Source organism: Gastrolobium bilobum, unplaced genomic scaffold (assembly GCF_033153095.1).
Source record: "Gastrolobium bilobum isolate Gb01-03AN ecotype WA unplaced genomic scaffold, APGP_CSIRO_Gbil_v1 utg38323, whole genome shotgun sequence".
Taxonomy (NCBI): Eukaryota; Viridiplantae; Streptophyta; class Magnoliopsida; order Fabales; family Fabaceae; genus Gastrolobium; species Gastrolobium bilobum.
The window spans coordinates 1-144,179 of record NW_026896508.1 but is presented as its reverse complement, the minus strand read 5'-3'; the positions used below and the strand labels follow the sequence as shown (position 1 = coordinate 144,179).

Genomic DNA, 144,179 nt, shown 5'->3' with positions numbered 1-144,179 from the left:
TTTTTTAAATATGTACTTTTTTTTAAATGAATAGCTTTTAAGCTAAAAAATTTATATAATCATCAAACAACTTGTAGTTTTATTTTTAAAGTTCTTACTTTAGCTTTAACTTAAAAATACAGCTAAAAAAAAAATCCAAACAAACTCTAATATATCTTCAATTAGAATTTAGACCTCCGTATAATAGCAATATTTGATCGATTTAAGAGATTACATAATGAGTTGTCCAAAAAAAAAAAAAAAAACAGATTGCATAATGATATAATAGAAATTAATTACATTCATGAATATTAAAAAGATGTAATAAATGGACGTGTAATATAGAAACATGATCTTTCACTTTAACTTTTTTTTTATAACTGAGACATTAATAGAATATTGTGAAAGTTTAAGAATATAGTGAAGGTATCAATATAAGAGTAACTTAATTTCTATGTCATAGATAGCTTAATGGGTCTTACACCGTAATCCAACCCACTTGTTGATTAGGACAAAGCTTAACTATATACATATATTACAATTTTTTAAACTCATAATGAATTACATAATAGTATGAATTTTCATTGAAAATTATTAAGTCACTCATTTTATAAAATTAATCCGATAATCATAAGCAGTTTAAATCTAGAATTCCTAAGGGTTTATTTAGTTTAATATTTTTTTTATTTGTTTGTCTTTATTAATAATTTTAAAAATATTGCTTACCTTCATTTTCATTTCATTTTCTATTTTAAAATATTTGTACGGAAAATTGTGAAAATAACAAATTATTTCGTGTTTAAAATATACTATTTTCATATTATTCTCTGCATAAATCTTTAGAAGCAAAAAAGAAAAGTGATATATATTTTTTTATAATTATTAATATAAAACAAAAAATAAAACAGAAAATATTTCCGCTAACTTTTTTTTTATTGGGAAAATTCTCTTAGAGAAGAATTACCGCGAGGTTTTCTTCTTTTAGTCGTTTCATCATAGGATTAGATGTTACAAATTACAATAGCTAAATTCTAGTGTCAGCAACCTAATTTTCCAACATTCTATATCTCATTCTAACCGTTCCTAATTTAACTGTAGGTTAGATCTTCTTTCAATAGTTTTATCAGCTTCGTTACTTTATGTACCAATTAAAAGCTTCATTTCCTTTTCACTCTTTCAAGTCATGGAAAGCATTATCTCGAGCTAGTTTGCTTCCATGATCGCGACACAGTCTAAAATATGAAAAAGTGAGGGAATCCCATAGATTGGAAAAAGATTCAGAAGGAATGCAATCTCTGACATTAAAACTGAGCCTAGTTCATGCACCTATAGACATTTTCTCCAAACAAAAATCTGACATCGCTTATATAAAGCTAACAGTACTTTAGTTTCACTCGCCACAAAAAGAAAACAAACTAAAGTTTCATAGACATTAAATAGTTATATTATCACTAAAAACCACAACTTCAAGGTCAAAAAAACTGAAAAGAAAACCGAACTTCGTTCAACGCAGGTCATATTCATAAAGACCGAAGGACTGTACAAAAAGTAGTCATACATAGTTGTAGTTTCGTAGAAGAAAAGCTTACTCTCTTCCATCTTCACCATCTTTGCTAGCTGTTCTTTTTTGCCTCTGAAAAATTCTTTGACCTGTTTATTATTCTTTTGTTGATTAGTGTTCAGGAAATTGACAACCAGTCATGCGTGAGCATTAAGGCGCATTATTGTTAAAATCAAAGAGGGAGGATTAGAGATGACATATATGATTGAAATTAATGAGAAGTACGTAGATGTGATTATATGCTTAACAAAGTGTAATAATCGGCTTAGTAGTTACTGTTTGCATGTCAGTTCATAAAATATATCCTCCTCTAGTCCTCTTACTCAGACCAATCAAAAAGATAAATATAATCTCAAAGCTTTCTTCTTTTCATTATCACTGCAACTAAAATGTACAAGTAATCTTTGGGGCCAAGAGGAATCGCCTCTCTCCTTGAAGGGAGATTAGTCTCATCCTTCTTCCGGTGATAAAGCTCAATGCAGTTTCTGTACCGATGAGGAAGTAGCTCTGAGACTGTATTCCGAGCACAAGGTAACTGAAGGAAGTTAAATAAGGATACTTCCATGTTCATACCCAAAAAAAAAAAAAAAAAAAAATGTACAAGTAAAATAAAATAATTGTCAAAGAAATCATAGTGTTAATTATGGCTTTTTAAAAGCTTTAAAAATAGTCATAAATATGCTCATTGCGAGTTAATACAGTTTACCATGTTAGAAAATTGAATTTCATCGCATAGAAGAATAACAACATATTTTATTTTATTTTTGGAATAAACCATAGGTATCTTCTACGGGATGTAATCCTGTTCAGGACGAGTTTAAGATTAAGACTTTAAATCCCTCAAAAAGATGAAACTGGAGATGATCAAACATAAATTCTCATCCCACCTGCTCAGCTCTCATGGAGTAACTACGCTTCTATCATTTGGTAGAATAATGACATATTGAAAACAATAAATAGAACAGGAAAATTTAGCGTGAAAAACCCTCAAACAAATTAAGAAAAAAAATTATGGAACAAAAAAAAAAATATTTTGAAAACCCCAAAATTAAAACCTCTCTTTAATCACAAGAAGAGAACAATTTTATTTCTCGCTTAAATTAAAAAAACTCCTCACAAAACTCACTTGGAAAGATATATAAGAAGAAGAATAAATTTTGGTATACGTACAAAGAAAGATGGGCCGAAGGCTTTTATTTAGAGTAAATACATTTTTGGATCCCTAACAAAAAATATGGTTCCCACGTTAATTCCTTACAAAAAAAATTAGTCGTTTGGTCCTTAAGAAATTCAAAGTGGACCTATTTAGTTAAAATCGTGATCCCTCACAAATTTAAAAAAGATCCATATTAGTCCCTCAAAAGAACTAAAATAGATTCATTTTGAATTTCTTAGGAATCATACGACTATTTTTTTTTAAGGGACTAAAGTGAGAAACTATGTTTTTTTGTTAGGGACCTAAAAGAGTATTTACTCTTTTATTTATTACCCCCACCCTTTCCTATTCCAAAAGATTTGGAGTTCTAACAATCCATCCTACCCAAAATTATAGTTAAGATTATGTTTCTACTCTTAGAAAAGGACAAAGGTTTGAGTGGCTCTTCCTTGAAGAAGCCACTTAGCAAGAAAGTATAACTATTGTTCTATAGCCAAAGGGATTAGTTTTATCCCAGAGTTTCCGGATAATCTACGAAAAAATAAATAAAAGCGAAATTTTACACAATTGATAAATTTCTCTAATTTGGATAACAATATATAAGTAAAATAAAAACCAAAACTCCTAAAAAATTATAAAATCAAATTAACTAAAGTTTGTATCTTGGAATAGATAATTATTGAGAGGGCCTCTAATTAATAACCAATGGCAACAATATGCAAGAAAATAGTCTCACAAATTTTAACATTTCAATTACAAATATTAATCAATTTTAAGTTATATCTAGCGCCAAAATAGGAAAATTATGCAAGATCAACCATTTAAGTCTTAAAAGAGCACACAACACCTACTTTTTTTTTACTTAACAATAATTTAAAATTCATCAAGTATATAGATAAAGGACAATTGATTGAATTTAAAAATTAGATTGTGGCAGCAAAAATAACTTGTATAAAAAAATTATAAGGTGTCACAGCTCAGCTAATTCTTTAATACAAAACTTATTTTTGAAATTATTAAAATTGACAATAGACAAATTAAAAGGAAAGTTCAGTCGGTCATCAAGTTATCACTATAAGATGTCACAAATAAAAAAAATTAAAATGACAAATCGTCACAACTCAGTGACACTATTATATTAAAAAAAATTAATTTTTAATTTTTTAAATGACTACAAATAATAAATTTAATTAAGATTATATCATCATAATGACCTTAAGTTTGGATCATCAAATCATCAAGCTCCACTAACTTCATTTATTATAAGATAAAAGTCATCTTTTTTGAAATTTATAAATAAGATAAAACACATGCAACCGTATTGGAAAAATTACTAAATATTAAGCGTATAAAGCAAAATAAATAAGAAAAGATGAAAATTCGAAATGCATAAAAGATATTAGCCAAATGGATCGTAGTTAAATAGTGTATCCTTTTGTTCTAAACGTAATGATTATGTACCATCTCTCCATTGTTAGCTGAGGAATGTTATTTACGTAATTTTAATTCTACACGTATATTACAAAAGATATAAGATGTAGGTTTTACAGAAATTGATATTATTCTGAAATGTCAAAATAAAAACTATTAAACTAACATATGATATTAAGTCACTTTTACAAAATATAATTACCACAACCAAAACATTATATACAATTATCGCACGTACGCACAGAAAGAGATATTGGAATCGCTAACTCTCACACAATATTTAAATAATAATAATAATATTTATGAAGTTTATGATTTAAATAAATCCCAAAATCTTGTTTGACAAAAAAAATCCCAGAATATATAGTTACAATTTGTTTCATATAAAATATATAATTTTGTGTTTCTTTGAAAATCATATATATTACTGATAAATCATTAACAAATAAATCTAATCTTGAATGTTATTTCATATAAAATATATAATTTTGAATGTTATTCATAAAAAATGAATAATAAGTACCATTTCTTCTAATCTCACTTCCTTTCCATAAACATCGATCCGTCATTGATGTAAGAATGCACTACATGAAAAAAGTTTATTTGTGACAAAAAATTTTGTCACAAATGACAATTTTCGACACAAATAATCATATTTCGTCACAAATAAATTTTCGACTCAGGAATTTGTGACAAAATTTCATATGTAGTGACGAAATTTGCGACACTAATAAGATTTTTTCTTGTAGTGATGTTATTTCATAGTGAAAGTGAGGATTTTCTTATTTGGTTATGTGAATCGAATCTATATCTTAACATAACCAAGCATAAAATTTGAGAAATAATTAGTTGTTCCAATGATTTTTAAACGTGAGTCTTTTTTGAATTTGTGAGGGACCACGATTTCAACTAAACAGGTCCACTTTCAATTTCTTAGGGAGCAGACGACTAATTTTTTTTTGTATGGAAATAAAGTGGGAACCATATTTTTTGTTAGGAACCCAAAAGGGTATTTACTCTTTTATTTATTACCCCTCATCCTTTCCTATTCCAAAGTTCCACCAATGTGAGATTTGGAGTTCTAACAATTTATCCTACCCAAAATTATAATTAAGATTAGGTTTCTACTCTTAGAAAAGGACAAAGGTTTGAGTGGCTCTTCCTTGAAGAAGTCACTTAGCAAGAAGGTATAATTATTGTTCTATAGCCGAAGGGAGTAGTTTTATCTAAGAGTTTCGGGATAATCTACGAAAAAATAAATAAAAGCTATTAAACTAACATATGATATTAAGTTACTTTTACAAAATATAATTACCACAACCAAAACATTATATACAATTATCGCACGTACGCGCAGAAAGAGATATTGGAATCGCTAACACCCACACATTATTTAAATAATAATAATAATATTTATGAAATTTATGATTTAAGTAAATCCAAAATTCTTGTTTGCCAAAAAAAAATCCCAACATATATAGTTACAATTTCTTTCATATAAAATATATAATTTTGTGTTTCTTTGATAATCATATCTATTATTAACAAATCATTAATAAATAAATCTAATCTTGAATGTTATTTCACATAAAATATATAATTTTGAATGTTATTCATAAAAAATGAATAATAAGTACCACTTCTTCTAATCTCACTTCTTTTCCATAAACATCGATCGGTCATTGTTGTAAGAATATTATTTCATAGTGAAAGTGAGGATTTTCTTATTTGGTTATGGGAATCGAATCTATATCTTAACATAGCCTAGCATAAAATTTGAGAAATAATTAGTTGCTCCAATGATTTTCAAATGTGGGTCTTTTTTGAATTTGTGAGGGACCACGATTTCAACTAAATAGGTCCACATTCAATTTCTTAGGGAGCAGACGACTAATTTTTTTTTGTATAAGACTAAAGTGGGAATCATATTTTTTGTTAGGAACCCAAAAGAGTATTTTTTTCTTTTATTTATTACCCCTCATCCTTTCCTATTCCAAAGTTCCACCAATGTGAGATTTGGAGTTCTAACACTTCATCCAACCCAAAATTATAATTAAGATTAAGTTTCTACTCTTAGAAAAGGACAAAGGCTTGAGTGGCTCTTCCTTGAAGAAGTCACTTAGCAATAAAGTATAATTATTGTTCTATAGCCGAAGGGATTAGTTTTATCTCAGAGTTTCAGAATAATCTACGAAAAAATAAATAAAAGCGAAGTTTTACACAATTGATAAATTTCTCTAATTTGGATAACAATATATAAGTAAAATAAAAACCAAAACTCCTAAAAAATTATGAAATCAAATTAATTAAAGTTTGTATCTTGCAATAGATAATTATTAAGAGGGCCTCTAATTAATAACCAATGGCAACAATATGCAAGAAAATAGTCTCGCAAATTTTAACATTTCAATTACAAATATTAATCAATTTTAAGTTATATCTAGCGCTAAATAGAAAAACTATGCAAGATCAACCAGTTAAGTCTTAAAAAAGCATAGAACGCCTACTTTTTTTTTACTTAACAATAATTTAAAATTCATCAAGTATATAGATAAATGACAATTGATTGAATTTAAGAATTAGATTGTGGCAGCTAAAATAACTTATTATAAAAAAAATTAATAAGGTGTCACAGCTCAGCTAATTCTTTAATACAAAACTTATTTTTGAAATTATTAAAATTTACAATAGACAATTTAAAAGGAAAGTTCGGCCGGTCATCAAGTTATCACAATAAGATGGAAAAATAATAAAAAAATTGAGATGACAAACCGTCATAACTCAGTGACACTATTATATTAAAGGAAATTAATTTTTAATTTTTTAAATGACTACAAATAATAAATTTAGTTAAGATTATATCATCATAATGACCCTAAGTTTGGATCATCAAATCATCAAGCTCCACTAACTTCATTTATTATAAGATAAAAGTAATCTTTTTTTAAATTTATAAATAAGATAAAACACATGCAACAGTATTGGAAAAATTATTAAATATTAAAAATATAAAACAAAATAAATAAAGAAAAGATGAAAATTCGAAATACATAAAAGATATTAGCCAAATGGATTGTAGTTAAATAGTGTATCCTTTTGTTCTAAACATAATGATTATGCACCATCTCTCCATTGTTAGCTGAGAAATGTTATTTACGTAATTTTAATTTAAATTCTACATGTATATTACAAAAGATATAAGATGTAGGTTTTACATAAATTGATATTATTCCGAAATGTCAAAATAAAAACTATTAAACTAACATATATGATATTAAGTCACTTTTACAAAATATAATTACCACAACCAAAACATTATATACAATTATCGCACGTACGCACAGAAAGAGATATTGGAATCGCTAACACCCACACATTATTTAAATATTAATAATAATAATAATAATATTTATGAAATTTATGATTTAAGTAAATCTCGAAATCTTGCTTGCAAAAAAAAAAATCCCAAAATATATAGTTACAATTTCTTTCATATAAAATATATAATTTTGTGTTTCTTTGATAATCATATCTATTACTCACGAATCATTAACAAATAAATCAAATCTTGAATGTTATTTCAAATAAATATATAATTTTGAATGTTATTCATAAAAAATGAATAATAAGTACCACTTGTTCTAATCTCACTTCCTTTCCATCACCATCGATCTGTCATTGATGTAAGAATGTTATTTCATAGTGAAAGTGAGGATTTTCTTATTTGGTTATGGGAATCGAATCTATATCTTAACTTAGCCTAGCATAAAATTTGAGAAATAATTAGTTGCTCCAATGATTTTTAAATGTGAGTCATTTTTAAATTTGTGAGGGACCACCATTTCAACTAAATAGGTCCACTTTAAATTTCTTAAGGACCATACGACTAATTTTTTTTGTAAGGGACTAAAGTGGGAACCATATTTTTTGTTAGGGACCCAAAAGGATATTTACTCTTTTATTTATTACCTCTCACTCGTTCGTATTCCAAAGTTCCACCAATGTGAGATTTGGAGTTCAACAATTCATCCTACCCAAAATTTTAGTTAAGATTAGGTTTCTAATCTTAGAAAAGGACAAAGGTTTGAGTGGCTTTTCCTTGAAGAAGTCACTTAGCAAGAAAGCATAATTATTGTTTTATAGCCGAAGGGATTAGTTTTATCCCATAGTTTTGGGATAATCTACGAAAAAATAAATAAAAGCGAAGTTTTACACATTTGATAAATTTCTCTAATTTGGATAACAATATATAAGTAAAATAAAAACCAAAACTCCTAAAAAATTATAAAATCAAATTAACTAAAGTTTTGTATCTTGGAATAGATAATTATTGAGAGGGTCTCTAATTAATAATCAATGGCAACAATATCCAAGAAATTAGTCTCACAAATTTTAACATTTCAATTACAAATATTAATCAATTTTAAGTTATATCTAGTGCCCAAATAGGAAAATTATGCAAGATCAACCAGTTAAGTCTTAAAAAAGCATAAAACGCCTACTTTTTTTTTACTTAACAATAATTTAAAATTCATCAAGTATATAGATAAATGACAATTGATTGAATTTAAGAATTAGATTGTGGCAGCTAAAATAACTTATTATAAAAAAATTAATAAGGTGTCACAGCTCAGCTAATTCTTTAGTACAAAACTTATTTTTGAAATTATTAAAATTGACAATAGACAATTTAAAAGGAAAGTTCGGCGGGTCATCAAGTTATCACAATAAGATGGCAAAATAAAAAAAAAATTGAGATGACGAACCGTCACAACTCAGTGAAACTATTATATTAAAAGAAATTAATTTTTAATTTTTTAAATGACTACAAATAATAAATTTAATTAATTTTATATCATCATAATGACCCTTAGTTTGGATCATCAAATCATCAAGCTCCACTAACTTCATTTATTATAAGATAAAAGTCATCTTTTTTGACATTTATAAATAAGATAAAACATATGCAACCGTATTGGAAAAATTACTAAATATTAAACGTATAAAACAAAATAAATAAAGAAAAGATGAAAATTCGAAATCCATAAAAGATATTAGCCAAATGGATCGTAGTTAAATAGTGTATCCTTTTGTTCTAAACATTGATTATGTACCATCTTTCCATTGTTAGCTGAGGAATGTTATTTACGTAATTTTAATTTAAATTCTACACGTATATTACAAAAGATATAAGATGTAGGTTTTACATAAATTGATATTATTCTGAAATGTCAAAATCAAAACTATTAAACTAACATATGATATTAAGTCACTTTTACAAAATATAATTACTACAACCAAAATATTATATACAATTATGGCACGTACGCACAGAAAGAGATATTGGAATCGCTAACTCCCCATAATATTTATGATTTAAGTAAATCCCGAAATCTTGCTTGCAAAAAAAAAAATTCCCAAAATATATAGTTACAATTTCTTTCATATAAAATATATAATTTTGTGTTTCTTTGATAATCATATCTATTACTGACAAATCATTAACAAATAAATCTAATCTTGAATGTTATTTCATATAAAATATCTAATTTTGAATGTTATTCATAAAAAATGAATAATTAGTACCACTTCTTCTAATCTCAGTTCCATTCCATAAACATCGATCGGTCATTGTTGTAAGAATGTTATTTCATAGTGAAAGTGAGGATTTTCTTATTTAGTTATGGGAATCGAATCTATATCTTAACTTAGCCTAGCATATAATTTGAGAAATAATTAGTTGCTCCAATGATTTTTAAATGTGGGTCTTTTTTGAATTTGTGAGGGACCATGATTTCAACTAAATAGGTCCACTTTCAATTTCTTAGGGAGCAGACGACTAATTTTTTTTTGTATGGGACTAAAGTGGGAACCATATTTTTTGTTAGGAACCCAAAATGGTATTTACTCTTTTATTTATTACCCCTCATCCTTTCCTATTCCAAAGTTCCACCAATGTGAGATTTGGAGTTCTAACAATTCATCCAACCAAAAATTATAATTAAGATTAGGTTTCTACTCTTAGAAAAGGACAAAGGCTTGAGTGGCTCTTCCTTGAAGAAGTCTCTTAGCAAGAAAGTATAATTATCGTTCTGTAGCTGAAGGGATTAGTTTTATCTTAGAGTTTCGGGATAATCTACTAAAAAATAAATAAAAGCGAAGTTTTACGCAATTGATAAATTTCTCTAATTTGGATAACAATATATGAGTAAAATAAAAACCAAAACTCGTAAAAAATTATAAAATCAAATTAACTAAAGTTTGTATCTTGGAATAGATAATTATTGAGAGGGCCTCTAATTAATAACCAATGACAACAATATGCAAGAAAATAGTCTCACAAATTTTAACATTTCAATTACAAATATTAATCAATTTTAAGTTATATCTAGCACCAAAATAGGAAAATTATACACGAGCAACCAGTTAAGTCTTAAAAAAGCATACAACGCCTACTTTTTTTTTTACTTAACAATAATTTAAAATTCATCAAGTATATAGATAAATGATAATTGGTTGAATTTAAAAATTAGATTGTGGCAGCTAAAATAACTTGTATAAAAAAATTATAACATGTCACACCTCAGCTAATTCTTTAATACAAAACTTATTTTTGAAATTATTAAAATTGACAATAAACAATTTAAAAGGAAAGTTCGGTCGGTCATCAAGTTATCACAATAAGATGGCACAAATAAAAAAAATGAAGATGACAAACCATCTCAACTCAGTGACACTATTATATTAAAAGAAATTAATTTTTAATTTTTTTAATGACTACAAATAATAAATTTAATTAAGATTCAATCATCATAATGACCCTAAGTTTGGATCATCAAATCAGCAAGCTCCATTAACTTCATTTATTATAAGATAAAAGTCATCTTTTTTGAAATTTATAAATAATATAAAACACATGCAACCGTATTGGAAAAATTACTAAATATTAAACGTATAAAACAAAATAAATAAAGAAAAGATGAAAATTCGAAATGCATAAAAGATATTAGCCAAATGGATCGTAGTTAAATAGTGTATCCTTTTGTTGTAAACGTAATGATTATGTACCATCTCTCCATTGATAGCTGAGGAATGTTATTTACGTAATTTTAATTTTAATTCTATACTTATAGTACAAAAGATATAAGATGTAGGTTTTATAGAAATTGATATTATTCTGAAATGTCAAAATAAAAACTATTAAACTAACATATGATATTAAGTCACTTTTAAAAAATATAATTACCACAACCAAAACATTATATACAATTATCGCACGTACGCACATAAAGAGATATTGGAATCGCTAACTCCCACACATTATTTTAATAATAATAATATTTATGAAATTTATGATTTAAGTAAATCCAAAAATCTTGTTTGCCAAAAACAAGTCCCAAAATATATAGTTATAATTTCTTTCATATAAAATATATAATTTTATGTTTCTTTGATAATCATATCTATTACTGACAAATCATTAACAAATAAATCTAATCTTGAATGTTATTTCATATAATATATATAATTTTGAATGTTATTCATAAAAAATGAATAATAAGTACCACTTCTTCTAATCTCACTTCCTTTCCACAAACATCTATCGGTCTTTGATGTAAGAATGTTATTTCATAGTGAAAGTGAGGATTTTCTTATTTGGTTATGGGAATCGAATCTATATCTTAACTTAGCCTAGCATAAAATTTGAGAAATAATTAGTTGCTCGAATGATTTTTAAATGTGGCTCTTTTTTGAATTTGTGGGGACCACGATTTCAACTAAATAGGTCCACTTTAAATTTCTTAAGGACCATACGACTAATTTTTTTGTAAGGGACTAAAGTGGGAACCATATTTTTTGTTAGGGACCCAAAAGATATTTACTCTTTTATTTATTACCTCTCACCTTTTCCTATTCCAGAGTTCCACCAATGTGAGATTTGAAGTTCTAACAATTCATCCTACCCAAAATTTTAGTTAAGATTAGGTTTCTACTCTTAGAAAAGGACAAATGTTTGAGTGGCTCTTCCTTGAAGAAGTCACTTAGCAAGAAAGCATAATTATTGTTTTATAGCCGAAGGGATTAGTTTTATCCCATAGTTTCGGGATAATCTACGAAAAAATAAATAAAAGCAAAGTTTTACACCTTTGATAAATTTCTCTAATTTGGATAACAATATATAAGTAAAATAAAAATCAAAACTGCTAAAAAATTATAAAATCAAATTAACGAAAGTTTTGTATCTTGGAATAGATAATTATTGAGAGGGCCTCTAATTAATAACCAATGGCAACAATATGCAAGAAATTAGTCTCACAAATTTTAACATTTCAATTACAAATATTAATCAATTTTAAGTTATATCTAGCGCCAAAATAGAAAAATTATGCAAGATCAACCAGTTAAGTCTTAAAAAAGCATACAATGCCTACTTTTTTTTTACTTAACAATAATTTAAAATTCATCAAGTATATAGATAAATGACAATTGATTGAATTTGATAATTAGATTGTGGCAGCTAAAATAACCTATTATAAAAAAATTAATAAAGTGTCACAGCTCAGCTAATTTTTTAATACAAAACTTATTTTTGAAATTATTAAAATTGACAATAGACAATTTAAAAGAAAAGTTCGGCCGGACATCAAGTTATCATAATAAGATGGCAAAATAAAAAATTGAGATGACAAACCGTCACAACTCAGTGACACTATTATATTAAAAGAAATTAATTTTTAATTTTTTAAATGACTACAAATAATAAATTTAATTAAGTTTCATTCATCATAATGACCCTAAGTTTGGATCATCAAATCATCAAGCTCCACTAACTTCATTTATTATAAGATAAAAGTTATCTTTTTTGAAATTTATAAATAAGATAAAACACATGGAAAAATTACTAAATATTAAACGTATAAAACAAAATAAATAAAGAAAAGATGAAAGTTCGAAATGCATAAAAGATATTAGCCAAATGGATCGTAGTTAAATAGTGTATCCTTTTGTTCTAAACGTAATGATTATGTACCATCTCTCCATTGTTAGCTGAGTAATGTTATTTACGTAATTTTAATTTTAATTCTACACGTATATTACAAAAGATATAAGATGTAGGTTTTACAGAAATTGATATTATTCTAAAATGTCAAAATAAAATCTACTAAACTAACATATGATATTAAGTCACTTTTACAAAATATAATTACCACAACCAAAACATTATATACAATTATCGCACGTACGCATTGAAAGAGATATTGGAATCGCTAACTCCCACAAATTATTTAAATAATAATAATAATAATAATAATATTTATGAAATTTATGATTTAAGTAAATCTCAAAATCTTGTTTACCAAAAAAAAATCCCAAAATATATAATTACAATTTATTTCATAGAAAATATATATTTTTGTGTTTCTTTGATAATCATATCTATTACTGACAAATCATTAACACATAAATCTAATCTTGAATGTTATTTCATATAAAATATATAATATTGAATGTTATTCATAAAAAATGAATAATAAGTATCATTTCTTCTAATCTCACTTCCTTTCCATAAACATCAATCCATCATTGATGTAAGAATGCTGTATACGATTTAAAAATCATTGGAGCATCTAATTATTTCTCAAATTTTATGCTAGACTAAGTTAAGATATAGATTCGATTCCGATAACCAAATAAGAACATCCTCACTTTCACTATGCTAATCTTATTTTATTATCCAGGTTTTAATATGAATCATTCAATTTATGTTTCAGCCTATAGATTTAGTTGTGCATTTTCTTTTTCTTTTTCTTTTTTTTATCCGAATATTTGGTTGTGTTTCTACAATAAAGTTACCTATGAAAGATTTACAAAAAAATAAAGTTACATATTTAAGTTTAAAATTTTTACAATTATTTGTTTAACTGAAACGTACGTTAGCTGCACATGCAAGCAAAGCTTTTCTAGGTCACTGCGCACGTCCACATCTATGTTAGCAACTTACATGAAGACTCTCGCATTATTCACCCTTATCTAGTTATCTAGCTTCTGAGTTGTGTACATTTGTTTTTCTTGTTTTTGAGGAAAAGAAATAAAATAAAAAATTATTATTTTCAATAAAAAAGTAACTTGTAAAAGTCTAATTATTTAAGAAATGATTATATATATATATATATATATATATATATATATATATAAATATTATTTTTGCAGCCGCTTTACGTACAACAACGATAGATGTATAGTTATGATTTCACGTATTTAATGCTTTCATCCTTTGTATGATATGATTGTCCGCATTTAATACTTTTAAGTATATATATGGCAAATATTTCATTGCTGCACGTACAGCAGCTGCAGAAATATAAACCTCATATATATATATATATGTGTGTATATATATATATATATATATATATATATATATGATAAAAGTATTTCTCAAATCACCGGAGATAAAGTTATCTCCAGTGAGCTCAAAACGACGTCGTTTTGGTTTATAAGATTAAAAAATTATAATTATAAAGACTAATATAACATTGCAATATATTAAAATTACAAAAAATCTTGATTTCCGCCTCAAAACGACGTCATTTTAGACCCACTGGAAATAACTTATCTCCATTGACTGGAGAAATCCTTTACCCTATATATATATATATATATATATATATATATATATATAATTCATTAAGTATATAACATCTTTCAATCAAAACGATCATATTGAATATTAGATATACTTGTGACTAGGGATACTAATAATTGTAAGAAAAATTCTTAAATAACCTTGAAGCCAGAACAAATATATTTGTTGTGTATCATTTAAGATGTACCCCTTTAATCGTGTTTGATACTTATAACTTTATTAAAAATAGTTTTTGTTTTAAAAAAAAAAAACTAAGACCCGTAACTTTTTATAATTTGTGCTATCTTAAAATATATATATATATATATATATATATATATATATATATATATGCGAAATTAAAAATAACCAAACTTAGAGCCCGTTTGTTTACACTTCTGAGAAAAGTAACTTTTATCTCTTCTTTATTTTAGAAGTCTTTTTTACAAAAGTTAGAGCTATTTATATTTTTATAAAAATATTAGTTTTTGAAAAAAATATTTGGCTTTTGACTTCTGCTTTTTTTAGAAGTTAAAATTCTTAGCTTCTGGAAAAAGTAGGTTTTTGACTTTTTTTGTGACTTCTACTTTTTTTAAAAGCAGACATCTAAATGAACTAAAACTGAGAAGTGCTTTTTTTCAAGAAAAAAAAAGCAGTTTTTGAAGAAAAAAAAACTCATCCAAACGAGCCTTAATTGTGTACTTTTGAAAAAGCTATCGACGCTCTCTAAGTGGGATGAGAGCCCTGTTCTTTTTCTTTTCTTTTTTGTTGGGTGAGAGCCCCGCTCTTAAATTAAGACCAGTTTGAATGAGTTTTTATTCTTTTTTTCAAAAAGTTGTTTCTTTTTATGATAAACACAACTTTGTTGGCTTTTAAAGAAAATAGTATTCGGCTATCAAAAAAAAATAGTATTCAATGGTGTGCCAGTGTCACTTCATTTTAGATAATCAAATTAACCGGTACCACAACAAACTCGGAACAGTAAATATGGATCGAATCCGTTTGAACCGTAAATAAAATGACAAGTTTGAAGTATATAAGAGTATTATATCCAAAGAAAGGCTTATATGTGTGGGAAAACAAATGCTTTGAAAAGAAGAACAAGGAAAAAACAAAGGGATGAGTCTTGTTTTAGATTTAGATTTGGAGGAAACTCATTAATCAAGGCACTGTGCGTAGTTGTTGAGATGAAGAGTGATTATCAGTAAGTTGCATAGAGACCCATAAATTGAGTCACCAAACTAGTTAGGCCAAATAGAGGGTCAAAGAAAGGGTTGAGAGACATGTGAGGGTAAAGAGGAAAGGGTTAAATTAATTTCTTCACATGCACAAAATATATGGTCCCCCTACCCCCCGAATAAAGGTTGAGTGGTTCAAAGTGGCTCTCTTTTTTCCCTTTCTTTTTTGAAGCAAGTGCTGCACAGTTAGGGCATGTGTAAATCACTATATGTGAGCTTGTTGCCCGTGGCCTAATAGACCCTCCCCAAACGCCCTCACCACCGTATACCCATACTCAGATAAAGGGTTTTCTACAATCAACTGAAAAAGTAAATCAATTTTTAAAATGGATTTGGTTTTTGAACCAATTTGGAAAAAATGGTTTAGTTCTTTAAATAGTTTGAAAAAATGTGACTTGGTTATGTTTGGTTTACGATTCGGTTTGGTTTATTTGATTTTTCACACTACTAAGAGTGTATATGGTATGGTTCAATTTGGTTTTAAATTTAAACCGAATCAAATCAGTAAAGTGGTTCGGTTCTTGAATCCATTTGAAGAAAACAATTCAGTTCTTAAATCAATTAAAAAAATGTGATTTTTTTTATACCCTTCGGATTGATTCACAATTCGGTTTGATTCTTTTGATTTTTTTCACACTCCTATTTACCGCGAAGTTGTTTCCATCTATTGCCCCATCTTCCTCTCTTTACAATTCCAACCCCAACAAATATAATCTCATTATGCCTTTCATTATCAATCTAACAAGCCGAATCAATGTATAGTTTTTGTAGAAATATTTAACAGTTTGTACCACTACAAGAGCAGTATAGAAACTATAAATAGCCTCAATTTTTGCAATGGCATGTTATTACGATCTTAAGCATGAATGAATAAGGAGCCCCACTCACTACTTTCCCAATAATTTCTAAGATCCTTTTTACTTCCTTCTTTTTTCTTGGTTCCCCTTTTTGAGAAGGATAAGGTGCACAATTAATTTCAAAGACCAGCTTTATGATTTAGTCGTCAGAGGACTGTGCAAAACCTAATTATTTAATATTCTAGGACCATAGTGCATGGAAAGTGGTAGTGGTATGAAGGTGGACAATAATGTTGGGAAGTCAGTCTCATCCAACAATGTGGTAGCTAGAATTTGTGAGTTTTGATCATGGTGCATCTAAGAACGATTTGCAATCCTATGTAAAGAGAATCAAAGTCATAACATACTTGGGAGTGAGAACTATTTGAAGAGTGTGATCTATTGCCAAAAAGATCGAAACACCCTAAGTAGCAGGAACATATTGTCGGGTTTGGACAAGTGCTTTTGGATAATTGTTGAGCTTTGGTCACATATTGTTTTTGAGTTTCTTTTAAATTTTGCAATCCCACACAATTACTTGCATCAGAGGCTTTGTATTCTTTCCAAAAACCTTTACACATTTCAACTCAAAAAATTTGTGTAACATGATTGTAATTTTCCCAATAAATTAATTACAACTGATAATTTACTTGATTCTTTAAGTGTCGATTCCATGTAGTAGTGTTCTAGAATAATTGTATACAAGAATTCGCTCTCTCGACTCTCATTCTTTGGGACTTGTAATTAACCAAACTCCGTGTTCCCCTATGCGTGTGCTGTTGTTCAACGTGCCCATCAAGGAATGCTTCTCCCCTTTATTGGTCCTATAGGAAATTTTGGATCAGGATTCAAGATCAACATTGATTATTGGTCTAGTTTTACTCGAGGTTTCTGTCAAGCTACCAAAAAAAAATCATGAATAGAGAGTAATAACAGATGTAAACAATAAACATAAGGTGAAGGAAAGTTGGACAAAAACTTTTATTGAGATATGCCTCGAAATTCAATTGTTTGAAAGTCATATTAATAATTTAATCCTAGGTTCAAAAAGGCCATAATTGAAAAAGAAAAAAAATACGCTTAATATAAGAAAAAGGAAGTAAAACTGATTCGGCATCCTTAATTATTCTATAATCTCGTAACACAATCCCTGCCAAATTCATGGGATTAATGTCCAGTTTTCATGGTTGATTTTGACTTGAATCTTTACTAGAGATTGTCTCCTATATACGTAGCCATTTAATAGCTACGCAATTTGGGACGTTGCAAAAAGCATGTAAAGTAATTGTAATACTACATAAGATCAATATATTTTTGTTATGTGTAAACGTAGAGAAAAAGAAGTATCTTTTTAAAGGATACAATCTTGTGTCCTTTTAGGTGATTTACACCTCAATCACATCACTGACGTACAGAATGAAAAAAAATAACTTTTTAGATTTACATAAAATCTTACTTACTAATCAGACTTTGTGTAAGTCACTAAAAAGATATAGCTTGTGTCCTTTTAAAGGACATTCACTAAACCCCCGTAAATGTAACATTCTTCTAGATCCAACCTGATTTTAAAATGCATACTTAGTGGCTATTCTTGTCCTAGGTGTGAGTTAGAAGCAGAAACTATCTTTCGTGTTTTAGTGGAATACGGTCGAATATAATAAGGAAAAAGTGTACGAGTGTCGATAGATTAGATACATTATAAACTCTTTTTAACTTCGTAAAGACCTAGTGGAGTGGTATGTTATTCTGCTATCAGTGTTATGGTTTATATGACATGAAAGAAATATAATTAATTAAGGCATTGTGGACTTGCTACAAACAAATGTGCCAATAAGAAACCTCTGAAGATCCTAAAATCAAATGCTATATGAAGCAACAGAAGTAACTGGAACTTCCTCTTTTGAACTCATAAAATTAGTATTGATGCAGCTATCTCTTCAAACGTGGGAAGAGATGGTATATAACTACACTGCTAAGAGGTTATATATAGTTGGTTCATCAAATTCACTTTTGGTTCTAGATTGTAAAATTGATTCTCTGACAAGTTTTTTTTTTTTTTTTCTCTCCAGTAAACACAATTGATTCTACAGATGGGACTAATCTAATTTTAAAAAAAAAATCTTAAAAGCGGATTTACTTTACTGTTTAAACAGAATTAATTCTTGTAGACGAATTTTTAAAATATTATTTTCAAACACAAATCAAATTTGCAACATCAATTTCTTAAAATCAATTATTTAAAAAAAAAAAAAACATTTTGCAGATTACTAGTATGAACTTTGCTAATCCCAAGGGATTTTCATAGGACTTAGGCTTCGTTTTTTGGGGGACATTTTTGTTTCAAATATCGAAAGATAATTTATGGACACCCAAAGCCCAACCATGGAATGAACATTCTTCAAACTTTAGAGGGTGCTTCTCATGCACTATTAGAAATTGGCCACTCGCATCTTTTAGCTTTTTGAACCATTCCTCTAAAATTCCTCCAAAAGAAGAAACAATTTCCAAAATACAGCTAAGGCATTGTTCCACCATCTCATGACCTCATTGGATTTGCTAGCTAGCTAGTTCTATCTTGCTAAATCGTTGGGGGGACAAATTCAATGGGTCTCCCAGACACGTTTGTTATATGTTTGGACACGAATTTTGGTTGGAAAGGAAATTTTGTGACAAAAAATTTGTGACAGTGCTTCTTTTACTTATTTATCTGCGGCCATTCATTTGGAATAAAGCACAAGATATGAGCCCATGTGGTATTGCTTTAAGTGCCTTTAAGTGAATTTATTCTACTTGTTCGGTTGGGAGGGTGTTTATATTAACTGCTCCATTAGAATTTCTTGCTTGTTTGTTGCTTTCTTATTGATTCTTCTCGCAAACAAAAGATCGAAGGAAAAGTTCTAATTCGAATACCTTTTAAATTGTTGCTTATAATTATTTTTCCAATAACAAGTTTCTTATTATTAGACTTGAAATTTCTTGTTTTCAATCAATCCTAATGGTGGTTTTGAATAATTAAATTCTCAAGGAATCGAAATCATTATTTTTGGACAGGTTAAATATTAGCTTTTTTAAAAAAAATAAAATAAAAGAAAGAACTCTTACATGCCCAATCATGAAAGAAATGACCCAATTGTGATCTCACATGTGTTGAGTAGGACCTTTGTCTGGTAGAGGACACATGGTGTGTCCCCTGGGCCTTTGTTGGTTTGGGTTACCCTTATTTGCGTGTGTGGATTTGTGGCATTAAATGAGTTTTGATGATTTTTAGTGCCCCATCTATTTGCTTCAGGAACAGCTTTTGTTCTTCCACGAATGTCCTTTGGGGTACGCCATGGCACTTGTTTTTGAACTGTTTCCACAAATCAGGCAAGACTGCAAATTGAACAGTCCTGCTACCCATGGCCTGAATTCAATTTGGGCTTTAACTGAATTGGGCTTCACTTGCACTGTAAAGAGCTTTCTCTTATGCACTATATGGCGATTTAAATCAGAAAATTGATAGTTATAAATTCCTTATATTTTACAAGGAAAAATATTTTCTCATTTTGTTGGAGATATCTTGTCTTATGTCATAGAAATAAACATATGGGGCCCACCTTTTATAAAAAAAACTAAAAGGATCCACATATTTATCTCTATAACATAAGATAAGATGTCTCTAACAAGATGAGATTAATAAATCCCATTTACAAATACGTAATACATAACATTCTCCTACTTCAATTCCCCAAACCAAAATTTCCCTCCCAATTAGCCAAAAGATAGGAAAAGAAAATATGCTACATGAATCATGATCATTCCCTAATTCCCACGCATTCTCTTTTATTTTTTATTCTCTTAGTATAGGCTATCTCAATTCTCAAGCATGGGCTTCAGTTATTTGGGTAATTGGGTTGCCCTTATCTGTTTGCAGACTTGAAAAGCTTTTCAATGCAGTTCTTGGGCTATTTTCTATTAAGTTCTGTGGTTAGGTCCTCTAGTGCATGTTTATCTTATTGTTGCCACTCACCCATAATGGCCATAAATTGTTGTAATGAAGTGCGTTATGTCATCAATTTATATTATTGTTCAAGTAATTTAATTATTAAATGTGATATTAGATTATTTCCACCGTTAGTTTGGTTAGTCATATAATATATTTTTAATATGAAATGTTTTTTCGTATAACAATTTTTTATGTAGTAATTTTTTCACGTATTTTTATATGAAGCATTTTTTATAATATTGTTTTTTTTTAAAAGAATCTTCTATATCAAAGTTGTTCTATTGAACTGTTGACTTGATGATCCAACCTTTTAGATCAGATCAAGCTTCAACTCAAGTTAAACAACTATGTTATCGATTTACAATGAGCACACATATTTTGGTTTTATTTTATTCTTAGATTCGTTTATTGTTGCTCAATCATGTAACCAAAGTATTTAATGTACAAATTTGTTTTGAGAAGCTGGGCTTATTGCTAGTCCTTGCATCTCAATGTTGTTAATACCTTCGAAGCACGGACACGGCGTTTGAAAAAAAATTTGCGTGTCGGACACGTGTTCGACACGGACACACTTCGGACACGCATCCGACATACAGTCAACATTTGAGGACACGCGATCAACGTTCGGACACATTTTTTTTTAAATCTTAATTTTATTTTGTTAACTAAATATAAAAGAAATAATTTATAAATTAATTTTTTTCTGTTATGAAATTTCACATGAAAATTTAACAAAATACGAAAAATTATTTATATTTATATTTATGTGATGAAATTTAAATATTTGATTGGTTATATGACTTATTATGGACTCTTATATGTATTAAATATAAATTATATTATATATATTAAAAATTTTATTTAATATCAAAACGTGTCCCAACGTGCAGTGTTTAAAAACTCGGCCCGGCCATTGACCCGGCCAAGGTAAGGGGTTATGGGGTCACGGGTTCAACTGGGGGGTCACGGGATCACTACGCTGACCTGGTTTTATATATTAAAAAAACATAAATATATATATCCTATAAAAAAATATTAAAAAATAAATCACCAATTATCAAAGATTCAAAATATACTTAACATAATTCACCAATTACAATCACAAGTCAATATTACATAGCCTAATTAAAGTATCAATATACTAAAGTACAAAACTCATATTCTAATGATACCAAAGTATCAAGATACCACAAGTCTAGGTCGTTGGGAGAGAAGAGAACGATTAGATTTAGGTTTGCAAGCATTTTTACTTTATTTTTTTTAATAAAACGACGTTGTTTCATTGAATTTTCTTAAAAAAAAAAAAAAAAACATGCAGTGACCCCCTTTGACCCCTCTGACCCGGGGGTCACTGAAACCCGGCCGGGTTTTGGGGGTTAGAGGGGTCGATGTGCATATAGGGTCCAACTTGTGACCCCAACCCTCAGAGGGGAGGGGTCAGGGTTGACCCGGGGGGCGGGGTGGGGTTTTAAAACATTGCCAACGTGTCGAAATATGACATTTTTAGAATCAACGTGTCGGTGTGTCGTGTCGTGTCCCGTGTCCCGTGTCCCGTGTCCGTGTCCGTGTCCGTGCATCATTAGTTAATACTATACAGTGAGTGAGAGAGACTTCTGTTTCATGTTCAACAAAAACCATTTAAACTGACTAATTAAATTAGATGATATTGTAAAAACAATTCCTATGTAATAAAATGATATATATATATATATATATATATATATATATATATATAGAGAGAGAGAGAGAGAGAGAGAGGTAGCATTCTTTGACACCGGTGTCAAATTTTAAATTTGACACCTCATCTGAGAGCCGTTAGATCAAAAAATATCAACGACTTTGATTTGTAAGCATGTGACACCATTGATATTTTTTTATCTAACGGCTCTCATATGAGGTGTCAAAGAATCCTACCTCATATATATATATATATATATGAATTGTGGCGGGAAAAAAAACTAAAGTCATCATGGTCAATTAGTTGAACCACTTAGACTAATCAAACTATGGCCTCTTTAGATGAACTTTTAAAAAATGACTTTTTATGCATTGTTTTTTTTAAAAAGAACTTTTTCTAAAAGATAAAATTATTTTACGTTTGGATATATGATCTGAAAATCACTTTTACATAAAAAAAAAGTTGTTTGAATGTTAAAATAAAAAAAAAAACTTTTTATATATAAAATTACAATATAAGAGAGATAAAATAGCATTATCGTGAGATAAGGATAGATAAAATAAGTATGAAAAGATGAGGTTAAAATTGTATTTTAAGAGCCTGTTTGAATGGGCTTTTTTTTCTTCAAAAGCTGTATTTTTTTTAAAAAAAAAAACAATTCTCGAAAAAAAGTCTGTTTGGATGCTTGCTTTAAAAAAAAGCAAAAGTTATAAAAAAAGGCAAAAACTTACCTTTTCCAGAAGCTAAAAATTCTAGTTTCTAAAAAAAGTAAAAGTCAAAAGCCAAATATTTTTTTCAAAAATAAAATAATTTTTTAAAAATCTCAATAGTTGTAGCTTTTATGTAAAGTACTTTTAAAATAAGAAAATCATAAAAAGGACTTTTTTGATAAGTCAATACAAACAGACTCTAAAAATCTATATTATGTTATTTCCAAAACAAAATTATATTATCTTTTAATTTTTATTTTTTTAAAAACAACTGGCTAAAAAAAAGTAGCATTTTAACTTTTATTTTAAATTTTGCTTTTTTAAAAAGTTGTTATTCAAACATTTAAAAGTTCTCAAAAAGATTTTTATTAAAAAAAAACTTTTTTAGGAATAAAAATTCAACACATTTTTTACTAATTTAAATTGAAAGTGGCATGACTGCAAATTTAATTATATCAATGTACCAAAACTGTCAGATTTACCATTAAAACAGTCAAGCTATTTGATCGGGTTTGATTTGAAATACACTAATGCAACTAATTACTACGAATAATAATTTACAGTTAAAAACATTGAAAAAAATATAGCTATAATTTATGGGCAAGATATTATAACAACCAATTAATGTTACTACCAATGTTACTACTAATCAATTTCACCATTAGATCGATTATGTTGATCCAACGGTTATATTTATTTCCATCTTTATATGGTTATGATTCCTCATATTTAATGTGAAAGCATTAAATATGAGAAATCATATGGTGAAAATAAATAAAAATTATTAAATATGGGGAATCATAATCATACAAAGATGAAAATAAATATAACTGTTGGATCAATATATTCGATCTAACAGTGAAATTGATTGGTAGTAACATAAGTAGTAACAATAATTAGTTGTTACTATATCCTTTCTCATAATTTATTTTAAATTCTAATATGTTTGTAGATTAAGTTGAAACAATAAAGACCAATCATCCATCTAAGCATAAAAAAATAATGACAGTTAATTCTGATAAAAATACAAATAATATTTTTTTTGTTAGTATTTTTCAATTCTTATATATAGTTGATAGTTTTGTATTTTCAGTATCACTGCTATTTTTTTTGTAAAATTAGCATTTTTGCAGCAATTTTTGATAACCTTGTCATGTAAACTAGTAAATAGTAATAATTTTTTTTTAAAAAATTGTAAATAGTAATAATTTGATGTAGTTGTTATTTAAGGTGATAAATTAAATGGGCTCGGTCCGCTCTCGCCCACCAAATCATACAGGATGAAACGAGTTGAGTTTTGCAACCTGCCATCCTCTTTTTTTTTTTTTTACTTTTACTTTTTACCTAACCTAACCTAACTTTACTATTTTATTATAAAAAAATAATAGAAAGTTTACAGAATTTTCCAACTGTTTTTGAATTGTCGTTCTTAATGAACTAAACTTGTTATAAAAATTCACTTACCAGCATACTTAATCAAACTACAAAAAAAAAAAGTTTCTCTAACTTTTAGAAAGCTAAAATGTTATTGTTATTGGGGTTAATTTTAATTATTCTTTGTTGGAGCTTAACGTATGAATAGGATGTAATTCAAAAATATAAAAAAATACGTATAGTAAAGCGAAAAGTTATTATCCCAATAATTTCTTATTGATAAAAATTGACCATTAATGTTAAAAAATGATGGTGCTACAATATCAAATTAATAGTAAATAGGAAAGTGCACTAGTGTAATAAAATTTACAAAATTATATATGACAGAAAGGACAACAGCACCATAAACTGGAAAAAATGTTAAAATTATAATTAAATAATAAAAGAGAAAAGAAAAAGAAAGAAAAAAACTTTCAAAAAAAATAAATTAGGCATGGCGAGGTGGGCAGGCTTTCTCGACCCACTATTAAAAATGAGACAAGACGAGCTAGCTTGTTTGTAGGCAGATTCTTGGCGGGACGAGACGGCTTTGCCACCTGTAGTTGTCGTGAAGCAGTGTCAAAGCTTTGCATGGTGATGCAAGCCGATTGTGCTTCATATTTGAAAGAAAAAGCAAGAGATATACTTAGGTTACACTCCAAAGTTTCAAATTTATAGTATACATTTTTTGTGGTTGGTGGCTATTCTTGTCTGGTTTTATAGTATACATCTATAAATTCCATGAATAATATGTATACATTTTTTGTCTTGCTAGCTCTTCTTGTATGGTTTTATAATATATATAATGCATGCATAATAATGTTCACATTCAAGATCAAGTAGGGCCAGTGGATTGCTGCAATGAAAGGTTTGCTGCAATGGTGGTTTTTTAGTGTTGAGGACCAAATAAGGCTTCGATAAATTTGTCAGGGACCAAATAGGACCTTCAGCTTTTCAAAACTCCAACAAGACATAAGACTTGTTCAAAACGGCGTCGTTTTACTTCCACGCTGGCATAATTAACGGTGACTCAGCAAAGTAACGGTCCACGTGTGCTCCGTTAGTTGCGCCGTCAGATGCCAACTAACGGAAGGACGAACGTGGCCCCTTTTTCAAATATTAGGGACTAAAATGAGCCTTTTTTATTGTTCAGGACTAAAATGTGCCTCGTGAAAATTGTCAGGGACGAAAAAGTGTATTTACTCTAGAATCAACTAGTTGAACCACTTAGAGTAATCAAACTATTGTTTACTAATTTAAAGTGACATGACTGCAAATTTAATTATATCAATGTACCAAAACTGTCAGATTTACCATTAAAACAGGCAAGCTATTTGATCGGGTTTGATTTCAAACACACTAATGCAACTAATTACTATGAATAATAATATACAGTTAAAAACATTAAAAAAATATAGCAATAATTTATTTTAAAAAAATTCTAATATGTTTGTAGATTAAGTTGAAACAATAAAGACCAATCATCCATCTAAGCAGAAAAAAATGATGACAGTTAATTCTGATAAAAATACAAAATTTTGTTAGTATTTTTCAATTCTTATATATAGTTGATAGTTTTGTATTTTCAGTATGACTGCTATTTTTAAAAAAAAAAATTAGCATTTTTGCAGCAATTTTTGATAACCTTGTCATGCAAACTAGTAAATAATAATAATTTTTTTTTGAAAATTGTAAATACTAATAATTTGATGTAGTTATTGTTTGAGGTAGCAAATTAAATGGGCTCGTTCGTCCCGCTTATCAAACGAAGCGGAACGGGACGAGCTGAGTTTTTCAACCCGCCAACCCCCTTCTATTACTTTTACTTTTAACCTAACCTAAGTACCTAACCTAACATAACTTTACTATTTAATTATAAAAACTAATAGAAAGTTTACATAGCATTTTCCAACTATTTTTGAACTGTCGTTCTCAATGAATTAAAATTGTTAAAAAAAATTACTTACCAACATACTTAATCAAACTAAAAAAAAGTTTTTCTGATTTTTAGAAAGCTAAAATATTATTGTAACTGCAATTATTTTTAAGAGTAAATACCTCTTTTGGTCCCTGACAAATTTCACGAAGCCCTTATTGGTCCCTAGCAATTAAAAAGGGAACTCGTGGTCCCTTAAATTTTAAAAATCAAGCCATGTTAGTCCTTCTGCTAGTTGGCATCCAACTGCCAATGTAACGGTGCACACTTGGCACGTTATTTGCTGACTCAAAATGAAATAGTCCACCGTGGAAATAAGACGACTACGTTTTGAAGATGACTTAAATGTATGTATTATAAGCAGACAACGTCGTTCGTTGAGATTACTCATCCACTACCTTGGTCGTTACCGTTGTTAGACACACACACTAACTTTGTTGGTTACTTGCAAAGAACCCCTATGTTTACTCCTGAGCTTCGTTATTGGTCAGCATTGTGAGTTGGGGTGGTTTCTGGGTAGAGATTGTGCGTGCACTTGCAAGGAATTGGAACGGCTGCTCCTTTAGTGGTAGGAGGAAAGTACGATTGTGGGTGTTAACTCAGATGCACGAAGGTACGTGTTGTCAGAAATTGATCTTTATATGTTGTCCCCCCCCCCAACAATGGTTCTGTATTTTATGTTGAATATGGTCCCCTGTGTGTGGTCCCTGCTAAAGTTATGGTTGGGATTTAGAAAATACAAACCCTTTTATGTATATGGTCCCCTTTTGAATAATGTGTTCGCATATGCCTATTTTGTAAAGCTGACATGTTTTTGTCTGTTTCCACACTTTATTGTATGTTTCTCCCCGAGTGTTGAGTTATATATGCATTGTGATGTTTTGTATTAAAAACTGATTGTTTGTTAATAGTTTGAAATAAAATTGCTTCGTAATGTGGTAGTGTCAAGTAATGGCAATGTGGTCTGTTTGTTTTACAGATGGATGAATATATAGTGATAAGGTATCATCATGGGGGTGTGTTAGTCAGAAATGATGAAGGGGTGCTAACCTATGTAAATGGTATAGTAGATGATTTACCTGAGATGGATGCTGATTTTGTGAACTTGCGTGACCTTGAAACTCTGTTCAAGGGTTATGGGTATGAGAGTTGTACGCAGATGTTGTGGCTCAAGCCAAATAAGTCTGATTTAGAGGTAGGTTTAAGACCTTTTAGTAAGGACTCTGATATTGTAGAAATAGTTAAGGCTGCCTTATCTAATGGGAACAAGATAGATATATATTTTGAAGATTGCATTGCAATCCCTGATATTATAGCACCTGCACCTATAGAAGGGAGTGATGGGTTAGAATGTGACAGTGGTGATGATGAAAAAGTGCATGATGACTCATTTGGCAGTGGATCTGATCATATTTCCTCTAGTGATGGATATGATAGTGGAGATGGCAATGGATTGTCTAGTGACTCATATGATAGTGTAGAGGATGAGCCATATAAGCCTCCTCCACCAGGTTTTGAGGACCAAACAAAGGGTGAAGAGGAGTATGAGTGTATACCTAAGGCTACTGGAAAAAACAGTGTGACAAAAAGAAGAAAAAAAAGGATGTTGAGGAGCAGGCATGGGAAAATAAAATGGAAGAGGAGGAGAAGCAAATGTCATTTGAAGAGGATAGGTGTGGATATAACTTTGAAGAGTTGAAGACTCCTCTTTCAAGTGGTGATGAAGAGGTTGAAAGGCATGTCTTTCCAAAGTTTAATGAGGATAATACATTTGGTCATGTCCACTTAGAGCTTGGAAAGGAGTTTGTGAGTTTAGACCAATTTAAAAATGTTGTGAAAGACTATAATATTAGTCTAGGAAGACAATTTAAGTGGGTGAAAAATGACAAGATCATAGCACGAGCCAAATGTAGTAGTGAAGACTGTGAATGGATGATATTTTGTGCTTGGAACAACAAATTGGCCTCTTTCCAAGTAAAAACATTTAATGACTCACACTCTTGCTGCAGACTATTCAAAAATAAGAGCGCAAGTAAGGATTGGGTTGCAAAAAAATTAGAGAAAAGGTTAATGACACAGCCCAACATGACAAGGGCTGAAGCATATGAACATATGAAAGAGGAGTATAAGGTCCATGTCCATTTGAAGAAAGTCAGCAAGGCACTTCATAAAGCCAATGGCAGAATTGAAAGATGTGAGAAGGAACAATATGCAAAGTTGATAGACTACCTAGGAGAGCTTTTGAGAAGCAATCTTGGCTCCACTTGTCAAATGTAAGTCATACCCCAACCTGACCCACAAGCCCCACCAATATTTTTCAAAATGTATATATGTCTTGATGCATGTAAGAGAGGGTTCAAAGCTGGTTGTAGACCATTAATTGGTTTGGATGGTTGTTTTTTGAAAGGATACTATGGAGGACAATTGTTGAGTGCAGTTGGTGAGGATGCAAACAAGAGCTTCTATGTAATTGCTTATGCAGTGGTGGATAGTGAAACAAAAGAGAACTGGAAATGGTTTTTGACTCTGTTACAAGAAGACATTGGCAATCATGCAATCTGTGGTTGGAACTTTATTTTTTATCAACAGAAGGTATGTATTGTATTGTGTCCTATTTGTTTCAATGTGGTATGTTTATTTGACAGTGGCCCAACATTATCTCATGGTTTTTTGTTTGTTTAGTATCTGTGTGCAGGGTTTGATTCCAACATTGAAAGAGGTTATGCCCGGTGCACATCATCGATTTTGTGTGCAACATGTATGGAAAATTTTTATAAAACAGTGGAAAGATAAGGCCATCAGAGGCATTGTTTGGGAGTGTGCAAGATGCAACACTATTCCACAATTCCAGAAAACCATGCAACGTTTGAAAGGGTTAAATTAAGCAGCATGGAAGTATTTGGATAACATTGATCCCTCATGTTGGGTCAAGGCATATTTCAGTCACTGGCCCAAATGTGACAACATATCAAACAACATGGCAGAGGTTTGGAATGCCAAAATTGTTGGTTATAAGTCCAAACCAATAATATGTCTTTGTAAGGAATTGAGGTATTACATTATGAGGAGGATGGCAGCATATCAAAGCGTTCTAGAAACTATTAGAGGTAAAATAGCTCCTGCTCAACAGAATAAGCTTGATCAATTAAAGGTACTCAGCAATTCATAGACACCTACTTAGACAGGCAATCTGCATCAAGATATCTATGAAGTCAGTGGTATAGGGGAGAGGGTTGGAGTGAATTAAACAACTCAATCTTGTGCCTGCAATGCATGGCAGTTGACTGGACTGCCATGTGAGAATGCAATAGCAGCCATTTGTCAGAAAAATGAACCTCCTGAAAACTATGTGCATCAATGGCTTACAGTGGATGCTTTGTATGCCACTTATGCACACACCTTGAACCCAGTAAATTCAGACAAGTATTGGCCTTCATCTGATGAACCCAAACCTCTTCCTCCAACACTGAAAAGGCCAATTGGGTATCCCAAGAAACACAGGAGAAAGGACCCAAGTTAAGAACAAGGAAGCAGTGCAAAGAAAGTGAAAAGGACCTATGCAGCAAAATGTCCTAAATGTGGTCAGCTTGGACACTATGCAAAGACATGTAAGGGACCAGCAACTAGTAAGAAAGGGAAGAGACTAGCAAGACCAGAAAATCCAATCAATGTCAGGATAAGATCAAGATCAGTAGAAGAAATCTCATTAAGTCAAGGAGGCCTCGCACCAGTGAGCAGTTCTCAGCCAGATGAGGGAAACTTGAGAGGTAGCATCCCACCTCCATCAAATCCACCACAGGCAACTGAATTTTTGAGTAATGGAACTATAAAAGCAGCCACTAGTGGCACACAAAGAAGATTATTGGCCTTCATGAGCACACCTGATTTTAAGCCACCAATGCCTACCTCAAGAAAATGAGCATCTGATAAGTATGGCGTGAGAGTATTGCATAACCAATTGATGAAGGGTTTCTTATTATGTGAAAGTCTTTATTTGGAATTCCTGGCCATTATTTATTTCGAGGCCTTATTATGTGAATGTTTTTTTGGAAACAGATTGTTGCACCCTTTTTAATTGTACTCAATAGTGCTTCAAAGGCCATTTTGTATTAGAGGCCTTTTTTTATTCAACATTCAGTTGGCTTTATTTTGTAATGCACTCCTGTACATCCATGTACATTTATAAATTAAGGACATTTCTGATGAATGGTTACTTCCTTCTTCTGATTGCATTTAACATATATAATGTATTCAAATATGATGTTTCCCAATTTCTGATTCACATTATATGTCAGAGAGAGTATATACTATATGCTTATACTAATACAATGATTGCACTGATACAATGAACTGTGGTTTGTGGTACCACTATTCAGATGGCCTAAGTATGCAGAAAAATAGCTCAATGCTTATAATCCATGAGCTTGAGATGGCAGTGGAGACAGAAAAGGGACTAAAACATATGATGCAAACACAATGCAAGGAATAATCCATGAGCTTGTTCATGGCATTTACATATAGTTTAGGCTTGACTAGAGAAATAAAGCACAAAAAAACAGATAGGAACCAATAAAAAATAACCCATGTAATAGAAGCTTCTTTATTAATTTGCTCAAAAAAGTACTGAGTACTCATTACACTTCAGTTAAGAAAAAATACATTGGGTACACTTATATTGAGTATTAGCACACTTGCAACCAAGATACACATCATGATCAAACCTACACATACAGCAACTAAGACCCTAGATGACCTACCAACATTCCTAATTTCCTTGTCCATCCTATCTAACTCTGAAACCATCTTCAGGTGTAGCTCATTCATCTTTCTTTCCTAGTCATTAATCTTCAGTTGTTGCTCAATAATCTTCACACCTTGGTCATTCAGCTTAACTTGCAATTTCTCACTCATCATCATGTCCACATACTTCAACTTGAATTCTATTTCAGCAACATCCAACTCCACCTTGTGTATTATTCCTTCTTCCAGCTCCATCCTTCCATTAGATACGTCATCTACCCTTCTAAAAAATCAGAAAATGGCTTCTTCTCCTGCCAACATAACAATCCACGGTGAGCAAATGTTTCAACTTAAATAAACACTCGTTACACATGTATACCTTGAAATTAGGGCACCCAAAGAATGCCATGTTTGGGTTTCTCTCAGTTTTGGAGGTATACATAATAGTTTGTCTCCCACATTTGCACCTACGACCAGCAGTCCTTACCAGGGTTCTACCCCTATTGAAGTACTTCCACTTGAGCCCCCCATGCCAGAAGAAAGACTCATCTTCTCCTACGCCCCAGCAAATCCAGTAAATAACTTCTACTGTCTTCAATTTGCTGTCATCAAAGTGCGGAGCTTTTGCGGAAATTTTTAGTTTACCACTGATTTAGGGTTCTCAATTTACCCCCTTTGTTGGGTCAGGTTACCCTTCGCCGCTACGTCAAGTGTCCATTCACGACCCTGGAGATGCAACTCATCTTCAAAACGTCATCGTCTTATTTCCACGGTGGACAATTTCATTCTGAGTCAGTAAACTAACATGCCAAGTGTGCACCGTTACATTGGTCGTTGGATGCCAACTAACAAAAGGACTAACGTGGCTTGTTTTTTAAAATTTAAGGGACCACGAGTGCCCTTTTTAATTGCCAGGGACCAATAAGGGCTTCGTGAAATTTGTCTGGGACTAAAAGGGGTATTTACTCTATTTTTAATTATTCTTTGTTGGAGCTTAACGTATAAATAGGATGTAATTTAAAAATAAAAAAATACATATAGTAAAGCAAAAAATTATTATCCTAATAATTTCTTATTGTTAAAAAATTGACCATTAATGTTGAGAAACGACGGTGCCACAATATCTAATTAATAGTAAATGGAAAAGTGCACTAGTGTAATAAATTTTAAAAAACTATATATGAAAGAAAGTGCAACAGCACCATAAACTGAAAAAAAGGTTAAAATTATAATTAAATAATAAAAAAGGAAAGAAAGAAAACTTTGGCGAGATAGGATGGGCTGGCTTTATCTGTCTACTAACAAAAGTGAGACGAGACGAGCTAGCTTGTTTGTAGACGGGTTCATGGTGGGACGGGACACGAGCTAGCTCGTCGATAGACGGGTTTATGGCAGGACAGACGGAGCGGACGTCCCGCTTTGCCACTTGTAGTTGTGAATCTTAATATAACTAATTGAAATTAAATATATTATATTGGCATAAAAAACAAGTATATAATAATTGCATGTATGACATTTATGCACCAATAAAAGTAAAACCGTTTAATTAACTAACCTTAAAGGTATGTAAATTGCTTCTTCATCTTTTCTTAGGATAATACAAGAAAAATAGAAGGAAAAGAAAAAACGCAAATATAATCTATATACAAAATGCTCCTAGCAAATTTTATAGACATCCCATTACATCCATGTACCTTTCCGTCTCTCTATGTTTTTTTCCCCCTACTCAAATATACGCCTTGTGAAAATTTTGAATTAGGTTATTTTTGTGCCATTTTCATATTTGAAAAATGACAAGCAATATAGCATTCAAGCGCAAATATATGCATTGACCATTGAGAAATATTATAACAAAAGTTTTTTTCCCTCCCTCATCAACACACCTTTTTGTAAAAGCTATGAAACATGTTTCTGATTTTCCTTCACTCTTGTTACGTTTTGTTTTGCATTGCGTGTCTCATTTAGGTGCCGTGCACGAGTAGAATAAAATCGGTTCAACACGCCGCGGAAGGTTGGCGGGATTGGAGGGCAGGCGTCACCACTTTAGGCGACAAAGTGGCGGCGGCGGTGGCTGCTTTGTCGGCGGCGGAAACGGTGGTTGTGACACGCTCACAGCGGGGACACATGGTTAGGGTTGACGCTGGCAATGGCTCGCAACTGTGAGGGGATAGCACAGTGGGTGGACCCACCTTCATAGCCCTGAGTTCCTCTACCTCCCTTTGTAGCCTCCGGTTCTGTTCTGTCAGTGACCCAAACCACCTCTTCAGATACTCACATTCCATCTCTGTCTGCTTCAGCTTGCTCCTGTCCATGCATTCATTGCATTATTATAATATGTTAATTTCATGTTTGAGATTATTATGAAATGATATTTTATAATTGTGAATAAGTTAGTAACCCCTTAATTTGCTTTTATGGATACGTTTTTATAATTTAAGACATGATGTTTAATAGTAAGAATTCATTATAAAATCAAATGCATGGTTGGTCTAAAGGACCAAAACGAGTGGTCAAAGGCGCATTTATTGGAGTGATGATCAAGTGTAGCACACGAGGCCAAATAAAACTCTACAAATTCGGTGCTATCATTATCGATTTGTCTACTTTAATTTGGACAACAATGATTGTGTTTTTCCCGCACAGATGAAATTATGGTTTATCATTAATTGTTCATAAATTTGCACAGCCAGCTATTGTCATGTCATTGTTATGTCTTAGTATCATTTCTAATATTATTCCCAAATTTCGGTTTTAAGATACATTTCGTAACTTCTATTAACACTTTAACAGTACATTTGGTTTCTTCATTTAAAACTTCAAAATTATAATTTGGGACCAATTTTTGTCTACATCATGTGTTATAAGACTTTTTTTAATAGAAAATAAAGAATGTTATGAATAATAAATCATACAAGTTTGTACTAACTCTATGTTTAAATTTACTATATTTTGTATTCAAAAACATTCACGATTAAAAAATTTCTAGGATAGCTTTAAAGAAAATACAAATATTTCTCTCAAGATAATCAAAACCAAACGTGCAACAACATTGTGGGTAATAAAGTAAGATTGTTTGCTCAACCAATTTTTGTTTTCTTTAGTTTTATTGTTGGTACATTTAGTTCCTTTCACACATTTATTTCTCGAGTTTTAAATAGAGTGGCTTCAGCTATTGTAAGATCCAAATTGAAAAGCTATATTTCAGACACTGACAAGTCACCGTATGACCTATTATTAAAGGGGAATTATGTGTCAAGAAGTGTAACAGCAAATTATTGCTTTCAACTTTTATTAAGAGATAGTACGAATTAATAAGGGGTATAGAATCATATTCATATTGACGAAGCTAGCTAATATCATAATTATCATCATTCTGTCAACATTTGATATTTGTCTGTACCCGCAGAATATATATGTGCTTATAATATGAAATCATATGTTCAAGTCATAAAGGACAAAACAAATTACATTCCATCACTTAGTATTATCCATACCTGGCCCTACGGTTCTGAAACCACACCTCCACCTGCCTCTGTCGGAGCTTCAGCTGCATTGCCAAACACTCTTTCTGCTTCTGCATAACCAAGATATCAAAAACCGTATATCAGTACAAGTATAGCTAGCAAGCATCTCTCATATTAAATGATAAGATAAAATGAATAACAAGTCGCACGTATTGGGGTGTGTTTTGTGTGTGTACATATATATATGGAAAGAGAGAGAGAGAGAGAGATATTGGAGGATTACTGGGTTTAAAGTGTGATTTTGTCTAAAGCTTTCTTCAAGGAGACGGGACTGTTCCTTTGTGAGACGAAGTTTCTTGCGGGGAGGGTCTCCATTGCTGCTTTCTTCTTCGTCTTCCATGTTTGATGCCATCCATGCTACTTCTAAGGGTACTTGGTTTATGTCCAACTCTTTCACTGTAATACCAAACCATGCCTTAATAACCTAATATATTTATACATGTACTCAAAAAATAATTTCATGGACAACAAATATTCATCTTCTATATATGATCCAGTATATTATTTAACGACTAGATATATCACTTCTCCTTAACCACCAAACATTCAGAAAAAAAGAGAGAGTGAACAGAACCCTGGTGTTTATGTGATCGTAATTTCAATTTTAATTAAGAAATAATATATTTAACAAAGGGGTCACTTTTATCATGGAAACAATTGTAGAAGTTAAAAAACAAGATTAATAGAATTTACCACAAAATTAAACAGCTAGAACACAAAAGAGAAGGAAGATGATATAGAAAAGGATGATCAAATATGACAAAGATGATGATCATGATGATAAAGATATATAGTAGTAAAAAAGGTACAAAAGATCGACAAAGAAAGAATCTTGTCTATAGTGCTTACCAGATGATGATGGAAGAAGAGTTGGTGAAGAAGGAAAGCCTGGGACAGACATGGTCAATTCCAAGCTGGAGAAGCTTCTAGGTAAAACCGCCATAGAAGATGTGAAAAGAGAAGGAAATAATGAAGAGGGTGAAAGAGATGGTGATGAAGAAGACGAGGAAGAAGATCTCTAATCAAAAAAGGAGAGGAAAAAGGTAAAGTGAAGAAACAGAAGGAGAGATACATGAAAAGGAGAAAGAAGACAGAAGCAGCAAAGGATGTGATGAATTGTTTGGAAAGAAAAAGGTCAAGATATATAGAAAGGTCAAATAAAAAATAGAGGGATATTAATTAGCCGCACAAGTTGATTAATTAATTAATAACCTTATAAAGGGGCATAGAAAATCAAAGGTAGTTTTTGATAGGAAACAGATATATAAAGAGTTGTAGGTTTCTGACAATGGTGGTCGAAGTCAAAGAAAATATATATCGAAAATATTATATTCAAAAAAAAATTATTTATAAATTTTTATAAATTACATTATATTTTACCATATTTAGTTTGTAAGTTTGTAAAAAAAATTATTAATATAACATTTTTCTACGGATATCGATCACTTTATCAAATATGAAAAAAATAAGAGATTTTTACTATTCTTATCTTTATAATTATTTTTTTCCATATCTTTTTTATTTTTGATACACCAAAAATCTACTCGAAGTCAAAGGGTATGTGGCCCAAAGATCAGTGACACATGTAGGGATAATCTATGTAGCACCGATACCGACACGGGACATGTTACACGACACGACACGACACTCCGACACGTTAAATCTAAAAAATATTAGATTTCGACACGTTAGGACACGTTTTAATATTAAATATTATTTTTAATTTATGTAGTGTATATTATATTTAATATTCAATAATTTAACAAAAAATGAAACTAAACTTATAATATTCATCAATTTTGCAAAGAAACATAAGATATCTCAGATATTTATATTAAACTCAATAAAATGATAATCATAATCCAACAAATTTAATAGTTGGAACTAAAAACTCAACGCAACGCAATCTTTGAACCTTTTTTGAAATTTTATAACGCGTGTTGGAGTGTCGGGGAGTGTCGGAGAGTGTCACAAAGTGTCGGACACGACACGTCAGGGTTTTTTAAGTGTCGGTGCTTCGTAGGGGTAATAGTAAGAGATGAAACAGAAAGTTTGCAGTTTTGATGATATATGATATTAGCTTGAGGATATTTTATACGAATGTAAGAATAAGAAATCTTACATCAAATTTTATTTATTGATTTACTTATATTTAACGGTTTAAATATTCAATAAATTAGAACTGTTAAATATAAATAGGATCCAAAATTAATATTGAAAATGTAACTTGCATCGATGTTAAATAATCCTTACCCATGATATTATTTTTAGGATGCAAAAGTTTAAAATTTGTTTCGTTTAATGGCGAGAACATTTTACTAGCTTGAAGCTTTAACATGATGAGTTTATAGTGATATTTAAAAGGAGTTTGTTTTTCTAATGTGATAGGAGAAAATAACCCATTTCTATAGACACCATAAAAAGATGTGTCACTTTTTTTAAAAAAAAAATATGTGAGTCTCACACTTATTGTATTTATGACATGAGATTAGAATTCTCATGTAACATGAGATATCTTTTTCCCTATTTAAAATAAGGGAACATGACTCTTATGTGACAAGGAAAAGGAAATTTTTTTCTTAGAGACTCAATCAAAAATGGGATCCACCAAGGAGAGAGAAGGAAAAAAAAAGTGGTAGCACGTATGTTGTTGAGTCTGCTGAAAAAAGTTCTCTTATTGTTGAGATAAAAAAATATGTGGGGCCCACTCAAGTTACAAAAAAAACAAAGTATTGCATTTTTTTGGATGTATCTTATAATACTGACTCCCCTATAACAGGAGAGTCATAAAACCCTTAAAATAACCTATCAATAAAGAGTTGGGAGGGTTATATTTACAAATTTTTTGTTTACAAACTACATCATGTACTCTTGAAAGTACATTAAGTTACACTATATACTTTCAGGAATACATAATGTAATTTGTAAAAATTTATAAAAAAAATTTGTAAATAGATTATTTCCCTAAAGGGTTACTGACAAAATCAAGTTCAATATCTTTTCGTTGAATTGTTTTAGGGTAAATGATTTCTCTAGTCACCGGAGATAAAGTTATCTTCAGTGAACTCAAAATGACGTCGTTTTCAATATCTTTTCGTTGAATTGTTTTAGGGTAAATGATTTCTCTAGTCACCGGAGATAAAGTTATCTTCAGTGAACTCAAAATGACGTCGTTTTGGGGCGGAAATCAAAGTATTTTTGTAATTATAATATATTGCGGGGTTATCGTAGTCTTTATTATTATAATTTTTTAATCTTATAACCCAAAACTACTTCGTTTTGAGCTTAGTGGAAATAACTTTATCTCCAATGATTATCTCCAATGACTCGAGAAATACTTTTCCTATCGCTTTATTCTTTCAATTGAGCTCCTTTCATTATCGAACAATATATTAGGAACGATAAATTGATCAATAATAATTGATTTAAGGGTTCGTTTTTTCTGCAGTTACTGCAGATAAGTTTTCTACAGTAAGCCAATACGACGTCGTTTTGGGGCGAAAATCATGGTGTTTTTGTAATTTTAATTTATTTCAGGGTTATAATAGTCTTTATATTTATAATTTTTTAAGATTTCAATAGCAAAACGAAATTTGTGGTCACATTTTATTCGAATCAGAATAATGGGATAATTAATTGATAAATCAGTGGGGGGGGGGGGGAATTAAATTCCTCAGCTAATTAATTAGTGGAGTATAACTGGAGTTTGATCTGTAAATCCATCTTAAGGAAATTAATTCTTTTAAATATATCAAGATATACGAATGCATCCTTTAAATTCCTCATAAAAGACAAGATTCTAAGTATAATATCTAAATAGACCGTAATTATTTGTTTACACAATAATGAGATGTTTCGGTGTTTAAACTTGTTTCAGTGCAGAATTTTTATGACCTTTTAAATATTTATTAACTAAATAATTATAAACATTTCAACCAATATAAATAGTTACCAACAAATAGTTCAAAATATATAAAAATATGCATATTATTATTTATCCATCATTTCCTTTACAATAAAAAATACAGTTTACAATGTTTTTTATTTTGTTTTTTAATTAAAATAATGTAAAAATATTAATATCCAGAAAAAAAAGTTCTAAAAACATAAGCATCGAAGTGCATAATAATTTCAGAATGCAGAACATATTATTGAGAAAAAATAAAATAAAAAATATACAAATTAATATTGTAAAAAGGACAGAAGCTAGGCTTGATGTCGGTTCAGAGGTCTGCTGGGAAAATGATTGGAATGCATGCCGTATAGGCCGTAGCTAGCTATAGCTACTAGCTAGGACCTTTGAGCCTTTTCTTCGGTTTCCCTCTCGACGCAAACCAACCAATTTCTTTCGTAAACAAATTAAGACAAGTGGTCTTCACTTTTCTGTCTTTAGTCTTTCCTAATGATCGTCATGAGAGACCCACAACTACTATTTTAATCGCATTGATTTGCTCTATTCAATTGACTTTTGATTTGGCCCCACGCTAAGCGATAAATGAGATTAAAACATTGCTAGATGATAACATTAATTAGAGAACTAGTTACACGGTTCTAGGTAACAAGCCGTGAAACATTACGGATCATCTATTAAAAATTTTAGAATGTCATTAGTTGCACAATATATATTCATTTTAGAGCTTCGATCGTACAAAGTTATCCAATTATCTTGTGGATTAAGTAGGTAAGGGAAAAGAAAATGCTTTTAGTTCTTACTTTGATTGGGCAATGGCTTTTGATCTTCGTACGGAGGGAAATCTTATTCTTATGTTACTGAAAAAAAATGTTATCTTATGTTATCCATTATAATATTAAAGTTATTTTTTTTTTCTTTTCAGAAATTGTCGGCTAACATAGTGTGAGAAAAATAATAATTTTAATATTATAACTATGTACTCCCAGGAGTACATAGTTATAATGAGTGATATAAGATAGATTTTTTTCCAGCAATATGAGAAAAAAAGAACCCTTAGCTTGTACGAATTATCAAATGAGATATTTGTGTTGGAATCGAAACAATCACACACATACGATCACAAAATATAAAAGAGAGAAAAGAAAGAAAAGTTAAGACACAAATTTATCCTAATTCACCTAACGTGGGTTAAGTCTAGCACTATGTACTACGTTATCCTTACTGCACTTGTTATAGCACTCAGTTTACAAAGAGAATATATATAGGATTAGAAACTCTAGTCTTACATATATTCTGGATGGACAGAAAAAGGAAGAGGAGAAATAAAATTACTAAGAAAAAGAAAAAATAAATTAAGGCAGAGGCCTATAAAAGAATCATGCCTCTTTGGTCCCCCATTGGCTTTTTTGCGCCCCACCAACAAGAGTTATCTTCTAAATACGAAGTATGAGTCATATCCAATAATTTGTTGGGTATTTGACATAAGTAAGATGCGCATAAATGCTATTACGTAATCATATTTGGAAATGGATAGAATAAGGAGTTAAATTTTTTTTTAACAAATGTATATCCTATGGTGTTTTAATTCTTAAAAATGATTTAAAAAACTCATTAAAAATGGTTTTGACATGTTTAAGAATTCTAAAACATCTCCCTAAGTCAAGCACATATTACTAGAGTAATTGGAACCTTTGAAAGTTTGAATTCAAGAAACCTATTACTAAAGTAAGCATTCAAAGTAAGAAGAACTCCTCACATTAATGGATTAAGCAATAATCCTGAAATAAGTGGACACAATTAATAGCACATCTCAATCCAAAATGTTAAGACACTAAGTTTATAGATCCTTTCACAGTCCATTTCTATCTCGTGAGACTTAACCACTCACTTTATTATCATCAACCTTTCTTCTAAAATATAAGTCGCATGCCCAACATCCACAATATGTCCGATATATATCTACAATCCAAGCATCCCCACATCTCAAGGATAACCGCTTTTGATTATTCTCAATATCTACTAACAAATGACAACCCGTACATGTATCCACTATTAGTATGTTTGATTCTAAAAGTTGTATTAACAGCAGGGGTGTGCAAAAAAACTGGTTCACTTGCCCTGCCCTTGATCCGACCTTGACCCGACTCTAAATACCCATATTTTTTGAACTGGTTTAAACACTGACCCACTTTTATTTAGGTCAGTTTTAGACCTGACTCGTTTTAATATTGACCCACTGACCCAAAACTTGACCCATACCCATTATGTGAAAAAAAAAAATCACAATTACATTAAAAGAAAGGTTTTAACGTAAAACAATTACGTCAAAATTTTTTATGGAAAATATTTTCATAAAAATTTTCGCAAAAAATTTTGACGAAAAATATTTTCATCAAAATTTGTGACTAAAAACATATCGGTAAAAAAATTTGACGGAATATTTTTTTTGTCAAATTTGTTTACGGAATCTAAATTTCGTCAAAATATTTCACAAAAAAATATATTCATAAAAACTTTCAACGAAACACATTTTCATCGAAATTCTTTGACGGAAAAAAATTTCATCAAAATTCTTTACAGATTTCAAATTTCGGCGAAAGTTTTCGATGGAAACATTTTCGTTAAACTTTTTGACAAAAAAAAATTTCGTCGAAGTTTTTAGCGAAACACATTTCTATCAAAAAATTTTGACTAAATATTTTCGTCAAGTTTTTTGATAAAGAATATATCCATCAAAATTTTCAACGGAACACATTTCTGTAAAAAAAATTCGTAAAATTTTTTGACAAAAATATTTCGATAAAAAATTTTGACAGAAAAAATATTTTGTTTAAATTCTTTAGAGAATCTAAATTTCGTCGAAAGTTTCAAATGAAACATTTTCCTCAAAACAATTTCCATTGAAAATTTTGACGAAACACATTTCCATAAAAAAAATTCGACGGCAAAAAATTTCATTAAAATTCTTTACAGATTTCAAATTTCAGCAAAAATTTTCGACGGAAATATTTTCGTAATCAAAAAATTTTGACGGCAAAAAATTTCGACGGCATAAAATTTCATCAAAATTCTTTACAGATTTCAAATTTTGGCGAAAGTTTTCGACGGAAAAATTTTCGCCATCAAAAAATTTTGACGGCAAAAATTTCGACGACAAAAAATTTCATCAAAATTCTTTACAGATTTCAAATTTCGGCGAAAGTTTTCGATGGAAATATTTTCGTCATCAAAAAATTTCATCAAAATTCTTTACAGATTTCTAATTTTGGAGAAAGTTTTCCACGGAAACATTTTCGTCATCAAAAAATTTTGACGGCAAAAATTTTCGACGGTAAAAAAATTCATCAAAATTCTTTACAGATTTCAAATTTTGGCGAAAAAATTTTCGTTAAATTTTTTGTCAAAAAAAAATTTTCGTCAAAATTTTTAGCGAAACACATTTCCATCGAAAATTTTCAAGTAGATATTTTCGTCAAGTTTTTCGATAAAAAATTTCCATCAAAATTTTCAACGAAACACATTTCTATAAAAAAATTCCGTAAATTTTTTTGACAACAAAAACATTTTGACGAAAAAAATATTCTGCCAAAAATCTTTAGAGAATCTAAATTTCGTCGAAAGTTTCAAATGAAACATTTCCCTCGAAATAATTTCCGTCAAAATTTTTGACAAAATTCTTTTTTCGTTTAAAACATTTGATGGAAGAAATCATTTTCGTCAAAACTGTTGACGGAAACTAAATTTCAATAGAAAATTTTTTTTTTGTCAAAATTTCAACGAAAAAATAATTTTGTGACAAAATTTTCGTCTTTTGCAACGTAAAAATTTCGACAAAATTTCGTGAGAAAACCAAGTCAAAAACGGGTCAGGTCAGATTTGACCCAGTTCAGAAACCAAGTCAGACCCACTTCAGAAACCAAGTCAGGTCAAATCCAAACTGGTTCTGAACTAGTTCAACAAAATCCAATTCAAGTCAGACCTGACTTGGATCAAATTAAAGCGGGTCGGGTCAAAATACCTGATCTATAAAAACCAAGTTGGGTCAAGTCGGACAAAATCCTGACCCGACATGACCCATGCACAGCCCTAATTAACAGGAAGGATAATATACAACCAATGTGGTACTGTATTTCTCAACATTGTTAAGAACCTTGAGGTCATCACCCCAAAAGTTAGCTCAAAGAGTGGGAGTGCCCAAGGCCTTATAAACCTCACATTAATTGCCCATACAACCAATGTGGAACTATATTTCTCAACAGGAATAATATAATTATTTCCCTTTCTTTACAATCATTTGCAGGGGAGTATTGAACACTCCGTTTAAATCTCATTTTAAATCATGTGTATAAGGCGCATGTGATAGACTTTAGGTATAAATTTTTTCTCTGTTTTCACACTCTCACCAAATTATATCTTTATTGACTTGAATATCAAATTAGATTGACCGGCACTCCACTCCCGTGAGGCGTGAACGACTAAACTTGAAACTTTTTGGCAATTAAAGTCTGAGTTTGATGTATTGTAGAATCGGTCCTATCAAAGCATATATAGGATGGAACAATATCAAATATAATTTTTGATATTATATGAGTTTAGTTTTATGAGCGTTTGGTATAGGAGAAATTTTTTTTTATCCGAAAAATAATTATTATCGGAATGTATTGGGAAATATATTTTACTGGAATATTACTAAAAAGCTGTTTAGTATACCTAAATTTTCCCAAAAAAATTAAGTTACTTTTACTGAGTTCGTGTTTGATTGATTATGAAATATTAGTCGGAATGTGAGGTTATTTCACCATAATAACCCCACCTTTACCTTTTGATTCAACTAGACGGAGGATGCATGGTACCTTTACCTTTTGCTCTGACCCACTTCTTTAAACATCACACGAATCGAAGGACAATTTTGTCTAAATTTTTGCACTTTAATTTTGGCTTCCTTGGGAGTCAACAATTCCACATATTTTTAGGATATCTCATTTGTCAGTCCGTACTAAAATTTTCACATAAAAGCATTTAATCGGAAACAAATTTGGATGAGAAAGTCTTGCGATTTGAGCTACCAAACATTGGAAAATATATTTCCTTATCATACTTTTCTGTGAATTCAGAAATATAACGCGGACCAAACGCTTCCTTAGTACATGTATATAATAATTCTTTTATGTGTTGATCATTATTTTATGCGGTTTTAGTTTGTCCTTTAACATGATCAGAAAAAAATTTCTACACACACAACATTTCGTGGGGCCCACACTTTTTAAACCAAAAAAAAAAAATTATGACACGTAAAACGAATCTCTATAACAGTATACAATCACTTTCCTTACAACATAACTCTTATAAAACTCTTATTTTATATCAATTAAAAAAGTAAGTTTTTTAATAATATATTAATTCATGAGCGAATGATAATATAAACATATAAAAAAGTATTGATGGTGGGTGAAACTTAAATATTTACATTATTCATGTTTTTAAAATTTATTCTATTAATCGTTACTCTTAAATAATAATTGACTTTAATTTTTAAGCAAGGACTGACGAGGGGAAAATATGTTGAAAATCTCAAAAAAAGAAATGGCATATTGAAATGAAGAGTGTTGAAAACCATAAAATTGAAATGAAACCGAAAGGGTGTGGTCAGGTTCGTAGCGCACGGTCGACCTGACGCGACCCCGTAATGAGAGAGGGTGCACGCAGGTACAGACAGAGTTTGGGAAATTTATGGCAAAAGCGTGAGAATGTGGGCCCCCACTCATGATAGGGTCAAGGGCAATGCATACCACTTGGAAGCCCCCTTGATGATTTGGTGGGGAACCATGAGCTACCCCACTTGTCTAGTTGTCCTCTAATTACTATGCTCTTCATTAGTTATTCATGAAAATCTCCATGTCTTGTAATCCTAGTGGATAACATGTGGGCCTTCTCTTCCATCATCTCTAATTTTTTATTGCTTGTTGATCATAAAAACGAAGATTGGGAAAGTTGAGTTTCCCCTTCCCTCTTTGTAGATGATGGAAAAATTACAGTTAAACAGCAATCTCAAATCATCATGTACATAAATAATGAACAAATTAATGTTCTTATGCATCCAACATACTTTGGATGAGTTTTAAAAAAAAAATAACTTTTTATATCTTATTTATCTTAAAAGTATTTTTTTTATAAAAATTAAAACTATTTAGATTTTAAAAAAAATATTTGGTTTTTAAACAACATATTTAACTTTTACTTTTACTATTTTTAGAAACTAAAATTTTTAGTTTTAAAAAATAGTTTTTAATTTATTTTGTAATTTTTTTTAAACAAACATCCAAACACTAATTTATAGTGAGAGGGATTTTTTTTCTAGAAAAAAATAGCTTTTGAAAAGAAAAAAAAAACTCATTCAAACGGACATTAAACCTGTTTTAGGATTAATTGATAAAGTCTATGAGAAAAGTTGAATAATCATTAACCTTATTGCTAGGGTCTTTATATTTTGGCTTCCCTATAAAATTTTCTAGCTCCCAACCAATAATAATGCGGGTCTATACTTTTTTCCCTTGTTTTTTTTTTTTTTCCCTTTTTATTGCACTAAGCAGTCACTTACAACTACAAGTGGGCTGAGTTTGATGGGTATTGTAATTTGGATTGGGTTTAGTAACATGTGGTAACTCCAAACCCCTCTCAGCATTCATCATAACCATCATGGATGTACACGTAACACCAACACCTGTCTCAAAAATCTCAATTACTTGGGTGGACATATGTGCATTAAAGTCCAAAACTTTTCGTTCTATTGTTTCCTCTTTTTCCATCACTTTTCATTTTTCCATGTAAGAAAACATCAATTATATCCTTGAAATTGAAACCGACATTATATACTTTCAAAATCTGCAGGAAGCTGAGAACGTTCAGTAATTGGGTAGACAAGATAAACGTTTCCCTAAACGTTTCCCTCTCCTCCAACTCATCTATCACTATCTGCCTTATTGATACCATTCGTATCAATATCATAAGAAAAATTTACAAAACAAATCATGATGAATCTTATTAAAATAGCACATATCTTTGTACAAAAATAAAATAAAAAAATAGCACATATCTGACAAGAGATCCCAAGCAATTATTATCATACTTGAGCTAACTCTAAAGCTAAAAAATTGGCATGTATAACTGAGTGTGTGGGTTAGAGTAGACAAGTTAACTACATGAATTTATTTATTTTTAAGTTTCGGTAACTTGTGATGGAGGAATTTTTCTTTAGTGCTACAGGAGTCGGTATTTTCCTTTTCTTAAAAATAAATTTTTTATTTCATTTAAACCTAACATTTTTATCTTTATTTTCATCTAAATTTCAACTTATTACCCTTTTTAAAATGATGTATGGTACTAAAGGAGTGGTAAAGATTATTTTCAAAAAAAAAAATGAGTGGTAAAGATTTGTTCGTGACGGAGATTCCATTATCCAAGTAAGATAGTAAACAGATCTTTTTTCAAAAGTAATTACTAGTATTATGTTGCCTAAGACTTTGTTGGAGAGTTTGGAGAGGAATAAAAAGAAAGAGATCGAAAGGGGAGGAAAAAGAAAAGAAGAAAAATGAAGGATATTTTTTCCCTTGTTTAAGAGTTAAAAATATGCACCCAAGTGTGGTGGCTCAGTTGGTAGCATGGGGACTGAGTGGTGGGAGATGACCTCGGTTCGAATCCCACCAACACCATCTGGGGAGGGGCATAAGTACCGTAGGACTCGCACCCGAACTCTGGATTAGTCCCGTAGGCGGCTCAAAGAGTCGAACCCGTGGGGATACCGGGGGTTCTGATTCGCCGCAAAGAAGTAATTAGGATCAATTTCCAAAAAAAAGAGTTAAAAATATGCAAGAGAAAAAAATTGAGGGTTAATGAAATATTTTTATTATTTTACTCCTTTTATAAAAAGTAATATAATTATTATAATTTACAAATAAAATTAAATTTAAAATTTCTAAAAAATTTATTTATCTACTTTTCTGTTAAAAAAAAGCACAAAAGGTAAACTAAAAATTGGGCATGTGCAATATCCACAATCCTTGAAAAGGCCCTCACCCAACACCTTAAGGTTAAGGAACCGCTTCAATTTCTATGGGACCTTGTAGTCACTCAAGCTCTGATACCATGTTAAGGAACCACTTCAACCCAAAACCTTAAGGTGTTGGACCTTTTTAATGATTTATATATTCTCTAATATTTTCACACTACTAAAATAGCTTAAATTTCGACAGAATTTTTTCATTCCAAATGACAACAATTTCGTCGAAAAATACTTTTTGAACCAAATTTTTCTATTGAAATACGCTTTATGAAAGGTGATGAAATTTTTTATCTGTCAAAATTTTTGATCGAAATAAGTTTGCATCAAAATTTTCAACATAAAAAAGATTGTGACAGAAAATGTTGAGAGAAAAAACAAGTTTCGTAAAAAGTTTTGACGCAAAACAATTTCCAATGAAAATTTCTCATGCGGATTGATGACATGTATTTTTTTGAAATTTGTGACAAAAAAAATTTTGTTGGAAATTTTTAACTAAACAAAATTCCTTCAAAAATTTTGACGAAATTCTTTTTGGGGAAGGATATTGTGACAACCAAGTTATGTTACTATCAAGTGACTACCAATCAATCTTACCGTTAGATCGAATATATTGATCCAACGGTTATATTTATTTTCATCTTTGTATGGTCATGATTTCCTAGATTTAATACTTTATATTTATTTTCACCTTTGTATGGTTATGATTTTCCATATTTAATGCTTTCACTTTAAATATGGGGAATCATGACCAAACAAAGATGGAAATAAATATAACCGTTGGATCAACATAATCGATCTAACGGTGAGATTGATTGGTAGTCACTTGGTAGTAACTTGGTAGTAACACAACTTGGTTGTCACAATATCCTTCCCCATTCTTTTTTCCGTCGAAAACTTTCAACGAAAAATATTTAAGAAATTATTTTTGTCAAATTTTTTTAAGGAATTTAGATCCCATAGAAATTTTTGACAAAAATATTTCTCATCAAAAATTTTGACGAAAATATTTTGCTTCGAAAATTTCGACCGAAATATTTTTCGTCTAAAATTTTGACAAAAATATTTTTGTCAAAACTTTCAACAATATTTTGATTCTGCCCAAAATTTTCTCGAAAATTTTGAAAAAAAATTTCATCAAAAGTTTTGATAGAAAAAATATTCTGTCGAAATTTTTGAGAACGGAAATGTTTCCTTCAAAATTTTTGATATAATTGTTTTTCGTTGAAAATTTCAAAGAAAATATTTTCAGTCGAAAATTTTGACGTAATTTTGATTCCGACAAGAATTTTCTCAAAATTGTTTGTTGAAAATTTTTGTCGGTGATTATAACCGAAGCTTCTACCGTTTTTAATTTCGTCTTTAGTTTCAACAATATTTTTTCGTCTATATTTTCGGCGGAATATAATTTTTTCAAAAATTATGTCATTATTTTTGACGAAATATTTTTCGTCATTAAATTATGTCGGTATTTAAAATTTTTCTTGCAGTGTCACATTTAAAAAATAATTCACACTTATGTAGTTTTTACATTTTAACGTTAAGGGTAAATAAGTAATTTATAATATTTCCTCCCTCAAATCTCTTAGGAGATGTTTGGTTGAGGTGAAATTTTTTTTTTCTAGGGAAATGTAAATACTAGGGATCTGCAGGAAAAGTGAGTTAGATAGAAAAGTTTTAAAAAAGTTGTTTGGTTGGACAAAATTTTACCAGAAAAATTGAATGAAATTCCTGAATATGTGTTTGGTTGAAGATAAAATATTAATTTGAAAATAACCCTTTTGTACCACAAACCAAAATTTAGCCGGTTTTCTCATAGAAATACCACCTCTTGAGATGCTTTCTGGAACAATGATTTTATTGGTTTTTACATGTAATTGTCAATTGATAGGGAAGTGAATTAGATGGGTAAAATTGATGAATCGGTGAACCAAATGTAGGGAATGCAGAATCCCTTTTGCACTTAGCTAGGAAAGTGGAGAAAAGTCTCGAAACAAACACCCCCTTAAGGATGTGAAGAATTTTGAAGGATTTTATAAAAATCATCAATTTCATTTTAAACACACAAATAAGGGAAAAACACGAGAAAACCTTCCCCGGTGACTCCCAAATAAAACCTAACTAATTTGAGTGTGGTATTGAATGAATAGGACCACCAACAACGTAAACTTCATTTTTTTATTCAATTAATTAAAAGGTGAAAAAGTTGGGAGAAAAAAATAATTTCAGTGATTAGATAAAAAAGAAGAAGGAAGAGTCACTAATTTTAGTGATTAATAAAGGATTTCGCAAACAATTACTTGCACCCTAATGATCAAACTTACTCCCCTTGACCGACATAGTCAAACAAAAGCATCACCGGAAAGAAAGAAGAAGAAAAAAAAAAAAGGTAGTAAGGAAAGAGGCTTTGAATTGATGATTTTCATTATTCAATATGAAGCAAAATTACACTTCAACAAAAATATTTTTTCTGAGATAAAAATGTTTATGTTCTCAGTAATCATCATTCACCTATAAGAAGGAGAGTAGCATTAGGGCCTTATGTATTTGGGCCCATTCAATGAGAAGCAGTGAGAGTCCAACATTTTTTTTTTTTTTTGTTTTTGTGAATGAGAGTCCAACAAATTTCCATTCTTCACTTGAGCAACCAAAACCTCCGACGACCTCCGCCGTGCTGGGTGCCGCTGACAGGGGTCACTCTACGACAGCTCCGAATGTCAGCTAAGTTTCATGTTACTTCTCCTCTCTTCTTTCGGTTGAGGCACCATTGTTTGAACTCTCTCTCTCTCATCACCTTCTCTCATTCCTTTAACCTTCGATTCTCTCACTGCCTTCATTCCCATTCCCCATCCTCTTCTGGGTCTGAGTGCTGTGATTATTTGACTCAGTTTCTCCCTTTTGGGACCTCAAATTTCAAACCTTCAAGTATAATAAGCCCAAGGGAACGCCGATTAGTGGTGGTGGGATTATCCAATATCATAAAGAATGAGAAGGGTTTTGTGCTGAAGGGCTTCTCCCTGCGTTTTTGTCCATTCTTTCTTGTGAAGATTATGAAATTATTAGAGACAAGGGATGCTGCATTTGCATTCTTCAAGTTAGCATTTGGGGATAGTTATGATTCTGAGGAGATAGTTCGGTTGTGTTGCATTGGGGCACATGTTTTGGCAGCTCAGAACCTTCAGCTGCTTGCGCAGGACATGGTTTCTTGGGTTATTGCGAGGATTGGGGCTACTAGAAGCAAGGAAATGGTGGAGTTTATGTGGAGGAATCATCCTCGGTATGAGTCTGATTTTTCTGTCTTGAATACCCTTATGAGGGGTTTTTTGAATGTTGGGATGAGTTTAGAGGCATTGGATATTTTGCATAGGATGAGGGTTGTAGGAGTTAGGCCGGGCTTATCTGCAATAACCCTTCTTTTCAGGTTGTTACTTAGGATTGGTGATTATGATAGTGTGTGGAAGTTATTTAAGGATATGCTCCGGAAAGGGCCTTATCCTTCGAATATTACATTTAACATGATGGTTTATGGGTTTTGTAGACAGCAGGAGCTTGTAATAGGAGAAAGTGTGTTTCATTTGATGCCAAAGTTTGGGTGCAATCCTGATGTTTTTACATTTAACATTCTTATTAGTGCCCATTGCAATAGGGGAAGGACCTCGGTTGCCATTGATTGGCTGCATTTGATGATAAAAAGTGGTTGTGAACCGAGCATCGCCACATTTAATATCATTCTGCATGCCCTTTGCAGGGAAGGAAATGTGATGGAGGCGCGGAAGCTCTTTGATGGGATTCATGATATGGGTATCACTCCAAATACTGCAATATACAATACACTGTTGGATGGATATGTCAAGGCAAGGGAGATTGGTCAAGCTAACATGCTTTATGAAGAAATGAGGACTAAAGGCATTGCCGCTGATTGTGTGACTTTTAATATTTTGGTTGGAGGGCATTATAAATATGGGAGAGAAGAGGATTGGAACAGGTTTTTGAAAGATTTAACAGTATCAGGATTGTTTCCAGATTGTTCACTATATGATGTAACAGTATCATGGCTATGTTGGGTTGGCAAATTTGATGAGGCCATGAAATTATTACAAGATTTGCTTGAAAAGGGACTAACTCTTAGTGTGGTTGCCTTTAACTCATTAATAGGAGCCTATAGCAGGGCAGGTTTAGAAGACAAAGCTTTTGAAGCCTATCATATTATGGTTACATGCGGTTTCACTCCTTCATCATCCACATGTAATTCTTTGCTTATGGGTTTGTGTAGGAAAGGGAGGCTGCAAGAAGCCAGGACACTTTTGTATAGGATGTCAGAGAAGGGATTTCCCATCAACAAAGTAGCTTACACTGTGCTTTTTGATGGATACTTCAAGATGAATGATCTGGATGGGGCTCAACATCTATGGAAGGAAATGAAAGAAAAAGGTATATATCCAGATGCCGTTGCCTTTGCGGCCTTAATAGATGGACTTTCAAAAGCAGGTTTTGTTGAGGAGGCATACAAAGTGTTCCTAGAAATGTCAGCTATAGGTTTTGTTCCTAATAATTTTGCATACAATTCTTTGATTGGCGGGCTTTGCAACTGTGGGAAGATGACTGAAGCATTAAAGTTGGAGAAAGAGATGAGGCTAAAGGGCCTTCTTCCTGACACCATTACCTTCAATATCATCATTGATGGGTTTTGTAGACTGGGGAAAATGAAGTCTGCAGTGGATGCATTTCTTGGCATGCACCGGATTGGTTTGATGCCAGATATCTTCACATTTAACATATTAGTTGGAGGATACTGTAAGGCATTTGACATGGTTGGTGCAGATGAGGTTGTTAATAAAATGTACACATGTGGAATTGACCCGGATATTACAACCTATAATATACGCATGCATGGTTACAGCAGTATTCGAAAAATGAATCGAGTAGTTATCATTTTGGATCAGCTTGTCTCTGCTGGTATTGTTCCAAACACAGTGACATACAACACTATGATGAGTGGTATTTGTAGTGATATATTGGATCGTGCTATGATTCTTACTGCAAAATTACTTAAGATGGGTTTTATTCCAAATGTGACTACGACCAATGTATTGTTGTCTCATTTTTGCAAGCAGGGGATGCCAGAGAGAGCCTTACTATGGGGTCAAAAGTTCAGGGAGATCTGCTTTGGTTTTGATGAAATCTCCTATAGAATACTGGACCAAGCTTACCATTTGATGCAGGATGATGTTGAACTTGTGAGAGGAACATGTGAAAAGAGCCTTTTTTTGGATTTCCTTATGTACATTACATTTGACTATTTTTCAAGAAACAGACCTCATAACATAGAGGATGAGAATAATATAAAGTTGATTGAAAGTCAATTTGTTGCTTTGTGAACTTGGTGGTTTCATCTTCTATAATCCTTGAAATCTGCCAAGGTTTTGTATAATCATGAGAACAAGAAGTAGCCCTCAGTGGCTACTTGAGCATTACATGAAACAAGTGATAACAAAATGTTATGTGGCACAAACTCTACGAAATCAAGGAAGGATTGGTCACCTTTTTCTAAGGTGACCATCAGTGGTTATTACTACCAATCTGGAGTGCTTTTATGTGTGCTTCTCCATGAACGATAATAGCAGCTAATTTTTTAGAGGGCTGCATAGTTTGCTTCTGTGATTTTTGAGGCCTCGAGGATGTTATCAGTCTGAAATGTGGTTGAATCTGCTGAAGTGCACGCAATGGAGTATGAATGGAGTATGCTTTGTAAGTAAAGTAAATTCATGTACTTGTAGAAAAGTGTATGATATCAAATCTTGCTTGTGCCTGCCTGACCCCTGTTTTTAGTATGTGTTGCTAAGGTTGTATGACACACTGGGGGTCTTTAAGATTGATTTAGTTCATGTTTCGGTATTTTTTCTTTCTTGGGAGGGAAGAGGGGGGGAACATTATTTAATATGGTTTCAATTGAAGTTAGTTTCAGAATTTTGTGTGATTGTGTTGATTTGGGATTGAACGTCGTCAATGACCAAGTCTCCTAAAATCTTAAGCTATTAAGTAAGTTTCATAAATGGTTTTATATTTCTAACAAACATCTTGTGGAAGCTCAAGTGTCTGATTGATATATTGATGGTGTTACTGAAAAACTGCAGATAAATATAAAAAAAAAAAAAAAAAAAATTGGATTACTAAAATTACTCAAGTGTCTGACTTTAATGATCGTGTTATTAGTGTTTGATAGGAAAACATTAGTATGAAACTTAATGTTCAGTCATTGCAATCTTTCGTCGTATGACAAACTGATTCAAATTTGGGTTGCCTCTTTGGTTTCCTTGGTTAGGAAAACTTTTAGCTGGGAAATTAATGAACAACACAATTTTTTTGTCTGTTTTTAGCATACGGATTCATCAAGTAGCCAGGGGAAAGCAAATAAATGATTATGGGGGAATTCATATAGTAAATTTAGAGTTTCTTATAATTGTGTTTTTCCTCTGTATTGTATTAATATATGCAGATTTCTGTGTGGTACGTCAATTCCACCAATATAAATGAAAAAGACTTAAGAGACAAATGTGCGAGGGAGAGAGAGAGAGAAGAAGAAAAAAGAATTTATTGTTTATAGTGTTTTAAAATGTCTGCTATTTCTAGTCAAGTCATGAAACTACAAAACTATATGCTTTTTGTTCTAACAGTGAGGAAATATTTAAACTTTGGGTATAAGTCTTTATTGATGTTTTGACCTATTTAGTTTTGTAGAACATATGTGCAGCATTAGGAAGATGTCACTTTAACTCCCTAATTTGACAGCTTAGCAAATCGTGGTGTGAGAGTAGCTTGGTCTGTGTCATTTCGTAATAAATATTTTTAGTCATTGTTCCTTGATGAGCCTTACAACCATTGTGTTATATTCCTTTTAATTTAAGTATCATTTTATAATCAACATAAGTGAAACTGCTGCATTTGGCACATTTAAAGCCATTTCACTCGAAAGCCATAAAAAGAAATTGCTAGTTTCAATTTTGCTGTGGGCTTCAAATGTGTGTTACAATGTTTTCCTCATTTCTCAATGCATTAGAAACATTATCTTTGCCAACAATTTTCTGTCAGCCTGAAACTCCATCTTTTCACCTTTTTAAGAATTGATAACATGTTGAATAGTGGTAAGTGAGACAGGATATTATGTCCTGGCCATTTTTCTGATATCTAAAATTAGTACCATCCTGTTAGTCTGCTACATTAGCCTGCACTTAATTGAGTTCAAGTCCAAAATCACTGACACATCTTTGTAATATATTGGGATCTTTCATTCATGGATCTCAGATTCAGGAATTAGCTGATGAAAAAAAGTATCATGTGTTGTAATTGTAACTTGTCTTTCTTGGCAAAGTTATTAAGATCTTCGTGTGCAAAAGTGAAGTTTTCAACAGATTTAGAATCTCATAATGGAAGTCCAAGATATGCTTCGGAACTAAGTTTGGCTTTTGGCTTTCTACATTTCAGATGCATGAAAGACAAGGAGACTCAGAAAAATGAGGTCAATCCTGAAGGCAATAATAATATTGATGCTCATAGGAGAGAGCATTAAAAGAATGATATGGTTAAGTTTAGAAGCCAAAAGATTCTGGGGAAATGCTGAAAAGATTGAACTTGAGCATGTGGCTGCAGGCCATCCTTGTGTTGTTATGTTAAATAAGCAGAAAAGGATGGGGGCTTCAAATGAGCTGTTTGAGAAACATGAATACAAAAAAGAAAGAAGGAAGAGGAAGAAACTGCCAAGATAAAGGGCTGGATCAACAGTGATGATCACAAAGTTGCATTCATGAGTAGGAAAATATTTTGAGTATTTCCCATAGTACTGAGCACTCTTAACATTATTACTAAAGTTAGAAAGAAATAACCCACCCAAAAACATTTATTATATAGGTCATAGAAAAAGATAGTTAGTCAGAAAAAGGCAGCATAACCAAAGGAGTTAAATATTATTAGTGAGCTCTGATGTCAGTTTGAAAAGGGGGGAAATTTTTATTTTTTTTAATTGCTTGAGGAAATTTTCAGAAGGATTGAAAACATATAACATGATTTAAAATATATAATATCAAAACCTCAACAACAACAAAATTTTAAAAAATGTAAATCAAAGCCTAATTATGAACGTCAAATATTCTTGAATATTTTACCTGTAGAAAATATTTTTTCGTAATAAGTGATACATGGCAACACTTCCAAAATCCCTTCTGTATGCTATTTGCATTTTTACGTGTTGCATATTAGAAGTTGCAGAATTCTAAATCTTTCTGGGCTTCAAATAGAAATATTGAGAAATCATTATAAAACTATTGGTCAAGTACTGGCATACTATTGGTGGATTATTTAATTATTTATTTTGAAAGAAGAAACTAATGAATTTGAATCTCTAATGTGTATTGCAAGATCATTTCTTATTCAACAATCTTAAATGTTACTATATTGAAACTCTCTTGCTTGCCAATTGCCATGACTTGCAGGATTATTAGCTATGAATCTTACTATTATAAAATTATTTGCATTCGGTTTTCAGTAGAGTTACTAGGTTTACGATTTTATTTGAGCGGATTATTCGAAATAGTGGAATCATTCATTTTTTTCCATTCTCTTTTGAAGAAAACAAACTCAGAAAGATGATTCTACGTATTTTCAATAACGTATCGGGCTTTGTATTAGATGTTTAAGTCCCTTTGGGCTTGGTCTCAGTGAGTTGTGAACTGTGATTCAATAATCAGCTATTCAGAATCAGTCAGTGGACGTGGGCTTGGGCTTGGGCTTTTGGTATGGTCCAAGCCCAACAAGAGAGGCTCCCACTCTTGTTGCAACATCAATATTTATATGCCAACCCACCAAACTCTCCTCCTCCACACCTAAATGCGTTTAGAGTATGCGGAGCCGCAACTAATAGGGTTTTTATTTTCCTCTTGTTAGCTACTTTGCTTTATTCTTTGATGAAGATTCCGTTTTGTGTGTGTGTGTGTGTTTGTGTTTGTGTTTACTTGATGATGGTGATGATGAGGGCTGAAGCATATAGGGCAGAGTAGTTTTGAACTATGGCTCTGAAAAACCTGTAGGTTCTCTACAGGGTGCCCTGCTATTCATGCCCTTCACATAAAATATATGGCATCATAGTACGGATTTTGTGCTTTGTGGGTAGCTCTTGGGTTTGGGACTTTGGTCCTTGGAAAGGTTATGCCTTCCTTGGCCACAGTCACTCTTCCACTCTTTCCCACTTTTTCTCAACACAAATCCGCCTCCAAACGCCATTACATCACAACCACCGACTTCATCGTTGCCTTATCTGAGTTGTAGTAGTTTTGGTTTCACTTATTTCTTGATTTTTGAGTTATATATTAAAATTTTAGTTTTTGTTATTAATGATTTGTAACAACATTTTAATGTTATTTTCATAACATTTTAAGGATGTTTTGTTAAAAAATTTGGGATTTTTTGTGTGTGTACAATATGAATTGACATAAAGGAGGTGGATGATTGGTAATTTCCCAATGTGTGATACTTGATGATTTTTTTTAAATCAGTACCACTGTACCACTTATGACCCGAAAACCCATGCCTTGAAGTTTCTTGGTTCACTCCAATCTGAATATTTTTTGCCAATTTTAATGCTTCAAATTGAACTTGTTTTATCTCTATTCTAATCAATCCACCGTAATAAGCCATTTACAGCATGGGTTTTGACCTTGTTCAATGGATCCTCAACTACACTAACCTAATTAACTCTAGGATGCTGATCACTGCATGTTCTTTTTGAAGTGTGATGCCCAATCAAAAAAAATAAAATTGTAATTGATATCAATTGATTGAATTTTCTTGCCGGCATAGCTTTAACCAGCAACTTAATTACAAGAGGTTCTGGTTTGTTGGGACTTCTGTGTTCTTGATGCAAATCCTCTACCCTCAAATTCGACTCAAAGAAACAGGGTTCTTTACCAACTAAATGGATTTAAGAATGTGGGTTTGAGAAACGAGGCGCATCTATAATAAATCGCGTGTCGGTACCTTAATTTACAACGAAGTGCATGTTTTCTTTCCAAAAAAGAGCGTGTTGGATTGCTGGTACATTATTTTATGTAAAAATAATATTCACACTGATTATAAACTCAATTAATAATAACTTCAAAACTACTTACAAGATATAACAACTGCTTAGAAATTCTTTTATTAGATATAAACAAAGTGAACTTATTCAGTCACAGCAGTACAAAGTTCCTGCAGTGACATTCAAGCCTATGGGTTCAGTAGTACTTTAGTTTCACAAAACACCAACACAAATAACAATATCAAAAGGAACTAAGAATGTGTGGAGCTTCGAGGGGCATTTCGATATCTAGTGAATCATTTATGTGATGGTCATGAGCAAACAAACCCCTTTCCAAAACCCAGTCTTCTATCATTGTTTGAGAATTCACAGCCTGGTCAGCAGACAAAAGATGGCCAGCACCCAAAACCACAACATTGGTGAGTGACTTCCAACTTTGTACATACCCAGCAAGCTCTCCATTCACCTTCCAAATCTTCCTTTCTGCATTCAGAAACTCCACAATTCCTTCCCATTTCATTGTCTTGACCCATGCCTCAACTTGTACCACTCCATCCATCAAATCATGTTGACCTTGGTATAACAACACCCTGCTCTTCCTCACCAAGTGCTCTACCATATATTTCACACTCTTCATCGCGTCAGCATGCAGTGCAGCATCTACAATGTCACTGCATAACACATACACAAATGATTCATTCACCCCCAAGGCCTTCTTCACCTCAGCAAAGTTCAAGAACTCAGCAACCAAGTCATCTTCATAAGGAGCTTTCCTTGTATAGTCATACAAAGTAGCCAACCCTGTGATGTTTCGCAACACTCTCAAAACTTCGTTTCTCGCATCCGCTGCTTCACTCCAATTCCCTATCCGAGCCAATCCAACTACTTCCAATTGAGCTTTCTCCAACTCATTCTTTTGCCTATCATTGATCAATCCAACATAGTAAGCATTGGCAGCATGAGTAACCACTTGGGTTACAGGGTCTGTTAACCCATCACCAATTGCCACACCAGCCAAATTCACTCTTTCAGACCCTTGCAACTGAGCATTTTTCTCCAATATGTAATACCCAATAGCAGGTACATACTTCCCGGCATAGCTTTCCCCTGTAATATAAATAGGACGATGCTTGAAAACAGGGTCAAGTTGAACAAACCGTGTAATAGCAGCAAAAAGGTGCTTGGCAACGGCGTTTTGATCGGTTGGAATTTCTTCAGGCGTTGAGGCCACACTGAAGCCAGTTCCAATGGGACTATCAAGAAAAAGAAGGCCAAAAATTCTATTCCAAGCACCAGGGTTGGGTTCAAGGGTAAGGGATTTTGTGACACGCCAGGGTCCGAGCTCATAGAAGTTGCCGATCATGGAGGAGCAGCCAGGGCCACCTTGGAGCCAAATGAGAAGTGGGGTTTGGGAGAGAGGTGAAGTTGAGTTATGGGCTTCATAGAAAGTGTAGAAAATGGAAGAACTGGAAGTGGGGCTGACTGGGAGGTAACCATATTTGGTGGGTAGGGCTTCTTTAGGGAATGGATGAGTTGATTTCAAAGCTGATTGTGAAGAAGAAGCTGAGACTGAGAGAGGGCTTTGAAAGAAGCAGAAGAAGATAAGGGTTTTGACGAAGAGGGACGTGCGAGTCGTTGACTCCATTTCGTGGTGTATATGTTACTCAGTCTACACAGATGGTAGAGCTGAACTTGTTACTACTCTTGGATTGTCTAACAGTGATGGATATATAGACATGGACAACATTTGAGAACGAAGTTACGCGAGGGAATCTTCTCTCTTTCCACTGTCGGCAAGTACGCAGTTGAAGGGATATCTTTTGTAATACTTGACTTGGTAAAATTAAAAATGAAGAAGTAAAAGAAGAAGAAGATGTAAACTCAATTAAATGAGTTTATATGTTGTAATTTAAGTACGTGTAAAAGATTATATCACCTAAAGAGTGCACATTACTTTAAAAATATTATTTTATCACAAAATGCATGTAATTTTAATAAATTATTATTGAATATGTAGGAATCAATCACTTACTACCAACAGGTCAAAAATTATAACGGATGGTAGTAAGGGTGCATCTTTTATTTCCTTAAGGATTCACGTAAGACATAACTACATCTAAAGAGACTGCACCAAACCAACAAAGTGTTTGATTAATGGTGGCAATTTAAAGCCCCTTTAAGGTAGAAAACACAAGCTCGAGACCCGAGAAACGTATTTGGTCGAAGGGAGAGTTCTTAACTGCTCTCAACTCACGACCAGATTAGTTCTAAAGAATGAACCGATTAATAGAAATACGAAAAAAAATAAAAAAATACACTCACTACAAGAGTCATAGGTTAGGATGTTAAGTTCATTGAATCATATGAGCAATGTTATTAAACCTGGTCCGACCATCGATCCGGTCGAAATACTAGATCACTGATTCAATTGCATGACCTTATAACTATATCCAAATCTATAATTTATATTAAAAAAATTATAAACATACTCAAATACTTATAAAAAAAATAATACCAATTTTAAATATTTTAATATGAAATATAATACATCACACATTATTATCCAACAAAAGATCAAACAAACATATAATGCTTGTGATACTAATGTTTTATGTTCAATAGACAATATCTCTAGCTATAAATTAAATCAAAATTCCTTGTATAGTTCATAACCAAGATAATATTAGTATTGTAAGTATATAACCTATATGAGTTAATAAGCAACAAATCACTCAAATATTTCAAAAGAAAATAAACCATTTGTGAATTTAAAAAAAAAATGATATCCTTTATAATTTATTTATTTTTGAAAAAAAAAATTATGAACCAAGTCAGGTCACCAGTTTTCTTAAAAATCGGCTAGGTCAAACCAGTTCTATTATTTGGCTGATCCAATATGAAAATCGGACCAATCATATAATCGATTTACTAATTTCCGAGTCAACTCGGCCGGGCCAATCTGGTTTTTTCAACACTGCCCAAGAGTAATGCTAACGAAATAAAGCTAACAATCTCCCCACACTCCCCATGTCCAAAACCTTTAAGGAGAAGAAATTGATTCTTTGGGTTTAGTAACAGAAAATTATAAAATTAAAATTTCATAAAATGAAACCATAAGTAATATTAATGCAGCAAACCAGTTTCTCTTGATTCAGCCACAATGCGCAAATGTCTAGTCCCCGATCAGCTACTTGAGATCAATTTTTTGCTTACAAAGACTCTGATGAACCTATCTCTACCTTAGCAGAGTGTACAGTGATTGTTTTTCCCTCTGAGACACCACAAACACATCTCTATCTAAATCCGAAATGGAGTACACGGTGATTTCTTTCTTCCAAAAACCTTCCATTATCTCCTCCCGGAATAGAGTAACCTAGATTAAAAGAAAGTTCTTAGAACGCTACCGACACACTCTTCCTTTTTCACTAGAACAAGGATTCTCTTTAATTCAAATGCTCTTAAAATTGAGTTACAAAACTTCAACTCACTCTAAAGTATTGTTGCAAGTATGAAGCTTCAAAAATTAGAAAGAATAGAGGTGTTGCAAGCCGTTGGAGAGAGATTCGGGCTAGAAATTACCCTTCTTAAGTCGTGGAAGGCAGATCTCATAAAATACGCGTAGTTGCTTGCTCATCCAATAAGTGCTGTTATAGTTGCTAGTTTTCTGTGTTTCTAGTACGGCAGCAAACAAACAGTTTTTGAATGTTAAAATAAACATATTTCCTCATTTAAGGCTGAAGCATAATCATAACGACATAGAAAAAATAAAATTCATTATCATTAATACAAAACATTAATTCCAAACATTGTTCTCAATTTATCATTGGGAAAAGTGTGTGTCCTTTTAAAGGACACAAACTTAGATCCTTTTAAGATAGAGATAGACACAAAGAAGTGAGTTCCACTAAAAAAAATAAAAGTATAGTCTCATCTCTTTTTATCTATCTTTCTCTTAAAATGATTTAAGTTTGTATCCTTTAAAATGACATACATTTTTCCCTTTATCATTTACATATAATAATCAATTTTTTCACACATGTCAAAATCCTACCAAACCAAATTTGAAATTCAAGCATAAATAACCTGTTAAATCTAGTTGCAGCAGTAAACCAACGTCAAGGGATTTAAACAAATCAACCATAACTAAGGTAATTTAAACTCATAAATCTTATCAATTTATGCAAATAGCACACAATTTTTTTATATGCTCAAACACTTAATATTCATCATCAAAACTAAAAATATAATATTCTCCTTTTATGATGACCCTTTATGAAACATTGGCAACAATTTGAGCAACATCAACATCTTTATCACAAATTAATTGGAGTCGGTGCTCGATGAACCCAAATTAATTGGCAACAATTTGAGCATAGCAAAAAATTTATAAATAAATAATCATCCCATATATCACATGCAGCCAACAAGAATCAAAGTTGCTAGCAATAATATAAGAATCAAACACATTAAGAAAATCAAAGAGTGATGGTTTAGAAAAGGCTCCTCCTTAATCCATAAACTCCCGCTTAATCCTTGAAGGCTTTATAAGCTCCCCCTTAGTTTATTAAGGCTTGCTTTAAGGATATTAGTGAAAATATAGCTCACTCAGCTTGTTTTACCTTTGGCTTTAGCTACGTTACTGTACTTGTGTCTGTATTGGATTACTACCTCTAATATTTCTGTTAGTTTGTTATAGAGTTAGTTTTCCCTTGCTGACTCAGATCTCTCAACTGAGTGTAATTCGTGTACCCTATAAATAGAGTCACTATATATCAGTTCAGCATTAATGAAATACACAAGAGTTCATTGATTCTCACTCTCTCTCTCTTTTCCCTCATTCTCTCTAAATTCTGATTTGGTCTCAAAGCCTTCATTATGAGGGCCTAATCCATTTCTTGCTCAGTCATGGCTTCCGCGACGTCATCTACTCAAGAGAATCGCAACAGTCACACCTAAAATCACACCACAAACACTGTCTCTTCGATGGAGAAAACTCCAAATCTATTCAACTACCAAATCTCTGTAAAACTTATAAGGATAATTTCTTGTTCTGGAATCAGATTGTTAAGCCGATAATAACAACACATCAGCTTCAACGATTCCTTGTCAATTCAAAGATTCTGCCAAAATTCCTAACTGAAAAAGATCGAGACGCTGCATCAGTGAATCCAGAGCATCTCACATGGCTCACACAAGATCAGATGTCGCTACTTGGCTTCTCCCACGATTTCAGAGTCAGTAGTAAATGAAATACTAGGAGTTAAGCATTCTCATGAAGCTTGGGAGAAGATCCACAAACTCTTCCATGGAATGATGAAATCTAAGGCCAGAAACCTCAGATCTGACCTTCAAACATTGAAGAAAGGCTCCAAGACGATGTCTGAGTATTTATCCAGAATCAAGTCCCTTTGTAACTCGTTGAAGGCGATAAGCAATCCTGTATCTGTAGAGGATCAGATCGATTACATACTCAAAGGTTTGCCTTTAGACTACAACTCGTTCGTTCTCAATGTTCATTCGCGTGAAAAAGCCTATGGTGTGGATGACATTGCAATTGAGTTATTGGTCTTCGAACAGTTGTTGCTGAAGCAAAATGAGTCATTATTGAGCAACCCAGCCTCAGCGAATGTTGCTTCAACTCAGAACAAGCCAGACAAAATTCCTCTGTTTGCCCCTGTTTTGCAGAACGCAGAACAAAGCATGAACCAGATGCAGGTTTTCCATGATTCTGGCTTCTCCAATGCTGGTAACAGGGGACGAGGCAAGCCTGGAGGTCGCAATTACAGAGGAAGAGGACGTGGTCCTCGTTCGAATGTGCCCTGTCAATTGTGCAACAAATTTGGTCATGATTCGAAGCTGCTGGTATAGGTTCGATGTGAATTTCGTTCCTAATATTCCACCACCAAACTCCAACAAATTGCAGTATTTTGCTTTCACACAGCAGAAGCCTTATTCAGTATGTTCCAGTTCGACAGCAACAAAATCCATCACCTCAAGCCATGATTGCATTTCAACCTTACCTCTTCCAGTACTCCATGCCAGAACTAAACATCTTGAACATGATATTTTCATTGTTAGAGAACGTGTGACTAATAAGGAATTGGTGGTATCTCATATTCCCTCTCTTGATCAGATTGCCGACACTTTTACCAAAGCTGTGTCTCCTGTGAGGTTTGCTGAATTGAGATCCAAACTCAAGGTCTTGGATGGCTCTTTGTTCCAGTCCAAGCCTCCTTGAGTTTGCACACGGGTATCAGTGAAAATATAGCTCACTCAGCTTCTTTTACCTTTGGCTTTAGCTACGTTACTGTACTTGTGTCTGTATTGGATCTCTAATATTTCTGTTAGCATCTGTTAGTTTATTATAGAGTTAATTTTCCCTTGCTGACTCAGATCTCTCAGCTTAGTGTAATTCGTGTACTCTATAAATAGAGTCACTATGTATCAGTTCAGCATTAATGAAATACACAACAGTTCAATGACTCTCACTTTCTCTCTTTTTTCCCTCATTCTCTCTAAATTCTGATTAAGGAGAGCTCCCCTAATTAAGTTGATAATCCAAATTGATAAACTTGTTCTTTCCCCCTCTTCCGCATCAAAAAGGTCAATTATAGGATGTATAAATAATTAAAAAATGCATGAAAGATTCAAAGTGACATGATCAAGAGAATATGCCAAAATATTAAAGATGGATCACAGTATCAATTTTTTAAAGTTTTAAAAACATATTAAAAGGATTTAGAAGATTTAAAAATACATTTAAAGAGAATTTTGGAAGGAACTTTCAAAAAGAATCAAGTGTAACTTAAGTGCTTGCATGTGCTGGTGATTCCCCTCCACCCAAAAATAAAAATAAAAAAACGAGGCTGGTTTAGCTCTTCATCTTCAAGAAATCATCATCAAAACTTATTCTTTGAATAAATCACTTAACTTTCTCGTCTTTTAGTATGTCAACAGTAAAGCATAGCAGTATTACAATTTATTGTAAAAAAACAAAAGTTTATTTCTCTTAAGCACTTTCTTAATGTCATTCGACACTACAAGGTCAAAGGTTTACCACGAAGAACCGATGATTTTGTGAGTAGGAGTTATAAAACACTTAGTAAAAACAAGAGATTTGTCATAAAAAAGGAGGATTGGACAATTTGGGGCAAAGAGTTAAAAGAATGTGAAAGTGTGTGATTGTGGAAGAGAAAAAGAAAAGAGGATTTTAAGCTTTTTTAATAAAACAAAAGTATGAAAAGGACAAAATTTGCCCCTTATTTTAAATGACAGTATTGCAAAACCCAAACAAAAGTCAAAAACCCAGGAGGAGAAGCAATTATAAGTAGCAATTACCCAATAGTTGCTCTTTCGCCCAATAAATCAAAAGTAGTTGCTCTTTTGACAGCAACGACAAACTTGAGTTTTCAAAGTAAAAATATAACAAAGGCTTAGATACGGTTCCTTATCATATATAAAAAGCATGATTATCAGATACAATCATCATTTATACACTTTAACACCAAAAACATATATCTAAAACAATATGCATGATATTAACAAGAAGCACATAAAACACATAATATACTAAAGCAATAAGTTACACAATTAACTTGGATTTTTCATTAAAGCAAAGCAGACAAACAGATCAATTAGGTAAAATAAAAGACTTGTTATATCTTTCTATTCCTTTTATTACCTTCCCCGACATTGTACTTCCAACTGCTTCTCCTTCAGAATTTGGTTATCAATCCCTCCAGAATTTGGAGAGCTCACCAGACTTTGAGCTTGATCTTGTGGTCGTAACTGCTCCTCATATTGGTTTGAATTTTGACTTAGTTTACGAGGCCTCCCCCGAGGACGTCTACCTCGACCATACTGCTGCCGAGCTTGATTTTTTTGTTGTAAATGCTCCTCATCTTGGTTAGCATTTCGACTTAGTTTAGGACGCCTCCCCCGACCTCTTCCTCGACCATGCTGCTTACGTTGATCTTCTTGTAACTGCTCCTCACATTGGTTTGCACTTGGATTCGGTTTACGAGGCCTACCCCGCCCTCTTCTTGAACCATTCTGATGTTTCTTCTCCATTTTGTTTATATTTGGCTCCTGTTTATCAAGAATGCCATCTTCTGAGGGCAACAATGACTCCCCTGAATAGTTTTCAACAGTCTCTAACTTACGAGGCCTTCCTCTGGGACGCTTTATTGGTTTCTCCTCAGGATTCCCATCCCCAGACATTGGATTCTCATCTAGGTTTCCATCAGGACTTCCTTGATTGCAATGCTGGGGCTGCTTATCATGAACATTCAAACAAGTTAATGAACCTTTCATATTGGACCGCGTAACCAAATCAATGTCTGAAGATACTTGCAGTTGCAACTGTGTTGGTGATAATTTTATTACCGTGTACCCTGGAGGCCCTTCTAAAGTAGGAACCGCCAACTGCTGCCCGAAATTGCGAGTTACATTAATTGGAGAATTCCATGTTGTTGGCTGGGATGAATAAATTGTTTCTTTTTGGCCTGAATAAGGAGAGCTCAGCAGACCTTGAGCTTGCTCCTGTGGCTGTACACGGTGTGCCTTTCTATGTAGTTTAGATTTCCTTCCCCGACCTATACCTCGACCTTGGGGTCGTGACAGCCACCATTTGTCAATTTTGTTTACATTTGGATTTTGCCCAGTAACAAAAGCATCACCTGAGGGCAACAATGACTCCCCTTGATAGTCTGCAACTATCTTAGACTTACAAGGCCTCTTAGACTTAGGAGGCCTCCCTCTGCATTGAAGCTTTAGAGGCTGCTGCTCAGGATCCCCAGGCATCGGGTTCTCATCTTGCTTGTGTTTCTGAAAATTCAAAGAAGATAATGAAGCTGACGTTTTGGCTGCTGAATCCAAACTACTTTCAGAAGGCCCATGACATGACACTTGCAGTTGCAAGTGAGTTAGTGATAATCCTATCCCTGCTGCTGGTTTGCATTGTGGCAACCCTTCTGAAATAGGAACCAACAATGGCTGCTCGGAATCACCAGGAAGGTTCAACACTGTCGACTGGGAGGAACGAATCGTTTCCAAATGCAGTATGGACTCCTGTTTTTGACAACAAATCTTAGATCATATATGCATATCCACATTCAAATCAAAGGTATAAGGGGTATGCACTTACATTTCTAGAAATAATTTAATAAAATGGTATGACAGATGACTCCAACGAGGTCAAAGGGGGGGAGGGAAAGAAACAATAAATGGGGTCCATTACCACGAAAGGAATCAAGGAATAAAGCTTGTTTTAGAGGATTTTTTTCAATCTGTGTTCAATTATTTATAGCTTTTTTGAAAGGTTTATGATGTAAGCGAGCTAGCTTGTAATAAATATAGTTTGTCAGGTTGAGTAAAGCATAGAAAATTCTTTATATTGAAAATTGAAAAAATTGGGGATCTTAGCACAATAATGAGTTGTCACGACATGACTTAGATGTCACAAGGAATCAACCTCTTGCAAATGTATGACAAACAATAGACACAAAAATGGATCTGACACTTTTATAAACAAGTGCTTTATAGTATTAAATTGTCCTTTATTGAAAATTGAAAAAAAAAAAAAAAAAAAGGGAACAAATAAATAGGAAAGCTTGCAATGCCAATAAAGTTTTGTCGAACTTTCAGCATGAAGAAGTAATGCACATGAGAGTAAATTCAATTGAGTCATATGCTAATATGACAACTGAGTCCATGTCAAAGATTAGACAAAATTTCTGCATTTTGACAGAATTGATGTACATTGTACCGGAATTTGTGACGACTCCTCTTCTTCCTCTTTCCCATGTTCTTGTGTCCATTCTACCACCCTATTTGGCTCATTGGTGCTACCACCATCTAACTCTAACACTTTAATCTGTTTCTTAATTCCTTCCTCTTGCATCCTTTTGCCTCTCTCCCTCTTCTTGCTACCCTTACATTGTTCTATCTGTTCTCCATCACCCATTCCGTCATCACCATCAAACAGAACCACGTACCTCCCACTATCAGTACGCGCAAGCTCCCCTTCATGGCAAAGCTTCCTCAGATGAACACCAAGAATCTTCACATGGGCCAACGGCAAATCCTCATATTCCCTTCCAATGAATTCCGTTATTTCCTCCACACTCGACCCTGTTCCCTCGTTCAACTCCGTTATTGCCCTGCGTATCATCTTCACACACAAAATAAAAAACAAGTAATGTAAACACACACAGCATTAGACAAAAAAATAAAATAAAAAATAAAAATCATGAAATAGGCTATGAAGATTGAAAGAGAAAGAGCGCGTGTGATACCAAGGCGTAAGGGGGGTGAGTGGGGGTGTTGAACGTATTGAATAGCTGTTGGAGGCGATGTTGTATGAAGGAGGAACGGTGGTTGTCGATGGAGAGAGAGGGATTGAGTTCGGTGAGTTTAGAGAGGAGAGAGCTTTTGAGGTGAGCCATGCTCGTGCTTCTGGAATTTCCCTCTTGAGACTCACAATCCTCCATTGTTGGTAAATCCCTCAGGGGTTTTGAGTCCATGATGCTCGTGTTTCTGGAATTTCCTACATGAGACTCATAATCCTCCATTGTTGGTAAAGCCCTGAAGGGTTTTGAGTTCATGAAGCTATTGTTGGGCTTTTTACTTTTTTGCCCCTCGTTAATTAATTAATAATCAATTTGACCCTCCCCGAGAACTATCCACCATCCTGCCCCCATTTAGTCGATCAAGTTGCACTTTTAATCGACTAAATGGGCAAAATTCAGAAATCAAGAAACACGAATTTTAGTCGACTAAATATTCACCTTGATCGACTAAATGTCGAGCACTTTTAGTCGACTAAGGCCATTATTTAGTCGACTAAATATCGCGGACCAGGTTTTTTAAAACCCCCCATTTCGCAACGGGGGTTATTTTGAAACTCTAGTCGACTAAGGCCACGCCCCAAGAACCCATCTCCTCAACCAAGTTCGAATCTCATCCCTTGAAGGTCCGATTGAAGCATCATTGGTTCACAACTTGCGAAATTGACATTGTAGGTAACATTTTCTGACTCCATTTGGTTTTAGGTTTAGATTTTTTTTTGTTTTCTCCATGCTTTGGTTTCTGTTATTTTAAATTTCTTGTTTATGGTAGAAGGTTGTTTGCGGTTTCGTGGCTTTAGGTTAGGGGTGGGGTGTTGAGTTTGATGTGTGGGTAATGGACTAGGGTTGATGTGGTAGCTTAGGGTTAGGGTTAGGGCAAGGGCTGCTGTTTTGGTTGGGGTGTAGGTTAAGGGTTTCTGTTTTTATGTTAGGGTATAGGATTGGTTTTCCTGTTATAGTTAGGGTTAAGGTTAGGGTTTAGGGTTAGGGTTAGGGCTGCTGTTTTGGTTGGGGTGTAGGGTTGAGGGTTTGGGTTTGGGTTGTTGTTTTTGATTGGGTTTAGGGTTTGTTTTATGTTTTATGACATAGGGTTAGGTTTTAGTTTTTTATGTTGAATTTTAAATTTTTTTGATATTGTTATTGTCCATTGATATTGTTTCCACTTGCATTGTAGGTACTCTTGTTCCCATGGCTGAGCGTAGAAGATCGAGTAATGTGGGAAATGAGAGACGTAAGAAGGTACGACTAAACCAGTTCAGGTTGCTCGACTAAATCAGTGGTTTTGGTACCCCAATCTGATTTCCTTGAATTTTTTTGTATAGAACCGATTGTAGTCTAATGTACAAGCGTATTATGACTTGGGGAACACAATTTCAGGTACAGAACAGTCAATACCCTATTCGTATGCATTGTTGGATTTAGTATTGATTGAAATCATTTGTTTACGCTCCCCGAAACTAGGTGAATTCATATAGGGGTCATATCAATAATTGTTATGAGTTTCAATATATCAATATTATCCAATGTTACTAATTTGAATAGGCATGAAAAGTCAAATAACATAATGACAATGGGAGTAACACAAAGTAACATAAAAATTCATAACACAATTACATGAACTCTACCATAAGACCTTAAATACATGAACATGATTGGTTCAACTTTGTCTAATCCTCATAGGACATGTACGTTTATTGTGACCAATTTGCTTGCAGGTGCTACATCTACTTTGACTGCTTGTTGGTTGGGACTCAACCCAATCCATCTCATTCTGTATCCTTGTAGACTTCGGTCTCCCTTGTGCACGAACCAAAGATGCATTTGGGATAATAGTTGGACCATCTATTTCTGGAATCAACAACTCATTACCCATTGGAAACCAATGTGCAGCATAGACCTTCTCAATGTGTGTAATTGAGAACACATGATCGACATAGTCATAGTGGTTCAATTTTTCAACCTTGCACATCGCTAGCACATGACTGCAAGGAAATCGTCTAGCTGTGAACCGTCCACATTGACATTTACGATTTAGCAAGCCAACCCTCGTAATGTCGCCGACATCATGTGTAGATTGATTGTAGGCATCCTCAACTTCAAACAATTGCAAGTCTCTATCAAAAACACGGACACGGAGACTGACAATTAACTGATCATTCTTTTGTAAGAAGTCCTCAACCTTTTTTGCAATTCTCCATCCTTTGGTCTTTGCATTTTGGATCTTTTCACGCCTCTTCACAAAATACTCTACAAGTCTACTTTGCGTCATCTTGACCAATGCCGTTACTGGCAAATTACGTGCACCCCGTAGGACCTTATTGATACACACAAATAGGTTAGTCGTCATATGACCAAACCTTCGGTCATCCTCATTATAAGACTTGCACCATTTCCCTTTGGGAATCTGATCTATCCATGTGGCTACTTGGGGGTTACTGTCGACAAATTCTTGAAATCTTAAATCAAAGTGAATCTTCGAACACATGTATCCTGCAAAAAATTAACCCAAATTGAATGAGTTATACATAAACAGCATTACATACAACATGTATACATTCATGAAAATAGCTTACCTAGTTTCATCAGCGTCACAACACTCGTCCGTATCAATCTTGAACACAGAACCAGGATTAATCTGTGTCATGTAGGTCAGCCAACCAGGTAAGATGGCATATGATTTATCCCAGTCGCCAAACAACTTCACAATGGCCTTCATTTTAGCCTTCCAAGCCTTCTTATAAGATATGTTGTATCCATACAAACGCTGTACCCTCTCCTGAATAAGAACTGGTTTCAGAGATGGATCTTCTTTTAACATACCTATACCAAAATCAAAGTCAACACAGTTAATAAATAAAACCGTAAAAATAATGTAAACATAAACCCTAAACCAAACATCGCGTAATACATACTTATAATGGCTGCACAGATTACATCAGAATCCAGCTGTCTATGGTCCCGGGTAAGGCCTTGGTTTAGGCAGGTGTGTTCTTTAGCCCACTTACTAACAACCCAAGTATTTCCATTCTTGGGCAACATAGCCCGCACGTACCAGGGACAACCATCAATATGGTGTCAACACTTTATCACAAATCTATGGTCATCACTTTTTGCCACCACAGCAGTACGATGTGACTTCATACAATATAATTTGATTGCATGTTGCATTTCAGATTTAGTTCGTAACTCCTGGTAGAAATATAATGGATCCCCTAAATGCCAGCCACCGTGGAAGTCATCGTCGCCATACAATATCTCCGTCTCATCATTAGGGTGAGCCCAATTAATGAAGGAATAATGTGGGCTTTCGTTCCAAAATTGCTCAATATCGGAACCTACGTCCAAATTCCAGGAGTTTTCTGTCAGTACGATTGATAACACAAATAGGAAATATTCATTTAAAAACTGTAATTTACTATCTTACCATTGCTAACAGGGTCAACACGGAGTGGTGGCATCACCTGGGAACTCAAGTTTCCTGAACTAGTGTCAGCGTCAAAATTCCCCTCTACGTCCGTATCTGAGCTGTCACCCAGCGGAATAACACTCTCGGGTTCACCATCGTCTTCACTGTCCATATCCTCCTCATGCTCATCCTCATCCTCGTCTATTTCCCTCAGTGTTATCTGACTTAAGACAGGTGCAGGAGCAGATAAACCGACGACTCTGTCTTCTTGACTTTGACTTCTTTCATGCATAGGTGTAGATGAAGATTGACCACAGTCTATTTCAACATATATCTCAATAAAGTTTTGAAATTTTCGGTCCACAATTGCATCTATGACACATTCCACATCTTCATCGTCACATATATCATTATCAATGTAGAATATAGCATCCTTACTAAGTGTAGACTCTACCCTGGCGATCATCCGTTGAACGCACTGGCTGTCTTGTAGCCCCAATTTTTGGTGAATCCTCCCCTTAAGCTCATTGTACGTGGTGCCACGTTTGATTTTCAACATTTTCGTTTTTCCTTCAAATTGAACACCGTTGGGGCCTTCATAATGCTTTCCATCATAGTAAATCATGGTAACATACATGTTTGGACTTGAGCTCATCTTACACACGAAATTTGGGGGTAGGAATCAGATTTTAGGGTTTTGGGTTCGGATTTGGGGGAAACAAATTAGAAAATAAGGGAAATGACAATGATTTCACAATTACTATGCATTGGAGATGGTAGGATGAAATGGAAGGGTGATTGGAGGTCCTGTTGCTGACAAACAAGAGAAAGAGGGGTTTTGATTTCGAAAATATTGCAAACGAGACCGAGAGAGGTCTGGATATAGGGTTTTCCGCGATATTTAGTCGACTAAATAATGGCCTTAGTTGACTAAAAGTGCTCGACATTTAGTCGATCAAGGTGAATATTTAGTCGACTAAAATTCGTGTTTCTTGATTTCTGAATTTTGCCTATTTAGTCGATTAAAAGTGCAACTTGGTCGACTAAATGGGGACAGGATGATGGATAGTTCTGGGGGAGGGGTAAATTGGTTATTAATTAATTAATGAGGGAAAAAAGGGTCAAAAAGCCGCTATTGTTGAGGTTTAGAGGGTTTAGTTTGTTAGGATTTTTATTTAAGTAGCATCGATACTATAACAATGTAACAATCAATTAATATTATTATTAATATTATTATCAACCAATTTAATTGTTAGATCGATTATATTGATCCAATGGTTATGTTTATTTTTATTTTTGTATGATTATGATTCTCCATATTTAATATTATTGTATTGTTATGATTCTACATATTTAATACTTTTTTTTTTTTTTGGAAATACACATATTTAATACTTTATCATAACCATACAATGGTAAGAAATAAATATAAAGTATTGAATGTGGAAAATCATAATCATACAAAGATGAAAATAAATATAACCATTGGATCAACATTATCGATCTAATGATGAAATTGATTGATAGTAACATTGTTAACAACACTAATTAGTTATTATAATATCTTACCCCTAATTATATATATCTCAAATATCCTTAGATTAAAATATAAGAAAGAAATGATAAATATTAATTAAAATTATAATTTAATAATTTTAAAGAATAATAAATAAGATAGACATAAAAAATATATATAGATAAAATAATTTATTTCATTTTTTAATACCCTATCTTTTATTATCTTCAATTTAAATTTTTAGGTGTAATATTGAAAATTTGGGATTATATTGGGAGGTATCACCAAACTCAAAATTTCGAAATCTCATCCAATGTTACCGGTTTTACTAGTTAAAAATGGTTATTTAAATTTAAAGGTAATTTTTTTGAATATTTGCAAAATATCCTTGAAGAGACTTTTGACATTCTCACCACACTTTTCCGAATTGCTAAAACAATATATTTAACTCCAAACCAAACTCAAAAGTCTGATCCAAATTCCAAAAAAAACAAAGAAATAATAACTAAAAAAACTCAAGGGGGCTAAACTAAAGCTAAAAAGAAAAAGGAAAAAAATATTGCTTCTCACTCCCAAGTCCCAACACGTAAAAGATGTGTGGCTAAAATGAAGAGGAAAATAACAGTAATAATTCATGAGTATCGAGAACATGGGGTCTCCTCCACAACCATTATAAATTCCTTGTTTCAAGGACTATGAAAGTTACTCATCAATATTTTTTTGGAAACAATCGTATGTATTTCTTTTATTAGTTTATAAAATAAAATTACTTCTTCATTTAATTATAATGCTATTAATGCTTGTTATGTGTTGTGCGTCATATATGCCTAAGTTGTAGGTATTTGAGTGAGAAACCTCCTAACGAATTCTTTTTTTCTCCTAATGAAATTTAAATACTATAGGACGTTTGCGTTGCCACCAAGTTTCCCACCTCCCTTCCCGAAATTTTCATATTAGGTTTTTTTTTTGTAAGCTCTCATATTAGTATCTTGTCTCGCTTGCATGTGTTTTTGTTAATAAAAAATAGAGTAAATACTCTTTTTTGTTCTCGGCAAATTTCACAATGCCCTTTTTAGTTCTTAGAAAATAAAAAGACTCATTGTGATCCTTAAAAAATTTAAAAGGAACCCATTTAGTTGAAATCGAGGTCCTTCACAAATTCAAAAAAGACCCATATTAGTCCTCAAAATGACTAAAATGGGTCCATTTTGAATTTTTTAGGGACCACGATGGCCTTTTTATTTGCTAGGGACTAAAGCGGGCTTTGTGAAATTTGTTGAGGACCAAAACAAATATTTACTTTAAAAAATAAGCAGGATTTCGTGTTTGGATGCAGAGAGAAGTACTTTTAATTTAAAATTAATTTGAATAATAAAATAAAAAATTATAGAAAAAAAAATGTAACAGTAATTTTTTATATAGCATTTGTGTTAGAAATATTCATTAACTTAGTAATATCATAATTAAATTATTATTGAAAATTATATTTTATGAAATTTCTAATTTCATTATTTTATGCAAGACAATAACGAAAAAATTAGAAGATAAATAATATTTTATCTTCTATAACAATTTTATTCAAAAAGAAAAAGAAAAAAACAAGTAGACATCCTAATAAATAAGTTAGTAATTATAATATCATTAAAGACGTAGCGAGCAGAATATCATTAAAGACGTTAAAATGATAATACGTATGGAAAAAATTAGTACAAATTAAAAAAAAATTATATATTAAAAATTTCAACATTAATTATTTTTATATATTAAATTAAAATTAAAATTTTAATCATATTATAATAATGTATTAGATAATATAATAATTTTAAGAATAGTGAGTCAAATTAAACACAAGAAAAATTAATTATAGTATCAATTACTCGAGGGCAAAAGTGCTTAAATTATGATTATAAACAAAGAGTATATACACATATTCATGCAGTGTTGAATCATGCCATGCATGATTTTATTTTTATCTGAATTCCAATTATGTGATGATATAAATTAGATATAATTCTAATCACATAAAATGTATATACATGCAAATTGGATGAAGGCATAAGTTTGTTAGTGTCATATAAATTTAATTGCAATTGTTTGCGTTAGTGTGTAAATTATTCCTCCTTTTTATTCAATCTCAAATTTGTTTTCTTTATCCTCTTGTCGGTAACCATCCCCAAACTAACGAGAAGACAGACATAACAATTAATTAGTTGCTAATTACAATTTATTATTGTTCATATATAATGATTTATTTGTCTTTTCATCTCGTTCAAACAGAAATAACTCATTATCACTATATGTGCATGAAATATTAGACATCTATTCAAGTAAATATAAATTGCGTTATGAAACAATAATTGTCATTAATTATAAACAAAATAACCTATCAGTTATGATATTAGCAAATGACTCAATTGAATTTGCTCTCGCATGCCATTTCACACATAAGGAAAAATGCGTAAGTTGCTCATTATTTGTATGTTTTCAAAATCGATCAAGTAAGTCATAAGAAGAAAAATTTTGACTTTGGCTTGGAGTACCTACCAACTGCTAACATAAATTAGGCATGAAATTGCAAATGTATTAAAGTAATTATTACTTTATGTAAGACAATGTCAGCCCATCGACAAATCAAGTAAAAGAATAAATAGAGAAAAGTTACTTAAAAAAAAAAAACTTACCGCCTAAATTGATGGATAAGTATAATGTATAATCACCCATTTACTTTTATTTACTGGATTTAGAGATTATTAAAAAATAATTGAGATCAAAACAAGCAAAAATAATGAGGTAAAAGGGGAGAGAAACTAAAAAATGAAGAGAGAGAACAAATGAAGAAGTGTGTGTGGGGAACCAAGGTTGAACCCACAAGCAACTTGGAGCAAAATGAAAGACAAATATAATTGCACAATTTTTAAAGTGCATATCAAACTTCAAGCTAAAGAAAAATCAAGTGTATATTAGTGATAATAGAACTTATTATGTTAGGATGATAAACATTTACATGTTACATTTCGTGAAAGACAATGGTTAGTGCATGTCTAATTCTTTGGGTGGTGGTAGCCGGTGATAATAGTAATGGCTAATAGCTTATGGTGATGGTTGATGGCGGTGCTCGTGGTAGTGGGTGATAGAGATAGTCGACGGCTGACGACGACTAGTCGGTGACAAGGGTTGACTTATGCGCGCACAAAATTTGTAGGAGAAGAACATAAAGCTATATGTGGGATGAGAGTGATATGATATTTGTTATTCTATCTTATCCATTCCTAACATTAGTCTCTTAGGATAGTTTATCATGTTGCATAAAGCATAAAATGAACAAACATGATAAGTTTACCATACTTGTTGGTTCGTCAAAGAATGAATAAGAGTAAGATATAATAATATATCCTATCCTGATAGACCCTATATATCTAAAACTAATTCTAATGAAAATTATTTAAATAATATTCAATTCATCAAGAATATTTTCAAATAAAATTTTAAAACATAAATGACCTAAGTCCAATTCATCATCCATCATCCAAGAGAGTCAAAATTTCATCACTTTTCAAGCATAATTTTCGGTTCAACCACCATATGACCACAACCATGTTTTCATCTCATTTTCATCAATAATTTTACATTGTAAACACTTTTTCCAACATACACAAAGTCTCAATCACCATTAAAACAGCCCCACCATTCACCATTTTTTTCAAGACAACATCAAAATTTGATCTCCAAGAAACTGAATTAAAATTAAGGAAACTTACCACCAATCAACTCACAAGGGTCCAAGGAAAAAGAATCAAGCCTTAGATGATCCAATGCAAGCCTCCAAGCCTCTCCAACCAAGTTAGGTAGCCACTTTCATGCTCAAAAATCTCTCCACACAAGGCTTTTTGATGAAAACTAAATTATAGGTTTTACTCCCCTTAGGATTCTAAGCAATTTTCATTCAAACTTCAAGTGATTTGATGGAGTATATCAAAAGTTACAGTTTCAAGCTTCCTAACAATGGGTTCACGATTTCCTCTTAGTGTTTCACGAAGGAGAAGAAGAATTTTGGCTAAATGACTTGTCTTGATTTCACTTAAGTGAAGCTTTAACTTAGGTCAAAGTTTTACTGATAGCCTTTGCCATTCTACCCATCACTTAAACCTCCCACTAAATCATGTTGTGATCATCTAATCACCAATTTAACATTCACCAATGTCTTTAAATAAACTCTTACTAGTTTATTTTAAAGCTTTTGGATAATATTGAACAGTTGCATTTTTACCGCGATGTTTTCACTATTTGCATGTTTCTCCAAAAATTTCCAAATTTTATTCTTAATCCAATTTCATCATTTTAATCATAGAATGATATGTAATTATTCATTTCACAGCTTTAACTTATCATATAATCCAATTATATACTTGTTAGTGTATATTTTCTCTAGAACCACTATAGCAGGTTATAAAAGTGTTGGAGTAGATTTTATTGTGTATCAACATTTACTTATGTGGATTATTATATTGTCAGGTACCACTTTGAGAATAATGGATAACATCATTTTCATCATTTTCACATCATATAACATTGAAGGCATAAAGCACAAATATTGTGTTTATCACTTTCGTGAGGTATCATCTTAAAAACTATCTTCTCACTATTATCTTATCACAATCACAAACAATTAAGAAAATTTAATCTTGTCACTAATCACATATTTGAAAAGTTTTCTCAAAGAGTATCATCATTTTCATATCAAATACCCAACATTTATCAAAAGTAAGATCCATATCACACATAATCAATTATCCAATCATCTTATCAAAAACAAAATTCGTATCAATCATTACCAATTATTCATCATCTCCACTTTTTATCATTAAAGAATTAGGATAATACCCAAAAATAATTATATAATTAATCCTGTCATTTTCTAGATGTTAAAATTAAACCCAACAAAATTTCCAACAACATTCATATATAATTGACCTATAATATCCTAAGGATCAATATTACATATAACAATTTAATATAAAACTACCCTATGATACCTTGAGCATTAGGATTACCTATAACAAATTTCAAATAAAACTATCATAGAATTTCCTAAGGATTAGGATTACATATAACACATTTCATATGAAACTAATCTATTACTCCCTAAAGATCATAATCACACTATCAAAATACATATAAAATTAATCTATCTCTAGGAACTAGGATTACCTGGACTCCATGTTTTAAGGCTTCTTTGGGAGAAGAGCGATTTGTAAGGGGAAGCACAGTTGGTAGCTAAGGGAAAATAATAACAATAGAATTTAAAAATGGTTGAAATAAGAAAAAAGAAGAAGGAATATGTATAAAAAAAAGAAGAAAAAGGAAAAGAGGAGAAGGGAAATAAGAGGTGCAAGGAATTGGAGTGATTTAGTTTAGTTAGGTTAAACTCTTATATATAGCTCAAGTTTTGTAGCTGATGCATTAATTACAAGTAATATCAATAATCATTATAATTATTTTGATGACTCATTCTTATCTTTTGTATTTTGTATTTATTAGATAGGATAGGAGTGATGACTCATTCTTATCCTTTGTATTGTTGTGGACTCATCTTATCCATTGTATTTAATATTATGATACACATAAGGATATATATTTTTATTATGGTTATTATTACTATTTTTTTGGGGTTGTAAATTGTAATACCCCAGGATAAATAGTAATTTATAAAAATAATAAAAAATTAATAATAATAATTTGATAAATTGTGATAATAATTATTTGAATTATTAATTGATTGGTTGTTATAGTAATTTATGCATTTAATATTATTATAGTAATATATTGTTGTGTATATAGTAATTTATGCATTTAATGTTATTATCATTTGATTGGTAATGCGAATAATTGTACTGGTAATAATTAAGTTATATTAACGATAAATTGTGACAACCAAAAGTAATAGAACATAATAATAAGATTTATCCCTATGCATATCATAACATTAAATGCATTGGAATAGTATGAGTCAGTATACTTTATTTGATGGATGAGAATGAGTCAATATACTTTATTTGATTAGATAAAGTGAGTCATTTATGAGTCCGAAATAGCCTACCCAATAAAAGGAAATGAATTCTACGAAGCCCATATCTTGAGCCCAAAACTTCAGATATAAATAGGGGCTTAGCCTAACCAAACCAAATCACTTCTAATCCTCAGCATTTCTCTTCTCCCCTTCTCCTCTTCTCATCTTTTTTTTTTTTTTTATTTCAAAAATTTATTTTATTATTATTATTCTTTGACTACCAACCGCGCTTCTCTTCTCAAATCGCTTTTCTCTTTAGAAGTCATCAAACACGGAGACCAGATAATCCTAATCCTTAAAAATTTTTAAGAAGGTTTCATTTGAAATATGTAACCTTTAGGGTATTTAAATTATTTTTTTAAAACTTTAGAAATTAATAAAATAAATATATATTTATTTTGGCATGAATAATTGAATTAAATATAATTATTTAAATTAATTTTAACTCTTTAATGTAATTATTTAAATTATGATATCTTTGAATAACTATGATGATTGATATGATACAAGGGTATTACATTATCATCGCCTTCGTTGTGGACGACACTGCAGCATGGAACAACGATTGAGGTTAGCCTTGGATGAGGGCGGACTAGTGGTTTCCCTACTACTGGTTTGTGACTTGGTGGTTGGCAAAAATTTCGTACTACGTTTAATTTTGAAATGTATCTCCGTAATGAAACATATTTAGAAAGATTGTCCGGAGTAGAGCATTCAAACACGCAGGTTTGACTGACGAGAAGAGTCCCGCCACTGAGGAAGACGTAAACAGAAGCCACGTCGGATGCTGCATGAATCCCGCCAGCCCAAATGACGTGTTGCACATGTAACCCGCCACTTCCCTTCACTTCTTCATGTCCCGCCACATCAATTGACGCATCTTTTGGCCAATTACATTAATTATATTTTCCTAAAGCATCTTTTTGTAACATTGTAATGTTAATAAATTATTTTGTATAAAAGATTTAATAGCATGTATTTGACTAGTTCAATAAATTGTAATGGCTATTTAATTACTTTTTTAATAGTTATTAATTTAACTTAATATGCTTTTTTGAAGTTTTTATTCATTAACATGAAATTTGCAATTATATATCTATTAATACAATTATTACGATTTTAATAATTAATAATTGTAATTATTATAAATATGTTAATCAAAATTACTATTTCAGATTAATGTTTATATTTTTCAATATTAAAAACTTAGTTTCCTAACATGGTATTTAAAGCATTGTAAATTTAAATATGATTACTATTAATTAAAACACTAATTAAAATTACTACATAATTACTACATTAGTTACTGTTTAACAAAAGCCAAATTACATTGATTACTTAATATTTACCGGAATAATTTTTTGATGCCTAAGGTTTCCAAAAATATTTTTCTTAATTAATGCAGAATATTATGTTATTAAATCCCTTTTCAAATATTCTGCATTAATTAAGAAAAATATTTTTGGAAACCTTAGGCATCAAAAAATTATTCCGGTAAATATTAAGTAATCAATGTAATTTGGCTTTTGTTAAACAGTAACTAATGTAGTAATTATGTAGTAATTTTAATTAGTGTTTTAATTAATAGTAATCATATTTAAATTTACAATGCTTTAAATACCATGTTAGGAAACTAAGTTTTTAATATTGAAAAATATAAACATTAATCTGAAATAGTAATTTTGATTAACATATTTATAATAATTACAATTATTAATTATTGAAATCGTAATAATTGTATTAATAGATATATAATTGCAAATTTCATGTTAATGAATAAAAACTTCAAAAAAGCATATTAAGTTAAATTAATAACTATTAAAAAAGTAATTAAATAGCCATTACAATTTATTGAACTAGTCAAATACATGCTATTAAATCTTTTATACAAAATAATTTATTAACATTACAATGTTACAAAAAGATGCTTTAGGAAAATATAATTAATGTAATTGGCCAAAAGATGCGTCAATTGATGTGGCGGGACTTGAAGAAGTGAAGGGAAGTAGCGGGTTACATGTGCAACACGTCATTTGGGCTGGCGGGATTCATGCAGCATCCGCTTCTGGTCACGTCTTCCTCAGTGGTGGGACTCTTCTCGTCAGTCAAACCTACGTGTTTGACTGCTCTACTCCGGACAATTTTTCCAAATGTGTTTCATTACTGAAATACATTTTAAAATTAAACGTAGTACGGAATTTTTGCCCTTGGTGGTTACCATGTTGATGGCCGATTTGATGTCCGCCCTAGTGGTTGGGTGGGGAGGTGACATGCTCTCTTCCCCCGATTCTTTTCTCCATGTCATCAAGGCACTGTAAAATCAGAGTCATCATGACCCTCATAGGGTCTTCTCCTTGGTTTGCTATGCGGGGCTTGGGCAGATGGACGGAATAGAGGCAGAGACGACATCGTTCCCTGATGGTTGTCTCCTCGCAAATCTGGGTTTGGCACGGGCTATTATTGTGTCCCTTGCTACAACTGTTGCTAGTGGTTGTGCAAAGCACTGCGCATGTTCCCCATAATTGTATTGGAATCGAAGTTTATCGTTCCCATAAACGACGCCAAGGTTTGATCGTAGAGAATCAAATGTTGATGTTGAATCTTAGGGTTGATGGTGTCCATGAAAAAGACGATCATAAGAAGCGACAAATCACTATGCAAGATAGGAGGCAGAGAGCCAAAATGGGTGATATGCGTGCATAATGACAACAAATAGGCTAAGGCTTCAAGATGCATACCTATAAGGCGAACCCCCCTCTCCTTTTAGAGAGAGTTTCTTACCTGAAAGTGGACCTCGCCGAAATTATGTATCTATCCATGGGACCGACTATGGCGGTATAATTAAAAGTTTTTTTTGTTAAATATTTCACCCTCATTTGCCCCTACACCAATAGTAGACAAAATGAGAAATTTTGAAGGGCATTACTTCTATTACGTAATAGGATAGAAATCCTATCTGCAGTTGACCAAAAAGAAAATGGGACCCACCGATTTAAAAAAAGGATAAGTTATTTTGCTTATCCTTATTTTGCCTACCCCTCACAATACTGTTAGATTTAATTTCATCTAATAGTGGAGATTTGTCGCATAAAATAAATCCTTTTATTTCTTTCTTTCTTCTCATTGCCTCCCACCCTTTCTCTTTCCTCCCTTTTCTCTCTATTGCACCATATCCTATTACCGTGGATTCCACTCCTTGAATAGACAATTTGGTCTAAATTAGAGAAGGCAGTTTGGAGAGCGTTACAAATAATTATTTTTTGGTGTTTCGCCGAGCCCTTTAGACTATCTTAATTGCAAAGCTTTTTTTTTTTTTTTTCTTGATAACAATTGCAAAGCTTTAATTTCATAAACAATAAGAGCTTTGGGTGTCGTACAGTGCAGAACTTAGTGAAAACGAAGTTGAAGCAGAAGGAAAAACATTTTTTATCCACAATTGAAGACAAAAAACATTAAACATAGTGAAAACAAAGTTGGGTATCGTACCCACAACAAGCTCACGGCTTCGCATGTTTGAAAATTGCAGATTTGAAACAAATCCAGTATGGGTAGACAACATTTTTCACTTTTTTTGATCTTATGTTAAAATTTACTGAAAATGAAATAGATTGGAGGCAACATGTTTGACAAAGGTAGGCGGTGGTAGGATATGATGCAATAGAGAAAAATGGTGGAGACAGTAAGTAGAAAGCAAGGGATAAAAGAATTTATTTTATTCCACAAATCTCTATTATTGGATAAAATTAAAATATAACGGTGTTTGAGAGGGATAGACAGAATAACCTATTAATTTTTTTTTTTTAACACTTTTATCCATGTATCTATAACATGAGATTGCTTTCTTCCACGGCAAAAGAAAATAATTTTCCAATTTTGAATGATACAATATTTCTTCCTATTTTTTCCCCTTTTGCTAGCAATTAATTAAGCTGATTTATTCAAATTCATGAAATTTTGGTCTACCAAAATTAACATTGCAGAACGAAATGAATCGGGCTGATTTGGTTAAGCTGACCTCAAATTTTTTTTTTTTTTAAACTCAAGACCAAATGCGCCACAAAAGATGATACGAGATGATGAGATTATAAATATATTTACTATAATATTTAAAAATTGAAAAATAAATAAAAATTTAATTCTAATAATTATAAAAATAAATACTTAATTATTATTATAAAACATTTTAATTACACATATAATGTTTTGGTTTTTAAAAGTATAAATATTTTCCCCAAAATCAAAGGTCCATCCTCACGCCCTTCATCCCTTCGTTAAAAGTGTTTTTTTTTAAATAAAAATTTCAAACATAAATAAATTAAATGCAAACTCAATTTTAACTACAATTGTTGAATTGAGTCTGTTTAAAGTTGTCTAAAAAAAAGTGATTTAAAATTAATTTTATAAACTCCAATTATAACGCGGCTTTTGAAAGAAAAATGTAAGTTCTAAGAAACAAAAGAGAGTAAACCATTCTCCGACTTTTTGACCATTGTGCTCTGATTAATATAAAAATTACTAGTATGCCCTTGTTTCATACACTTATCTATTCCTATTTGACCGTTGATTGGTCAAATAATCGATAACATGAACTAAGTAATTGAGTATTTGTCGAGAATTTGGTGTAATCAATTACATAATTTGGTGTAATCAATTACACCTATTTGCCACAGTTTTTTCATTTGTGTGTTGATCAGTAATTGGTGATAGAGAAAAGAAAAATTGTTTTGGTAATTCCAAATATGGATGGAGAGAGCCATAACTTAAAATCTCACATAATTACTAGTCGGTTAATAGAATCGTTTCCATCACTTCTAACATCACTTCCAAAACATTGTTGATGGCTAGGAGGATGAGGATAATATCATTCATAGAAAAATTGAATTGAGTAAAGGCAAACGTAAGAGACTGAAAACTTAAAGTTTTGGTGTCAAGGTTTGCATTTGGCTTAGTTTGGTTCTTCTCACATGGTGATGTTAATCAATTGTGAGTTCCATCGATTTGAATTGTGTGAGGTTTCAAGTCATGCTCTCTCCACCCATATTTGGAATCACCAAAACAACATCTCTTTTTTTTTGTCATCAATTATTGGTCGACATACAAACATAAAAACTATAGCAGATATTTAAAAAAAAAAAAAACTATAGCAGATGGGTGTAATTGATTACTCCCAATTATGTAAGCAATTACACCAAATTCTCAACACTTAATCGATTATTTACTCATGTAATCGATTAGGGGCATATGAATGCATAGTTTTGAAACGTGGACACATTGGTAATTTTTATTATTAATCGGGATACAATGTTAAAAAAAAACCCGATTCTCTTCTATATTGCTTTTCCCTTCCAAGTGCCAACCCCTTCTTTATCCACCGGAACCGTGCAAGAAAAGAAAAGCAGCGGAAAATATAAATAAATTAAATAAAAAGAAGAGTATTGAGCGTGAGTTGACGTAAGTACATTAAACTCAATTTTTCAAAAAATGCAAGTTAAAATGAAAATGCGTATATGAACAAACAAAGACGTGCAGAAGAAAGGGGAAACTGGGAAAGAAAAGCAAGGGGTACGCCCCTTACTCACGAAAACTGAAATTCCAAATGCTTAATTATTTATAAATTTATTTTTATATATATATATTTTCTCGCACCAACCGCAAAAATAAGAATAAGAATAAGCAGAATTTTTCCATTTTTGAGAGATTCCATCACATCACACTCCACAACAGAAGATTGATTCGTCTCTCACAAGTCACAAGCAAGACGGAAGAAGGAAAAAGGAAGCAGAAGAGGTGGAGTTGATCGAGAAATAATGGATGATGTTGTTCAGCGAGTGTTTCATGAAGGAGGACGCGATTACGTGCAACAGCAGCCTTCAACTTCTTCGTCTTCCTCCTCAATTCTCCAATCTCTCCCTCTCCATGTGGTATATATACCATGCACGAACCTCATATTTGCTTTTCTCATTTCTCGCTCATATGATAGACTTTGCTTCTCGACGCTTTGCTTGCAATTTGGATGAATCGAATCTAGTTATATATATATATATATATATATATATATATATATATATATATATCTGTTGAATTTTATGCATTTTTTGGTTTGTCTTTTTCCATTTTTAGGGTTCGAAACTTAATTTTATAGGTTATATCATTTTTTAAACATTTGATGATTTTACATATCCATAAGCACACCGAGTTGCTGAATAGTAAAATTGATCTCGTTTTTTTTTATAATCAGTTAATATTATCTTGTAATTGTGTAAATTTTGTGTGTGTGTGAGAGTTGTGTGAGAGAGTTGCAGTTTGAATGGTATTGCTTATTCATGTATATTGAACTTTCACCTGCTTAATTCTCATGATCCATGAAATTTGTGGAGAGTATTGCTAAAATGGGGATGAAATGGTGCAGTCTTTTGATCATGGATATTATTTATTGGTAAAATCTATCCAAGAGCTCCGAGAGAAAAAGGATGGCCTAGTTACAGCTGGCATTGGTGGTCCATGTGGTTCTGGTAAAACAAGGTAAGGTATTGATATTTTTATCATGTATTATTTTGAATATGTTTTGCTGAAGTCAGGTGTATTGTTGCCTTGGTTTTTTCTTAGTTGTTTTTTTCAATTTCATGGTTCCTGAAGCTTAGCAGAAAAGGTAGCATCTGTTATTGGTTGTACTGTTATATCAATGGAGAATTATCGTGATGGAGTTGATGAAGGGAATGATCTGGATTCTATAGATTTTGATACCCTGATCAAGAATCTTGAGGTATGCTTTTGCTTCTCTTTTACTTTACCATGTCTAAAATGCTGGTAAGGCCTTTTCTTAGTTACTATGATTTATATGGCCTTGATGGTTTTCAAGGCTGATCTTTACTAACCCCTTAAATTTTACTCTTTATTATTTGGCCGTTTCATGCTTTATATATTATGTTATATCGACAAAATGCAGTCTTTGGAATCTGGTTCTGACCAGCAATAACATTATCAAAAGAGAAAAAGAAAAAAGATAAAGAAGAATAAGAATAGAAAGGCATTAGTAGCTGCTGATTTGTCGTGTTAGACTGTTGGTGAAGTGATTATCTGCTTGTTTTCTTTTTGACTGAATCTGATTAGATTATGTGTCAATTTAAAATATACTGTCTGGGACTAGCTTATGGATTTAGTAAGAAATGCAAATGAGTCTTCATTCTAGTTTTGTGCAAAGTTTTATTTTATTTTTATTTTATGCTTTGTTAAAAGGCTTATCTGTTGCAATTAGGATTTGACAAAAGGCAATGATACATTAATCCCAGAGTTTGACTATCAGCAAAAGAGACGTGTTGGCTATAAAGCAGTAAAGAGTGCTTCATCTGGGGTGGTAAGCTAAACTAATTGTAGTTTGAAGGAGTTCCATATATATATATATATATATTTTTTTTTTTAATCACAATTGGTTTCAGGTAATAGTTGATGGTACATATGCATTACATGCAAAACTGCGGTCTTTACTGGATATTCGAGTTGCTGTGGTATTTTCTTTTTTCTTTTTTAATATTGTAATAATTTTATGGCCTTGGTTATGCTATCAGTTGCTTATAAGTTTCAAAATAATACAGAGCATATATTTTTGATAAATCAGGTTGGTGGTGTTCATTTTAGCTTGCTTTCTAAAGTTCGTTATGACATTGGAGATTCTTGTTCGCTGGATTACCTTATAGATAGCATTTTCCCGTTGTTTAGAAAGCACATTGAGCCAGATCTTCATCATGCACAGGTTGGCCCTTTCTTATTCTCACCTCCAAATTTCACTACTAATACTTTTATTTCCTCTGCCTTTTGTTGGCAGATCAGAATTAATAACAGCTTTGTCTCATCATTTAGAGAGGCAATCTACAAGGTTAAATGCAGAAGTGAGGTGTGTCTATCGTCTATAAATTCGTACCAATGATTGTCTTTCTGTACGTGAATTCATTTTTCTGATTAATTGTCGATGAGTTGACATGTTTAAATTTGTTGGGTTTCCTTTCTATATGGGTCCCGTATGTCTGTTTTTGTTAATTTTTCCTTCCTTATCTACTATAAGCACATTGGCTGCATGGTTTTCACATTTGAAGTTAGCCTTCTTCCTTAATTTGGAACCCCAGATTTACTGCTCAATGTAGGTTTATTATTTTCAGATCTAGACCAGCTGAATCATCTGGTACACTAGGTTTCATCCCTAGGGTTCCTTAGGCTCGAAATCTTGGGTTTGATTGCTTTACTTCGTGCAACCAAACTAAGAAGTAAGCAATTTGCTGAATAAACGCCAAACTGATTGTCTTCTCTAAATCCACCAAAGCAAGAAAACCTACCATATATAAATCACACAGAAAGTATAGTAGTAAATTATATGAACTTAATATTCTTAATCTGTTCCAAGCAAATCATGTGTTTTCAATCTCATACTCCTACAGCATATGTATCTTAAGGTGGTGGGAACCTCGTGAAGCGGGCTTCCCTTTTTCTTTTGTTATTTATCAGCTGGATAACGGGTTAAGCTAGTGTTTGACATTTGAATATTTAATGATTTAATAGGAATGTGTATGGTCATGTTCTGTTAAATCAACACCGTTTATTGTTTGCTTTTCCATTGTCAATATTAAATCATATGATATACTTTTTTTTTCTGGTCCTTTCCCTGGTTATTGTCTTAGGACGATAGTTATTCATTTAAGGGTTATAAGGAATGGAAGATCAATAGAGAAAGGAAGGTTTAACTTCGATTCCCTGATAGTGGTTAATTAAAGCAAGCATGATTATTTATGTATCTGCCTGCTCTTTTACTTTTTACTTCTTTGATATTACCTTTCAGTTTTGTTAGGAACTATGTAATGTTAGTTTTACTGTCTATATTAGCCTTTTATTTCTTCTGTCTCAGTTTAGAGTAAATGTTGAAAATATCTTTAGTCTGATTTTTTTTTTTAATAATTTATAATTATTGTGTTTTAGGGTACAGACTTTAAGCTTTCGACTAAATTTTAAATTTTGTGACAGTCTTCAGATGGACATTCAGGTTCTTCCTTTCAAGGAAATGAAGCCCAGACAGATAAGTTAGTATTTTAACAGTCTCACATCCACTAAATGTGAGATTCCCTTGTAAATTATTTTGTGATCAGGAAAGATTCATAGTTACTGTAGATTAGGTTTTATTCTAGGCAAGTAATTATTAAGGCAGCTCTATGTATTGTAACAAAACTGCGTGCAATGGTAATTCAGAAAAATAATATTAAGCTTTTTTCAAGTTGGTATTAGAGCTTCCAATTTGGGAGACTGTTCTTCTGCAAATCAACCCTAGTCCACCTTCATTGAAACCGTATTAGCAGCTGTTAGAGAATAATAGACTCTCACCCAACACCTTAAGGTTTTGGGTTGAATTGGTTCTTTACATGGTATCAGAGCCTCAGCAACTAAGTGGTGGTCATGAGTTCGATCCTCGTTGCCTCCCGCTTTCTAGTGGAATTAAAATAAACACAAGGTAAAACAAAAAAATTAGGCCTGTGTAATATCCACGTATCAAGCCCAAATGGCTCTTGTGTGAGGGGGTGTGTTAGAGAATAATAGGCCCTCACCCAACACTTTAAGGTTTTGAGTTGAATTGGTTCTTTATAGCAGCCACCTTGATTGCGGCTCGTCTTCTTAATGTTTTGTGCCTTCATTATGTTTGGTTCTTTTTTCTGGTCACCAAGCCTGGCACAGCTGCAGCTGCCGTCACTCAACCTCACAGAACGAACCACTGTCCTCATCCAGCCAACCACCAAAGATCCACCTCTAGCAACCCAGTCATGCCCTGGTGGAACAGGACAAGCCACCTTCTATGAGTTGAAAACAAAGATTTTCTCTGCCAAATAGGGAGCTCTCTTGGTTACCAACTATTATGGGATCCTTAATGGGTGATGGATTGAGCTTGACCATTATTAGAATCTGAAGATGGAGTGCAGTAAGGATGCCTCCACTTTGGCTAGCTTTGTTGAAAGAGACCGAATTTGATTTCCTCTTTTGTTGGAATTATGAGTATGAAACTATTAGAGTACAAATTCTAGGAAAGGAGAAACTTCCATCTCTGTCTCTCTCTCTGGGGTTTTCTACACTCTTTTGTGGAGAAGAGAGTCATTGAGGTGTAATGCTTGATGACAATCCACTCATGGGTCAACCTTTCTGCTTTGCATATGAAACTGTTTTGTAGCAACAAATCAGCCATTAGCAATGCATATGAGCAGTTCAGCTTGTCAGGACAAAACACATTAAGATAGACTTGCACTCCATCAAGGAGAAATTGGATAGAAAATTTATAACGACAGCATATATTCCGTAGGGAAATCAGGCAAGTGTATCAAGTAAGGGACTCAGAGGTTTCATGATCTTACGAGTAAGCTGAGAATGATAGATATTCATTCTCCAACTTGAGGGGGAGTGTTGTAACAGTTCCACATTCACTAAAACTTGATATTCCTTGTAATTATTGTAAATTATTTTGTTATTAGGAAGTATTATTAGTTACCATAGACTAGGTTTTATTTAGGCTAGTAATTATTTAGCCAGGTCTATATATTGCAATAAAACTTACACAGTGGTAATTCAGAAAAATAATGTTCCACTCTTTTCTATTCAAGTGTCAGTGTTTTGGATGCAGGAAGAAAACAAGTGTGATAGTCAATTAGTCACTAGTTTATTTTATCTTTAGCTGTTTATTACTATACTACGGTTCTATTAGGTAGAATTTGAAATATCTTCACTAAAAAATATGTCTTGCTTTCAGTTTTATTGAAATGTACCTTAGACCGCCTTCAGCTAGTGAAGAAGCAAGGATAAATGATTGGATCAAAGTGCGGCAGTCTGGAATTAGATATTATTTATCCCTTGGTGACCAGAGGATTGTTGACAAAAATTTCATTATCAGGCCCAAAGCTGAGTTTGAGGTATGAATATTTTCAATTTCTTTTCCATCTTGTGCTTTTCTTGTCTTCTGATAATAAGACTATATTAAACAGCATGAGTGGGATGTATCTCATATGTACAGCATTTAGTTAAAGGATATATCACCAACGCCTGTTTCTTTCTTCAAGTTTGATTGCAACAAAAGTGTGTATTAAACAAGAATACATAAAAAAAAAAATGAAAAAGTAAAATAAAATTGGGGTCTGTGGAAGTTGTAAATGTGCCCCTCAAGCTTAGCAGATCACATAAAAAAAGTTAGCAGCTGACTTGCTAATTCCCCCTACCCGTCCGAACGCTTGGATGTTATCTCTTGCAATAAGTCTTGGCAGTTGGAGTTTTAAAGGCACAAGTTAACATACTCCCTAGATAGCGCTGCTCAGTATGCAAATTTTGGATATCTTCATAATTGGGCAGAAATTAGCGTTGCATTGTGCTTGTTTCCATTGTACATGTAATATCAGACTGTTTGAGAAATGGTTTAGATATTTTGATTTCTAGATAAACCTAGACTGCAGCATAATATTTTATGGGCTTGAAATTTCTCTTGTCAAAAAAAAAACAAAAAACTTAATAGGTCTGCGTGATCTTAATTTTTGGGTTTGGAAGGGAGCCTTCAAGAGGTATGACTAATATTGCAGAATAGGGATTAGAACTGACCTTTGTCAACATATCAATGTTTATATTGTGAGAACAACTGCAATTTGAATGATGGGGCAAGAGAAATATCATTGTGTACTATTGAAGTATGATGGGATATATTTTTTTGTCAGGATGGAGTTATACATGAATTCAAAGGTTGGAGATTCAGAATTAAAGGGTTTTCTTGGAGTCGTTGTTCACATGATGTTCTTTTGTTATTTCAGCTTGATTAAAATTTTTGTTTAGTCTTAGTTCCTCTACCTTGTAACTCTTTGTACACTTTTAATGTACCTTGGTTATGCCTCTTTTAGCATTTTCTTCCATTGAATACATAGACCTTGAGAAAGCATACGATAGGGTTCCAAGGAAAGTTTTATGGTGGGTCCTGGAGAAGAAAAAGGTTCCATTAAAGTATGTAAAGGCAATCAAGGATATGTATGATGGGGCTACTACATGTGTAAAAGCTTGTAACGGATCATCAAGTTATTTTCCTATCACGGTAGGTGTACACCAAGGGTCGGCTCTAAGTCCTTACCTCTTTGCCTTAGTTATGGATGAACTAACAAAAGATATTCAAGAGGAAGTGCCATGGTGTATGCTTTTTGCAGACGATATTGTGCTTACTGATGAGAGCAAGGAGGGTGTTAATAGAAAACTTGAATTGTGGAGAAGCACATTGGAATCCAGAGGATTCACATTAAGTCGAAGCAAGACTGAGTATCTGAAGTGTGAGTTTTCTCTGGTACGAGATGAGGACCAAGAACCTGTGCATCTAAATGGTCAAGAGGTACCCAAAAAAGATGCTTTTAAATACTTGGGCTCCATTTTACAAAACGGTGGAGAGATTGATGAGGATGTAAATCACAGAATCAGAGCAGGGTGGATGAAATGGCGCAGTGCATCTGCATTTTTGTGTGACCGCAAAATCCCCCTGAAGTTAAAAGGAAAATTCTATAAAACGGCAGTAAGACCGGCAATGCTATATGGAGCGGAATGCTGGCCAGCACATAGGCAACATGAGCATAAGATGGGAGTAGCAGAGATGAGGATGTTAAGGTGGATGTGTGGTTACACAAGGATGGATAAGATAAGAAATGAAGATATTCGACGAAAGGTCGGAGTAGTACCGGTAGCCGAGAAGATGAGAGAACATAGATTGAGGTGGTTTGAGCACGTGATGAGAAGACCCATGGATGCTCCTGTAAGAACAGAAGTTTGTTACCAAGAGCTAAACAGAAAAAGAGGCAGAGGTAGGCCGAAGCTTACTTGGGGGAAAGTAGTAAAACAAGATTTAATGGAGTGACATATACTTAGAAAGGAATGGAGAAAAGCTATAAGTATGGTGGAGGGTTAGACCCGCTGTTATTCCTATGTTCCAGATGGTCCCTTTTTAGTCCTTTTCCCCTTCATTTCCCCCACTTCTTCTTGTCCCTTTCTTTTTTACTTTTATTTATTTATATATACATATATTTTTATTTTATTTTATTTTATTTTATTTTATTTTTTTATTTTATTTTTTTATTTTATTTTTTTATTTGTCTATTTTTATTTATTTATTTATTTTTTTTTGCTTTTTTACTTTTTTTCAACCGTTTTGTATCTTTCATGTGGGTTCATCTACCACCGACCCCAATTAATTTGGGATAAAGGTGTTGTTGATGTTGATGTTGTTGATTTTGAATACATAGTTATCAACAGCGGGTAGCACCAACCCAGAAACAGTATAGTAGTGGTATAGCTGCTATAGTGAACTCCGCATAAATGCTATACTAAATTATACCAAAAATCAAAGACATTTATCGTATCAAGGTTATCCGCGGTAGGTTTCACCAAGTCGCAAGATGATACTGAAGCTAAGTTGTTCTGTGGTGGAATAGTCTGATCATTGGATCATGCCGTGACTTAAGTGGGCTTGGCAGCTTGCAGCCTAGCTGGAAATACTGGAGCTGCACATTGAGCAAGAAAATTTGGGAAGATACTTGCTGGAAATATGAAAAATATGTTTATTTGACAGCTCGTGATAAATTAGAGGCGGAGGATGAGTCCAGCATTATCTTCCCGTAAGATATGGTCAGGTGAAAAGAGAGGAACTCACCTTAGAGGCTAGTTGTGTATTGTTACCAACTTAGATGAGTGGGTTGTTGAAAAATAGAGGAGGTAATTCACCAATTTTGATGGGTTGCTGGAAGCAGAGTTGAAGAGAGGAGTGAGTGGGATTGTCAGTAAACTGCTGAAAATGAGTCACAAGAGTGGAGAGAGTCGGGAGGAAGAGTGAGAGAGGAAGGAGGGTCGAGATAGAGAGAGAGAGAGGGGCATACTACATAGATTTGCAACTTAAAAAAGGGGTATACTGGAGTTGATTATTTCTCTTTGTTCACCGTAGCACCACTATGGCCACAATCCGCCAATCGCAATTGCAGCTGCTACGACAACTACTGCAAACCATTGCCACTGGTGCCATTACCCGCACCTGCACTGGTATAGGCATAATAGCACCACTATTAATAACCTAGATTGAATATGTCTTGTTATCCATCAAGAGAAAATGAACCACATTATTTTTTTAGCAGTTTTTTCTTTTATTTTATTTATTTGTTTATTTTTATTATAATGTTGGAACAGGTTGGACGAATGACATTGGGTGGATTGCTGGCTCTTGGATACAACGTTGTGGTTAGTTATAAACGTGCATCCACGACCGTCAATAATGGCAAGGTTTCAGTGTCTTTTGAAACCATTGATGTTGTCAGTGAGACATTCATGGTGATGAGAGGAACTAATAGGAAGGTATGAACTCTTTTCTTATAACTCTAGATTATGTTCCTTTTAAAATCAAATCTTCTTGACTGGTTTTATTCTTCACTTTTGAGTGACTCACCATGTTGATTTTACACAAATATAGTGTTAAGATTTAAGATAGATATTATACTTGTTAGAATATCTAGAAAATAACTCATAATATCTTTACAGTATCTGAGAATATTTTAGAGTATCTTAGATAATCTCTTAGGAGTGGTTTCCTTATTTTCTTATATTTTCTGATTTGTTTCCTTTATTGATTAAGATTAAGAGTCTAGTATTAATATAATAGTAGGATTTAATGCTTTGTATTTTGTGTCACATCATAATACTTCATATCAATTTAATATCTCCTTTATTCCGAGTCTCTATTATCCTTTTTTCTCCTTCCTTTTGTAAACCCTATAATATCAAGATGATATCAGCAGTGCCATCATCCGTGACCTGCTCAGTTGATTGCATAGATTTGTGCTTTCAAGCACTTACATTTCCATAGTCCTAGGCGGTTTCAAACTTATCAAGTTTTGACAAATTGCTCTTGATTTAATATTGACCTTGTCATTATAGTTTTGACAGCATAAACCATATTTTTAATCTGAAAATCGTTAGTTAAGATAAAAACTATATTTTCTTTTTCTTTTTTGAGTTGATGTATTTTCTTCAATTCTTTTTCCTTTTTCTTCTCAGTTTTTGGAGGATTTCTGATCCTCACACACTGTATTTTTTCTTAACAAATTGTTTTATAAAATTCTTTCCTTAGTCCTTACAGGGCATGAATGTTTTATTTTCTTCCATTTTATATTAAATAGCATTTTTGGCTTGTATTTTTCCATTTTTATGCTTGCTGCTCACTTAGATTATGCCTTTTTTGTTTGATAATATGCTAAGCTACTTAACAAAAGAGGCAAACAATTTTTTCTGCAGACTGTTGGAACAGAAGCATTGAGGATGCGTATCAATGGACCTTGGATTACTAAATCATATCTGGAAATGATTCTTGAGAGAAAAGGTAGGGCTTTGGATGCACTCTCTTTTTACAGCCCATGTATATTCAATTAATTCAGTTATTTTTCTTATATTTTGATATTCTATTTTCTTATATGTGGTGATGAGATGACTGCTACAATAGGATAATATGTTTTGAGGACATTTGATCAATTAGCTTCACAATGACTTTGATTGTCTATCAGTAGATTTTCTTAATTATCAAGATAATAACAAGCATAATTTCTTTCTGTTGCTATGGTATGTATTTAACTGTGAACAGTGCAAATGTTGTTTATCCTCCTCATTTTCACATGCAGGTGTACCTCGTCTCAGCACACCACCTCTTGTGTCTAATACAGCTTTGCCTGGTAGTCAAGAAATGGCAATCATTGCACCAAAGCCAATTCGTGTTACTCCTAAACTTGTTACTGGGCTTGAGGATCTATCTCAGCCGTGGACTCGATCCCCAACAAAATCTAAAATAGAACCTGTTGTTGCTACATGGCATTTCATATCTTCAGATTCCTCCCAGCCAGATAACTCAGTCCTAGGTATTTTTCCTTGAATTGGAGGATGCAGCTTAAACTCTTCGATAGTTTTGGTGATAATGTCCTGCATGTCTGTCTACATAAGATTTCCATTATATCGAGACTTCTCTCATGAAGCAACCACAGATCCTTCATCTTTCAGGGACACCATTAGGCTTGCTCCGATGCCTGATTCATATGACTTGGATAGGGGATTGCTTTTGGCAGTTCAAGCAATACAAGTAAGGAAGAGAAGCTTGGAAATTTCTTCGGAGCCTCATGTTTTGAAGATTACAATTCCATAGGAAGTTCATATTTATATGTTTGATTGAATCCTATCTGCTGATTTATCTTTGTTCCAGGCTTTGTTGGAGAATAAAGGTGTCCCAGTCATAGTCGGAATTGGTAATATGGGCATTTCCTGATACCTCCTCCACCTCCTACTTTGTGTGTGTGTGTGTGTCCCCTTTTACCCATGCAGACATGCTGCCTACACATAGCACTCTTTCTCTGCCACATGGAACCGTGTACAGAACTAGCTGTATCTCAGAAAACAAATCTAACTACAAATAGATAACATTTAATTATAAATTTCTGAAAACAGATCTAGATAAGGAGGTGGCATTTCAGAACAAGTAGAATATCATTTAAGGTGGAGGCCCTGCAAATAGTTCATGGCATTCAGTCTCTGAAATCGATAAGTAACTAGATAACAGTCTAAGTTCAATTCAGGTAGTACTGTATTAGAGATACCAAGTTAGTTCTTCAGATGCTTGCTGCTAGGATTGGAAATGAGTGAGCTAACCCAAGCTAGGCCTAGCTCAAGCTCAGTTCTATAAGAAATCGAACCCATTTTCTTGGCTCATCTTAAGCTCACAAGCTATTTGAACTTGATGAGGCAATATTTAGCCCAGTATTAATTAATATTTTAAGCTCAATGAGTTAAGCCTGAATTTGTAATTTCATAAAATCTATGCTTCATATATATAGAGTTAAAAAAATAATTTAGTCAAATAAAAAGTAAAATTAAAAGGTATATATATATATATATATATTAAATTAAAGCATTATTTGTAGTATTACTACTAAAATATTTCTATATATTTATATATTGAGCCAGCTCATAAGCTAATGTGTCGAACTGAGCTGTGAGTAGGCTCATGAGGTTGCTGACATTAGCTTTTTTAACATAATGTAGCTTAAGATGCTTTTTGTTTGATTTAGGTGCCCTAGATACATGCCTGTGAAAGTTCAATCTTAAAAAGGTTTTGAACATAAACAAGAAGACAATCATTTTAGCATTAATCTCATGAATTTGATATATTTTGAGAACTGTCCTTTGTTGTATTTCATTCTCCCTATCTCTATTGCTCATAATTTGAAATATTTTGTCACTTTTTGATCGTATTACACTTCATTCTCCCTGTGTATTGTTTTCTTGGATTTATTTAATTAATTGAATTAATGCAAATAATTGTTAATTTTTTAATTATTTTCATTTACTATCACATTGGCTTAACTGTACCTTTTACGCATCATTAAAAGGGTGCGGAAATTTGGACATTGTGTTTGTGAGTAAAATGTAAACTTCATTGTTGTTTGTGGACTTGCTTAAAGTGATCTCGTTTTTCATTAAGAATAAGTGAATAACTAATAATTACTTCATGGTCACATATGCATGTACAGGCACACTCACGCACTGCAATTTCCTCTTTTTCTTCTGTTTCTTTGGGTCACCGATTTATTGAATATTATGGAATGAATTTATCTTCATCTCAGAGCATACATATAACAGCTGTAGTTCTGAAAAATGATTGATCGCGGGGAAGTTATGCTTTTCAGGAGGTCCAAGTGGGTCTGGAAAGACTAGTTTGGCTCATAAAATGGCAAACATCATTGGTTGTGAAGTTATTTCCCTGGAAAGCTATTATAAACAAGTAAAGGATTTTAAATATGATGACTTCAGCTCTCTTGATTTATCTTTGCTATCAAAGGTAAGGTAATTGAATAGTTTGTATACAGATTATTGGGTTACTCTACATATGTTTGAAACTATTCATGTTGCACCTTCATATGTGTAGCTACCTAACTTCATGCGTACTTGAATGTGTATAAATGGCTTTATTTCTTCTGAGAAATGAATCTTTCTCATTATTTCTTGTCCTGAAATGATTTTTTGTTGTTGAAGTTTTCTATGTTTTTTTTTCAAACATTATTATGCCAAATTAGTGCCTCTACCCCCGCTGGTTCCCATAAATATCCCCCCTTGATGGTTTGAAGTAATGATCAAGTTAATATGAAACATTTGCTTTAGAAAGATGTAAATCTTTGCAAGGTTGGGGGTTGTCTTGGTCAGACTCGAACTAATTAACAGCATAGAGTGCAAACTTGACGGAAAGAGTCTACATGTTCCATCAGCTGTTCCAAAATTCTTATCCCGAATGATGTGGTAATCCAAGTCAGTACCGCTATGTCATCAATTAAATTTAAAATGTAGTTAAGGCTGAGAAAGGGAACATTTTTTACAGAATAGTTTTTGGTTTTAAATTATTTTCTCATTTGTTTTTTGATTTTAAATTTTTAAAATTTGATCGATGATTTGGATATGCTGACTTGTAATACCATATCATTTGGGATAAGATTTTTAGTAACGACTTTCGGGACTGTTTGCATTACAGTGATAAAAATCTGTATGCACAAACTATTTGCTATCGTTATTCTTCAACAATAACTGCGAGAATGAATCCTTATCCTGCTAGGTGGGGCCAGCAGCATGGATCAAAAAGTGTATTGGGCTCTATCAGAAACCAAATTTTCAATAAATCCATTCGAATATGAAGTTGTTATTGTGGTCCAAAGGCCCTATTTGCCAATTGCCATACACTGCTAAAAATATGTATATACAGACTATTTGCTATCCTCATTTCTTCAATAGTAACTATAACAATGAAGCTTTATCCCACTCGGTGAGGCCAGCTATATGGATCAAAAATTGCATTGCTCTATCAAAAACAAATTTCGGTGAATCCATTTATAGTATGAATGTTATTCTGGTCCAAAAACTTTATGGACCCTTTAATTAGTTCCGTCTGCAGAGTTTATTGTTAGTGACTTGTTTTCCAAAAGTATCTTGAAACAGGTAAAATAGCAATTATTTTTCATTATTGCGAGTTCTTTATTTTTTTGTTTTTTGATTTTTTTGCTCAAATAAGATTATGCCATTATGGTAATATCTCTATGCTAAAAAAAAAAAGATAAAAAGATGAAGGTAATATCTCTTTGCTTTAAAATACTTGGTTAGTCAAAGCTTCTCGATACTTTTCAGTCATTTAACTCGTGGATCTCTTAACATTTTTATTCTTGAGTCTTTTCCAGAATATTGATGACATAAGAAATGTTCGAAGAACAAAAGTACCTATATTTGACGTGGAAAGTGGTGCTCGGAGTGGCTTCAAGGAACTTGAAGTTTCTGAAGATTGTGGAGTGGTCAGTCATTAAACTAGGACACCCAAAACTTGAATTTTGTTGTCTGCATTAAAACCTTGCTTATTATATTTAATAGAATAACCTGAAATAAGATAATTTCTTGATTGCATTTTATTTTTACGAACCACATGTGAAAAATATCATAGTGGATTTTGAATTCATTGCTGATCTAAATATTGACATGGTAATGGATTAATGCTGAACATGGGACAGCCATTTTAGCTGTCAATGGCCAACCTTTCCAGAAGTAACAACAATTAAGTGCTAGCCTAGGAATTTTTTTTTTTATTTATTTAAATTTCTAACACAGTCCTTGTGTGAAAACCCTCTGGGCTTAAATTTTGGACAAAATGCAAGCCCACTTAAACCTTTTGCTGAAGTTATATTTTTACTTAAAGAATGGGGAAGCATGGATTGAACTTCTAATCACTTGGTCAAAGAAGCTTGATACCATGTTAGGGGCCTTGGAATGACTTTGGCTCTAGTCTAACATTGGTTTGATAGTATACCATATTTAAACTATCTATTGTTTGAAGTTACCATGCCAATAGTTGCTCAGGAGTTTACAAATGGGTATAGAGCTTATCCCTTCATAGCATTCAGGCTATGGCACTATGCTAAAACTGTGGCTCCTCAGAATCACGATCACTATTGATCTGGTAAAGGGAATCAATGATACACTGTGGATACTAACTTCCGTATGGTTGGCTTGCAGCATCCTTGAAATCCCACATCGCGCTGGGGAAGGGGATATAGTGATCAATTTGTCTCAGAAAGGGACACTATACACCATTTACACTTCACATCTAAAAAGTTGCCCGTACCCACCTTTTACATGTTTTCTTATTTTCTCTCAGCTCAAGGACAGCAGAAAAATGAAGTATAGATATGCATAAGAAGTTGACATTTTTATCTGATGCATCTTACTTTGTCTGTGTGCAGAATGCCTGATATAGTCTAGTCATGTTGTGCTAGTTAGTTCTTTATCCTATTTGTTCTTTCTGGTTCTTGAGAGTTTATGTGTTAATTTTGACCAGATTATATTTGAAGGCGTCTATGCTTTGCATCCTGATATCCGAATATCACTTGACTTGTGGATTGCTGTTGTAAGAACGAGATTCCACCCATCTTTGAAGTTTGAAGGCCCTTTCTGTTTCATTTCTTTTTCTTTTTCTTTTTGTTGGGGCTAAGAAAGCCTGTGAAACAATTCTTTCCTTTTTGGTTTTCTTATTTGAAACAGGTAGGAGGTGTTCATTCACATTTGATTTCAAGAGTTCAAAGGGATAAGAGTAGAGTGGGATGTTTTATTGCCCAAAATGAGATCATGATGACAGTGTTTCCTATGTTCCAGCAGCTTATTGAACCTCATCTTGTTCATGCACACGTTAGTGGATATCATGTTTTTTCCCCCCCTCCATATTTTAAAATTGTTCAGCAAGTAATGCTTTTAATAATTGTGATGTTTTTAGATTTCAGTCTGAACCATTTATTATTTTCATGTAAACAAGAAGTACTGCACATCCTTGCCTTCTATAATGCTACAATAATATGTAATTCTGTAAATCTTGAGAAATACTTTGGTTGCGAATGCTTTCATGGATGATTACAGACACTGGAATAAAATATAAAACTTGGTGATTTTAATTGATGTTGATAGTCTACTCTTTTATTCGCTGTTCTCCCCTGTCTCCCTTTTGTTTGAGTATTGTCTTTCTGCATCTTATTTTAGATATTGGACTGTTGCTTTTGGAGAATTGATGGATATATGACACATTACCATTTAACATTTGAGTTGCAGCTTAAAATTCGAAATGACTTTGACCCTGTGCTTTCTCCGGAGAGTTCATTGTTTGTATTGAAGAGTAACAAAAAAGTAAGAGGTTTATCTGTATTTATAAATTATTTTACGTGACAAAGTTTTGTTCAACATGTTTACTGATTACAGCAATAAATAACAGGTCGCTTATGAAGATATTCTTGCAATTCTTGATCCAGCAAAATTTTGCAGTTCAGTGCAGAAATTTATTGATATTTATATAAGGCTTCCTGGGATACCTTCTAATGGGCAGTTGACAGATAGTGATTGCATTCGAGTCAGAATATGTGAAGGCAGATTTGCATTGCTGATACGTGAGGTTGGAAATATTTTCTCTTCTCCCATCATCTGCTTGCTTATACGTTTTTGCAATTATACATCAACTTATGGTTACTGTCTCAGTTTTGATGCTTTAATTTATTTGAAAATTTTCATATAATCTTGTACTTGTCAGCCTATCAGAGAAGGAAACTTCATCATTCAGCCTAAAGTGGATTTTGATATTAGCATCAGTACGGTTGCTGGTCTTCTAAATCTTGGGTAAGCCACATTTCAAATTTTCAATGCAAAAAAAATAATCTTCTTCATTTGTATATATCTTAAGTATATGTAAGACTACTATGTCTTATGGATTAAGTTGTGGTATTTTAGCTACAAATGCTTCAAGAACAAACGAATAGTGTGAAAATTGTATAGGAGTAGAGAAACATCTTGCTTCTTGTTTATGTTGTCCAGATTCTACATTAAAGGAAAGGGTAGGAAATTATCTTCAACATTTGTTGTCTACATGTCAAACATTTGATGTAAAACCTGTGTACCAGAATCTAGTGTTTCAGTTTGCATTTCACATACCCTACACCGCTATCGAACTTAAGTGGGAAGAAGGAAAAAATAATTCGATGAATAGTAAGGGAGGAGAAAACAGAAACACGTAGCTATAGCCCTCTACTGCTGGAGGATGGTTTCATTTTACATTCTCAATCTCAATCCAATATGCTTTTCTTATTCTGCCCTTGGGGGATGGTATTTGTTGTTACGCTCTATGCTTTTATTCTATTAGTCTGGAAGAATGCAATAAAGTTAAGGTGAAAAATAAAGATGAAATATAGAAGTGATGGTAACCTCTATCTACAATAAGATATGGAATTCATGTAACTCTCTGAATAATCAGAATAGACTGACTTTTTCTATTGCTATTAAGTCTATTCATTTCCGTATTTGGTATGAGTGAAAATTGGATGCATGTTGTGTATATTTGACGAAAACAAAAGGTACCTCTTGCAGTTTATATATTTATATATTTGTCCGACAGTTGGTGTATTTGCGTATTGTAATTGATTTATTCATTGGTAACACTTTTCTGTCAGGTATCAAGCAGTTGCTTATATTGAAGCGTCTGCATTCATCTATCAGGATGGAAAGGTAACGTGATTTATCTGATGACTTGCATTTGATTGAAAATACATGTTTGCAGTAATTAGTTGATAGAAGTTACAAGGCTGAAATGAACTTGTTCCCGATTTCCTTTTCTTCGAGTTCCCCAATTTAACCTAAACTTGGCTGATCTGAGCAGTACGAGGATTCAAGTCGTTTTTTACAGCTGAATCATGTTCACTAAAACTCATGTTCATATTTATGATTATGAATTCTTGAACTATGGAAAGTGATAGCTCTTTTAATTTAACTATGGAAAGTGGAGTCTAATACAAGTTGTCAAGGAAGGAGGAAATGATAGATATTTGGTGAAATTCGCGAATTTCAACTACACAACGAAGACTAGATTATATACCCACAAAACATTAAATATAGATATCATGGTTGTAAGAGGGCGAGCTTGGCGCATTGGTAAAATTATTTCTTGGTGACTGAAAGGTCAGGGGTTCGGATCCAGGAAACAGTCTTTTTGCAAATATGTAAGGGTAAGATTGCGTACAAAGATTGCCCTCACCTCTACCATCGCTAGTTAGGATTTAATGGAGAGTGGTTTGGAATGGTTAAATATCATGATTGTCCTAACCACTGTAATTTCATGTTCTAGTTAGTCTATACAATGAACCTAGAAGATATTTGCATGGTTTCTGAAAATTAAATATCACGATCTCCTTATCAACACTATATCACCCATATCACCAACTACGGATTTCATGCTCTGGATCACCCTATACTCTTTCAATTGCACAAAGCCTTTATAAAAGGTTGATATTGTGTTAGGGGAACACACATGCTTACGCTTGAGCATTCTACTATCAAGTGCATCCTCACTTTCCCAGGTGCACACACATTCACCCCTGATTATTCCCTTTGGATTGTTGGCTGGAGGTATTGATATTTCATTGTTAAAAATCTCTACCACTTATTCGTAGATAAAAGAACCAGCTCCCATCAGCTGGACATCACCGATTCTACCCAAGTGAACAGTTTGTAACACTCCTCCTCAATATAAAGCATATAAATTAGTGTTACTTATATATAACTTCATTGTCAAACATCTCTACCACTTATTCGTAGATAAAAGAACCAGCTCCCATCAGCTGGACATCACCGGTTCTACCCAAGTGAACAGTTTGTAACACTCCCCCTCAATTGAGAGCATATAAACTAGTGTTACTTATATATAACTTATCTGAGGATCCTTCAAAGACTTATTGGAGACATCCACTATCTAATTATGTAAATTGGTGAAGTGAGTGACGATATCTCCTGATAAGATCCTTTCTGTAATAACAATCTATCTAAATGGATTTGGCTCTCATGAAAACTACATTAGAGGCAATATGCATGACAACTTAATTATCACAAATAAGTGTTGCTTGCTTAGTTTCTCCAAATCTGAATTCTTTAAGCTACTGTTTGAGCCAAATGAGTTCCCAAGTAGCTTATGTCATGGCCTAATATTTTACATCAGCACTTGATCTTGCAACCAAACATTTGTTTTACTTTCCTAGGAAATCAAATTATCCCTTACAAATACACAATTCCTAAAAGTTGATTTCCTATTAGTAGGATAACTTGCTCACAACATCCGAGTATCGAATAACCCGAGTATGACTTTTATCTTCATAGATAACACCTTTCCCTAGAGCTCTTTTAATGCATATTAGGATATGAGTTATCACATCTCAAATGTTTTGCACAAGGAGAATTTTAGAACTGACTTATCATACTAACCTCAAACAAGATGCTTGGACGAGTGACTATAAGGTATTTTAGTTTCCCAGCTAATCTTATGTCTCTGTGGATTTGAAAGGGGCTCCCCTTGATTTGGCCGTAGGAATGTCGATTGTCTTTGTATTCAACAGGGTTGTTTCCTTAAGAATGTCCATCACATACTTTCTCTGGGAAATTATGATACCATCTTTAGATTGCGCCACCTCTATCCCTAAGAAATATCAAAGTTTTCCGTGATCCTTTGTTTGAAAGTGATAGCAAAGATGTTTTACTTGAGAGATGTTATGGATCATTACCTCTAGTGACTATGTTATCACCACAACCAAATAAATGCACCTTTAGTTGAATTGCGATAGAATACTGAGTGGTCATACAGAAATGCTAAGGCCATACCATAGTTTTAAATTTGCCAAACCAAGCTCTTGGAGATTGTCTAAGGCCATATAGAAATTTGCGGAGATCAACATATCCAAAAGGTTGCTTCATATAAACTTCTTCAGAGAGATCACCATAGAAAGGCTAATGGTGAATGACGGCTATAGATAGAAACGAGCGAACAATAGCAATTTTCTCCATTGGGGATAAGTTATCTTCTTAATCTAATCCAAAAACTTGTGCGTTGTTAGTCACATGTGATTCTCCATTTGATCTATTCAGATATGATTTTTTTTACTCCTACTCTCTGCTCTTAGTTTAGGTTGATTAGGGCCATAAGTATGTCAACCTTAAAATTTTTGATTTCCTTGTTTAGATAATTTTAATTTTAATTTCCTTAGATTATGGAATTTGATTGGCCGAATGTATGACCAACACTATTAAATTGTAGCCACCTTCTTCATGGAAATCTAAAAAAAAATCACTCCCCATTAAACCTGATGACAATCCTTGGGACGCAGCCTAAGCCAAGCATATTAATAAAGAGATTGTTTCCCGAAATTGGAATCTTCTTTCAGTCACAAAGAAGTAACTATACCACTACTTGAGGTTCGCCCTCTTCCCATAGAAATAAGATAAAACCTAAACTCTGCTTTTCTACATGTTATCTCAAGAGAGAGAGGGCCTGAGTGCCATGAGTACCCATCAAACTCTCAAGAGACGTCCACCTCTGACTGTCAGCCAAACAGCATCCTATCCTCTGTTAAGGCTTCTGACAACCCTCTTTTTCATGTCATGATTACAGGACACTGGTTCAACGGGACTAATTATCTAATGTGGTCCCAAAGCGTTATGATGTTTGTCTGTGGTTGTGGAAAGGAAGACTACCTAATTGGAGATGTTGTTCAACTGAACAAGTCTTATCCGACATACATGACATGGAAAGCAGAGAACAATCTAGTGATGTGTTGGCTTGTGGATTCCATGACAATGGAGATTGGGGAAACTTATATGCTATACATGACAGCCAAAGAAATCTGAAATGCTGTACAAGAATCCTATTCCAAGGTAGACAATACTGCTTCCTTGTTCCAGATAAAAGGTATCTTGAGGGAGGATTTATAGCTTCCTCTTGGGCCTTGGCTCAGTGTATATGCAGCCAAAGGTAAGATCATGGCCATACACCCATTACCCTCAATTAGAGAAGTGTTTGCTGAAAGACACTGGGAAGAGAGAAGGCAACAACTGACTCATGAGCCACAAAACTCTGAACCAGCATCAGAGTACTCTGCCGTTGCTATTAGGACCAACTTAACTTCTAAAAATAAGCCTCAAAAGGAATGGTAAACCATGGTGTGGCCATTGCAATTAAACAGGTCCCACCAAAGAGGTTTGTTGGAAGCTATGTAGCACGGACACTTTAAAAAACCTGAAACGTCGGTGTCCGACACACTGACAAGCTCCGACATGATGTCCGACACGTGGTCAACATTCCCAACATGTTGATCAATCTAACACGCGAATTTGACTGTGTCCGACATGGTGAAATGGAATTTTCATAATAAAATTATATTTATAAAAAAATTAAAAAACATTTTAAAAAAAGTTAAAATCACTGTTTCCTTCCCCTCATAAACAAAACTCACTAGTGACCAACCGGCAGCAACCCATTTCTCTCCTCTTAAATAACAAAACCTTAAGTCCCTAAAGCACACGGTGGTGCGGCAGCTGGCAGTACTTGCAACTGTGACGGAGGGTGGCTGTGGCTGAAGAACGGGACGCGACGGTGAGCGGCTGAGCGTGTGGCAGAGAAAGCGTGGCAGATCTGAGTTGTGACAGCAACTCAGCGACTGGCCAGCGTGTGGCACGGCGAAGAGGTTAGGGGAACTGGGTTTTTCCTCAGTTCAAGGATTACTCTCTCTTCCCCCTATTTTCACTATTTTCCTTTTTTTTCCCCTTTTCTTTTCAATTAATCGAAACTGGGGAAAGAGCCTCTGTTCTTTGAAATTATATATGTTATGCTTGAATATTTGATTGTTTGGCATGTTATGTATGTTTCTTCGATCTGCGGTTAACATGATACAGAGATACTTGCCTTGCCCCAACTTGAAAAAAAGAATGAAAAATATATAATAAATGAGATGAAAAGTGAAAACAACAAAGCAGGTATACGGTTTTGTAGGTGGCCATATTTGGGATTGAGATTTTTGTGAATCTTTTTGGATACTAATTGTTTTGAGTACAAATTGGTTTAGTTTAATTTTTTGTTTGTTTAAGTTATTGGTGGTGGAAGCTTAAGGAGGGAAAAGAGAGAGAGTTCAATGATAGAATGTTGCACGAAGGACCTTGGGAGTTTGATGGAGGAGTAAATGCAATATGGAATGAGATGGCTAAGTGTATTCAAAATTTGGGACGGAGGGTGTTGGGAGAAAGCAAAGGAAATGGATTTCATACAAAGGAAACATAGTGGTGGAATGGAGAGGTGCAAGAGGCAATTAAATATAAGAAGGAGTGCTTTAGATCTTTGCATAAAAGTCCCAGTGAAGAGAACCTGCAAAAGTTTAGATTGGCGAGAAAAAATGCAAAGAAAGCAGTGCGAGAAGCGAGAGGCAAGGTTTTCGACGAGTTGTATAAAAATCTTGGGAGCAAGGATGGTGAAAGAGGTATTTATAAACTTGCAAGGATAAGGGATAAGAAAAGTAAAGACCTCACTCAAGTTAGATGCATCAAGGATGAAAATCAAAAACTTCTGGTGAGAGATGAAGATGTAAATGAAAGATGGTTGAAATACTTCAACAAGCTGTTTAATGAGGATGGAGATACAAGCGAGGTGGACTTAGAGGACGCGTATGATGATATGTATAGAAGATTTGTACGCAGAATTAATACACATGAAGTTAAGGAGGCTTTAAAGAGGATGAAGACTAATAAAGCCTTGGGGCCTGATTGTGTCCCTATTGAAGTGTGGAGAGGCCTGGGGGATGTGGCAATAAAATGGTTGACCAATCTTTTTAATAAGATTCTCCAGGCGAATAAGATGCCTGATGTATGGAGGAAAAGTATGATTGTGCCTATCTACAAAAACAAGGGAGATATACAGAATTGTTCAAACTATAGAGGCATTAAGCTAATGAGTCATACTATGAAGTTGTGGGAGAGGGTTATTGAACATCGCTTGAGGAGAGATACCAAGGTTTCTGTAAATCAATTTGGATTTATGCCAGGAAGATGTACCATGGAAGCCATTTTCTTAATGCGACAACTAATGGAAAGATACCGAGAAAAGAAGAAGGACTTGCATATGGTGTTCATAGACCTTGAGAAAACATACGATAGGGTTCCAAGGAAAGTTTTATGGTGGGTCCTGGAGAAGAAAAAGGTTCCATTAAAGTATGTAAAGGCAATCAAGTATATGTATGATGGGGCTACTACATGTGTAAAAGCTTGTAACGGATCATCAAGTTATTTTCCTATCACGGTAGGTGTACACCAAGGGTCGGCTCTAATTCCTTACCTCTTTGCCTTAGTTATGGATGAACTAACAAAAGATATTCAAGAGGAAGTGCCATGGTGTATGCTTTTTGCAGACGATATTGTGCTTATTGATGAGAGCAAGGAGGGTGTTAATAGAAAACTTGAATTGTGGAGAAGCACATTGGAATCCAAAGGATTCACATTAAGTCGAAGCAAGACTGAGTATCTGAAGTGTGAGTTTTCTCTGGTACAAGATGAGGACCAAGAACCTGTGCATCTAAATGGTCAAGAGGTACCCAAAAAAGATGCTTTTAAATACTTGGGCTCCATTTTACAAAATGGTGGAGAGATTGATGAGGATGTAAATCACAGAATCAGAGCAGGGTGGATGAAATGGCGTAGTGCATCTGCATTTTTGTGTGACCGCAAAATTCCCCTGAAGTTAAAAGGAAAATTCTATAAAACGGCAGTACGACCGGCAATGCTATATGGAGCGGAATGCTGGCCAGCACATAGGCAACATGAGCATAAGATAGGAGTAGCAGAGATGAGGATGTTAAGGTGGATGTGTGGTTACACAAGGATGGATAAGATAAGAAATGAAGATATTCGACGAAAGGTCGGAGTAGTACCGGTAGCCGAGAAGATGAGAGAACATAGATTGAGGTGGTTTGGGCACGTGATGAGAAGACCCATGGATGCTCCTGTAAGAACAGAAGTTTGTTACCAAAAGCTAAACACAAAAAGATGCAGAGGTAGGCCGAAGCTTACTTGGGGGAAAGTAGTAAAACAAGATTTAATGGAGTGGGATATAGATTGGCGGACAGTATGTCTTAGAAAGGAATGGAGAAAAGCTATAAGTATGGTGGAGGGTTAGACCCGCTGTTATTCCTATGTTCCAGATGGTCCCTTTTTAGTCCTTTTCCCCTTCATTTCCCCCACTTCTTCTTGTCCCTTTCTTTTTTACTTTTATTTATTTATATATACATATATTTTTATTTTATTTTATTTTATTTTATTATTTTATTTGTGTATTTTTATTTATTTATTAATTTATTTATTTATTTCTTTTTTATTTTTATTTTTATTTTTTTTATTTTTTATTTTTATTTTTATTTTTATTTTTACTTTTTTTTCAACCGTTTTGTATCTTTCATGTGGGTTCATCTACCACCGACCCCAATTAATTTGGGATAAAGGTGTTGTTGATGTTGATGTTGATGTAAGTTATTGAATATGAAATGTAATATACACTTATATAAATTAAAAATATTATTTAATATTAACATGTGTCCCAACATGTCGAAATATAGATTTTTTTAAAATTGACGTGTAGGAGTGTCTAAGGGTGTTAACGGGTCGGGCCGGACCGAGCCGAGCTAAGCTCTGGTCTTAAAAGGCTAAGCCTGTGTTTAAATGTGTCAGCCTGATCAAGCCTGTTACCTGTTATGAATATAATTATCGGCCTGTGGCCTGGCTTATTTACAAAAAATAAAAGCCTCGTTTAGCCTGTTTAAAAAAAATAAGACAACGAAGATTTATCCAAACAGATTATACAATCAACATCTCTAGTAATTCTATAAATATTCATAAATTCAATGTATATCCAAATAGCATAATATAGAACAAAATCATTCAAAAAGTCTGTTTAACCAATAAAATGGAGTTAAATGAATTGAGGAGAGAGAGATAGGACTATTACAAGTAGTATAAAAAATATAAAATAAAATAAAAATTAATATATTAGGCCAGCCTGAGAGGCTCTAAGGCCGAGCTTTTGAATTAGAGCCTGAGGCCTTTTTATTAAACGAGCTTTTATACAAGTCCAAGTCTGACTCCAACAACCAAATTTTGACATGTAAGCTCAGGTCTTCACGAGCCGAGCCAAAGGCCTCTGGTTCGTTTACCACCCCTAGGAGTGTCGTACGGTGTCGTGTCGTGTGTCACGTGTCGGTGTCGGTGCTATATAGGTTGGAAGCTACATAGAATGGTAATCCATGGTGGGACCATTGCCTGATATCTGCGAAATGCATAAATTCTTCTTTGATGAATGAGCATAGTAGCACATTCGCAACTACAAAAATCACTTGCTGGTCAGTTATTTTGTTATACCAGTTCCTTGATTTCCTTTCGCAACACTACTCAAATTTGTTGAACAATGAACATGCATATTGGAATAATTGAGTTATGATATTCTGCTGGAGGACGGTCACTTTACAAGATCACCTCGGGGCTTATGTATAGCTAAGCAGCTTTTAATTTGCCATTAAAGTTGTAATTCTTTTTTTTTTCTGGGATAGATTCTAATTGAGGTTGATCATCTACAAGATGTCTCTGGCCCATACATTCAGATAAAGGGTGTTAATAAAGATGCGGTGGCAGCAGCAGGTTCAATGCTTAAATTGGATGGTTCATATACTACTAAGGTATTGGCTTTCTTGCTTTATTATAGTTCCCCTTTTGTATCTGGTGCATATTGCAGGTGCTGGATCAATCAAATCTGTCACATCAAATCTGTCACGATGTCTGGATCATGGTCAACTTATTATTGTTCTTGTTTGTTATTTTGATAGAGTTATCTTGAAATAATTTTGGAAAGACTACCAGCAATAGAGAGAACTTCTGGTGGGATTCCTTCTCAGCAATCAGCAAGACTGCTAGAGCTTGTTGAATTTATTCAGTCTCAGGTAGTCTTCTCTTTGAATAGATTTTAGTCTCTCTTTTTGGGGCTCAATCAAATACTGGCCATTTGTGTATTTAACTCCATTCCTCTTTGCATAACTGGTGTAAACACTTCTTTGAAATACAGCCACTTGTGAGATTCACAGTTAAACATTAAACGGTAGAGAAAAACCAATGAGATTTTTCATTTATGCTAGTTGGATGCATACATCTTTCAATTGAGGAAGGTTGGATCTATGCCTGGGATAAGTTTAGTTTATTAGCGAACCAGTGTGCATATAAATAAGTGCATAACTGGTGTTTGAAAAGTGAATGCTTATGCATCATATCTTTATCGTATGTAATAGTGAAGCCAAGAACACGAAACATCCGGAGTCGTTCACTGTATAGCACCTAGGGATCTACTCTAGTACTCCTTTCTATTCGACACATCTTGTGTCATGCTAATGCAATGCACACCCACACAGCTCCAGACTCCTCCATTGATCCAAAACTACTGCATTCCTTGATGAACCAAGCCTTTTTTACATTTTGAAGTGTGTAATAATACCATTTTTTTGGGGCATTATAATTTTGCCTACATATGTTGGAATAAACAGGGATGTAGCTCTGCTTCAGAGTCGTCACCAAGTAGGGTAGACTCTCCAATTGAAGGGATTATTGAGGAGATGCAATCAAGGATTAGAAGGCTTGAAAGGTGGCTTGCTCTAAATACGGTACTCCCGAAACCCTATTCCCCAAAGTGGTTGCTGACTTTGTATTCACTGTAACTGTTACCTTGTTTTTATTAATTTGTTTATTTTGTTTATTTGATACTGTGGGCAGGTTCTATGGACATTTCTGATGTCTGCCCTTGTTGGTTATTCACTGTATCAAAGGAGGCGTCAATGATGGTCTTCGAAGTTTTCAGGATCATGCATTGGCATTCTTGTCTAGTTACCTCCGTATACAGGGCTCAAGTTTTTTACGTGGCGAGTCCATATAAGCTAACTACAGTCACTAATCCCTTGAGTGTAGATGCATTGCGGTTCATCAATTTCAAATATTAATTTAAATGTTGATTAATCCATATGTAAATAATTTGGTAGTGAAAATGAGTTACAAATTATGGAGCCATTGCCCACTTCTCGCTTTCATTTTGTCAAAAATGAAATAATTTTTATGGCTCAACACACCTAAAGACCTTAATGACCAAGCTAGAAAATGAATCCGTATTCAGCGAACTGCTTTGCTGCATCGTATTAGAAGAGTTTGTAGCTGGTTCCAAGGTTCAATGTTTGCTTGAAATTTTCACGGCTAAATAATATTATACAAAAATAGATTTATGCGAAAAGCTGAAATTCTTGTAATACAATTTCGTGGTCATTTAAACACTTTAAAAACTGGAACGTCTTTTTTCTTATTTTTTTCTTCTAAATAGCTGAACCAAAACTAGTCTTTATACTGAAGTTCAGTTTCATAAATAATGCCTAGATACTTAGGGAGTTATTTTGGGCCCTCGTGTGGTTAGTTAGTCATAGGATAAATTACTTTATAACTGGGGCTGGATTATTTTATACAATATAAAGTAGCCATTTAAATGTGCTAATTTATTTGTTATGTTAGTTATCGAATACAAGGAGATTAATGGTTAAAAATTAGTGTAAGATTATTTATTTATATTTGTAAGTTCATATTTTCCCTATATAATTTTATTGAACTTTCAAATAGATCTACGTAATTTAAATGTTTTTAATGATATATTTGTAAAAATTTAAATAGATATTTATTAGTTAATGCCTGGCTTTATAATTTTTTGCAAGATATTTTGTTTAGTTGTTATACATTTTAAGGACTTAATTATAAAATTTTATAATTAATGAAGAGTTAATTAAATTTAAGTTAAATTATAGGAACTTGAAATTGGTTAAAAATATTTAAACCATATTAAAACTTCTACACCATATGGACATATAGAATAATTTAACTATAGTCGCAAGATTGAACAAGCGTATTCCAAGCTGGTGTAGCTGAACTGTAGGCAATGCCTCTCCTAATACCCATCAAGTCATCGACATTGCCCTAAAAAACCTAAAAGAACCAAAGATTATTTAATTGAGATCCATATTCATGTGTAAATTGTGTGTCCTTACAAGCATTAGGCAGGAACTAATTAACATTTGTGAATATTATGAAAAATATATATAAATACAAATTTTATATATGACGTTATTTACGTACGAGAGGATTCATTCCCCTAACTTAGCTACATGAAATAATAAATCAAGATTAAAGCCAAGATGCTACTCGTCATGTTTATATAATTAAGAAGTGTTTTTGATGTGATGTAAAATTGTACAAATGCTTTATTTCTTAGTTTTTTTTTTACTTAAATTTTTTATATACCTTTTGGTCTTTGTCAAAAAAATTATGATTTTATTTAAGTTTGTGGGTATTACATCGATCTAGGACAGTTTTAATGTCTAGAAAAGAGATTTTATCCAAAAAAGAATTGAGTTTTGATAAGAGAATAGAATCCATATCAACATAAAATTTAAAGGAGCCAAAATGTAGAATGTTGGGACTTGGGATATCAAAACAAAATGTCTGTTGGCCGAAGGCCACCATACAAGGGAGTTCGTTCGTTGGACTAGAGGAGAGTTTGTCATAGATGATAGTTACAAGTTACTCTAATTTATAAAAAATATTTGTAATCGGATCATTCCACTATATTTTAACACACTCTTTTAATTTCAAGAAAAAAGCACTACAATCTTAGGCAGGTTTGATTTCTATTTTTAAAAACAGTTTGAGTTTTTTTTTTAAAGAGTAAAATAACATGTTTGAAAATGTTTGTTTCGTAAAATAACTCCCCAAAATAATAAATTTTATAGTTTTAAAAACTACAGATGTTGAACAACCTAGAGATGTTCATAAAAGTTGTTTTTTTGGTTTTCCCGTTTTTGTGGTGGTAATTTTATAACTATGAGAATTTATTAATGACACTTTTATAAATAAATTTAATTTCTTTTTAATTTTAAATTACTTTATGGTGACACATTTAAATTACTTTTTCATTGTCTAAGAACATTCTTGCCAATACATTATCCATATTCTGTTCTAGATTGTAATATCTTAAAAATAAAATAAAATACAGCAGAATGAGCAAAAGCCATGTCATAATGAATCCTGCAATGTATTGATGGTGAGTATATAAAGCCGCTTGAGTAGAAGAGATATAGTCTATGTAACAAGGCATTATATAGATACACTCCTATATAACAACCATTCTGAATGATGCCAATAGGAAAAATTATCTACAAACCCCACAAAAAATGGAAATGCATCAAAACTAACCAGTAGCATTCATAAAGCGGTTTAGCTACCAATAAATGTTTTATATTTAAAGTAATATTGAAACCTTCACTTTCCAATTCCTTCAACTTTCAGGAAGTAAGCAACTACTGCAAGTAGGATGATAAATACTGCAATCCACAAGCTCAACCCTCCTTCAAATAAGAAAAAAGAAAAAGAAAAGAAAAGAAAAGTCAGTCAGTCATGTGCTAAATGGATCACTCCAATTGATACACGATCAATACAACATCCATTTGGCAAATTATTATCTTATTGAAGTATGAATCTCTAATTCATGATAGCTTCTTGTCTTATTTATTTACTTATTTTTTTTTTTTATTGGAGGAGGAGAAAGGGGGTGATTAAATATGGAAGTTGTTTCCAAGAACCTTCGACCTTTGATCAAATCCAGGTGAGGTTTTTTATCCTTTAATCTTTCCGAATATATCAAATTTGAATAGAACTGTCAGAATGCACACGACCCAAATATGGCAAGGAGCTTATGGAACTTGAACCAATGAATATTCAAACAGCCACACTATAATATCATGTTGGATTACTGATTTCCCCAGAAGTTTAAGCTAATGAAAAGCGGCCCAATTTCATGTATAGCAGGACTTCAAAAATTTTAGGCTGACCACATGTATAAACACAAGCATGCTTTAAAAATGTAATAGTCTAATACTAATACAGAGTGTTATTCATAACACAGTACTGATTACTGAACAGGCACAAATATGACTATAAAATTCATCACTTTCAGGAGCCATGGATCCGTAAGCAATGTAAGTGCTAACTTTTTTGAAAAGTTTTGTCATTCAAAAAAAATTCGGCCAATAATGTTCCAGGTTAACTAAATCAACAGACTGATAGGTTAAAAGGACCACACCAAATATTGAGTTCCGCAAAACAATTATAGATCAGTAAACCATGTAAGAACATGTTATAAAGTTATCATGTCAACAAATCATGAAATATGCACATACCATTTTTCTTCTCTTCGATTATTGTTACCGTCACTCTTGAATCCATGGATACAGAAGCCACGGCCCTGAATACAGAAGCCACAAACTACCTTCAAACAGGGCATAAGACAACAAATTTCTAATAAAGGGCAAACCCCAACACACAAGGCTCCCAACTTGTGAGGGTAGGGTAAGGGTCGATCGTATGCAATTTTACTCTTACATTTTTGCAAAAAGATTGTTTTTCAGACTAAAACCTGTGACATTTCGGTCACAAGGAGCAACCTTACTGCTGCTCCAAGACTCGCTCTCAAAAAATTTCTAGTAGCAAGAAAAAATAGATACATTAATTTCAAACCTTGAATTAGGGGAGAATGCTAAAGCAGTTACTATGCCAAGGTGAGCTCTTTTGCTCATTGTCTGAATCTTCATATTTGTTGAATTAATAATTACAATGTCACCTGAAGTTGTTCCGCTGCATATCAACCCACCAAAACAGAAGAAGTAAGTTCTTGTAAAAGGCTAAAAGCATACCGTTGAGGTCTGACCCTGTCCTTTTTTTCTCTTTCATATAGCAAGTAAACCACGAGAATTAAGTCACCACATGCTTCCAGGTAGCTTAAGAAAAAAGACAATGGGACCATCTTTAAGTACTAGAAAATACAGATTAGATTATGTACCACGCAAGAAACTTTCCATCAGCTGAGACATTCAGTGCAGAGATTGCATCACGAATAATATGCTTTGAGCCCATCCTTTCCCATGTTTGTGTATTCCAGGTCAGGATCCTTCCACCTTTATCTGTATTAACATCAACATCAACAATATTTTTATCCTAAACTAGTTCAGGACGGTGGCAGATGAATCAAATGAAAAATATGAAAAAAATAGAGAAAAAAGGATAAAAATAATTTTTTTAAATATATGTATATATATATATATACACACACATATATCATTATCCATTAAAAAAATAGCAATAAATAATTAAAAGGAAAAAGAAATTAAAATAAAGTGAAAATAAAGATATATAAGAGGACAAAAAAGAACAAGAAAGTAAAAATAAAACATAAAAATAAAGAAATAGAGAGATAAAAAAAGAAAAGAAAAAAGAAAAAATATAAATAAATAAATAAGAGAAGAAAGATTGAAAGAAAAAAAAAAGAAGAAAATGAATTAGAAAAGTGAAAAAAAAAAAAAAGACAAAAAAAAAAGCGAGAAAAAGAAAGAAAGAAAGGGAGATAAAGGGGAAAAGAACATTTCTTTTTTATATATACAACAAGGAGAAGATAATTTATTTCTGCAAATTATTTACCTGCCATGACAAAAATATATAGGACCTGAGTCCCATCATTTATTTGAGAAAATCGGCAATACCTAAAAACTTCATGCTGTATGAAATTGAACAAAATATGATTAGTATATATAATTAATGACAAAGCAATCACCAAGTCAAACAACATGTGAATAATATTGAGGCACCATATATTCCCATGTTCAGCCAATCCAGTGTAGAATTTTCCCCCCTAGATGTTAAATGTCAGATTTTACATGATCATACCTATTGGCCATGTCTTCATAATTAGAATTGATTTCTACTTCAGATACATATAAGATATTTCCCAATACTTCAACATGATTGGAATGTAATCACAATATATAGAAATGTGCTACTTCAAAATCAAATCTATCCCAAACTAGTTGGGGGTCGACGGTTGATGAACTCAAATTAAAAACAAGAAAAGATTGAGAGAAAAAAATAAATAAATAAGAGAAAAAGATAAATAAATAAACAAAGAGAAAAATGATTAAAATGGTTCGTCTGAAACATAGGACATATGACATAACAGGTCTATCCCTCTTCTCTACTAATAGTTTTCCTCCACTCCGTCCTTAAACACGCCGTACGCTAATTTATTTCTTACTCCATTAAGTCTTGTTTTACTACTATGTTTTGGCCGACCTCTTCCTCTCTTTGTATCATGCTCTTGGTAACACATTTCTGTTCTTACAGGAACATAGGGGTCTTTGTATAATATGCCCAAACCATCTCAATTTATGATCTCTCATCTTTTCTTCCACCGGTATTACTCTTACCATTCATCGAAGACCTTCATTTCTTATTTTATCCATAGGATTTGTTAGCTCATCCATAACTGGGGCAAAAAAAAGACTCAAAGCAAAACCTTGGTGTAAACTTGTGATTGAAAAATAACTTGATGTTTCATTACAAACCTTCACACATGTAGTAACACCATCATAAATATCCTAAAACAAGAATTGTGATACTTGGTGGTGAAAAAAGTTTCAAAGAATAGTTATTATTTGGGATTTTATACTTACTATTATAATATATGTTGTTGGCTTTAAAATATTTTATCCTAGTCCCCGATTGTTTCTCCCCTTTATTTGTCCCATCCGGTAGCTTCTCCACACCAATAAATCCAATCCATCTTCTTCCTTTTAAACTTGCTTTAGGATCCACTTAGTCTATTATCACAAAATTAGCAAATTTTGAGAAACAGAGTAGACCAGCTAATTTAACCAGTTGAACTGGGAACCTGCCCATATATACTGATCTGACCACTAAGTAACAATCAGCTTTACAGGAAATCACACAGAACAGATCAACTTCAGTGAAAACATGTTTATTGCCAGTGTTGTTCTGAGTCATTATGACTAAATGTGTAGGTACTAGAAAACAATTTATACAAACAGTAAGCAAATGAACATTATACAATAAATAATAAATAAAAGGTTTTAAAACGAATGTATTCAAAATACAACTCATGTAGAGTCCAGACTAAATAAAACTATACATAAACTGCACTATTATTTAATTTAATACATTTTTTCATTTATTGTAAGTCAATGTTAAGTATGATTATGGCACAACCAAATTTCAACCCATTCACCTTGAAGGAAGAGAAGTTTTCAAACAATGCTTACAAAGCCATCAAGCCAGTTCAAAATTTAAAGCCAAATAAACTTTGTCAACTGGTAAGATTTTAATTAATTGCTCACATTTTCATTTGATAGTGTAGCTAAGACTGTTGATGAAGAAACATCCCAAACCCTGCAGGGGCCACTACTTCCCAAAGAGGCAAGCAATTTACCATCAGAGCTGCAAGACAAACAAAACCAAACTATAAGGCACAATCCAAGAGAAATAACAGGGTTTATAGAGCTGTTCTATCTTTCTATCCTTTCTCAACTTTTTCTTCTTTTCCTTGTGAATTATAAAGTCAAAGTGTAACATCTCTGTGAAATGCTGATGCTGCTATGCACAACAAACCTAAAATGTAAGTCCTTCACAGTAGAATGAGCATTAGATTCGTCAAGAATAATTTCCATGCTAGGCCACTTGAAAACCCTTAGATAGCCATCCTGTACCGCACCAAAATTACAATATCATGTGGCGTGCCACTCCTTCATCAAAAACAGAAATTTTCTACATTTTAATGCTCATTTGTCAAATGAATGAGAACATTTCAATCCAGCAGTGAAGTAAATTTGAAGCATTATACAGAGTGCAACTACTGTCCCATAAAAAAAAAATTCCTCACCATTTAATATCACATTGGCAAAATTCAAAAAATAAAATAAATCACGACCATATATCATATCACACAATTTAAGTTGAAGCAAAATGGAGCAGGCCATAGCAGCATTTTGAGTTTTTGACAGCTTTTGAAGCTACAGGTGACAGTTTAATTTGATGTTTGTCATCCATTTACGTTGCCTTCAGAAAACACAAATCTTTTAATAACAAATTTTTCAGGTTTATGTTAACAGATACAAGGAAATAATATGTTATGATCCAATTGCAAGGTATGGGTCTTGGAGTCCCACATCGGAAACATAAGGTTCTGGTGTGGGGTTTATATGGACTTTGGGCTCTCTTACTTTACAAGCTAGCTTTTGGGGTGCGATTCTCCCAAGGTTCATATCAAAATATTTGTATTATGGCCAAACAAATGGTTACATCTACAACAAAAGAACTCATTCTATTATGTTTACCATTATAATCTATTATCATCCTTTTATACACAACATGGATTAACTTTTCATATACTACGGTAATATTCAAATAACTCTCCTTCTATTACACGCATGTGTTCAATTGACCTCGTGATACCATCTACTGACACCAATTCTTCTTAATGAGGATTCTACATAGGCATTGGTTTGTATGAACTACGAAGGACAGTAAAACAAGAGCTTGGATCTTAATCTCTTCAGAAACATACCTTAGTTGAACATAAAGTGCAGTAACAATTAATGAGTGGAGATATTTTCCATAAATCATCATTTTTCTTTCTTTTTACTAAAAATTATCAGCAGTGATATAAACCAGTTTCCTTTCATTTGTGTAAATGTAAAGGAAGCCTATACCTCCCCACCAGCAGCTAGTGCAGTACCATCATTGTTGAATGCCAATGCTAATTGCTGTCCAACATCCTCCAACTGGGTGAGCACTCTATCTGACAACTTCAGACCCAGCTGGTGAATTTCAGAATCCCATTCAAACCATCTGCATGAACAAGGCATAATATTGATCATGATGTTCTATAGGTACATGTAATAGAGCAAAATAAAATCAAAGTTTGTTTTAGGCCTAAAATATCAATACAGCATGTAGATTATAGACTGACACAATAACATTAACTTCCCTCTTTCTCATTGTATTCCCTCCTGCACTACAGTAAATCCACACTTTCATTTTGTTTGTGGCAGCACTAGGGACATATTCTGGGAATTAACAGCGGCATAAACCAGTCCTCCAGCTGCTAATCCTCTAAAAACAAACTGACAAAAAGGAAAAGAAAACAGCTGCTTTTCCAGATATTTTTGCACATTGATGAAACAATGTGCTTATATTGTTTGCCTATATTTTGCTCTACATTAAATAAAATTCTACAAAATGAAACAACCTTTTATAGGGAAATATTAGAAAGTCTTAAAAAATTCATAGTTAGGAGTTCTTTCTATTAATTAGATTGGTTCCCAGATAACTGCCATCCAGAAAATATGGTATATCCATAAGCTGATTTTACCCATTCAACTTCATACTGATGCTATCGATAACAAAATCTAGTTATTAAGGATTGTCTTATATCACATGCTATGGTTAGACTTTCTGAAATACCATACAGTCTATCCGGTTTCTCATTTCACAATTCAATCTTTTATCCTAAAATTTAGGATCAAAGATAATGTTTGTGAGTAAAAATTTCTAGAGATAGAGTTAAAGAACTAAGTGATTGAATTACTTCAATCCATATGCAGCTAAAATAACTACTGAAATATATCTCTTAACTCAAGTGTGTCCCTGCCGGGTGGGTCAACATAAAAAAAGCTATAATTTAGAATATATAATTAAAATATATAGAGTTCACGCAGTTCCTCAACATTCTAGACAAATTTTCTTTCTCTATGATGGATCATACAGCATACAAAGCTGACAGCTTTGAAATCATGATCTTCCTTTTCTACCTTTACTACATTTCAAACCACTCCGTTGAGTAGGTGGAAAATAGAAATATATTTGTACATAATAAAGTCTAGATGAAAGATGCTTTCATTTCCCACCTACTCAACCACGCATAGCCGGCATGTATGCTCAGACTAGTTCGGGTTCACTCAGCCAAAATATTCGACATAAAGATTTCAATGGAGAAATGAATTCTATATGCATTTCTCTTTAATGAAGAGAACCAAGTTCTATGAAGCAAAGAAGAGATGAGAAGCAACAGACCTGCAACTCTTTGGCATTGCACAAATAAGGCCATCTCCATTGGGGTGAACTGCCATTCTATATGGCAACTCAGAACCAGTTCCTAGCCGACTCACCTGTAATATAGATAATGTTACTCAAACAAGAGAGTAGAGTATCAGAAACACAAGTACCGCATCTTTCTGCATTGCAAACTTAGATTAACAACAAAAAATTACTAAATCAATTGGTACAAGTCCAAAAAATCCAGTAACATCTTAGAGTTTATGCAATTCAAATAAATCTACTCCTACAAAACAAGACAGAAAATAAATCATGCAGCTAAATCAAGCAACGAAGTATCACAAACAAGCATTAGTCTGCACTGCATCACACAACAAAAATCCTAATCAAAACCACACCCGATTCATCTAGTTTAGAAGTACGAAATTTTTGCCACTAAATCAAATCAACAAGAATTCGGAATCTAGCAAGATGTATAAGCGATATATCATATACCGGTTGGTCAGAAAGCGAATTGGACGCAACATCGAAGTGCGCAAGCAACACAGAATTGGGGATACCGCTGTGGCCTTCTCCACCACCGCCCGCGACGACCAGGTAGCTCCCGTCGGCCAGTCCCTCTGTCAACGGCGGAGAGCTCTGATCGGCTTTGGAGGATTCACCGGCGGTTTCAATTTGTCGAGATTCAATGACGTGTTTGGGAACCCAAGAAAGGGAGTACAAAGGAACACCGTATGAACGTGATTCCCCCATTCTCTCTCTCTCTCTCTCAGCGTCTTGATTTTAGAATGAACGTGATTCAGCGGCGTACTCTGTATGCTAACTTCTACTGTTTTGTATGAATAATATATTAAAACTGTTATGGGTTATACGAGATGCACATACCATATTTTAGAGGGTGCAGGAAAAGGAAACTAGCATTGATTAGCAGTAATCCTAATCCTAACAGTCAGTAACGTGTTCCCACTTTGGATTGGATCGGTTTTGGAAGTAAAATTAATTTCTTTGGTTTGATCATGTAATTATCCATTCGGTTTAAATTTTTTTTCAAATCCGATCCAATCTAATTTTTTTCGGTTTGGATTGGATCGATTTTCGGTTTTTTGAATATCCTAAAATTAGTTTCGTGATTATTGTGCAAATAACATCTTTTGTATATATTGACTTTGTAAAAACAAAAATGAAATACAAAAATATCAGTAAACAATACTATAGTTGATGAGAGGTGACTAAGTTTTTTTTTGTGTTTAGTTAATGAGTTAATGGGTCTTGAGTTTAGAAATTTTTGGGCTATGATCGGAGAAAAGACAAATAGGTAGAGGATAATTAATATATTGGATCGGTTTGGATTGGATCGGTTTTCATCAACCCATCCGAAAACCGATCCAATCCAATTAAAATTTGCGGTTTTCTTTCGGTTTCCGATTTTTCGATTTTCAGTTTATTCGGTTATCGATTTTTCGATTCGGTTTTCGCTGTTTGAATCGGTTTGGATCGGTTGATGAACACCCATAATACACAGCAACACCGGACCTAGCATTGTCCCATAGAAAAACCATTAAAGTCCAGAATTTCACCGTGAGTTGGTAAATTTTATAAATGAGAGATAAAATTTATAATTATGATATTTACTCTTTCATATATGTTATGACTGTACACACGTCACTTTTTTGATTATATTATTATTCTGAACATAATTTATCACCTCAATGGTATCTCCTTCCTATATATAAACAGAGATCCAAGATCAATATTTTAGTCTTCTACTAGACACGGATACAACAAAAACAAATCATATGTTAAATGAAAATATTTTAGTGTACAATGCATCAACACAAATTATATATTAAAACAAATAATTATGCTAAATAGAAAAACAAATTGAGGATTCAAAGCGAAAAAATGATGAACATAATTTCCGTGTGTGAGCTGGACCGGTACACAGCAACAACAAAAATAAAAGAACGTGAGAACGGGGATCATGCATTTAATTATAGGGATAGGATATTCTGACAATTAAATAATATGACTACCACATCTTAACCGTTGATTTCCGCCAATCAACGGTTATTATTTTTCAAATCAAACTCATTAATTAATAATTAATTCGCAATAAATGATAACCGTTGATTGCCAGAAATCAACGGTTAAGATGTGGTAGTAATATTAGTAGTAACATTATTTGGTTGTCAGAATATTTTATCCCTTAATTATAATGTAGTGTAAAATTAGCTGCATAAGTTGTGTTACCTTTTGAGTTTTGGCTCAAAGCAAGTTTGCCAATCATAAGTCATAAAGGAATCAATGTTCAGAATTAAGGGCTATATTGGATTAGAATTTTTAAAAAAAAAAATTGAAATAAAAAATCTTGCAAATTTTAAAAGATATTTTAGAATTGGAGAGATTTTAAAGACTTTTTTAAAAGAATTTTTTTACAATCAAAATTTCATAAGATTAGATTTTAAATAATTTTAATAGAATTTATAAGATTTGAAAGGACGATATGAATTTATAAGATGTATAATCCTTTCCAGTAGACTTGAAGACTATGGCAAAAGAAGCCAAGTCCATCAAAAACAAGAAAAGTCATGGTACACAAAGCTGGACTAATCATTGAAGAAGGCACGAAAGACTTTCCCAAAATTAAGACATAGGCAACAAGCCAAATTCAAAAGGGGAAAGTCGGATTAAGAGAAGTCGTGCTCCCTAAAGTACAACACACCTTTGCAAAAGGTCAAATCCATGCTAATAAAGATCTCAGTGTGCGAAACCGAGCCAAATTTGAAACCACGACACTTAAATCTAGGGAGTGCAAAGTCGAGTTAATTATTAAAGAGGTACGAAATGCCGTCCTAAAACTTAGGCGAATGCCTATATATATAAAAGACTAACAATAAGCTTAGTCAAAACTAAAGAGTCTCGACAAGATAAGCCGAGCTCAAAGTCAAAAAGAGGCAAACACCGCCTCACTACTTAGAGACTTCAAGAGAAAAGAAACCATATAAAATGCCACAACAAGAAAAGTCGGACTCGAAATTAAAGAAGCAAACAACCTCAAAACTTTAGGCGAAGGAACCTAGCTTAAAGTCGAAGTCACGACAAAAGAATTCAGGCTAATTCTAGAACGAGAAAAAGCAACAACCATCATAAGTACAGATCTCGGCAACGCGGTCAAAAAGCAAGATTAGCTAGTTCGAGCTTGTACTTCGGCCAAAAGGATGAGAGAAGGGACGTCAAAATAGAACCGGACAACCTAATTCGGGGAAGCCGGTCAAGTTATAAATGCAAGAAAATACAAAGGACAAATACAAAAGCAACAGGACCCAAAAAGGCAAGGATTAGATCCTAGGCAAGGCGATCTAGAGAAAGATCAGTTGATTCCAAACTGGACCTCGATCGAAAAGGTTCAGGGACGAAAGCTAGAAAAACATACTCAATACCCGACTCGTTAAGTCCGACATCATTATTCAACTAGATGGCTGAAATCATACGCCATAGATTAAAGATTAACAAAGCTCAAACCAAGAACCTGGCCGAGTTTTGACCCCATGCAATATAATTCAAAGCTCTGCTATGAGCATGAAATGATGAAGTGCCAAGATAGCAGCATTAATAGTCAAAGGCTAATGAAAAAGTCATTACACAGGGAAAGAATTACTGCATCTCATCATGGCCTGTGAAACGCCAAGACGACTAACGCTGCACAATGCACGAACCGCCAATCAGTCAATGACACGTGGAAAAGTATAATCGTCAAGAAACGGGCAAAGGCAGAGGGTCCTGTTGACGTGACATATGCCAAGCTCAGGCATTGGTTCGACCTCGGAACCCTTGCGAGGATGTCCAAGTAAAGAACATCCACGACAACGACACCACGAGTCAAAACCGAGGTTGGAGATAAAGACGACTTAACAGTAAACAACGACATCATGAAAAAGGTCGGCCATGGCCAAATGTCAAACTCATATGATCAACAGTAGAGCGCAACAATAAACCTTAACATATGCTTCAGAACCTTTATCCTGAGCGAGCTTAAACCCCATAAGGTTAGGAGCACGGTTATAACCCGGATAAGATGAAAACAGCTACAAATAATTACCTCGGTTAAGTAAAAAGCTAAACCAAGAAAAGGTAGCCGCACCAAACCCAAGGCAGGATCATAGCACCTCGATAGGGTCGACCTATCAATCAGACTTAGGCACCCCAACAGTCCGAGCTTCCGAACTGCCAGGCTGGGGGGCAACTGTTATGGACTGGATCCATATCCTAACAACCTTATTACTAGCAAAATTGAATAGGGATATCACAACCATATAATCTAGATAGGGTCAAGGGATAAGATCCCTATCCCCATCAATCAAGGAAGATTTCTTATCAACTGGGAGATCTCAAAGGCCCAAGTCTATGAAGGTAATCCTTATAAATAAGAGGCTAAAGACCCCAGGTACACATTTTTGACCTATTTACTATTACTGCCAACATTGTGCACATACTCACGTCTTAGCTACACACCCATTGATAGTGCGCAGTGATTGGAGTATTGGCTATAAGCCAATCATGATATCTATCTCTAAGATATCTCTAAGCTCATACCATACGGTATAAATCCTCGATTCTCTAAAACCGAACATCGTATAAATCCTCGGTTCTCTAGGAGAAAACATATTTCTATATAATTTGAGGGTTGATTTAAGTGACAAGTTTGAATGTTGGAGAGATCTTTGGAGTTAGAGTGAATAATTACAGAGGGACTTGATTCAACCAAATAAATAATGAATGTTATCGAATAAAAACAATATTTTTATAAGAAAAGTGTGTATTATTGTAAAGGACATAAAGTTGTGTCATTTTAATGAGAGAAAGAGATAAATCATAGGAGGGAGAGAGTGAAGGGAAAAAGTTTTAAAAGTGTAGATCTCACCTCTTTGTGAGAGTGAAAGGACACAATGTGTGTCATTTTAAATGACACACTTTTTCCTATTTTTGGGAAAAATATTTATCATTTTAAATGACACAACTTTGTGTCATTTTTAATGAAACTATATCGGTTTGATGAGTTTTTCATTTTCTCTTTTCTATAAATTAGGAAGAAAAAGAAAATGGAGAAAAAATAATGTAAAAATACATCAAAATGACATAATTTCATTAAAAATGACACAACTTTATGTCATTTAAAATTACAAATACTTTTTCCTATATATATGTGTGTGTATATATAATATTTCTATATCAAACTCAAATATTTGAAAAAATATTTAAAATTATAAGAGAGATAAACGAATTCAATTAGAATAAAAAAATAAAAGAGAAAATATATTTAAATTATAAAAATTACTAATAATTAATGTAAAACAATTTAAATTCAAAATTTTAAGAAAATAAAATAAAATAACACATGTTATTTTAAAGCAAAATAGACTAAGACATTCTAAAACAAATATTTAAAAATAGCTAAATAAACAATAACTTTTTATATCTTTTTTCTAAAATGGTAACTTGAGATTTATTAATTTTCAACAATTTAATACCATAGAATGTTTTACTTAAATTAATCATAAATAGAAAAAATAAAATTATTTTTTTTATTTTTTGAAAAAATATATTTAAAATTAAAGAAAAACATAAGTAATTTTAATAGTTCATTTTTTCTACCGTCAATGTAGCCCAAAACTACATCGTTTTGGGACGAAAATTAAAGTATTTTTATAATTATAATTTATCTCAGGGTTATAATAGTCTCTTATTATAATTTTTTAATCTTTAAAATCAAAGCGATGTCGTTTTGACAGTAAATATAGAAAACTTATCTGTACAAACATTAAAACTTACTTTTAATTAAGACATGACAAATGAGAACTAGAGTAATGGAAGAATATTAAACTACTGGGATTGATTGAGGGATTTGAGTAGATTGTATTAAACTTTCTTTTCCATTCCCCCTTGAATCAGAAAAAAGAATGGAAGAATTTTTATGTCATAAATTAATAATAAACATTAAACATTATAGATGATTAAAAATTTAAAACGCATAACATTATACATCAAACATAATAAGATAATGCAAAGTGGTAAATTTAAAACATTAAACACTAAACTTTTGATGGAAACGACGTCGTTTCAAGCGGTAGACCAAGAGCTCTGCATCAACCTCTCCTCCATCCACGTTGTCTTCTCATCCTCACTCTCAGGTGTTCAACAGTCTCAGAGCCCAAACCCTGGTCTGCTCCTCTTCTGGTAACTCTGCTAAAACCCATTTTTTTCATTTACCCATTTCTCTTCTTCTGCATGGTTGGAATCAAATTTTGCATTATCTTATCATGTGGGGGCTCTGATAGAATCTGTGAATGCAAAATTCCAATACAAAACAAAAGCCCAATATGTTTTAAAAAACTGTTTATTTATTATTTTATTTGAGTTCCTTACAAAATTGTGAGTGTTAATGTGTTATTTAAGGTGATGAGTCTCATGTTACTCTACTATAGTTCATCCTGTTCTGTTAATGGTATTTGCATATGTAAGCTAAATGTTTTTTATTTTCTGGAATTTTTTTTAGAGAAATATGGAAATCACTAGCAACCACAGTAGTAGCATGATGTGGTTTTTTAAGGATAGAGGATTTGATGATAACAACATACAAGGAATGTTCAGAAAGTGCAAACGCCTTGAGGTTTTACATCAGGAAAAAGCAAATGAGAATTGGGAGTACCTGAGAAGCATTGGAATTCAAGAAAGGAAACTTCCCTCAATTGTTTCAAAATGTCCCAAGATTCTTGCATTGGGTCTTAATGAGAAGATTGTGCCCATGGTTGAGTGTCTCAAGACACTAGAAACAAAACCCCATGAAGTTACTTCTGCCATAACCAAGTTCCCTCACATACTCTCACATAGTGTGGAAGAGAAGCTTTGTCCCCTTTTGGCCTTCTTTCAGGCATTGGGCATCCCTGAAAAGCAAATTGGGAAAACCATACTGCTTAACCCTAGGCTTATCAGCTACAGTATTGAAACAAAGCTTGCAGAAATTGTGGACTTCTTTGCTAGCCTTGGTCTCAGTAAAGATGGATTGATTGGAAAAGTTATAGTCAGGGACCCCTTTATTATGGGTTATAGTGTTGATAAAAGGCTCCGCCCTACTTCGCGGTTTCTGAAGTCAATAGGTCTGACCGAGTCGGATCTTCAAGCAGTGGCTTTGAACTTCCCAGCAATCTTGAGTAGAGATGTGAACAAGGTTTTGGCACCCAATTATGCTTATTTGAAGAAATGTGGATTTCAAGACGGACAGCTAGTTGCTTTGGTGGTTGGTTTTCCTCCTATCCTGATCAAGAGCATCCAGAATTCTTTAGAACCAAGGATCAAGTTTTTAGTAGATGTAATGGGGAGACAAGTTGATGAAGTCATTGATTATCCTTGCTTCTTTCGTCACGGCCTGAAGAAAAGATTAGAGTTGCGGTACAAAATTTTAAAGCAGAGGAATTTGAATTGTAGCTTGAGTGAAATGCTGGACTGTAATGAGAAGAAGTTCCTCATGAAGTTTGGCTTGTTAGAAGGATGTGCCTTGAGTAACTAGGTCTCATCCCTAGTTTAATTTGTTAAATGATTTTTGTAGTTAGTTGAATAGTTTTCGTATTTCTTTCCTCTGATGTGTGGTCTCTTAACTTTCAAAGTTTTTGTGATTCCATTTATGTCTGATCGGTTGTTCAATTTCTTAATTTTGTGATCAGTTGTAACCAAGATGATAGGTTATCCTTTGGATCTGATTGCAGTATGGTAATGAGGGTTCCTCTGTCATCATTTGGTTCTGGTGCAAATTTTTTGCAGATAATAGATAATTGTTTGCAGATAAATTCATGAGTAGATATGTAGTGTACATGCAAATTTTCATCCTAGAACCATAAGTCATAGAGCTTAACTGCTTTTTCTGCATGATTGGAAATTGAAACGTGCAATGTTGAGTAGGATCATAGAGGGTTTAGCTAGAAGGCGTTTGCATCTAAGCATAATGTGATGAATTTTTATCCATTCAGTCAATGTCTTTTCCCTTCAACATCTAGGAAATTGTGAAGTATCTGTGAGATTTTACTTTTCAGAAGGGAGTGTGCACCTAGCACTTGTGTGGATATCCTTTTTGTTCCTTTTATCATCATGTTGCAGTTAAGGTTTTCAACGTTGCTGATGTTAGCAGAAAGCATTGCTTTGACATTTTGTCAATCTTCGTGATTCTCTTTAAATAACTTTAGTTTAATATGGTACAACCATTGGCAATAGAAGTCAAAATTTCAATCGCTGCTGTGGGATAAGATGCTTGCTGCAGTAATAAGAAATGTTTTAAGAATACAAACTTATGATCTTTGCAAGTAGCATTGTTGAATCAGATGTGCTGAAGAGTGCATGGGAATCAACATGAATGCTTGAATTAACAAGCAACAAGTTGTACCCTTTTAAGTCATAATAAAAATGCTTGTGAGGCAAATCTAGTAAGCAGAAGCACAAATGACGAAGTTACATTTCACTTCAATCGTTTATACTGCAGGTACAATGATTGATTTTGTAGGAATGCTATGCTAGCATTGCTGCTTCTGCTGTTTCTACTTTTTTGCTTTTGCTTATTTTTTTCTGCAATCTTAATTAATTGATCAGTAATGTGGTATAATTGTATGTGCCCCTTCTATCATGGTTGATGATTGGCCCTTCATTCATGATGAAAGTGAAGCTACTGCCTCTCCAACCGTCAAGAAAAGGTTATCTGCTTGTATGAAATCATTAGCTACATCTGCTTTTTTCAGCTTTTCTATGACCTCAGCCAGAGGATTCACCAAGACAAGCTGTTACATGAATTAGTCACGGTTTAGATTTAAGACATATCTATCAAGGCGTGTAAACAAATAGAGTATTATGTATATGTGAGAGTTTAGCATCCTTGCCTCAACGTCCTTATTTTCCAGTGTTGCTTTCAACTCCTTGAAAAGTGAGATTCCACTTGTGTCAATGGCGCTCACAGCTGACAATTTCAAAGAGATTTGATGCGTATTACTTTTCTGATTGGATGATTAGTTTGCATGGTATGAAGGTAGATGAAATGTATGTTGAGTAATATGCTAGAACATAGATTGTCAAAATAATGCTGGGCAAACAACTCAAACCTACTTCATTGTTGTATGAAAATATTCAGTCTTACAAGTGATTTATGTACTCCTCGACTTGCTAATTAAGTGAGATAGGTGCACGCATGGAACTTAGATGGACATGTATGTTGAAAATGAAGGTGAGAACTCCCATAGATTACAGCAGGAATTTGATTATTTTAGGTGTATTATTAGCCCTTTTCTTGTCCAGGACAACAATACAATAATAAGTTATAAAGAACATAAACAGAAAAGTTTTATCATTAGAAAAATGATCCCCAGCAATTATGAATCAAGTGACAGAGAGTAACAGAGCTTATATGAGAGATTCCACCTTTGCTGAATTAAAAACTCATGAAGTTACCTGACATTTCCAGGATTAAAAATCGAAGGCTTGAGTTTTCCTTTATGTTATCTTCTTCGTCTTCAATCCATCGTAATGTCCTAATATGACATGCCAATGGTTGAGTAACTGAGGAAACAATATCAATGTACCAAAATAAAATTTACATTATAAAATTTTCTAAGCTGAAACTAACCTCTCGTTGAGATATGTGATGTTAGCAAAGTTGATGGGAGCTTCAATGCTTAATATAAGAAAACCAGGTATTCTTACAGCTTCCTTATATTGGTGAAGATCTCTATATATGTCCGTCCCTGGTATATTCCCCAACATTACTGTTTTAGGCCTAGTAATTTGCAGGAGTATCCTTAAAGTTGATAACCCAACCTGATTAATAGCATTGTCATCCCTTGTCAAAATCAAAGAGAGCTTTTATATTTTGTTCTACTTGCAAAGAAAGGTCCTATAAGCTTCCATACTTAAAATTTCTCTGGATTCTAGTCACTCCCTTTTAAAATGCAGAGATATGATTTATGCAAAAGAACTTGGTCTTGTTGGCCAAGGACTACAAAGCTTATGTCAAATTATGAGTATCAAGGGAATTAAGACCTTTATCTAGAAAATTTAAAATATTATTGTAGGTATCATACATAAAAGCATATCCATAATAATGTTCACTAGGTGAGCATTGTGAGCAAAAACTGAAGAAATCCAGGAACTTACTGCAAAAGCAAGGCCTTGCTGGACAGAGATAAAAGTAACACCCAAGAAAGCAGTCAACATCACAATGAAATCGAATTTGTCTATGCTCCAAATGTGACAAGCAGCAGGGATATCAATGAGGCCAATTACTGCTGTGACTATGATTGCACCCAACACAACATTAGGCGTGTATTGGAACAATGGCATAAGAAAAAGGAGTGTCACCAAGACTGTCACAGACATCACTACATTTGAAGCTGCTGTCTTTGCACCTGCGTTATTATTAACAGCAGATCGAGAGAAAGCACCTGAAATTCATAGTTTAAAGGTATAAATATGTGCTTCTGACATCAGCAGTCAATCTTATGCTTCATTATCCTTCAGGAAAGCCTTTGGAAAGGTTTTTAGGTCACAAATGAGAACCTGTTGTAACATAGCAGGAAGTGAAGGAGCCAACCACATTCATAAACCCAATTGCCATCATTTCTTTATTTCCATCCACTTTGTAGTTTCTGAGAGCTGCAAATGTCCTTCCTACTGCAATACCTTCCTGTATTAAAAAATTTCACTTATTTATTAATGCCACCAATAAAACAAATTATTATTGAATAAACAATATGCTGCTGCTTCTTCTATGTATATTTTTTTTGAGTAATCTCAAGGGTATCCTCCAGCCGAAACAAAAGACTAATTCCCATCGAATATTGTTAGACCCTTTCAGGGACGACTCTCCCAATTTTATTTTTTTTCATTCCCCATACTTGAATTCAAGACCTCTGATTAAGGGGCCTAGGCTCCTTACCACATGTACCAAAGGAGCTTGGTACAAAGGAGCGAGAGTTTGCTTCTTCTCAAGAGTAAGGGGCCGAGGCTTCTCAAGAGTTTGCTTCTTCTATATATTTGTTACAGAGGAAGTTGGAAAAAGATAAAAGAAAAATGTTAAACTTACAGTGAGGGATAAAATGCCAGTGATAAGCCCAGTTTTCATGACTAGACCTAGGTGACTTCCATGAAAGCGCAACATATCCCATGAAGGAGGATTTATTCCTTCTTGCAATTTTCCAATCTAACAACAACATAAGCAGGCAGCAGTTAATTTGTTTAGTATTTATAAGCTGAAGGTGATAGTAACATATTCCATTTTTCAAAAGCTGCTAGACTGATGATGATTTTGGGGTGGAAGCAGTGACTTACTACACTGATGCCATGATTTTGAGCCTTAATTGCAAAAACCAAAAGAGTAGAGATGATGACAGACATGAGAGGAGCTCCAGCTGAGACCCAGAATAGCTTTGGTTTCCTCATGCTCTGCATGCATTTATTTCAATTTGAGTTAGTCAATATTACCCTGCACTCATTGTGAGAGAAGTTGCATATATATATATATATATATATATATATATATATATATATGGTTGAGGTTATATTTACAAACTCTTACAAATTATACTATATTCTTCTAGGAGAATACAAACTTTTGCAAACTACACTATGTTCTCTCGGGAGAACATAGTGTAATTTGAAAAAAAATTTAAAAAAGTTTGTAAACGGATCCTTCCCTTATATATATATATGAGGAAAATATGTGTCATTTTAAAGGATGTAAAGTTGTGTCATTTTAAGAGAGAGAGAGAAAGAGATAGATAAAGGAGGACAGAGAGTTGACAAAAAAAAATAAAAGTGTGAGCCCCACCTCTTTGTGAGAGTGAAAAGATATAAGTTGTGTTATTTAAAAGGATAAACATTTTTTCTATATATTTATATATATGAGAATGATCTGTTTACAAAAGTTTGTAAATGTAACCCTCCCCATATACATATACAAAAGTTTATAAATATAACTCTCCCCCTATACGTATACAAAAGTTTGTAAATATAACTCTCCCCATATATATATATACATATATATATATATATATATATATATATATATATATATGTATATATATATATGGGGAGATTTATATTTACAAACTTTTGTAAACGGATGATTCCCTTATTTATATATATATATGTCTGTCTGTATGCAAGAAAGTAAGGTTGTTCTCTGAAATGCATCACAGAAACATGGTTTGTCTTTTTAAACACTCAGTGGCAATGAAAAGATCTTCCAATTAGTCTAACATTTTAAACAATTTGAACATGGAAAAATCTTGAATTTTATATATCCCATTTTTAATTACAAAGTCGTTAATGGGTACTTTCTGAAATGTAGCAGGTAATTGTTATTAATGCAACAAACCTTTACATGAACATTAAAAAAAAGGCTGCAGTTTGCTTTTAATTAAAAATAATAATAATAATGTTAGTAATAAAATATTATGATTAAAATGTATATCACATACAATAGATTCTAAGATGCATTGCGTGACTAAATCTTTGGTCAATAGAGTGGTTCGTGCATATCTGTAGTGAACCCACTATTTCTTATCTCTTTATCCGATCTTCTAAGAATTGAATATTAAAAATTTAATTAAAAAAAATTGACAATTAAAAGATATTACTAATTAAAAGAGATTATTTAATTAGAAATAATAAGGATGGGAGGACAGAATTAAATCCCTCAGTGGTTAAAGTCTATGTTCAGAAATATATTAGGCTAACAATTTTTTTGGGACTAGTTTTGTAAAGTTTATATAAAACAAGGACTACTTTAAGTGGGATTTTAGATCAAATGCATTGCCTTGTTAGAAAAATTGTTTTTATTTTTTATTTGGCAATAGTTCAGCTTCCAGCCATGCACACACATCTACTAATTTAACTTCCACGCAATCAAAACATGCTTGGCATAATTAGAATTTGAATATGTGACCATGTAATCACTTACATATTACATACTTATCTATTATTAGATTTATTTTGGGATTAAAAAATCCATTTTAATACTTTAGTCATCATTTTTTAAGAAAGGAGATTGTTTTTCACAGCCCATCTAAATTTTTTTTATTAAGCCAAGTTTGTTCTGAGTGATATATTCCTGTGTGACACACATGATTTTATCTTCAAAAAATGCTATAGTGACACATTTTTAGGACTTTTTTTTTTTGGTAATAAATTTTAGCACTCTTTTTAATACTTTCTTTGTTAAGATATAAAATTTCATATTGGTTTTACTAAATAATCTCTCTATTTATTAGAGACCATATACGATTTCACCCTAAATTGAAAAAAATATATATTAAAAAGAGAGTATCCAAATACACAGATACATGCACGCACTCCCATGCATGAGCCATTAAATTAAAAGTTTATATCAATCATATTTACAAACATTAACAAAATATTACATTTACATTTTAAAGTTTTTTAGGTGAAATTTCACGCTAATTCTACTATTAAAAAGTGGGCTAAGATGTCTACCAAAAAAAAAAAAAGTGGGCTAAGATGATTTAGTAAAACCAACACGAGGTATAATATAAGTAAGAAGTAAGAACAATATTTTACTCAGGAAAGGGAGAATAATTAATGATAACTATTTAATTTTATGTGAGTGGTGGTAATTAGAAGTTATTCAAAAGTTGCATGATCACTTAAAATTGTCACATAAACTTGATCATACAACTTAAGATGTATTCTTTTGGTTCTCACTTATTTAACATGTTCCCTATATATAATAAAAATTATTATTATGTTTACCAAAAAAAAAAAAAATTATTATACATATTTTTTACTTTTTTTAGCCAAAATCAATATGCGTCAATTACATTCTCATTTCCGATAACAAATATATATATATATATATATATATATATATATTGTGATTCTTATATATAAATTGGTTCTGTATAATTAGCACTTTATAAAAAATAAAAATAAAAATAAAAATTATGGTAAAGTCATAGTAGATGGGACCACTGGTTATAGTTTCCATGCACCATAAAAGAAAAGCCGTACGGGGTTCAAGCTATACTGGAATGAACTTGAAGCTAACCAGACCATGATTGTGAACCAAATGTGTCAGATTGTGGCATGTTGTGTAACACTGGGGCTAAGGGGCATCCAGGTGTTTGATAATTGGAGCCCGTGAAACTATACCATAATGAAATACTGTCTTAAATCTTAATGACCTTGTCCTATTTCTCAGAGGTTAAGTGGCCTTTTCAAAAAGGAACAAGGGTATGCTTGCACACAGAAAATTGCATAAGGGTGACTTAAAATGGTTAGCAGCTGGTAAAAGAAATTTAGTAAGGACTAAAATAACGTACAAGGTGTCTTGCTAGTAGTAGAAGCACCAAGAAGCAAATTCCCATCAATATCGTTTGCCATGACCACTGCATAAAAACCAGAAATAACTACTTTATAAGAGAGAATATAGAGATAAACTCCATTTTAGCCTAAAGAGAAGAATTGGGGTTGCAATTAGAATTATGTTTATATCTTGTGTGTGCACACATGTGTCTGTGTGAGCCAGGAAGGGCCAAAAATTAAGGAGTAACCTCATGTGTATTGTGAAAAACTGAACTCATAACAGGAATCAGGCCCATCTGCTTAGTGAAATGTGTGATTCCAAGGAGACTCTTGAGCTGTTGCAAAGACACAATTATAGCAGCTCCAGCCATGAACCCAATAAGGATTGCCTTGGATAGAAAATCAATGATAAATCCTAGCCTGCAATCATTAACAACTTATCTTATATATTAGAATGATTCTTATACTTTTTCAGATAGGAAAAAAAAATGTAAATAAATATGAAAGGGATATTACCTTAGGATTCCTAGAGAAGCTTGAAAGAGACCAGCAAAGAATGTTGAAGTAAACGCTAGTTGAAGAAACAGAACTGGGTCTGCCGTGGGAGACACTTCCTGTCTAAGCATGGATCCCAACACAAGAGAAGCAATGGAAACAGGTCCTACTGCTAGGTCCCTTGAGCTTCCAAGAATAGCATAAACAAGTGGGGGAACAAAACTAGAATCTGAAATATTCAAGACCAACTCATGAGAATATATATATAACATGAATTATAGCACAAGCTGAGGAGAGAAATCAATACACTCACATAGTCCCACAATTGGAGGAAGATTTGCAAGCTTAGCATAACTGATTCCCTGAATGAAAACAAAGTCCATAATTGAATAAAAGAAGCAAGTTCAGATAAATAATAATTTTCATGACTAAGAAGCAGAGAACTTGATGACAAACAAACCTGAGGGATGGCCAAGCTAGCAATAGTGAGGCCAGAAACAAGGTCAGATTTAAAGAGTTTGAAGCTGTAATTAGGACCCCATTGAAGAATAGGGAACACATATTGAGCTCCGAGGAATATTTTTCTCTGAAGTGGTTGTCCCTTGAATTGGCGCAGAGGATCATCAGGGAAAAAAGTTTCCTTGAGCCTGGCCTTGAGTTTCTGTAGGGTGCTCTTGTGGGGTGGTGGAACAACTTGGTGTATTTCCATGGTCATTTCTACGCAATGAGAATGCATGCTACTTGCATTAGGCTCCATTAAAGAGAACAGAACTATATTGGAAATGATTGATATATAGCTTCTTGTGGTTTGAGTGATGCTTCCTTTTATGTGAGCCTCCTCGACCTACCCCATTAATCAACACCTATGCAAACCGCTAGAAAACAAGATACTAAAGTACAAAAGGATAACAACAATAAATAAAGAGATATAATTTCAGAAATCAGAAAACGAGAAGGTACAGCAGGAGCAGTGCCAGTATACGGTTCAGTTAATATATTCTACGTATATAATCTCCTCATAAATTTGGGCACATTTCATTTCCAACTAGAAAAAAAGAGGTCCCACAACATTTTTTAAGTCTTGTTAAAATTTCAAAATCACTTATAGCACCCTCTATTAAGAGTCAAAATGTGGTAGAGTGAAATCATCACTTATAACATTCATCTTCACTCAGAAATTACTTACACGGGGAACATCATTAGCAAAATGATTTTGGCTCACATTCGTACCAACATGACGTAGTTCTATGATGAGTTTTCGTGGCATCTTTGTTTTTATACAGTTTTTGTCTCAATAATTGCCGTATTTAAGAAGGAATTTTGCTTTTTTAGTTTTCAGTATCTCAACACAATAAAGCCAAACAAATTAGGCCCGCTGTTTGGTTCCTATTTTTGCTACTTGCATTGATTATGTTTTACTTTTATATATATATATATATATTTAATAGGAACATGATCCGTTTACAAATTTTTTTGAATTTTTTTACAATTTACACTGTCTTCTCCCGGGAGAACATAGTGTAGTTTGTAAAAGTTTATATTCTCCCGGGAGAATATAGTGTAATTTGTAAACAAAAAAGTTTGTAAATATAACCTGCCCTTATTTCATATCCTTAGTTTAGGGTTTTTCTTCAATCATATAAATGTTTTTTTTTAATTCAGATAAAGTTACGTATAGTAAACATATTCTTAGAATTTTTATTTATGATGAATATATTTATATATTGACAGTAGAATATCTTCCGGCTCTTAAGTTTTAATAACCAAAAATATCTGAATTCTTTATGTACATGAAATTATTTGGTTAAATTTTTTTCAAGTAAAATAATTAGTCCATATTTAATTGTAATTAATCTTATACATATAATGTAGATATATTTTTTAACTTTATATATATAATTTCATAACGAAAATGTTATTATATTTATTCTCACATAATAAACGAATTTTGTGAGAACATGAAAAAAAAATTTATAATTGTTGCATGGACCTTTAACAAAATAATTTTATAAGTCAATCTTACTTATACTTCTGGAAAAAGTGCTTCTTTCGTAGATAAATTTATCTCACGCGATTCAAAATCATATCGCTTTAAGGTTTGGAGAAAAAAAAACATGGCATTTTGAAAATTTTGTTTTTCTTGCAACTTGAATTTTTTAAAATGTCCTGCATTTTTTCCCTCAGACCTCAAAACAATGTTATTTTAAAGTTTAGAATAGATAAAATTGTTTTTGGTAATATGCTGAGTTCTGAGAAGTTTAATGGTATCATTCCATGGCATACCATATTTGCAACTACTTGTTGGATGGCTTGGATTTGGAGGAATGAAAAGATTTTTGGTGGAACAAACTTCCAGCATCGTTATAAGAAATACTCAGTGGAATCTAAAGCTCATGATTTTCAAGAAGTTTTCCATCTTGCTAGGAAGAGTCATCTAATGCGCACCAAGTCTAGCATTCTGGTCTGTTGAAATCCTTCAGAAGCTGATTGGGTGAAATTCAACTCGGACGGAGCTGTAAAGGGTAACTCGAGTTTGGCGGCTTGTGGAAGAGTTTTTTGTAAAGCTTCTAGTCAATGGTTAAATGATTTTTCTTATAGAATTGGAGTTTGTAATGCTTTAAATGCTGAGTTTTGGGGTATTCTTAAGGGTCTTGAATTAGCATGGGAATTTGGCTGGAGGAAAATAATTATAGAAAGTGATTCGTTATCTACTATCACTTTGCTCACCAATTCTGGTGATGCAACCCGCGAGAGTTATTTGATTTCTCGGATATAGGCATGGATTGCAAAGGAATGGACAATTCACTTTAGGCATACGTATAGAGAAGGCAATAATATTGCAGATTGGTTGGCTAACTATCACATAGTTAATTCTGATGGTCCTGACATGTGTAGGTTCAATTCCCCTCCCCTGGTATTGAGTTCCTGTTTAACGCTGATTTAGCGTCTGTTTGTAGACCTCAGACTATTTCTATTGTGTAATTTTATCTTGTGCTGTGGGTTTTCCCCCTCAGCTTACCAAAAAAAAATTGTTTTTGGTATGAGAAACACTAAATTCTATTTTTTTTTAATTTTTTATATTATAATTTTTTTTTAAAAAATTGTTTACATTATATGTAAACAATTTATAATATATTTATAACTCAAATAATAGTCACGGTATCAATAGTTATTCTTACTTAAAACAATTTTGCAAATAATTTGATAATTAATAATTAAGAGTGTTATTATATACATTTTAATGTAGTTTTTCATATAGATAATTCAAACATGATTTTCAATTCAATAAATATGATTTTATTTCACAATGCATTTAACTTATTTACATTTACAAGCAATATTATACAAATGTTAGCTTTCAAACGGATTGTTGGGAAAACTCAATTATTCAAAGTTTTTAGTTTAATTAATTTGTGAAATCTCTTTTAGTAATATCATTGCAAAACTTATTATTCCATCTAATAAATTAATTCAGCATCAATTAAAAATCAAAATTTAGTTACGAATGTATCTCATCATATAATAAATAAGATCTCTTTTTACTAAATTATCCTTACAAATTTATAAATATTTTAATATATTTTATATTAACTTTATTAGCATAAATAAAATGAAATTATATTATCAATTAAAAAAAAATTCAAATAAAGTTATACCGATTATTAAATACACTTTTATTCAGAACTTATTGTATTAAGATTCAAAAGATAATAAAAAAATTCTACATTTATTCATGCATATCTTTATTTTTAAATTTAAGACTAATATATGTATTTTTAAATTTATTAAAAAATAATAGAATTTGATTGTCTTGAAACTCTTAAAAATAATAAAATAATAAAATACAATACAAAAATAGAAAAGATGACAAGTTAAAAAATATAAAGTATAAAAGGAAAATTCATAAAAACCAAATAAAATAGTCTAATTAAGAACAGCTATCTTAATAGAATAACTTTAATATATAGATGGGGAACGAGAATATTCGTTCATGATATATGTTTCTTTTTTCTGTCTCAATGCAAGAAATAATGCCATGTAGCCAATTCCATGCATGGCACGCTTGTATATGTTATAAATGTTCTAATCGGCAATGCACCGTAACATTAGAGTTCCTGTTTTAATGATTCTAATAACTAGCCTATTTAGCACGTATCTTATCACGTTTCATCTGTTGTAATTCCTAATTGTTTATTTACAATTATTATTACTTACTCAATATAGTTTTAAATTTTTTTAACTAAATATTGGCACAAATTAAAGTTTAAGTAATCATATTTCTATTTATTTATTTGATTTAATGTACAATAATTTGAAACATTAAATTTTTTCATAAAACATGCATAGCAATTAACAGTGTCAACATTATTATATATCATAAAGGAGTATTTATTATATCACACAAAATAATTTACGTGAATGCTTCACAAAAGATGCGATGACAGCCACATATATACCCACTTAGTCCAAAAACAACTAACTGAAATCACACTTACCTGATAAAATGCAAATGCCTTTAAATTGGTTTTCTATTGCGTGTGTTGTTTTATGACAATAATTTCGTAGAATAGTATCTTTGTTATCTTATTTACGATTGTATGATTATTAATTAACCACATATAATATTGAGTACTATAAAGCTTATAATTCTAGAATTTTTTTGTAGTTGCTTAAGAGCTGCAACTACTTAAGGAAGGAAAGAGTTGAACCAAGATTTATTGACCTTTGGAAATCTTAAATGCATGTCTCACCGAGTATTGGGAAAGAAGAAAAGGATTATCTCGTTTCATAGCCAACAATTAGATAGAATAAAGAAAGGAAAATAAGGTCGGTCAAGTGTTTGATGAAAAGATCTGTACCTTTCTGCAAAGGATAAGCATGGGGAGACATCTAAGTCTCTAAACACGACCAAACATATATGACAACACATGACAAAAGGCACTAACGTGCTATTGCAACAGCATGGTCGTAATTCCCCACCCCTACTCCTAGCTATGGCAATCAAAATTTTCATACATTATTATGTTCTTGTTTATAATAAACGAGAGATAGAGAAAGAAGAAAAACAAGTTTTGTTAGCTAAAGCAAGAAGAAAAGCACATTTCTCGGAGCCTGACTTGTAATCTTTTTGCTTATTCATTTTTTAAGGGCTAGCAACCCGAAATTGTTGTTTCTATTGGAGGCAACCTATATATATGCAAACATTCCACCATATACTTTCGTCTTGTGTTGTTTATTCTTTCATGCTAAATGGGTACGTGAATTGGCGAAAAAAGTCCTTGCACATATTATTATGCAGATATACAAAATAAAAAAAAAATATTAACTAATAAGATTAGGAATATAAGTTTATATAGAAATATGTTTGTATATATATATTATAGCTTATATTCTCAATTGATTGCATAAGAGTCGTGCAAAGCCAAAATACATGTATCGATCTAAAGTTTTCTCAAAAAATGGAATCTGTCGTTGTCTTTGATGACCAATGCTATTCAGTCTTCTCGTGCGAGGACAACCCACGTTAAGCAGATTGAAGGAACATGTAAGAGATTCTTACAGATTATATATTATTCAGTGTTCACGTGTGGTTAAATTAATGAAGGAATCTCATTAATAAGTTAAATATATTTTCAAGGTGAAAAGAAAAGATCAAAACTATAAAACTAATGCTTTCCTTTGCTTTAAATTCTGAAAAAAAAAAGTGTCCTTATGACACTAGTTATGAAAAACATTTATTAGTTCAGTAACTATCATTGTTAAGTCATACAGCTTACGGAGGAATAAATTTTTGGTACTACTGTTGCACCAAGATTCAGTGCATCTCACCAATAAGAGCATTACACATTATAGGAGAGAAAAAAAAATTGTCAGAGAAAATAAAACTTTAGCTGACATGTAATATTTTTATTGGTGGGATGTACTGAATCTTTGGTGCTACAGTATCACCAAAGATTTGTTCCTTACAGAGACATAAACTAGGTAAAATCCACACATTTTAGAAGGACTAGTTAACTTATTATTGGGTCATGTATTTTACTTTTAACTTCATTTTAGCACAAATTGTTGTAATTAATTTTCTTTCACGTTAAACTAAAGTGGAAGGTTAATTGTACTTCAAAATCCGCCATATGGAATGTTTCGTGTTTCAACAATAGAAAATCTATTTACTGTAAGCAATTTAATCAGTAATTCATGATTCATGTTCAACAGTAATCAGTCAAGAACATGACATAGGATCTTTAGAATTCATGAGTTTCACACAAACATACATTTGTCCATAATTGCGGAAGATCTTTAACAGTAGAATGCTTTCTCTAAGCCTTAACCCTTTCACCGTTCTTGTACCTTCTTTGATAGGGATAGGATACAACTTTTCTAGGCAGACTCAGAAGGACGTTTGTTTTCTATCAGATACCCTTATATGAAAACTGACCATATAAACTATTATATAACTGGCCTATCACAGTTATTTCTAATTAACTTCCCTTAATGCGAAACGTCAAAACGTCAATTACCATTAATGCGAAACGTTACCATAATGCAAAACGTTAAAACATCAATTATCATTAATGCGAAGCGTTACCATAATGCAAAACGTTAAAACGTCAATTATCATTAATGCGAAACGTCAATTACCTTAAAACCTCTTTTATTATTAATCAAACCAATTGACACACATCACACATGAGACACAAATAGTTTTACATTCTCCCACTTGCCTCATGTCATAAGGTGTCCCTTCATGATTTAATTAACATTAACTTTAATGCGCATTTACTAGGCTAAAGGTTCCATACATTGACGTCATCATAATTCATTATTAGAAATAAAATCAACATGAGTCATGGCGGTTGTATGCTATCAAGTCGGCATAGTCCCTTCCATGTACTACTATATTGACTCTTCTTCCTAACATGATACTTTAATAGGAAGTGTACATTATGTCCAACAATAATGTCTTCATAACGGACCATAATTATTTTCAATATCATCACATATACTTGCATGCATTCATAAATTGAAAATAAGACAATATCAGAAACATATATTCATCAATGAGCTCAGAGTGTCAACATTTAATGCATAACTATAATTTTTCATCATTCACTAGATGACATAATGCCCATTTTACGTAGTAAATGTCTTGGGCGATAGTCCCTTCGTCAAGGGATCAACTAACATAAGATCGATGCTAATATGCTCTATTGACACTCTATGTTTCTGAACATCTTCTTTAACGGCAAAGTACTTTAATTCCATATGTTTAGCACCTTTGGAACACTTGTCGTTTTTAGAAAGAAGACTGCTGCGGAATTATCACAATAAATTTTCAGCGGCTTTTCAATATTGTCGACCAATCCAAGCCCTGAAATAAAGTTCCGTAGCCATTTAGCCTGAATCGTGGCTTCAAAGCATGCCACAAATTTAGCTTTCATAGTGGACGCAGCTATTACAGTCTGCTTTGCACTTTTCCATGATATAGCTCCTTCAGCTAAAAAATACAGGTAACCACATGTAGACTTTCTTGTGTCTACGCATCCTGCAAAATCCGAATCTGTGTATCCAATAACTTCAAGGTTGCTAGACCTTCTATAAGTAAGCATGTGACCTTTAGTTCCTTGCAAATATCTTAGAACTTTCTTTGCAGCTTTCCAATGATCCATACCGGGATTACTTTGGTATCTACCCAACATCCCAACTGCAAAGCTAATATCTGGTCTCGTACAAGTCTGAGATACATTAAGCTCCCAACTAATGATGCATACGGAATTGCTTCCATTTCTTTTCGTTCCAATTCACTTTAGGACATTGTAAGAGACTAAACTTATCTCCTTTCTGAATTGGAACTGGAGACGATGAGCAGTTTTCCATTCTGAATCTCTCTAGAACTTTATTAATATATGCTTTCTGAGACAAACCTAACAGTCCTTGTGATCTATCACGGAATATTTCTATTCCTATCACATAAGTTGCCTCACCCATATCTTTCATTTCAAACTTACTAGAGAGAAACTTCTTAGTCTCAGTTAAAAGACCAAGATCGTTAGTTGCAAGCAAAATATCATCAACATACAGAACCAATAAGATGAACTTGCTCCCATTGATCTTCAGATATATACATCGATCAACGATGTTTTCTTTAAATCCAAAGGAAACAACAGTATCATTAAATTTAAGATACCATTGTCGTGAAGCTTTTTTAAGTCTGTATATTGACTTCTTAAGTTTGCACACCATGTGTTCTTTACCCTTTTCTATGAACCCCATTGGTTGGTCCATGTACACATCTTCATCTAAATTTCCATTTAAAAAGGCAGTTTTCACATCCATTTGGTGTAACTCTAGATCATAATGAGCCACCAATGCCATAATAATTCTTTAAGAATCCTTCTTTGAAACTGGTGAGAAAGTTTCTTTATAGTCAATGTCATCTTTCTGAGTGAATCCCTTTGCAACTAGTCTGGCCTTGTAACGTTCCAAGTTACCATGAGAGTCACGTTTGGTCTTAAAGACCCATTTACAACCAACTCTCTTGCACCCTTCTGGTAACTCAACAAGATCCCAGACCTTGTTCTGTTCCATAGATTTCAACTCATCTTTCATAGCATCTAACCACTTATCACCATTTTCACCATTCATGGCTTGTGAAAACATTACTGGATCATCCTGAATACCCATGTCAAATTCAGACTCTTGTAGATATACCACATAATCATTAGAAATAACAAGTCTCCTTTCTCTTTGAGATCTTCTTGATGCTATTTGTTGTGGTTCTTCTACTATGGGTTCATTCGGTTCATCAACAATGATTTTTTCATGAATAGTGGGATCATTAACTTGTCCTTCATTATTATTGATTGGTTCAATAGCATAAGGAACAATAACTTTACTAGAGCTACAAGGTAATGGAACTTGTACTCTCGCTTCATGAATATCCACTTTACGTGGTGTTTCACTCCCACTAACTTCACCATTCTCAATGAACCTTGCATTTCCAGATTCAATAATCCTTGTAGTATGATAAGGACAGTAAAATCTATACCCTTTCGATTTTTCTAGATAACCAATGAAATAACCATTGATTGTCCTTGCATCCAGTTTCTTTTCTTGCGGATTGTAGTATCTAGTTTCTGCCTGACAACCCCAAACATGCAGGTGTCTTATACTAGGTTTCCTTCCAGTTCAAAGTTCAAAAGGAGTCTTTGGAACTGACTTACTAGGAACCCTATTCAATAGGTACATGGCAGTTTTTAGAGCATAAGTCCACAATGAAACGGGTAAAGAAGAATTACTTAACATACTCCTAACCATATCCAGTAAGGTCCTATTACGCCTTTCTGATACACCATTCTGTTGCGGTGTACCGGGCATTGTGTATTGAGCACAAATACCACGCTTTTCCAGAAATTTAGCAAATGGGCCCGGATGTTGTCCACTTTCATCATACCTTCCATAATATTCACCACCCCTATCAGACCTGACAATCTTCACCTTTCTGTCTAATTGCCTTTCAACTTCATTAATATAAATCTCCAAAGCATTTGCAGCTTGAGACTTATCATGCAGCAAATAGACATAGCCATAATGTGAATAATCATCAATGAAAGTGATAAAATATATATTTTTTTCTTTATTGAAGGCATTAACATCAAACGGACCACATACATCAGTGTGTATAATTTCAAGAAGCTGAGTGCTCCTTGTGGCTCACAAGTAAGCGGAACACTCATTAATTAAGGTACGTTTAGTACCAACATTATGATGCAGAGTCATAAGTGTTTCAGCATAAAGATTATCAAGACATAATTTATATAATCCATCACATAAAGTACCATTACCAATCAAATGATTGTGCTTGTACAAACTGAAACTACCACTACCAAATTTAAAAGAGTATCCAGCAACATCAAGTTTGAAATTGAAACTCAATTCCTAGATATACTAGGGACATACAAAGTTTCACATAAGTCCAAATGATATCCACTGTCGAGAATTAAACGATACGTCCCAACAGCTTCCACCGGAACTTTCACTCTATTGCCCATAAAGACAAACTTTTCATTTGGCCTTGTGGATTTTAGAAGAAGAGGCCTCATTCACTTTAAGGGGTCCTCCTCCTCCTCCTTCTTCTCATGCATCTTACCTTTATACTTTTCAGCTTCTTGATGCTTTACATAATTGACAGAATGATTTTAATAACATG

The 144,179-nt window shown here is 32.9% G+C and overlaps 8 protein-coding genes across 14 annotated transcripts; 3 read left to right on the top strand and 5 right to left on the bottom strand.

Moving 5' to 3' along the window:
- Positions 1–32,999: 32,999 nt before the first annotated feature.
- On the bottom strand, positions 33,000–35,880 carry LOC133300136 (homeobox-leucine zipper protein HOX3-like). The gene is made up of 4 exons (XM_061499635.1): positions 35,664–35,880; positions 35,038–35,210; positions 34,785–34,864; positions 33,000–33,594 (listed from the first exon to the last, which is right to left on the bottom strand). Exons 1-4 carry the CDS (start codon positions 35,755–35,757, stop codon positions 33,285–33,287), a joined length of 657 nt encoding a protein of 218 aa, XP_061355619.1. The 5' UTR covers positions 35,758–35,880; the 3' UTR covers positions 33,000–33,284.
- A 13,512-nt stretch (positions 35,881–49,392) lies between these two features.
- Positions 49,393–52,365, top strand: LOC133300128 (pentatricopeptide repeat-containing protein At1g63330-like). The gene has a single exon (XM_061499627.1). The coding sequence runs from the start codon at positions 49,393–49,395 to the stop codon at positions 52,159–52,161; it is 2,769 nt and encodes a 922-aa protein (XP_061355611.1). The 3' UTR covers positions 52,162–52,365.
- Positions 52,366–56,958: 4,593 nt separating this feature from the next.
- LOC133300132 (serine carboxypeptidase-like 50) lies at positions 56,959–58,774 on the bottom strand. The gene has a single exon (XM_061499631.1). The coding sequence runs from the start codon at positions 58,492–58,494 to the stop codon at positions 57,091–57,093; it is 1,404 nt and encodes a 467-aa protein (XP_061355615.1). The 5' UTR covers positions 58,495–58,774; the 3' UTR covers positions 56,959–57,090.
- Positions 58,775–60,016: 1,242 nt separating this feature from the next.
- LOC133300138 (uncharacterized) lies at positions 60,017–69,778 on the bottom strand. Its single transcript, XM_061499637.1, has 7 exons — positions 69,769–69,778; positions 69,553–69,685; positions 69,240–69,426; positions 66,616–67,020; positions 64,531–65,918; positions 60,429–60,521; positions 60,017–60,222 (listed from the first exon to the last, which is right to left on the bottom strand). The coding sequence occupies exons 1-6, from the start codon at positions 69,776–69,778 to the stop codon at positions 60,506–60,508; spliced, it is 2,139 nt and encodes a 712-aa protein (XP_061355621.1). The 3' UTR covers positions 60,017–60,222; positions 60,429–60,505.
- A 14,054-nt stretch (positions 69,779–83,832) lies between these two features.
- Positions 83,833–110,213, top strand: LOC133300127 (uncharacterized). 7 transcript variants are annotated; one of them, XM_061499622.1, is made up of 26 exons: positions 83,833–84,105; positions 84,594–84,706; positions 84,821–84,947; positions 85,440–85,535; positions 85,621–85,689; positions 85,800–85,934; positions 86,007–86,075; positions 87,194–87,249; positions 88,956–89,115; positions 92,396–92,560; positions 93,497–93,581; positions 93,877–94,110; positions 94,234–94,328; positions 94,449–94,491; positions 95,929–96,080; positions 97,462–97,572; positions 98,610–98,678; positions 98,813–98,956; positions 99,371–99,445; positions 99,531–99,707; positions 99,843–99,928; positions 100,756–100,810; positions 108,706–108,831; positions 108,979–109,092; positions 109,687–109,803; positions 109,913–110,213. In XM_061499622.1, the coding sequence occupies exons 1-26, from the start codon at positions 83,992–83,994 to the stop codon at positions 109,976–109,978; spliced, it is 2,853 nt and encodes a 950-aa protein (XP_061355606.1). In that variant the 5' UTR covers positions 83,833–83,991; the 3' UTR covers positions 109,979–110,213. The 7 variants fall into 7 exon arrangements, 6 of the variants coding, with proteins under 6 accessions (XP_061355606.1, XP_061355605.1, XP_061355607.1 ...); XM_061499621.1 differs by having other exon boundaries at positions 85,440–85,538; XM_061499623.1 differs by having other exon boundaries at positions 85,440–85,538; positions 86,007–86,079; positions 87,213–87,249.
- Positions 110,214–112,261: 2,048 nt separating this feature from the next.
- LOC133300131 (SEC12-like protein 2) lies at positions 112,262–119,976 on the bottom strand. The gene is made up of 10 exons (XM_061499629.1): positions 119,621–119,976; positions 119,144–119,238; positions 117,781–117,919; positions 116,681–116,772; positions 116,410–116,509; positions 114,701–114,776; positions 114,066–114,186; positions 113,744–113,860; positions 113,407–113,471; positions 112,262–112,575 (listed from the first exon to the last, which is right to left on the bottom strand). Exons 1-10 carry the CDS (start codon positions 119,876–119,878, stop codon positions 112,490–112,492), a joined length of 1,149 nt encoding a protein of 382 aa, XP_061355613.1. The 5' UTR covers positions 119,879–119,976; the 3' UTR covers positions 112,262–112,489.
- Positions 119,977–125,259: 5,283 nt separating this feature from the next.
- Positions 125,260–126,934, top strand: LOC133300133 (transcription termination factor MTERF6, chloroplastic/mitochondrial). The gene is made up of 2 exons (XM_061499632.1): positions 125,260–125,359; positions 125,679–126,934. Exon 2 carries the CDS (start codon positions 125,685–125,687, stop codon positions 126,687–126,689), a length of 1,005 nt encoding a protein of 334 aa, XP_061355616.1. The 5' UTR covers positions 125,260–125,359; positions 125,679–125,684; the 3' UTR covers positions 126,690–126,934.
- Positions 126,935–127,431: 497 nt separating this feature from the next.
- On the bottom strand, positions 127,432–134,731 carry LOC133300126 (probable sulfate transporter 3.3). The gene is made up of 13 exons (XM_061499620.1): positions 134,433–134,731; positions 134,286–134,334; positions 133,994–134,201; positions 133,726–133,897; positions 133,495–133,560; positions 130,484–130,597; positions 130,239–130,355; positions 129,713–129,839; positions 129,311–129,597; positions 128,784–128,974; positions 128,609–128,688; positions 128,044–128,120; positions 127,432–127,944 (listed from the first exon to the last, which is right to left on the bottom strand). Exons 1-13 carry the CDS (start codon positions 134,727–134,729, stop codon positions 127,816–127,818), a joined length of 1,914 nt encoding a protein of 637 aa, XP_061355604.1. The 5' UTR covers positions 134,730–134,731; the 3' UTR covers positions 127,432–127,815.
- Between the last annotated feature and the right edge of the window lie 9,448 nt (positions 134,732–144,179).

Coding starts and splice junctions, on each gene's coding strand:
- LOC133300136 (XM_061499635.1), bottom strand. CDS start 35,757: ATGGCGGTTTTACCTAGAAGCTTCTCCAGCTTGGAATTGACCATGTCT. Junction 34,865..35,037: donor AAAATCACACTTTAAACCCA/GTAATCCTCCAA, acceptor TTGGTTATGCAG/AAGCAGAAAGAGTGTTTGGC. Junction 33,595..34,784: donor TTTCAGAACCGTAGGGCCAG/GTATGGATAATA, acceptor ATGCATGGACAG/GAGCAAGCTGAAGCAGACAG.
- LOC133300128 (XM_061499627.1), top strand. CDS start 49,393: ATGAGAGTCCAACAAATTTCCATTCTTCACTTGAGCAACCAAAACCTC.
- LOC133300132 (XM_061499631.1), bottom strand. CDS start 58,494: ATGGAGTCAACGACTCGCACGTCCCTCTTCGTCAAAACCCTTATCTTC.
- LOC133300138 (XM_061499637.1), bottom strand. Junction 67,021..69,239: donor ATGTCGGCGACATTACGAGG/GTTGGCTTGCTA, acceptor TTGTGTGTGAAG/ATGATACGCAGGGCAATAAC. Junction 65,919..66,615: donor AGGAGTCGTCACAAATTCCG/GTACAATGTACA, acceptor TGTCAAAAACAG/GAGTCCATACTGCATTTGGA.
- LOC133300127 (XM_061499621.1), top strand. CDS start 83,992: ATGGATGATGTTGTTCAGCGAGTGTTTCATGAAGGAGGACGCGATTAC. Junction 84,106..84,593: donor AATCTCTCCCTCTCCATGTG/GTATATATACCA, acceptor GAAATGGTGCAG/TCTTTTGATCATGGATATTA. Junction 97,573..98,609: donor TTTCTGAAGATTGTGGAGTG/GTCAGTCATTAA, acceptor AATTTTGACCAG/ATTATATTTGAAGGCGTCTA.
- LOC133300131 (XM_061499629.1), bottom strand. CDS start 119,878: ATGGGGGAATCACGTTCATACGGTGTTCCTTTGTACTCCCTTTCTTGG. Junction 119,239..119,620: donor ATTCGCTTTCTGACCAACCG/GTATATGATATA, acceptor TCTATATTACAG/GTGAGTCGGCTAGGAACTGG. Junction 116,773..117,780: donor CACTAGCTGCTGGTGGGGAG/GTATAGGCTTCC, acceptor GGTGCGGTACAG/GATGGCTATCTAAGGGTTTT.
- LOC133300133 (XM_061499632.1), top strand. CDS start 125,685: ATGGAAATCACTAGCAACCACAGTAGTAGCATGATGTGGTTTTTTAAG.
- LOC133300126 (XM_061499620.1), bottom strand. CDS start 134,729: ATGGAGCCTAATGCAAGTAGCATGCATTCTCATTGCGTAGAAATGACC. Junction 134,335..134,432: donor CTAGCTTGGCCATCCCTCAG/GTTTGTTTGTCA, acceptor GTTTTCATTCAG/GGAATCAGTTATGCTAAGCT. Junction 130,356..130,483: donor AAAATCATGGCATCAGTGTA/GTAAGTCACTGC, acceptor TGTTGTTGTTAG/ATTGGAAAATTGCAAGAAGG.